Source organism: Solea solea, chromosome 1 (assembly GCF_958295425.1).
Source record: "Solea solea chromosome 1, fSolSol10.1, whole genome shotgun sequence".
Classification (NCBI taxonomy): Eukaryota; Metazoa; Chordata; class Actinopteri; order Pleuronectiformes; family Soleidae; genus Solea; species Solea solea.
The window spans coordinates 3,095,093-3,218,302 of NC_081134.1; the positions used below are offsets into that span (position 1 = coordinate 3,095,093).

At 41.5% G+C, this 123,210-nt stretch overlaps 1 protein-coding gene across 3 annotated transcripts; it reads left to right on the forward strand.

Moving 5' to 3' along the window:
- Positions 1-7,031: 7,031 nt before the first annotated feature.
- LOC131461620 (contactin-associated protein-like 4) lies at positions 7,032-95,774 on the forward strand. 3 transcript variants are annotated; one of them, XM_058632912.1, is made up of 24 exons: positions 7,032-7,161; positions 34,122-34,232; positions 42,454-42,647; positions 45,510-45,657; positions 48,550-48,756; positions 53,935-54,110; positions 54,726-54,872; positions 56,228-56,495; positions 58,039-58,188; positions 58,626-58,797; positions 62,894-63,000; positions 64,488-64,607; positions 65,063-65,263; positions 68,729-68,891; positions 69,167-69,294; positions 69,831-70,001; positions 75,511-75,729; positions 82,522-82,761; positions 84,356-84,580; positions 86,521-86,654; positions 88,510-88,597; positions 91,549-91,764; positions 92,440-92,511; positions 93,321-95,774. In XM_058632912.1, exons 1-24 carry the CDS (start codon positions 7,077-7,079, stop codon positions 93,515-93,517), a joined length of 3,939 nt encoding a protein of 1,312 aa, XP_058488895.1. In that variant the 5' UTR covers positions 7,032-7,076; the 3' UTR covers positions 93,518-95,774. The 3 variants fall into 3 exon arrangements, with proteins under 3 accessions (XP_058488895.1, XP_058488896.1, XP_058488897.1); XM_058632913.1 differs by lacking the exon at positions 92,440-92,511; XM_058632914.1 differs by lacking the exons at positions 7,032-7,161; positions 34,122-34,232 and adding an exon at positions 39,829-39,891.
- Positions 95,775-123,210: the final 27,436 nt, after the last annotated feature.

Here is a 123,210-nt window from a genome sequence, read left to right on the forward strand (position 1 = left end):
CTGCAGAATAAGCAATGAGTGGATTAAGATGTGTGAGCATTCTGACCATAGTCACATTATGGAAACATGTCGTAATCATTGTAATCTCCTGTCTCTCCAGTTTTCACAGCGGTGGATGTGATGTGGACATGGATAATGGGACATTAAAACATAAATGGAATATTTTATTAGCAACTCATTAGAACGTTGTGATCTGAATATATGTTTTTTAAATGAGAATAAGGTGAATCATTTCACGATAGGTGTCCTTGTAAAGTCATTGTCATATAAATGGACGGAAATGTTCTGATATTAAACAGATTAAGACAAATAGGCTGGTACTGTAACCATAAATGACATAATCTGAATGAGCAATAACCAGATGGTAACTGCATTTTGAATAAAGCGAAGTGACAATAAAAAAAACTATTCATTACCTCCTGAGTAAAAGCTTTATGATTGTGTACAGTGTGTCATCGTGTTCCAGTGACCACAAGATCACGATCAATTCATCTGCCACTTTCCTTCAGAGACAGAGAGAGAGAGAGATGTTTACAATCCTCTTTCACAATAACATGCAGAGCTTCCTGAACCTCCTTGTTCAGTTTATACAAACGTGGTAGTTGATTAATTAATTGTGTATTTTCAGCCGAGGTAAAGCTACTCCAGTAACTGCCCAGTCAATGAGGATATTATCTTACTGCAGTAAATGGATGATATAAGTGTCACTGAACGTTCAATACAGAGAACGCAGAGAACAACTGAACATTCATACGTCCACATCCATTATTTATACAGCTTCTGTTAAATCTGAAGTAACAATATCACATTATATATACATACATATATATATATATATATATTATTTGAAGTTTAAATACAACATAGTGTTGCGTTAATGCAGACCTACAAAGATATAACATTTAAGAATAAGACAAGAAGAAAATGTAAACACGTGTAGAATTACAAATAACAAATATGAAGAAGCAAGTAACGCTTGGCCAAAAAACATAGTTGTGTTCTTCCCTCTCTGCACAGTGCAGTGAAATTGACATTTGGTATATAAAATTACAATGTTATGGATTAGTGCTGTAACAATATCAGCGGACCTCCTGTTTTCCCATAAATCTCACACACTGCAGTTAATGTCACGTTTTTCGACTTAATTTATTTACCCTTTGAAAAGATACGACTGCAGTGAAATGCTGCTCGATCATTTTACAAGATAATCTGGCGAAGCCTCTCAATGTTGCTTTGTTTCACTGCAAAAAACAAAAGGTAAACGTTAATGCTTTGAAACAACAACGATTAAAGAACAGTCGTATGGATTTCAATTACAAAGAGAGTTATTTCCCCCTGTTGTATGACTTTGTTTTCTCTCTGATGTGGATGTCAGTGTAATCCCACAGTAAGCATGTTAATGCCTGAAAGAATTGAGCCGCAGCGAACAAACCAATAATTTGACTGTGTGGAGCTTCACGGTGCTGCTGCCAGTCTGATCAGCTTTGTTCCGAAACAACAGAGGCAACGATGTTCCTCTGAAAGAAAAACCCATGGGATTAGTGAAGCTGTCTCTAGTTGTCTAACATCAGTGTTTCAGGGATAACACCGAGGAAAAGCTCAAGTCGGCTCACTTTTAATGGCGTGCCGACCGTCTTTCTTTTCTGACCTAGTTTCGTAAATCCGGGATCACGAAACACCTTGAGGCTTTTTCTAAATGTTACTGAAGCAGGCATGTGGTGTAAAGGAGATGATCAATCAGTTGTTCTAAAAGACTCTGTCCCACAGTTCTTTGGCTGTAAACCTCATCGAGAAGCCTGCTCTTGATCTCGTGCTATTCATGTCTGTTTCTCATCAAGTTCACGCAAGAACTCAGTCATCAGTTGTGTGAGTTCCTGCATAATAGTTAGTTTATTCCGGATTTTGAGTCGTGAAGGTTCCAAAAGATCCTCCAGTTGGTCTTGACTCTTTGATGCATTTGATACAATCACATGTTATCACCCTGGCATTTAACTGGCAACAAAGGAACCAAACTAACCTGCTTTTAGATTGATTTCTATTTGTACACCTTAACAATGAATCCCCCCCATGTTTAAGTACAGTAGCAACATCATTAAATGCTCATATCTGTACTCTGTGTAGATATGAATGATTAATGCACCAGAATCACATGAGTGCTTGACACACAATCGACTAGTAAAGGCAAAGTCTAGAGCAGGGAAACCTCGCTCCAGGTTTTCTATGCCAGTGATAAGTCTGAGAGCTGAAGCTGCGAGTGCAGATCTGTCAGCGTCAGTCTGAGGTGAGCAGGTGAGACACGTGATGACTGAGTGAATCATGGCTTTATAAACTTTTGTGAACATCATACTGTCACAGCACGAGGCAACACTCATGTCTCTCTCTCTCTCAGCTCTGAACAGAGCGTCATATCTGATCTCTAATCGATCGTGTCAGCTGCTTTTTTTCTTTTGATTTGTGTCGTGCTTTTATTCTCTTTTCATTAAAATACTTTTTTTATCACCAGCCACCACTGACAAACACCATTTCCCACTTCACTATTGACATGTCTGTGTAGATTCTCAATCATCCAGGTCATAGTTCCCAAGTTTTTTGGAGCAACTGCACTTGTTGTTTTGAGATTTTCCTTGAAGACGTTTCACCTCTCAGCCAACAGCCCTCTTCAAGAAGAACTCAGCTACTGCCAGTTCACGGTCTTCTCGCGGTGAAGTTATGACAGGAAAGGGGAAACTGTCTGCTCAACAATAATTTATTCCTCTGTGCTTTAAGATCAGATGAAGAGCAGCTCGTCTCCCGTCCACCCAGACAAGCCAGGAAGTGTCCTCTCTGAGGAAAAACCTGCTTCATCGTCTGACTGGCAGCCTGCAGGCATTTTACAGCATCTGTCAGGTTAGGATGAAAAAACCCCCCGATCAATTCTTCCCTCACTGTTTGCTTCCTCGCACATGGCAAACATAAAGAAACGCAACTCTGCTGGTTGCAGAAATAAGTCTGTTTGAATTGAAGCCTGTGGGAAAACAAACCTACACTGTACCTCCCAGGTAATGTTCTCCCTAGGTTCAATTCTACCAGAATTAAAAGTCAGACCGGGTTTAGACCAACATTTTGGGTGTCAGTCATGGCGGCCCTTATTTACATGCTGAATTAACTGTTCACACTTGGCATTAAATTGCGTCCTGGATGCACACATATGATCAGATCTGGCTTCACCTGCCCTTTATTCAAATACACACTGATGTTATGTCTGATGGCTTGAACAAAAGACACAATTAGGATGCAATGAGTGCCTTTAGACCTGCAGTTTGTTAGTTTATTGTTGAGTATCGTCTGCAAATAGATTTTTGGGTGTGTCTCTCAATCTGGATCTCCTCGCATTAGATGAACACAAACAGACAGGTGACCTGAGGGAATCTCTCCATCTCTGTAATATTCCACCAATTTTTTAAACATTTGTCTCATGTATCTCTTTCAGGATCTTTGCTTTTTCAAGGTTTCTTTGCATAGTAGGACGTTTTCGCGGGTGCCTGATGAGGCTGATTATGATTCTTTACATTGTGGAGACATGTAGAGCCATTAAATTGTGTTGCAGTGCATTACATTTAAGGTACACACTCAGGTAAGACTGAGCGCAGCAATATGAAGAACATGACTATATCAGATTCATTGCAGGTTGTGTTTGGTTAGGTTTCCCACAGGTTTGGTCAACTTTGAACAGAGTAATTCAGCCCGAGCACTGTTGTAAGTAAGATACATGATAAAAGTATATGATACAGTCCCAGGTAATGCAAGCAGCTGACTGTGATGTGTGAATGACAGGCACACGGTGAGCAGGTAAAACTACTGACTCACTGATGCAACAACCAACTGAGATATGCTGCAGTTTTCCCAATGGCCAGTATCAGCCTCGTAAACACCGCTCTCTCTCTCAGTGACATCCCATAAGCTCCACCACACTTATTAATGCATATGTACATGCATCCTATGGAATGCCAACACGAATCACAACTTCAACCTAGAGGGTGGATTTTAATGAACATGAGTTCAGGAGGAGAGGAGACATTTCCCTGCAGAATTCTTCCTGGGATTTTGGAAACAAACTCACAGAACGAGAAACTTCTTCTACAAAACTCCATTTGTACACATTTACAATAATAAAGACTGAGGCCACATTAAGTTTGTTTTAGCAATGCTATAATGACCATACAGTCTAATTATTATTTTTTTATGAATCATTTTATTTTGGAACACATTACACACATTAAAAAAACAGAATCCTCTACAGGTTAAAGTGTCAAGACCCTGGCTCTGTAAAAAACTGGAATGGAGCTCTAATTAATGTTACTGGTAAAACCAGGTTCAGTCCTACTATTTCATGTTGAGAAATGTCTTCTGTGAAAAATGTCTATTACACCTGCTGGAAAAACCATAGACCAGCATGGAAACTATGCTGGTTTGGTTTTATGCTGATCATGCTGGTAGACCAGCAAAGACCAGCAAAGACCAGCATAATTATACTGTGGACCAGCCTAGACCATCAAATACCAGCATAATGATGCTGTTGGGACCAGCATAGACCAACATGAACAAGCACAGACCAGCAAATACCAGCATAGACCAGCATGGACAAGCATACTGTAGACCAACATGGACAAGCATAGACCAACATTGACAAGCATACTGTAGACCAACATGAACAAGCATAGACCAGCAAATACCAGCATAGACCAGCATGGACAAGCATACTGTAGACCAACATTGGGACCAGCATAGACCAACATGGACCAGCATAGACCAACATGAACAAGCATAGACCAGCAAATACCAGCATAGACCAACATAATGATGCTGGTGGACCAGCATAGACTGTACTTTGAGACAAACACTTTGTCCTGAATATAATCATAACCTCATTCTTTCTTCTCATGAGACAAAACACACACACACTATAATGTGTCACATTGCATTAGAACACACTTAAATTAAGCATGTGAGAAGAAATGCAGAGAAGGTGAAAGGATTTCTCCAACTAAATGTGACACTGAGTCTTTACCATCAAGCATTTTACTCAACTTTATGAGATTTTATGAGAGGAAGAGAAAAAGAAATCTTAGCTGTGATTATTAACACGTCTGCTGCTTGACACAGAATCCTGTGAGTTTGAACTGTCACAGCATTGATTTGAAAATCAAAGTGTTAGCTGGTGTCTCTGTGTGTGGCGATATGTGATGCTCAGGTTGACTGAGTTTTAGTGCACAGCGTGATCCCTGGTTTCTCCTCAGACTCTGACTCAGACTCTGGCAACAGTGTTATCAGATTTCCCCCGCTGTGTTTCTTTTTTCTTAAATCACCTGATTCTCCTGCCGTCTATACTCTGAGAAGGTTTTCATTATCAGATTCCCCACTCTCCTCTCTGTTTTCAAGCCTTTTTTTTTTTGCTGAAAGTTGCCAGTTCTTCTCTCCCATGTGAGTTCACAGATACACCTCTTGTCCAGAGAAAGGGTTTTTGTCTCTATGAGCTCACACAGTGCTGTTTAACTCAGTGTATTCACAACCAGCTGCATGAGATGCATTAAAAATGAGGTGGACTCCACACACATTTTTACTTGCTGTTCCATTATTTTTGCATAAATCTCCCACTTGCACGTTTCATTTAACGTTGTTTCCTTACAAATGATGTTAACCACATTCTAAAAGTTACTTGTGCACCTTCTTCACGATTGTTTCTGACACAATAGAGATGCAGTATTTGGCGTTTGGCTGATCGGTAAAAATAAACATATTATTTTGTCCTCCGTGTTTTCAGGATGGCATTATAAAGCAGGTCAATATCTCTTGAAGAAAGACTGGAGATGAGAATAAAAGGTTATTTCGTCCTCACTGCTGCACCTGCAGTGCTTGAATTTTTAATAATAGTCTGCAAAATGTCATTGTCCGTCCTCATAAATCATGGGCAACTGGTCTATTTTATTCTGATTCCTTTTCATCAATTTACCCTCCTATACGATGACACATCTAAAGCCTGCCATGACCTGGATATGATCACATCTGTCTTGTGCTGTTGTGCTGCCGTGTGTGTATGCACGGACTTCAGATTCCTGTCTCTTCTTGTTTGCCGTCTCTCACCCTGCATCACACATGGCTTTGTCAGTGTGTGTGCCTCCCTCATTTATTCCAGCTCTCCACATGGTTTCTAAAAAAACCCTGCGGCAGAGAAGTCATCTACTTTGCCATCTTTTCAGAAACGATGAGGCTCCCCGCGTCCCGTTGGTGTGGCTGTCAATCTGCTTGTGACTTACATGAGTCTGTGTTGGTTATGATTCGCATCCATGTGACCTGTGTCCATCACAATAGTTGCACAGATATAGACTGTGAGAGAAAATTCTAATCTTGAAGTTTAATTACTCACTTATTCTCATAACCAGACTTGGTGTTAATTAGAAACAAATTAGGTTCCCTCCCTAGATACTAATGCCGCTTTTCCACAACATGGTCCCAGCATGACTCGACTCACCTCGACACAGCACGGCTCAACTCTACACAGTACAATATAGTATCTCCTCAACGTGGGCAAAGGTCATCACTGGTTTTGTTTTTTCAGTGTAACTGAATCATTAGAATCAGTGAATTAAAAAGAATAGTTCAGTACTTCCGCCGTGACCAGAGTGCCGTGAAATACAACGGCAGTGTTTGTTTCTAGTGTTTTTTATTTGTATTGGTAAAAAAAAAGAATATCTATCAGGCAGATGATCCAAGTGGTGACCCCTAAAGGGAAAATATCTATTAAAAAAGTGTTGAAAATGTTCATAATTTAGTGTTTAATAATTTAGTAGACGTACACGCCTCATGCAAAGTGGTGAATATAAACTTTATGAATGATTTTCGGTGGGAATCAGCTGAGGAAGCACGTGTAATATTAGCTGCGGCGCCTCCCTCTCTCCCTCTCTCTCGCTGTCTGTTTGGGTGAGAGAGGAAGGAGATCTCACTCTAGGAGCTGGAGAGGAGAGAGGTCGACCGTCTCCCCTCCCTCTCTCTCTTCCACAGTCACGGGGACTTCTTTGTGTCTCTGCACTTGCATCATCATGGACGTGTGGACTAACAGAGTGTTTGGGATTATCATCGCTCAGGTTCTGCTTCTCTCCAGCTCGTGCGGGACAAGAGGAGAAGGTGAGAATATGTGCTGCTGCTGCTGCTGCAGCAGCAGTTGTGCGCTCTGACACTTTTACCGCGGAGCAGACGGAGCGAAAGAGTGAGTGAGTGAATGAGTGAGTCCGGGCTGAGTGTGTGGACACGCAGAGACAGCTGCTTTGTCCATGTGTGGATGGAAAAGAGGTCTCTCGTGTGCCGTTTTTGATTGGATGCAGTGGGTTTTCCACATTTGCTTTGTCTAATTTGTTTAAGACTGTGCGCGTCACGGTTACGCACAAGCAATGGCGTTAAAAACCAAACAAAAAACGAGAGTTAAAGTCAGATTAGCCTGTGGGGACTATAATAAACCTACATCGATTCGCTCCGTTTGGTTGCGTTTCATTAGCCGCTTATTAACTTCCAGGGTGAAAACGAGCGTGGGGGGTTTCATGTGGATCCTCTGCACATACTGAGGATGCCTCCAGGAGCCTGTCCCTTTTTAAAACCTATCACACTTTATCTGCCCTTCATGTCTCTGCATTTCATTTCATCTCTGTTTTTCCATTTTTATTTTTTTTTACCATTTTACTGCTTCCTCTCTCTCCATATGCCTCTGCTGCTCTTTTCTTTGTGGGATTTGAAAATGTCAAATAAGCAACATGCACAGAAATCGTTGACGGTCCGGGCTGCAGGAGACACAGCAGTTCACTGCGGGAGTGACAGAGATGGATTGTTTCTCCTGCACCTGGAAAGGTGAAGGGAGAAAGGAGTCGATAAGGAAGATAACACGGTCAACTTTCCTTCCTTCCTTCTTTCCTGGAAAAAACAGACAAACAAAAATCATCTAGTGTCTAAAATATTTGAATCTGTAAAGTTTCTCGTTTTTTTTCCTCCTGCTGGTCTCTCCTCTTCCTCTTCCTCCTCCTCCTCACCTCTCTCTGACTCAGACCTGCAGCTTTCTCTCATTCCCGATTCATCTTTCTGCTCGCAGTCGTCTCCTCCTGCTGTTTCTTTTACCCTCTGTCCTCCTCCCGTGTCCTACCTGGATCTCTGCCCTCCTGCCGTGTCTGAATCAGAGAGCTGCTGTGGTGTTGCTTTGCCTTTTCTTGCAGATTCCTCCTCATGACATTCTCTTTGTTTTCTTCATGACCACATATCGCCTCGAACATTTCTCTGTGTGCTCTTCCTCCTGCTGCTCCATTCTCTCCGTCTCTACTACTTTGGTTGTTATTTTCTCTTTTTAGTTTGTGTCTCCAAAGACAGAAGAAAAAAAATATTTTAAAAGATATAGACGGCTCACATGGATGCAGAGGAGGTGTCAACAGATATCCTAACAGAAGTCAATGCAATGCTTTTGCACACCGAGAGTTTTAAATCCAACTATTCTTTGTTTTTATCATTTTTTTTATGCTCAGCTGAGTTGGCATTGGGACTAATGCTGTGTTTCCACGACTTGGTCTCAGCTCTACATGGTTTGTTTGTGTTTCCACTGCAATATCTAACCTCCTCAACGTGGGCGGAGTCATCACAGTGGCTGCATGAAACTGCCATGACTTTGTTTTACACGCGACACACAAACGAGTGACTGGTGTTGTTTGTTTTCAGTGTAACTGAGTCATTAGAATCAGTTCATTAAAAAGATTAGGTCAGTAATTCCTGCATGACCGGAGCACAGACTCCATCTGACACAGTCTCTGGACTGAAATACACCAGACTCCTCTGTTAAATATTGAGATTTTAGACACTTCCTTGCTAAATGTTGGAGATTAACCCACGTTTTCGGGGTTGTTTAGTCTTTTTAACTGATCTACAGTTCGGCACTGTTCGGCTCAGCTCGCTTGGAACCTCGCCTGAGCAGGTACTATAAGAAGTATCAGGTACTATCATTAATAGAAAAGCAAAATAAACATGCAGTGCCAAGGCCAGTAGAGTCGCGCTAGTGGAAACACAACATAAGTATTTAATTACTCAAGGACTTCTAGGAAAATAAAGAATGCTAACTCTATTCTAAGCAGCAGATTGAGCGTCAGCCGGTCCAATTCTTCTTCACGACTGTTGTGTTTCCTTTTTATTTTTTAGTACTGGTTTGTTTCTTTGTCTCTGTCTCTGTCGCTCTCTCACTTTCCTGTTTACACCGCCTTTGCCCGACCCAGCAGCAAACTCATCATGCACGGACCATAAACCACAGCAGCATAATAAGTTAAGTCTGCGGAGGTGGAGAGCTGAGCTTCACGTCTCCATCCCGCTCCCTCCCTCCCTCCCTCCCTCCCTCCCTGCACTGTTCTGTATGGAGGTTGTACAAAATGACAACAAAGTAGTAATGCATATTTAAACAGCCACAGATGGTGCTCCGACAACTTGTTAGCCGCAGGAGTGAAGCGATGGGTTCATGTGTCGAGATTCAAGGAAGTCAGTGTGTGAAATGGCCACCTGCAGGGCTGTAAAACCAGTGTGTGTCTAATCGCCTTTTGATATGAACAGCGTGATAGAGTCACTGTGTGTTTTGAAGCAGCAACTTGCGTGGAGAGAGATTAATGGAGGCCGATCAGCCTTTTTTTTTTTACAGAGACTATGGCGTGGCTGAAAGGTGTCAAGCTCCTGACTCTGGACTGTGGATAAAGACACATCCACATCACTGGCCTCAGTGTGTGCAGCAGTAATTGTGGAGTGGAGCCGCTTTAACGCGGTCCTGCAAATACATTTTTGCTCAACCAATCATAAGTCACTCATAGCTGTCAGTCAAAACCTCCACGGTTCCACCACCCTATGTCATCAACAGCAGTCATTTAAAACATACACGCACACAACCACTGCATGGTTGAAGATGGATGTTCTTCCCATCTACCTTTTTATCCACAGTAGTGACGCTTGCTTGGAATTATTATTTATGGAGTTATTTAAACTAGAACAAGGAAACACGATAATTATGTAAAATTGAAACGCTATAGTAGGGTTTTTATTGACAGTGTATGTGTACAAATGAAAATGGTCTATATCGCCGAGCAAATTACACACAACAACCAGCTATTTGTCTACAGACTTCCCTCAGGACTGAGGCAGAAAAGGCTCTGCTGTTGTGTTTGTTTCTGCACTGCTGTCAATCAAAAACCAGTTCCGCCTTTCAGACACTTCCTCCAATCATCATGCAGTGGTGTAGTCTACATGATACGTAGGTGTACCCATTACAAAAGAGCCAGGTTCTTTGTGTAACCACTTAAAAAATGGGCATCGATACGTATCAACACTGTTTTGGTCCGGTTAGTGACAGTGACAGTGACAGTATACCCACTACAGTAGACCACACTACACCACTGCTTACCAGTGTGAAAGCCCTGAGAGTAATGTTTTTCAGCTGCAGTTCAGTTGCACCATCTCCGCGAGTACGTCGGCAGCGCAGCCCATATTCATACAATTGACTATTAATTATTAGTGTCTTATGCAAAGTAATTTACAACCGTTGACATTTATCTGTAGACATTGTTTAGATAAAACAACACAGAAACTCACTCACCTTTTATTGATAATTAAAATTTAAGTGCCTACTCTGTTAAGCCGTCAAATCAGAATGAATGTTTTTTGTCTCTCCTGTCCTCCTTTCTGCTCTGTAGTAGTAGAAGCCTTTTCATGCATGCTTTTACATTTGCTGTGATAGTGTCAGCAGCTGCGCTACTCTAATGTTGTGTCGCACATCGAATCAGGAGAGGGGACAAAGAGCACTGCACGCTGTGTGAGAGGGGCCAGAGGCTGGGGACACGAATTTCAGTGATTGGAAAACATAAGTGAAAATGGCAGAAACCACCTTAAACTGACATGTTTTTGACATGGAGGAGGCGGAGTTTATGACCTGCACTGTAGCAAGCCACAAGGGGGCGATCAACATGATCTCACATTACACACAACTATTTGAACAATTTCTGTTGAAACTTTTGAATCGCTGCAGCTTTGATGACACCGTGGCCTTTTACCTCACATTCAGTTTGACCTTTGCTGTCATAGCTTTTAAAGATAAGCGGCCGAACGTTCGTAGGTGTAAAAGCCAAGTCCAGAAACTTTTTATACATTTTCAAAAAGGTCGACAGCAATGTCAAATGTGAGTTTCACTGCATATGAAAAGGGCTTCTTTTCACAGTAAACAAAGTGAGAAATATACCACGAAGGGCAATTTCTTCCAGTCTGAGCCACACATGAAAAGACAAGAATTAAATGTTGCATCAGAAGTTTCTAAGTTGATGTATGGCTACATTTGCAAAAGGATTTCATGAAACTATAGCACTAAATGTTGCAGTCAAATCTCCTCAGGTTTTTCCAACAAGTTTCACTGTATCTCTTGATGGATTGTTCCTTCTCCGTGCTTTTTCCCTGTGAAATGAGGCTTTAACCTCCTGGAGTCTGCTGAGAGATGCAGGCTGACAGGAAAAAGAAGAAAAAAAGGACTTCAAAAAGTTTGTCTATAAAACCAACACAGAGATGAGATGAGGATTTTAGCCGACTGCCACAAACCGTCTCATTTTCTAAAGCCTACAAAAGTGCTGCTTGTAAACACACGGCTGCACCTGAATAACCTGCAGAACATGTCTCCTCGTCTTTGTTTGACTTTATCTGCTAATTAGAGTAAAAGATGTCTGTTTGAAAACGAGTACCTCTAATTAAGTTGCACCGAGGCACATTCAGGCTGAGGAAACAGTCTTAACATTAGGATTTGACACAAGAGCTGCAACTAACAGCTATTTCCAGAATGGATTCATCCGTCGATTATTGTCATGATCAATCGAGTAATCGTTTGGTCCATATAATGTTGATCAGTGTTTGTCAAACCTGTAAATTTCTTTGTTTTATGGAGCAACGAAACAAAGAAAATGCTCACATTTAAGAAGCTGAAACAATCAGAAATCTTGTTTTAATAGTGTTTTAATCTGACACTATTTCACATTAAAATGCAGATGATACAACTGTTTTTTGCTCATAAATACTTAAATATGAGACCAGAATTTTGAAAAAAGTTAATGTCCAACACTGATGTTTAAAGTGTAAAGTGAAAAATGAAGGATTTTGTAGACCATGGCAGAAGAATAATGGTTCCTCAGAATGTGTAATAATACACCAAGCCTCATGTTTTGTCCTTCCTAAAAAAAATATGATGCAATTTGATAAAACATAAAAACTGGTTCCACACTGTGTTCCTCTACAAGTCAACTGGATTTCATGCAAGTCAGATTAGCAGTTTGTCAGTAATCTTGCTGAAAGGCAACCAGATGGCAATGAATAAACTTATTTCAGTTACACTTTCTGGCAAAAACAACCAGAGACACTGAGCGGTTGCAACACTGACTTAAATACATTTCTACATGAATTTCTTCATTCTTACACTTGGGGATCAATCAAGTGATTTTCAAAGAATAAATTCAATGCAAAGGTTAAATTCTCATTTGAGTAAATCTGTGAACATGTGGAAGAAAAGCAGCAGCTTAATGTTACTATGAATAAAGTGAGAAGTAGCATCATTTTCCCATAGACCCTCAGAGTCTGCAATCTTCATGCGCTTCCACATTGGTGTCACTTTCTGGACACAACAATCATTATCTATACACACTTTATGCTGTTCTTCATATTTCTGCACAGGCTTTAAGGTCAAACTCTGCTGAGGCTTCGTACGTCCTCACAGAGCTGACTGCTGTGTTTGTGCCATGTATGTTGAATGTCAGATTTAATTAAGTGCAGTGGCCTGCGGTGTTTTAATAAGCAAACGTGATGTCAAAGGTTATTTAGGCACATTAATATGAAGATGCAGCTGCCTGGAGTGAAGAGAGACACTTTTGAGCTCCACTTTCTCAGTGGAGGAGAAGACTCTGAGGTACTTCATCAGCGTGAGGGTGGATGAGTGGTGGTCTCAGGGCAGCAGTAGTGGCCTAAATTATAATAAATGTGCATTAAAGCTTGTAGGTGAAGTCTGAGTGATTTTGAAATGAACTTCCAATGCTGCAAGTTCATTTGCATTAAATTGAATGAAAATACAAAAAAGAATAGTAGTGCATTAATGTGGAAGAAACGTTGAGTCCACTTGCTTTTTCACATGCCAAAGTTTATTTAGAGTTTCCAATTAAAAAAATCACCCAAGCAGTGCTTGATATTTGTGCCATAATTATTGTTGAGGACGAAAACTGTTCCTCTGGACAAGCTGTTATCTGGTAACATTAACGACGTCCTCAGAACACAAACACTGATGTTAGAGACTGTAGGAATGCAAATTAAAGATCAAAAATTAAAGATTTTACAGCTAAATAGAAGGATTCTTCATTCCCACTGGTCAGAAAACCCATTAAAACCCAAGTGTAGATCAGTTTTTTTGTTGTTGTTTTTTTTTAATGATTTTAATTGGCACTCACTCCTGGGCTTTTACTGGCTCCATGTCAGATTGGCATCAGTGGGAACTCAAAACCCGGGAGAATGCATTCATTTCTCCTTCGTCTGAATGCAAGATTTCTGGGGTAAAGCTTCAACGCGCGTTCGACTTCTGACCTTTAGCCGTTAATGTTTGGAGCAAACTTTACTTTTCAAACTACGGACGGAGAGAGGGAGTAAAAAAAAACCACTGTGACATTATCACTGACGTTTCACAACCACTGTATCTCTGTATCCCAAGTATGAAGTCAAAGAAATCTGCTCTATTTTTCGGGACGATGTTTTCTTTGGCTTTATGAGAAACTATGAGAAATAACATGATTTTTATATATATATATATCTATATATATATATATATAGATATATATATATATATGCAACTTTTATATATATAAAAACCTTCAATTTGTGCCATCAAAAACCTGGTGCTAGTATGTTACTTTATTGATTTCCTGTTATATGTTATCTCCGTACACTCTCACACCACCCAAAAAGGTATGTATTTCCTGTATTATTACAGTGATAATGTTAAATTTATACATGCATATATGACTGAAGTGAAGTTTGCTTCATGCTCATCTGTGATGTCACAGTTCATTCACTTGTGACGCAGGAGTGGAAAAAAAACGTCCTGCATTTAAAATCCACAACACAACGACGGGAAGAAAGTATTTATTTACATCTGTCACAAACCAATAAGTGGCCCTTTAAGCATGTATTCCTCAGAGAGGCCTCCTCTTGTTCATCATTCCCTGAAAAAAACAGTCAAAAACCTCTCTCCACACATCATTTGGTTGAGCGCTCTGCCAGCGCCGGGGGCAAGGTCTGGCTGAAGCTGTTTATCGTCGGGGGGAATTGAAGGTGCTATAATATGTCATGAGAGGTTTGTCACTCTCACAGTAACTCAGCGTCTGCTCAGTCGGCTGCTCAGTGACGAGCGCAGACGTGGTGATTTATTGAGATAATACTTAAAAGGTGAACAGCACAAAAGGAATTAGTTGCCAACCTCCATAAGTACACGGACCTTGACACAATCTCCAGATTTATCACGTTCACTGCGACAGAGCGGCAGATACACTGAGACCTTTTTACTTAAACGTCCGCATGAACCGTGGACCATAATGACACGGTCACACACAGAGTCCTGGACAGAAATGTGCTTGTTTTCCTGTCTCATATCCACGTCATGTACGTTTGTTTGCTGGCAGAGTTTAGAGCAAATCAGGGTCAAGTTAGAATCAATACATGGGGGCACCTCCAATGAGACATAATCTGATAATTAATACATAAAATTCAATCCCTTGCAGGTGCTGTCATGGCAGGAATAAAAGGGTTTCCATCTACGAAGTCATTAATCATATCACTCATCATGCACAGATGGAGGATATAGATGGTTGCTTTCACTTTCTCAGCCATCATCTTTAGGTGTTCTCTCTCTCTCTCTCTCATCAGTCTTCCTTTAGGGTTTTTTTATCTGCCGTCTGAGCTGATACACAGCAACTGGAGTGTGTGCCATAATCATACCCTAATGACAGATAATCTCAAGAACACTAAATGACTTTAATCCCTGCCTTAATGACAGATAATACAGCCACACTCCTGCAAACTGATTTGCATTTTTTCCCCCCGTCGCCGCCGTCATCATCATCATCATCATCCCTAGGTGTTGCAATGATGTTGGCTTGCTGTCGGTTCCTCTGAGTCCCCGGAGTCCCAGTGTGGCCTCAAGTCTGAAGCAGTTCTTAGCCCTCACTTTGTTTTCTGCCTGCACAGAAAAAGAAAGACGTTTTGTCAAACTTCAGAGTAAAAAAAAAAATGGTTAGAGAGTCATGTGAAAGCAGATGTTTATATATAAGTCAGGTATAAATTCAGTCAAATCCAGACAGAGTTCTTCATTTCCCTTTGTTCCAGTTGTCCTGTGTCCTTGCTATAACCCTGAGGGACTGTTTTAATACGCTAAAAATGTGCTTTTTAAAAGAAGGAGCTATAAAAAAAATATTCTACATTATTATATTCTACTTTGACAGAGCTGATTTTTGTTCACCTACATCTAATATCTAAAAGGAATGCATTTTTAAAGATTTTAAGCCTTTAGTTCCATGTTTTTGTCATGATTCCGTCATGTTCTTAGACAGAAAATATTAATTATGTTTAATATACTATGAGCAAAGTAAAAATAATGTGTTCAATTAACCCTTTAAAAAAGGCAGCTGATTATTGTTTCTTTTACCCGGTCCTTACGACTACATATCCACTTAAACATGACAGATAAAAACGATCTGCATCTAGAAGAGCTGTCCATACTAAAATTCCTTAAAACCACGGTTCTCAAACTGTGGTACATGTGCCACCAGTGGTACGCAAGCTTCCTCTGGTGGTGCTCGGAAGAAAATCAGAATTACTCTTCTACTATATATACCAGGGTATGTGAATGGAGTGGAGCTGAGGAATTTTGACCATAAGAAATGAAAAATAAATTCAATAATTAATAATAATAAGAATAATAATAATAAGTAGAGTCACCTTATCTCTTAATCTCTCTAATCTTATTTCACTATACCAGTGTATGTATATGTGAGGAAGAGGACGATGGTGAGAGAGCAAATGATCTGTATTTTGCTTAAAAGCATATATCATATGACATGTGTTGCTTCTCATGATCTCTCCAGTTGAGTCCCAGCTTGAAGAACTTATCAAAAAAGTGAATAAGTGTGTCATCTTTTCCAAAGTCTTTACAGTTTTTAACTTCTCCATTTTGGGGGCTGTAAAGCCCGTTGACGATGTGAATGGCAGGCGCACGTGGAGCAGTATGCATGAAAACTGAGTAGCACGAATGTCGACTTTACCTCAGTTGTGGTACTTGTGTTCACGCAGAGTTTCTCAGGTGCTGGAGGCTGAAAGACAGATTCAGAGGTTTATTATTAGACCTTCCTCTGAAGGTAATGTAAACGGTGGCAGCTCTGGGTGAATATTAGGGTTTCTTGATTAAATCTCACAGCTCATGAACAATCCCTCATCTCAGCCAGGATTAATCTGGTCCAGAAAATGCCGAGGCTGGGGTGAATTCAGCAGCCAATTTCAAGTTTGACAAAGCCCTGTCTAATGGAAAATGTATTACTGATCAAAGAGGGGGTTGGTGGCACTGAGGAGAACATTAACCTGTGAATATAAACTATTGGTTAGTAAATATGTGGTGAAATTCCCCCGCAAACATCCCAGTCCTTGATGATTCATTACAGGGCAGTGTCAGTGTGAGCCGGATGAAGGAAAAAGGAAAATAGCTGTGGGCAAATCCCCGTCATCTTTCTTCTTTAATGTCATTTATGGAAATGTGTGCAGGCAAAGTGGAGCAATGAACGGGTTTTGATGAAGTCAAGGTTACAGAACCAGCGTAAAAATCACCAATCATAAATCTGGATTTATTCACCCAGGAACAGGTATTGCCCGTATCCTGCTCCCCATGTTTTCATAGTGTATTTTTGGTTTCCGTGTGAAAGGTGTGCAAAGTTACAAAATTGAGTTTTTGACTCCCTGCTCCTGAAATGACCCCTGTGCATTCCTGGCTGTTTTTCCTGTTAAATGTTTTTGGTACCAAACAACAAACTGTCTCAAGGCTACAGGGGTAGTAATGTGGTTCAAAGCTAAACATCCATGGCTGTAGATGTAAATGCTTGTTGGTCGGTAGTGTGACATTCCCAACACACATTAGTAAAGACTTAAGGTGTAGTTTTTCATAGAGAGGGTGAAAAGAGAGGTTTAAGACAGCATTGCTAAAGTATCTGCAAACTGTGTTGTCTTGAATGGCCATCAGTTGCCAACTCCACTGGTTTTTATGTTTATAACATCAGTTTTATGGTCTCAATCGCTACTTTTGGGGTTTTCTTTGTTGGGCACTTTGCAAATGACACTCCCATTTAGAGTCATAAAGACAAGGGATTCCCAAACACGGGTACGCAAAGTGACGTAGGGGGTACGCAAAAAATATGCAGTGAAATTGGCAATCATAAAAGTATTTTTTCTTTGAACTGAAAGAAGAATTTAAGATTTTCTCCAACGACCATAATTTTCACTTGTCTGAGCATTTGCATGATGAAGAGCTTCTTACATGCCTGCCTAATCTGGGTGATATACATATATTTAATTTTGCCTAAACGAACCGTCATACGTGCCCCCCAGCTCTTTTCAATATGGTTATTAAAATAAAAAAACAACAACTTACAGCTTGCACCTTTAATGTAATGACCAGAGGACTGCAGTCCATCCATTTGATATCTGGAGCTCTGGAAAGGCTCATTTATTTAAAGCAATCACTGGGAGAATTCATCCAAAGACATCCATCATGTGAGGTTGTCACCATGATTGGTGACTTGTTGCTTTGAATTCTGGGTCTGCTTCCATCTGTGGAGGTCATGATTGTCACTCTCATGTTGAGGGATGAAGTGGAGGAGGTTGTAAACTCTCTGACACTAAGGTGGTTCTTGGTTCTTGACTCCATGTTTGGTTTAGCACTCTGCTCGGTCAGTCGGAGAAGTCGTTAAAGAGCAGAGACATCAGCATCAAGTTTAACAAGACATTTCCATTTGTTGCAATGAATGTTTTCATTATAACGATGTTGCCTATTAAACTTCACAAGTTCAGAAATAACTTAAAAAGTGCAGTTCATCGTAGATGTGGTGAATTGCAGTTTAAGCAGTGTCGTATGTCAAAGTCAAAGATCCATCCTTAGGTGAGAGGATCTTTCCAAACTGGAAATCCTATAGATTCCAAGATTGCCTTCTAGCATTTTGGAAACAGGATGATAAATGAATGTTGTTGAGAAGGTTTTGCTAGCAAACTATAAGAGTGTCAAGGAAAATAAAGCAACATATACCCAAGATATGTATTATATTCAAAATTCATACATAGGGGCAGAATATTTCTGTTAAATTTCCAGAAACTTTCCATGGGAACTTGAGTTTGGGAATTTTGGAAATATTATCTTATATAATATTTGTCACATAAAAATTGTCATAAGCAGACGTATGCAAAATGATATAATAAAAAAAAATTACACAGATTAATTTGTATGTATATATATGATATTCAACAGTATTTGCATCAAATCTGATTGTTTTATTATGCTACAATATTTACAACTATATTGAAGTGCCCCAACCTTCAATTAAGAAAATTTAATTAGTTAATTAACTCCTTTTAATTCACAGAAATGCAGATTTATCATCATCATCATCATCCTCCGCTTATCCGGGGCCGGGTCGCGGGGGCAGCAGTTTCAGCAAGGGACCCCAAACTTCCTTTTCCTGAGCCGCATTGACCAGCTCCGACTGAGGGATCCCGAGGCGTTCCCAGGCCAGAGTGGAGATGTAATCTCTCCACCTTGTCCTAGGTCTACCCCGAGGCCTCCTCCCAGCTGGACGTGCCTGATATACCTCCCTTGGGAGGCGCCCAGGAGGCATCCTCACCAGATGCCCGAACCACCTCAACTGGCTCCTTTCAACGTGAAGGAGCAGCGGTTCTACTCCGAGCTCCCCCCGGATGACCGAGCTTCTCACCCTATCTCTAAGGGAAAAGCCAGCCACTCTCCTGAGGAATCCCATTTCGGCCGCTTGTACCCGCGATCTCGTTCTTTCGGTCATGACCCAACCTTCATGACCATAGGTGAGGATAGGAACGAAGACTGACCGGTAGATCGAGAGCTTTGCCTTCCGGCTCAGCTCCCTTTTCGTCACAACTGTGCGGTAAAGCGAATGCAGTACCGCACCAGCCGCTCCGATTCTCCGGCCCATCTCCGGCTCCCTCGTCCCCTCACTCGTGAACAAGACCCCGAGATACTTGAACTCCTTCACCTGGGGCAAGGAGTCATTCCCTACCCGGAGAAGGCAATCCACCGGTTTCCTGCTAAGAGCCATGGCCTCAGACTTAGAGGTGCTGATCCTCATCCCGACCGCTTCACACTCGGCCACGAACCGATCCAGTGAGCGCTGAAGGTCGCAGGCCGACGAAGCCATGAGGACCACATCATCTGCAAAAAGCAGCGACGTGATCTCAAGCCCGCCAAACCACAACCCCTCTCCCCCACGACTACGCCTCGATATCCTGTCCATGAAAATCACAAACAGGATTGGTGATAAAGCGCAGCCCTGGCGAAGGCCAACACCCACAGGAAACAGGCCTGATTTTGTGCCGAGAACCCTGACACAGCTCATACTTTGGGCGTATAGGGATTGGATGGCCCTAAGTAGTGCCCCCCTCACCCCATACTCCCGCAGCACCTCCCACAGTATCTCCCTGGGAACCCGATCATACGCCTTCTCCAGGTCCACAAAACACATGTAGACTGGATGGGCGTACTCCCAGGCCCCCTCCAGGATCCCTGCAAGAGTAAAGAGCTGGTCCGTTGTTCCACGACCAGGACGGAATCCGCATTGTTCCTCTTGAATCTGAGGTTCGACAACCGGTCGAACCCTCCTTTCCAGTACCTTGGAGTAAACCTTACCAGGGAGGCTGAGAAGTGTGATGCCCCGGTAATTGGCACACACTCTCAGGTCCCCCTTTTTGAAAAGGGGGGCCACCACCCCAGTTTGCCACTCCTTTGGCACTGACCCCGACCTCCACGCAATGTTGAAGAGACGTGTCATCCAAGACAGCCCCTCCACACCCAGAGCCTTCAGCATTTCTGGGCGGATCTCATCAACCCCTGGGGCCTTGCCACTGCGGAGTTGTTTAACCACCTCAGTGACCTCCCTCAGGGAGATTGACGATGATCCCCCATCAGCCTCCCTCTCTGCCTCCACCACAGAGGGTGCAGATGTCGGATTCAGGAGTTCCTCAAAGTGTTCCTTCCACCGTCCGGTTACCTCCTCAGTCGAGGTCAACAGTGTCCCATCCTTACTGTACACAGCTTGGATGGTCCCCCGCTTTCCCCTCCTGAGGCCCCGAATGGTTTTCCAGAAACGCCTTGGTGCCGACCGATAGTCCTTCTCCATGTCCTCTCCGAACTTCTCCCATACCCGCTGCTTTGCGTCTGCCACAGCAGAGGCTGCCGCCCTTCGGGCCCGTCGATACCTTGCAACTGCCTCAGGAGTCCTCCGGGATAACATATCCCGGAAACACTCCTTCTTCAGTCGGACAGCTTCCCTGACCACCGGTGTCCACCACGGTGTTCGAGGGTTACCGCCCCTTGAGGCACCTAAAGCCCTGGAGCCACAGCTCTCCACTACAGCTTTCACAATAGAGTCTTTGAACACTGCCCATTCAGGTTCAATGTCCCCAGCCTCCACAGGGATACAGGAAAAGCTCCGCCGGAGGTGAGAGTTGAAGGCCTCTCGGACAGGGGCATCCTCCAGACGTTCCCAGTTCATCCGCACTACACGTTTGGGTTTACCAGGTCTATCCAGAGTCCTCCCCCATCCTCTGACCCAACTCACCACCAGATGGTGATCAGTTGACAGCTCTGCCCCTCTCTTCACCCGAGTGTCCAGAACATGCGGCCTTAGATCAGATGAAACGATCACAAAATCGATCATCGACCTTCGGCCAAGGACACTCTGGTACCAAGTACACTTATGAGCGTCCTTATGCTCGAACATGGTGTTTGTTATGGATAGTCCATGACTTGCACAGAAATCCAATAACAAACGACCACTCTGATTTAGATCAGGTAGGCCGTTCTTCCCAATCACGCCTCTCCAGGTTTCCCCATCGCTGCCCACGTGTGCGTTGAAATCTCCCAGCAGAACTATGGAGTCCCCCGACGGAGCCCCTTGCAGGACTCCATCTAGGGCCTCCAAGAAGGCCGGGTACTCCGAGCTGCTGTTCGGTGCATAAGCACAAACAGCAGTCAGGGCTTTCCCCCCCGCAACCCTAAGGCGCAGGGAGGCGACCCTCTCGTCCACCGGGGTAAACTCCAACACAGCGGCGCTCAGCCGGGGGCTTGTGAGTATCCCCACACCCGCCCGGCGCCTTACACCCTGGGCAACTCCAGAGAAGAATAACTTCCAACCCCTATCCAGGAGTGTGGTTCCAGAGCCAAGGCTGTGCGTGGAGGTAAGCCCCACCAGATCTAATTGGTAGCGCTCCATCTCCCGCACAAGCTCCAGCTCTTTCCCCCACAGCGAGGTGACGTTCCATGTCCCCAGAACCAGCTTCTGCCGCCCAGGTCCAGTACGTCGAGATCCCCGACCTTCACCGCCACCCATGTGGCAGCGCACCCGACCCCAGTCGATCTCCCTGCAGGTGGTGGGTCCACAGGAGGACGATGAAGAGGCCACGGGACTTGTTCGGGCTGTGCCCGGCCGGGCCCCGTGGTAGACCCGGCCACCAGGCGTTCGCTCACGGGCCCTCCGTCTGGGCCTGGCTCCAGGCGGGGGCCCCGGGCTTCCTCCGGGCAGGGTCACTCTCTTCCTCTGTTGTTTTTTCATGAGGTCTTTGAACCATTCTTCGTCAGGCCCCTCCGCTGAGACCAATTTGCCTTGGGAGACCCTACCAGGAGCACTAGGCTCCAGACAACACAGCTCTCAGAATCACAGGGGCACTCAAACCTCTCCACCACGGTAAGGTGATGGTTCCCGGAGAGGAAATGCAGATTTATTCCCATGGAAATTTTCCATTTTTGAAAATAAGATTTTGATTATGTAACAATGCACTTCAATCCTTAACATGTCTGTTATATGGTTGCATCGTTTCATAATTGATTACTCAATAAATGTTAAAAAGCACACATTTGGAAAGGGGCCGTCCTTTAGTGGGATGCAATAATGTAAGCATTTTTATTTGACTTTCAGTGAAAGAAAAGTAGATATGGAAGTGAGGACGCTCTCCACCACACACCTGTAGAAACTCGTCAGGACCAGTGACCTTTGACCTTCGCAGCAACTTCTCTAAAACAGTGGCTGCTTTTGCCTCATGTGAAGTGTGTGAAGATTTTCACCAAAAATGGAATAAAGTGTCCCCAGCTGCTCCTCTGATGAAGAGGGGAGGAGGTGTCACCACCTTAGTCTTCCCCCACATTAATGCAGAGCGTGTTTACTCTGCACCCAGTCGTCTAGATTTTCCACCTCCTGTCGTTGTGGGAGATCAATCGCTCCATGGCCGTGTCATCTGCAGTTTTCTAGCAGATCGCTTCAAAAAAAGTTTGTTTACAGTGAAACCAATGTGCGACTGAGCAGATTCATCTCAGTGGGAGATGAGAGTTGTTGGTAATTCTCACACTGCTGGAATAACTGACACCAGACTTAGAAATAAACAGGGCAAAGGCACGGACGGAGTCAAAAACACTGTTTAAAGCATTATTATTCATCCCTATTGACAAGAAGCTAGAATGTGGACTGCTCTGCAAAGGCTTTGACTTTATTTACCTTGTATAGTACCTTTAAATGAGGACTGCACATAATTATTAAGACAGAGATGGGCAGCGCGTTCGAAAATGCAAGGACATATATGCAGACGCAAATGTGTAAGAAAACAACAGGAAGTACCACAAGGAAATAGCAGACAAAAGTGAGAAGAAGTATCACTTATATAACTTATTAGCTCCCACCCCTTCTGTGTAAATTATTACATAACAGAAATAGTTCTTTTTGTAAAGTAAATGTGTAACATATTCTATAAATGTGTACAGTACCACCTGGTAACTTGGAGAGTTCACTTCATTTCTATATTTCCTAAGAATTTAATCTTTATAGTCTCTTTATATTCATTGTTTAATTTCCACTTTAAATCTGTTCCATAGTGTTACCACAATCACATGCAGAAGATCTTGTGGTTTGTGCGAGTGTCTGCATATTTTGGGGTGAAAGATTATTCCTGTCTGTGAACAGTGTCAGCAATCGTCAGTCATTTTGACTGTGAAAACAAAGAGTTGCTGCATGTTTTTGAAGAAGAATTAGTGGAAGTCGTGTGCTAATGTAGTCGTTAGCCTCAACCTCAGCACAGTTTAATGTCACATTTGTGTCCCCTTCAACGTTGCACTTATGAACTGTTCATATTCCAAATCTCTGCCAAGTTAATTGTTTTTTCTTGTCATTGTAGCATCAGTGCATGAACCTCACTACAGTATAAACCTCACTGCGACCGCTGTGCATTTTTCATGAAGCCAGGGCTGCGTGACCACATCTCTGCAGCCCGATGCTCACATATTCTGCAGCCGCAGCTAATGAGAAGAAGCAGGGCCGGTCGGTTTGTATTAGAGAGAAGCAGAGCGCTGAGTCAGTGGCCATTAAAGACAGAAGGGTGAGGGTGAATTTCAACACAACAAGACGGAGCTAAATCAGAGGTAAGCACTTTGAGGTGAAACAGAAGTGGAGGAAGGGTGAGCGATGCAAGGGTGAGGAAGAAGAGGCAAGAAGCGGGGAAGGGAGAGCAATATGAAATGATGTGTTTTATAAAAAACCTGCAGGGGACACCTTCTGCTGCCTTTTCCTCTTTTATCCCTCACTGACTTCTTGCTTTATGTGTCTGTGGACCACCATCTGCTCTCTGGACGCGTTGCCCTCATCTTTGACATGATTTGACTTCACAAGACAAGAGGAGGCAGGAGGAGGAGGAGGAGGAGGAGGAAGATGACAGAGAGGGCAGCAGGTGTGAGATAAGACACCACGGAGCCAAAATGAGGAGAGAAAAGGGGAGACTTGAGTCGAGGAAAAGGTTGAATGTGATGTTAGAGAGGAGCGCATGAAAGGATCAGCGGAGGTGAAGAGAGGAACAGGAGCTAGAAATGAAGATAGTGGAGGGATTGGAATAGTTTTGCTTGGGGAAGTTTGCAGCTTTCCTCGTGTCTCCTCTCCCGCAGTATCGTTCCAAACCGACTCCTACAATTTCACCCCCTGCTGGCTTTTGAGTGTGTGTTTTCATGTTCTGCTCTCGTCTGCAGAGCCCTGCAAGCCGTGAGTTTTTGCAAGACTGCACTGATATGAATATTAAACTGTCCAAAAAAAAGGGACTCTAGTGATAGTTGAAATTATTGAAGTATAGCTTCTCTCAAATGGGATTTTCCTCTGTGCCACATGATGTCTCTCTATCAAGCTCTGTAATTCAAGGGCTGCCTGTCTGTCTGTTTGATGTCATGGCAACAGTAAGTGTCGCTTGAATGTGTCACTGTGCCACACGTGATGCTGAGTCAGTTGAAACCCGACATGCTCGCTGGAGCGACGCTGCACGGGTTCCTTGATTTTGGAGTTTTTCTGCAGCAATTTGGTTTAGTGGCGATGGTGACGTTCAACAAGCCAACGTTCAGCTCGCTCAGACATTTTTATTTCAACAAATAGAGCTGCAACTAAGGATTCTTTTCAGAATCGGTTGTTGTGTACTTTCTCGATTGTTTGGTCCATAAAAAGTTTTTCCCAAACCTCAAAATGATTTTTCCCTCTCTCCGATTTTTCCCTCTCTCCGATTTTTCCGCAAACCAATATTCAGTTCAGTTTTAATGCTTTCTTTGTCAAATCGTTCAGAAAATATTCACATTTAAGAAGCAAAAAACTTGTTTTAACAGTTGATTCATTTAGTAATTGATTAATCGAATCGTACATCTTTGTCGGCCTCAAAAGAGCTGTAAAGAGGAGAGCCATCGAGTCCACCACAGGAGCTGCAGAAAGAGCTTTGAGGTGGATTTGGGATCAGAAGGTCCAAGAAGTGGGCCAACTTTACTGGGACAGAAGTCGGGGCCCGATTAACCCTGACTAGGTCGGCTGAGGGAGGGGAGGGTTGTGACTGTTGTGAGACCCAAAACACCTGTGGACCGTTTTTAGGTGGACCAGAGTTTGCTTTTTTGGTGCTTTGGACTTCACCAGCAAAAGAACTAGGGTCCGATTAAGAAAGAGCTGATGTGAATGCACACATTTACAAAAGTAAGATTCCCAAAAACCTGTCACATCAGCATTATCATTACAACAGCGGACTGTCACTCTCTCCACACTGATGCAGATGAATGGTCTGCATCAGTGTGACGTTGACAACTTGAAGCCATCAAGCAGATGTTGCTACAGCCTTCGTGTTTACACCTAATGTGACGCAGTTTGTGGAATCTCTCGTGTGTGACGCACCGCAGAATTGTTTTTTGTGCAATTTGTGAAGAGAAGTGAAGGAGTAGCTTTATCTCTGAAACAACACTCACATCGGTTTATTCTTGTCAGATTACTTTTTTCCTCTCTGAATGCGTAATGAAAAAAGCGGCAACCGTACAATTCGACTAATGAATTGGAAATGCAATTTGCTTGAATGAAATCATATTTTAATTTTAAATTCTTTCACATTATCATTCTAGCAACTGAATCAGAGTGTTATTTTGTCTCCCGTGTCCTATTTAATTTAATGTGCCTCTTTTGCTAAGCTTTGTGAATGACACAAACAAATTGCATTTTTTATTTTTTTTAATATATGTAGATGTGTTGATATTTTCAATTAAGCGGAAATTTATTAGAATCATTTACAGCATTAGTGCAGCTGGTGGAGTAGACGTTGCTGTGTGATAGAGATCTCTCCCCGGAGCCATCAGCGTGAGTGATGTAGCCTGTGGCATTTCCCTTGAAAATCTGCATAATTTGGGAATCATAAGTCAAAGCTAATGTTTTGGGCCTCGCGTGTTTAAACTCGACCCAGGCAGTTTAAAGATGAAGGGACTTTAAAAGCTCTCCCACACACCACTGCTCTGTGAGGGATGTAAGGATGACTGGTGTGTGCATTACGTCGCTCTTTGTCCGTGTGTATGTGTGCATTAATCTGCATTTTTTAAACCACCTTATCCTGAAAGGTCTTTTCACGCCCAAGGAGAAAAGCTAATATTCAACTTCTTCTCTCCAGAGGCTGATTTTCTGCTGAAAATGAAGAACTATTTTAAGAAGTGACTTTATTGCGCTGTCAAAAAAAAGGGGGACAACTTTTATTTGACCAAGTTTATCTTAGTCCATAAAAGTCAGGGGAGGTAGTTTGTGTTGAGGGGACTGCTCAGGGTTTTTGAAGCACGGTTGTATGAAGTATTTATACCTAGTCAGTGTCATGCACTCCGTGTGTTCACTGTGCTGAGAAGCAGCGGCGGATGTGTGAGTGTGAGCTCAGTGAAATCATGGCAGGAAATGAGGACAGCAGGATAAAACAAATAATTAGCCACTTAATAAAAGACTCGCCTCAAAAGATCTACAGAAGTCCCACAGACTTATGTTTCAAACTGTTGCCACTGGTGAATAATTGTTGCTTCCAACCCAGCAGATTTGTTAAATGCTTCCATTTATCAAATGTTTGTCACTTTCTTCACATGAAAATGTTCAGAATTTACTGATTTTTTCTAGGAGCAGAAATTGATATTTCATTTTTAAGACATTTAATTGTCATGATTAAGACTGACTTGAACATTTTCACGATCCACCTCTGGCCGTGTTTTGTTAGCCCTAATCATAATCCTGCCTCTAAATTGTGCAGATTGAGATTGATATAAAACCTGTTTGGAAACTGCACGAATGTGATGCTGCGAGGTGTTAGCAGAACCCCAAAAGCGGACACAAAAACTTAATCGAAAAGTCTTTCATTTCAAAATAAAAGTGCAAAAAAAACAGCAATGCAGATTAAACAGGTTCAAACGACAAGAAGACAAAACAATCTGGCAAACAGTGGTGAGCGGGTCCAGGCTTTTAAACAGGAACGGGCTAGTGAGTGGCAATCAGAGTAATCTGCAGCAGGTGAGTTGGAGGGAAACCAGGTAAAGGGGTTTCTCTGGCTGGCCTGCAGGGAAAAAGACAAGCAGACACACCCACAAACACACCCACTCATGCAGACACACCCACAAACACTGTGAGAGTGACAGTGAAATGTTTTTCAGTTCATACAACAAGCAAATACAACACATGTTCATGCATTCAGCTTTAGAGGTGTTAGCACCATCTGTATTTGCGTTGGATAGCCAGGTTTCCTCTTCCTCTCTTCCTCTCACCCTCGTCAAATTTGGCAACGTCCCAATAATATGGTCTTTAAATTTAGATTTAAATTGCTTTTCTTTGGAACCCATCCAACCTGTTTTAATAACAGGATAAAACTGGGAACAAAACGGTGAAATAGTTTTTTGGAAATGCTCCTAAAATATGTAAATCATCCATCCAGTGTCGATTACTGCAGAATATATCAGTAAAAAAAACTGGATGGTGTTTGTATTTGAAGTCTCAGCGCGGCTGATCAGATCCTGTGCTATTAAATATGTGTCAAAGCAATGCTAAGCAAAGCAGGAGAGGAAAGCTCCTGCCATGTCCTTATCTTCAGGGTATTAGTTAGCACAGTGCACTGCTCTGCATTTCAATTAATCAATTAACAAGTTGGGCCACAGGCAGCTTTACAACAGATACTGGCTCCTGTTGAATAATTCAGAAGCTTTAATCTGCTTTTCTATCGGTTATGGTCAGAATATAAATCTAGCATAGAGCATGAGGTAGATATAAAGTTGATTTAAGTCGCTTTATGATGGAAAAGATAATGAATTAAACTCTATTTTTAATATATATATATGAAAATGTTTGTTTTTTTTCCCTTGTATTGCACTTTTTTCCAACATTTTATATTCTTTTACTTTTTCTATCCTAAAGCTAATGCAGGCTTATTCTACAGACACAATTATAATTCATAAATATAGATTTAGTTCATTAACACAAACACGTGCAAATACGTATTTCATTTCAATTATTAAAGCTTTATTTTTCTGGCACATGACATTAGAAGAGATGTGAATCTTCTGCAGTTGAGACCGAGACCTCGTCAGTGCATGAGCATGAGAATGTTCCGTATTTGTATGAAACGGATGAAATAAAATAGGCCACCCCTAGATGTGCTGTGCACTTCATCCTCACACAGACTCATGCTGTGATGCAATACAATACTTTTCTTTAAAAAGAACTCAAAGAAGTTAAAACTATGAACCATTTTTTTTAACGACACCTCATTGTGTAAGTTCCAGCACTCTAATCAGTCATCGTTGCCTCCGTCTGTGTCGCTCTTGTGCAGATTAATACACTTTCCATTGATGTTTTTTCTGCTCGAGGATGATTGTTGGCTCCAGCGCTGTGTGCTGTGAATGGACCAATCATTCCGCTCAGGTCTGGACTCTGTGTGTTTGTGTGGCTCATAGAGCTCTGAAGTGCGGGAGTCTCAGTTCACTGCTGTTTGTTGGGCTGATGGATGGAGCTCATCAGTATTCAGGGTCTCCGGTGCAGACACTTTGTTATTCAGCAGAACAGTAAAGAAGTGGACAATGCAGGTGAATGAGCTGTGGCCTTCCTCCCTGTCCCTCCTGTACTGCCAGTATTAGTCCACTTTTCATGTCATGGGTGATGAATCATGCTCGACAGACAGTGCCAAGGCCTTGACACACCGAGATTCTCTGCTTTTAATGTTTTGAGACTTTTCTTTCTGCTCTTCAGTGAATGATAAATGCGATGGATAACAAGAATAGAATACAAGCAGTAATTCACTTCCTGTACATAATTCTATGTCCACAACTTTTCATTTAATTTAAATGTTTACATTTTCTATTTATATTTTACTTTATTATTTTTGTTTTATATTTTGAATGTATTCTGATACTTCACTTTCATTCTACTTCTTATGCCTTTATTTCTAGTTTTATACTTTGATTTTAATCATTTATACTGATTTCTATGTTCGGATCGCCGTTGTTCTTTTCGATGTCTGGAGCAACTGTGGCAAATTGAATTTCCCTGTGGGATAAACAATGATTCTGATTCTGATTCTGATTGAAGAATAGAATATAAGCAGTAGAATTCACTTCTGAAACTTTTCATGGGAGCGACCTTTCCCAGGATCTGATTCACTTCCTGTGTGCAGTGCCAGGATGTTGCTCGGCAACACAAGATCTAAAACACACGCCTGTACTGAGAAACATAGAAAGTAAAAGGTATACACTACAGTTTTAAAATGTATCTTGACCAAATCCCCTTATGAGACGGTGATGTCGATCGAGAGAAACATCAGGTGTGTTTGTTTTGGAGCGTTTAGCGCGTTGAATGTGTCCCACAGCTTTGCAGGGTCAGTGTTGAGCTTCAGTCCAAACACTTAGCTCCGTTTTTGCTCTGAGCCGTTTGTGTTTGTGTTTCGCTGCTCCCGCCGTCAGACGTCCACTCCTAAAAACCCAGCCCCCACTGAGGATAACTGCCCCCCCGCTGACTTTTGTGTGTCACCACAGCACGGCTGCACTCTCTCTACACATTGTCACCTCGGGGATTACAGCACTCTGCGCTGGAGAGCCCTGCCTCTCATTTCCTCTCTTCACTCGACTAATTCACCTGCTTTTCATGCTGATTGCTCACTCAACATCCACACGAGCAAGTGTCTGTCGGCGTCTGTCAGTCCAAAGGCCTGCAGGGAGAAATATCCCAGGTGGAGCTGGAGGCCTTCTCTTCACAACCAATTTAAAAACAATAAAGCTATACATGAGCAGTATGGAGCTCAATCCACTGTGATATAGAAAAACTATAAAGTTTCTGATGACTGTACATCTGTATTAACCGTTATTAACCCTTTTTTCCATTACTATGTTAAAACGTACAATAGAGGCTATAAGCATGTGCAATATAGAGTGACTTACATCCTTTTATTTAGCACAACCTAGGCAATCTGATGCAATGTATTTGTCATTTTCACCAACTATATAAACACATCTGAGCAAAATGCACTCAAAATGTTTTAAATCGGATTGAATGTAGTGAAAATTGGAAACACCTCACAGTTCAGAGTTGATCCGGCTCGTTTTTGTGAACAAAAAGAAAAGAAAAAACGGTCTATGTCTATTTTCTATCATTGCTACTTTATATCATAAAATGAATGATAACTTTGACTCAACAACACAACAAGAAGACAAAAGAATGTGCTTGTCTTCCCCCCCCCCCCCCCCGACTCAGTTCATTCCAGATCATTTCATTATAACAGTGATTGAGTGTCACTTAACTTAATATTCACACACACACACACACACACAGACCCACGGCAATATCACATTAAAAAGCAACAGCAGCAACATCTGCTTTATCTTATTGTTGTCCTTACATTAAAATACACAAGCCCTCAAAGGACACCTTTGAAATATGAAGTGACAGCGGCGTCGGGCGACCGTTAAAAATGATAAGCGATAACACAAACCACTTAAATAAAACATAAAACTGTCATTAAACTGTTTCAATGGAGTTTAATTTCACTGTAAAAAAGTGGAATCATAAGCTGAGTCTCTGATTGATCTCCAGAGGCAGATGAAGACCTCGTGTTGTTGATATGAAGCTCGCCGGTGTTGACAGAGTAATCGAAGCTGGAGCCCTCGTTGAGTTGATGGCCGAGATCAGGCGTCAGCGGGAATCACAGTAATTGGCTCGCGTCTGAGTGATGTAGAACAACATCCATTAACAGAGAGGCTGCAAATGTAGGCAGTGTTCATTTGGCTTCACAGCTTAAAGTTTGAAATCCTTCATGTTTATTGAGCTGAGGTTTGTGTGTGTGTGTGTGTGTGTGTGTGTGTGTGTGTGACATTGAGACCAGTCAGACCACAGAGAATCTCACAAAACAAACAAATCAATTCTAGTGTGATTTTTGTCGTTTTGTTGTGCGAGGTTTTGAAACATGACCCACTCCGACCTCGCTCAGCACACTGAGCTGTTTCTGGAGACCCGTCTGGGAGCGGGATACTTGATCTACATCACAGCCCACAGGAGTTGTTGATCCACTGCTGCCTCAGTAGTTTCAAACGTGTTATCGTGTGACAAGACCACAGTGAAACAGCTGCTCCTGTGTCCCCACAAGTCAAAAACACTGATTTTCTCTATGTCTCTTTGGTGCAGGAGAGTGAGTGGTTTACAAATGTTTTCAGGGACAAAAGGGGATTTAATTAGGGCTATCGATTTGGTGATATATCGTCGTCCTTCCTCGTGCAATATGACAAGCAATAGCCCGGCACTCTCATGTAAACAGTCTCTGCCGGTTTCACTTGCCAGGCGTCGCTACTTCATGACTCCTCATGCTAGCGCTGCTCAAATAAATGAGGGAAACTTGGTTGGAAGTGACCAGACCTGAAGAAGAGGGAGTTTACAGTGGGTCAACGGTGGAGATGTTAAGAGATGCTCCATCCACGTTCAATACATAGACTTTATGCACTTTGTTTTCTATGTTGTGAATAAATAGAGAAATCCTGCACTCCAGTTAGACAGATGTCATAATGTATACACCGATTATCCCAGAATCGTTATATCGTGATATTATTGGTATCATCATGTGTCTTATCAAGTGCTGTCAGTTTGACGTGTCATTAACGGCGTTTACGCAAACCCATTTTAACGGCGTCAATTCTTTTAGCAGACTTTGTAGTTTTTTTTTACATGCTCTTGCAACAACAAGTAACGTTAGAAAAACTACAACTGTAGTAAGGAGATCTCCGAAGACCGCTTGCTCCTTTAGCTCGGATTAGCTCATTAAGGCAACAATACATTAAACAACGGGACTAACTAAAGAGGAATAACTCAAAATATGCAGGGTGACAGAGATATTGTCTCAATAAAAAAAACCATTTGCACAAAGCAAGTCGATCCATCCACTGTTCTATGTTGATAAATAAAATATAATGGGACATTTAGAATAGAAAAAAATGTGCGATCAAATCGTGAGTTAACGATGACATTAGCACTCGTCTTATCATATCGTGAGGTACCTTGATTCCCACCCCTATAGGGTGAAATAAAGCAGGAAACAGTCATAGAATTTATGAGGTGAAACCTTTTGTTACGTGCCTAAAATCTGATAGCAGGTATCCTGCATGGCAGCAGCAGCAGCAGCAGCAGCAGCGGTAGTAAGTGTTGATAATGTGGTAAAGGCAAAGAGTCAAGCAGAAATGTGTGTCATAATATGCATGTCCATGGCAGAACGTGGAGAGAATTAAAAACGAGCTCAAATACTGGTCATTATGGCCGTATGTGTAATAAATAATAGGTAATTGCAGGCATTTGTCCTTAAACCATTAAAGTGTGGTAAAGGTTTCCTCTGATTCACGCTCATCGGTATTCGGCTTTTATGAGTCATTCCTTTCCACAACCTGACATACTTACAACTTTCACACCATCCATTAATCAAACTGGACGTTATTACCTTAGCCTTTGCAGCTGAAAGTCCACTTTACACCAGGGCAACGTCAAAATAACCTCCCTCTCAGTGATTTCATTACATTGAAGACATGGCGGGAATGATGGCGTAGCTGTTGCCACATCATACCTTTACATACATTCATGTCTTTTTGTTTTTGCTGACGATGAAAAGAGCTCAAGCTACAAAGCATCGGTGAGTTTCTTCGGTCCTCAGAAGATCCTCAGAAGATCATTTCAAGATATGAAGATATTCATCTTGTAACATCAGTGAACTGTTATCATGCTTGAGACAGGGAATAACCCATGTTCTGCTGCGTCTAATCTCCTCAGTAAGAGCTCTGCCCCCTGGAGAAGAGTTTGGATGTTTCTATCAGTTGCCTTTATGATTCGTGATTTTCTCGTAATGAGGGGATGTCTTTGAAACGACCTGCTGTTGTGAACTCTCTGCAGCTCACTGAGGGACTCAAACAGTCAAAACACCTGTTTTCTTCTTTGCTGCGGGTTAATGATAAAAGCCCACCTTTCTCTACCCACTCAGTAGAGTCTATCAAGGTTAAAACAATGTTAAACTCCCACCACATCACTTCTGATATTCTGCCATTGCATCGCATCTGTTCAGCCATGTCCACTCTACTGACAAAGCTGCTGCAGCCTCAGCCTTATTTTAGTATTTCATTTAATCTGGAAAAAAGTGAGACAGAAAGGGCTGAAATATAAATTATTCATGTTTTGTCATGAATAAATTATGACATATTTAATGGGTGTTAGCGTGTGGAATAATAAGTAAAAGTGATTTTGTTACATTTCTCCAGTGATGTCTTTTGACCAACACCTTCGCTGCTGTGTTACCCATCGTATCGAAAAAGCAATCTGAGCTCTCCAACGCAGTGGCATGTACAGACATGTGGAAGAGCAGGGGCCAAAGGCAGCTCGGCCCTGGGGACTGAATTTCATGTGGACCATGGTGTGTTATTGATTATTGATATCCCAATGAACTGCTGATTTTTTAAAAAAAAAAGGTCTAATATGTGACTGAAAATAAAATATCTTTAGTTTTACCACTCAAGAGGGCACTTTAGTGTACTCAAACCTGTTTTTGTGGATTTGGACTTTAAGTTGAAAAGACCTCCTGTTCATGTCTATTCTCTTGTATCTTGTTATTTTTTGCTGTTTTATTTCCAGTGTCTCCTGTTTTCCCTTGTGATCGTCGGATGAGTTTCACCTGTGTTCAATGACCCCACTTCTGTGCTGTTGTATTCAGTTTCCAGTTCCTGCTCCTTGTGGATTTTCTGTTTATTTTGTACCCTGACCTTCAACCTCTCTTCAACCTGCTTTTTTGTGTGTTTTTGCCCCATGTGTTCTGCTTTATTTGTTACATTTACAAAACTGTGACTTTCAGTTCCAAAACCACATTTTTAGTTTGACTTAAAGTTAATATATTAGGTGTAAAATGCTTTAACACTTTGTCTCCTTTTTGTGATTGGTTGACAGATGTGTGCGACAGAGCGCTGGTGTCCAATCTGCCGCCGTCATCCTTCAGGAGCTCGTCCCAGTTGTCCATCAGCCATGCGCCGGGTTTCGCCAAACTCAACAGGAGAGATGGTGAGAAAAGGATTTCTGCTGCTGTCAAGTCAGTCAGAGTGAATTCTAAACAGAGGGATGTGGCTGTAGGTTGCACAGGACCTTCAAGTTTAGGTGCTTCACATTTAGTTACTGTTACCAAAGTGACGTGTGCTTCTTCGGCACAACTGGATCTGAAGAAGCCCGTTACGTGGTAGCAGAGTTTAGAACCCAGATGTGGACACAGACCAGGGGGCCAATGAGCATCTAGTCTGGTCCACATAGAGGATAAAAAGTGGAAAAAAACTATTTAGTAGCCGGTGAGAAATATAAGATATTCATTATGATATTAGACAGAATTGCAAAGTAAAAGTGCTTGTTTTGATATAAAATGATTCACAATAAAAACATATTTATGATGCACAAAAACAGAGAATTAAATAGAAAATTGAGCAAATAATGACGAGGTTAACTGTGATTAAAACAGCTTAAATATATGTAATTTCATGTTGAGTGTAATACATTTAATAAAGCAATAATTACAACCAAACGTCTTATTACTATTATAAAAATATTGCCAATACATTGCAAATACATTTAGTCCTATATTCTGTCTCTGTTCCGTCACCTCGCACAGTGGTGGGCGGGCCGCATGTAATCGATTGGAGGGCCACCAGTTTGACACCCCTGGTTTAGAGTCAAAGCAAACTTGGTTTATTTCACAAAAATAGGGAAAATGAAGGGCTGGGCATGGTTTGACCTTGAGGGGAAGGTCCACGGGACAGAGGAGATCAGAAATGGCAGGGCAGGTGACTGAGTCCAGGGAGACAGGGTCCAGAGAGCAGAGCAGCCAGGTCTGGATGGAAGAGATCAGAATCACAAGTAGGACAAAAAAACATTTCAAAGTTCTGAAGGACGACCCACAGAGCGCTACGATCTGGCACCGTGGATGTGGCCGGCCTGAGCTTAAGAAGCCAGGCAGGTGATTGCAGGATTGGATGCAGCTGGTGGAGTTTGCTCTCCAGCACACCTGAAACAATCAGCCCACAGAGGAGGGGGAGGGGCGAGAGAGGCACGCTGGGGAAAAGGCAAGAACTCATCATTAGAGGGAGCAGGGGCAGAATATCAGTACACCATAGTACAATATACTATGGTGTACTGATATTAAAACCAATGTTATTAGTTTATATTATATATTATATTCAGATTCAGTGCTGTATTTTGTGATGAAAGCAGTCAAAATGCACGTATCAATGCACAGAACAGGTTTCTGTTGCATGAGCCTGTTTAATATTCTAATCAGGAGAGACATTAATTCAAATATTTACTCCACATAGTGTGGGGGGAAAGCTGAACACAGCTCTGCTGGTGGCACAGCTATTTAAAGGTCTTGACTACACAACAAGAACATGTGCAGGGAATCAAATCTTTTTATTTTTTGGTAACGCAAAAGTACTCTAACACGTTGCTTTTCTCAGAAAGTCATGCTGTAATATACTGGAACTTTAATTTCAGTTGGAGTAGTCTTAAGTTAATTAAGTTAATTGTAAAAGTAATGTTCTCCAATCAGAATATTCTAAATTGAGCGTAGGTGTGATGTATGGACTGGCGACCTGTCCAGGGTCTACTCCGCCTTTGCCCTATGTCAGCTGAGATTGGCACCAGCACCCCCCACGACCCTCATGTGGAGGATAGGAGATGGTATAAAGTGGAGATGTAAATGCCGCAGACTGTTTTTATTTATCTACACCAGTCTTCTCTTCAGTGAAAACATATCAAGATGAGAAAATGCAGTAATTAGAGGTGAGAGATTAATGAACTATCACACCCCCGCCTTCGACTGACACCATCATAACGGCTGAGGTTTCACCGCGACATTTTCTCAAATCCTCCTCTTGCTGTTGGCAGAACAGGAAAAGCAGTTTGTGTCACATTTTTGCTGCTTAGGAGAGAAGGTTTTATCGTACAAACAATCCCAGCTGTTTGCCGAGGAAATCGATGAATGAATAAATCTCAGCATCTTGTCTTCACCTCCTGCTGCTGTTGCTAACACTCTGCCTCCTCCTGTTGTTCTCAGAGGACTGAGAGCGGAGTGTCCTTTTCTCTCTGCTAATCCTCTTAGTAAACCAGCAGATTAGCAGAGCTACACAATCTATATTTTCCGTAATCACAATGGACAGTTTTCAAAATCTGGGCAACACAAAGGTTGTGGCATTGTGCCGTGACATCACATTACATTGGAGAAAACAATGACATGAAGATGGAAAACATCTCAATTTTCGTTAAGTAATTACAAGAATAAATTGCTGCGATCACTCACTTGTAAGTACCTACACATCATGTAAATGAACTGTATTATACTGTAATGTTCCTGGACATGGTCACATAATGTGATGGTGCTTAATATAAACACAAGCTGTAATGTGTCACACACGTCTCAGCATTGATGGATGTGTTGAATGCACGCGTGGATATTCACACATTTATATTTAACGGGTGATAATATAATAAGGATAGTTTGAAAAATGAGAAAAAAGCTGATAAATACTGTATATGTTGATTCAACATTTCCTGCAGCAGCAGCAGCAGCAGTGACCCATTAGCTCCTCTGTCTGTTTGACATGTTATCACACTGCTGAAATTACCAACCAGGCTGACTATTCTAATGCAAATGATGAGCTCTGTAACAGTCTGTCTGTAACCTGTCTCACCTCTCTCCCAGTCTGTAACAATACCTGTTGACTTTTCTCTACCCGCCCCTCACTGTTACAGCTCTTCCTCCTCCTCCTCTTCGCGTCTGGCCTTCTCTTTTTCTGCCTCTGCCTCTTGGTTTTACTCGCGCCTCTCTCTTTGTCTGTTCCCGTCTATCCTCAGTACTTGTCAGGTGGAATAACGGTGCATTATTAATGACTCAGAAGTCCTTTCTTTAGTTCTCCATCTATCTGCTCCTTATAGTGAAGCCTCCGTCCACAGCGGCCTCACGTCAGGCTTGGTCTCCCAACGGTAAAGAAGAAAGACAGCTGTACAGCCTGAATGGCTTTCCTCTCCACTTGTTACATACAGTCTATACACGAGCTGTGCTGCTGTAGTACTATGGAGACAAATTGGTTTGGGTTCAGGTATCAGAGTCCTTACAGGTGTAGTGGATTACTGAAGCACCAAGGGTGAAGTGCAAGATTGAAGTGAGTTTATATTTTTGTTTTCCTGAAACAGAACTGACAGGTTGATTAAAAATGTTCCTTTTGTGTATTATAGTTGATTATATCTAGGAACTGGCATTATTTAATGACGAGTTCAAAGGGAATTGTCATTGTACTTTTCATATATATTAATATTACCTAATATTATATGCAGAGAAGTGAGGATGGTAGCAGACATTGGAGGAGAAAGGGACACATGCAGTGTGTCTTTAAGTTCTGCAAAAGTATTTTTTGGCAACAATAACTTTCAAGTGTTGTACAAATTTGAAGGAGAAGCTGTGTGTTGCTAGTTAAAAAAAATAAAATAATAAAAAAACAACCATATGCTTGTCATTTCCCATTTGCCAGTTCAGGTGTTGCCTGATTGATTGTAGCCTGCCTTCACACATAAAAACTAATTAAATGTCAATTTATTCTATAGCTGAGGAATACAGGGTAATTACCTGTGGCATATGTTGCCATTGGCAACTGTCTCACTGTTCCCTGACTGGTAAAGCCTGAAGGAGAGTTTGGCCTCCTAATTGGCTGTCAAAGCTGTGATGTCACACTCCTCACCATCATTAACTGTAATTATGTTTCTCAGTGGGTGTACACTGTGGGAAAGGTAAATGTAACCAGAGTGATGTGTTTGATTAAAAGTGACAGGCATGGCAGAAAGTGTTAAGAGCGACAGCATCACGTTACCACTTTTTGAAATACATTTAACCGGGTGGCGACAGTAAAGTGTTTTAACACCTCTCGGCTTCCGAGAAGCATCTCTCATCTCTCATGTCGTTTCCTCTCCCTGAGGAAAGGTCAGAGCACCCGGCTCTTTTCTATCCAGCTGTCACTGGACACATCTGTTTGTTATTAACTTTGGCAACTGGTGGAGTCTGATCTTTAAAGAGCTAAAGGCCACTCTGACTGTTCAAGTGGGGTTTTCTTTATTTCCACAATTTTTTCTTTGTCTCGAGATTGTCTTGGTCAGGAATGCATGTCCTAAAACCAACTCCATATGTGGTATTCTTGACTGAATCAGGACAGGCCCTGGTATACGTCTGCGCAAATGCAGCACGTGTCGCATATCGCAGACCCTGGTATACCCGTGTGTCAGGGTCCTGTAGTATCCCACTTCACCATCGGGTGGCGGTACAAGTCTAGACGCAGGGAATAGAACACATTCTTACCAAAGAAGAAGAGAACGATGCTACAGCGCCCTCAGACACGTCTAATTCAGCGGAGTCAGGGTGTCAGCCGGTTCGAGGGTTGCCAGGTCTACGCTCAGATGACTGTCATTGCATTACTGCTTAAACACAGGATGCTTTATCCTACAATTGTGCCTAGCTGAGATCCTAATCCTGCAAATATGTCCGCTCTCAATGCAGAACACACAGAAAAGCTCTGCCACATGAATTAAAATTCCTAAATATGAGGAAATAACTCAAACTTAAACTTAACTCGAACAACTCCAGTCGCCCACAGCTAACTCCTGAAGATGACCTGGTTGACTGAGAACTTTCACGCAGACATAGATTTAAACATAACCTTTTGTTTACAGTCAATTTTTGCTGAGTCATGGTTGAGTTAATGCTGGTGCCTCCATCATCACTTTCAAAGGTCTCCATTTCTGCATGTCCAGAGTAAAACACTACTCTGGAGTCCACAAGAAAAAATGGATCCAGCTGCATTTTCAGACTTTTCCATTTTCAGGGCCTGGAAATGTGGGGGTAATGTGGAGAGCAGGCATATCTGGAGCAGAATCCATGCATTATGTTTCTTTTCTTTTTTTTTACAAAAACAGCAGTGTGGCTATATAGTATGTGTGTGCTCAGTGGGACATTGGTAAGCAGCAATCCTCCTCAGTAGCATCCATCTGGTGTTTGGCCTGACAAAGCACTTTTCTGTACACACAAACACACGCACACACACTCACATAGAGGTCAATGTTCCCACTACAAAAGGTCCTATGAGATTAGAGCAATGAGTAAACACACAAACACACACACGTTTGCACAGCATTTGTAGTGAGGACCCTCATAATGCATTCCCTTACCCCTTAACCATCACAACTAACTGCCTAATCCTAACCCCACTTCTAACCCTAACCCTAAAACCAGGTCTTAACCCTGGTTCAACCAAAATGTCCTCCACACCCTCTGGTTTATATGTTTTTTGGGCCTCACAAAGCTACAAATACAAGAACACACACAAAGCCTTCATAAATATACACATATATGTGTGTATATGTATACATATGTATGTATAAAATAGCAACTGTATTTAGCTATCGTCGACGTGACAGTTTTATTATAAATAGTTGTATTTCCGGTTTAACAGGAAGTTTATTTTGAAAGTCTGTATCTGTGTTTTTGATGCAACTTAACAGCGGAAAAGTAAGAAGAAAACGGGATCAACGGTGACTAAGTTCAGAGGAGGGGAAAACACATTGAGATAACAAGAGATAACGCATTTAAATGACAACAGTTAAAATAATATAAGCATCAGTCAAGAGTGGCAATGAGGTAAATATTGTTTTGTGTCTTTTATTTAATGGCTAGCTACTTTTGTGTCTGCTAGCTTACTCAGTGATGAAGATCCACCTGCTATGTTAGTTGTGTTGTGTTTTTTCTGACTCATTTTGTCTAGCTCTTATGTTGTTGGTCTTTCATGATAAATTCAACTTCTCATTATCAGTCACTTATCACTTATCAGTAAAGGCTCAACCTTTCTTTGACTGGATGCTACTATACACACACACACACACACACACACACACACACACACTTTACTGACCTGCTGACCAAGTGTGATTTGTTCACTCCAGATTTTCTAAACCTAATTCCCATGACTGGAGCACATGTTAACAAGCAGAGAGCAAACAGGTTCCTCACATTCAGATATCACAAACCATACATTACGTTGAATTCTTTAATTTAAACCTACCTCACACCTACTCAATAAATATTGAAAAGCCCACCAGGTCAGAACACAAACAACAATATGTTACAGCTCTGCTCTTTAGTGGTGATGTGTAACATGGGAAAGGAACCAGCAGGGGTACTAAAAAACAAATCAATGTGTGGCACTGCAATCTCGTATTGATGATATTTTATAGAGCAAAGGGTTCGGACTTGCAAGCAAATGGTAAAACTAATCAATAGAGCATGCCCCAGCCTCATAGCCTCATAGCCTCATAGCTGTGGAGGAGAAAAAAAAAGGATCAAAATGGCATTTAGCATTTATGAGCAACTCATCAATGCATGGCACTGCAACCTCGTACTGATGATGATTATGAAATGTAATCAGAGGCTGCAGTGTTCCAGCACTGAGGTCAGAGATGATGGTTTAAATTAGCATGCAAGCATTTTACAACAGAACATGTTTCAGTTGAACATTTTAATGGTAAATCACATGAATTCTCCGTGGTGGTTTACATTTATGCACATAATATTCAGACAACAAAACAAAATATTAAAAAAAAGAGGATAAGGGCAGCAACAATGATAAATGAAGCCAGTAAGTATTTTCTTGAGGAGTCGCAATCTGTCGTTTCAGGTTTTCTTCATTAGAACATGATTAATATAGAGGATAAAATATGGTACATGTGAGTGGGATTGATATTGTATAATACAGGGGTGTCAGTCTCATTGTAGTTCAGAACTCAAGTGGGTCGGACCAGTAAAATAATAGCATAATAACCGATAAACAACAAGAACTCCAAATCATTTAATGAAATTATCTCTTTACAAAACATATTATGAACAACTGGAAATTTCTTGAAAGAAAAAAAAGGTGCAATTTCAACAATATTATGCCTAAGTTTATCATTTACACGTGTGCATTACAACTTACAGATCACAGTGAATCTCCAAAGACACAGAACATTAAGTCACAGGTATCTGGAGCTGAAATATATAGTATTTGACATAACATTTTCACAACCCGACCTGTGGGCCATATGTTTGACACCCCTAATAGGAGTTTGTAGGTGAAATCTGTAAATGTACGGTTGCACCAGTCAAATCACAGGAAAACTAGTTCAGATTCTTATGGATGCTGTTTCCACTAGTTACTTCCTGTTTTCATCTGGTTGCTCTCTCTTTGTCGTGCTTTATCTACGCCTGCATCTCAAAAGTGTTTTTATTTTCCGTGTTTCTCTGTTCAGTCTGATTCCTCATGTCCAACAGGGTTTTTCCAAATTCTCCGTTCATTTTTACCTTAGACTTTCTCCTCCTGCGTTTGGTTGTTTTCCCTTCTGTATGAATTTTGTTTTAATTAAAGACGTTTTGTTACTTCAGCCCCACATTTAGGGCTTTTTTGTTCATATTTTATTCATTGTTCTTTATCGTAGTCAAATGAAACAACTTCTGTCTCCATTCATTGTGTAGCAAAGATAAAGCTGCACTGCATTTCATTGTGCAGACCATTGCTGTACAATGACAGGCATAATTACACTCAGAATTAGAAACCACATAATGTGCATTTGTGTGCAGAGACAGAACATCTGCTACACAACATTGCATTTCCTCAAAGGAAAACAAGACGACCTGTACAGCAAATCTTGAGAGAAATAACAAACAAGCATGAAAAGCTGCGGCGGCTGTAGCTTTGTAAATTGGGAAAACAGTTGAGACCGAGCAGAGGTCTGCATTCTTCTGAATGTTCCTTGTTTGATGTGCAAAGACACATGGATTCATTCCAACGTGTTACCGCTGTGTTAAAAATGGCTGTTAAGGAAACATTTTGCATATCACAGAGCAGAAATCCGACTGCCTCTGTTTCTTCAAATTCAATTTTCGACATTAAAAGACTCCTGTGGAGTCGGGGAATGAAACCGGTCCTCTGTTTCAGCAGGAAAAAACAAAAAAGCACGCTAACACAACTTTCAACTGGAATGGGTTTGAAACTGTCATATTGGTCTCAGGAAATTGGCTTCATTCAGGTTCTGTTACAGCAAAATGTCGATAAAAATGTTAAAGGTCAAGCTATTCATTGCTCTCACACACTCACAAGTGTGTGGACAAAGAACATTGCATGTCATACCTCTTAGGTAATCAATTCTTTCTTTAATTTTCTCCGTGCAGGAGCTGGAGGTTGGTCGCCCCTCACCTCAGACAGGTATCAATGGTTGGAGGTGGACCTGGGGGAGCGGACCAGGATCACTGCTGTTGCTACACAGGGTCGCTATGGCAGCTCTGATTGGCTGACGTCGTACCTGCTGATGTTCAGCGACTCGGGACACAACTGGAAACAGTACCGACAGGAGGACAGCCTCGGGGTGAGTTTGCACTGGAGTAACAAGCAAGTAGAGTTTGGTTATGGTTTTAATTTCAACTTGAAGTCTACACCAGACAGATTGTGTTGAAAAGAAAAGTCAATTATGTATATTTTACTTGGCACCATCTGCTGTCTAAAAACAGGATAACACAGGATTTGTCCAGTCAAGAACTGAGAGGTAAGTTTGTCCATAAAAAAGTGACGATTTAAAGTGCCTTTATGCGTGCTTTTAAAACTGACAGTACAGTATAATGGTGACAGATAAACAACACCCTATGTGTTTAATTGGATCCCCCTATATCTGACATTCACTACGTCATTCACTTTGTCATCAGGACAGTTTTCACAGGAGAAAACGTGGGATTTATGGCACAAAAGGAACTGTGATATTTTGTATCCAAGAAATGAAAACATCAGCCTTTTTAATGCACGGGTCTATTATTTATTCATAATTTTTTTCCTTTAATAAGGGACAGTGTACAGTTAAAACTAGGGACGTCCCAGTAAAACTATAAAAACACAAGAGAAAACTATGAAAAACTACAAAATACAAGAAAACGGCAAACTCTATTAAGAGTGACAAACATTTATTTTATAACACTATATTTCAACAGATGAGACGAGAGTAAATGAAAAACAAAGTGTAAAAGCAGAGGAACACTGCTCTGGTTCATCACAGCTAATTTTCCTGGACTATTACAGTTATTTTCACCTGGTCATGGTGTTTAGTGGCGTTGGCCTGCAGGGATCACTCGGCCCTGCCGAGATAATCACAGTCATAAGGCGCCTTTGACGGATCATTAATAATGTATGAAGCAGTGAAAGAGCTGTGCTGACTGTGTGGACCTGTTGCCAAAACACTTAAGCTGCCGTCGATGTGCACACAGAGCGGGACAGGCAAGGCAGCAAAGAGACACTTTTCTGGCTGAGACAATGCATGTGGCGCAGTGTGCGAGTGATAATTAAATCAGTGAGGAAAATAAGTCCTGTGTGTGCATGAAAAGCATTCAAAGATGCCGTGTGTGTGTTTTTTTACTGCATCTTTAATCTCCTCCGTCTCCCTGCAATCTCCAGCACTGACATGGATTATTAACCCGGTGTGAGCACAAACACGTGTTCAGAGCAAACATGTCGTGCTGAGGAAATGGCCTAGTGCAGAAGAGAATCACACAAACAAAGTGTTTCTGAACCTCTGTGGTAGTCGGCCAAACACATGCCTCAGTCTTTCACTTTGAAATTTAAAAAATCCTGAGTATGGCCACTAAAAAAGTGCTTGTTGTGCCATTGGTCGTCCTCTGCTCTGTGGTGTTTTAACCCGTCTGTGAACTGTGGCGTCACGGCTGTGCTGGAAACAATACAAGTCAGAGAAAAAAGTAAAACAACTCGGCATCGTTTTCCTTTGTCTCTCTGTACATCAAGTGTTTGGATATCCTGACTGATGAAATAAATGATATCGAGTGCGGTCCCGTGGCTATGCTAAAGGCTACGTGCTATGTGTTGCAGCAGTGCTGGTAAAAATAGAGCAGAAGAAGATGAGACTGCCGTGTGTCCTGGTGAAGAAAACGGTTTAATCTGGGATTAAATGGGTGTTTTGACCAATGTGTGCTTTCACGAGAAGCTCTCCATTTTTCTTTCTCATCCTTTTCTTTCTTAAAAACAAGAATAACTTTTAAAAAAATATATTTTTTTCTTGATGAAGACTTTTCTGGATATGTGGAAATCAAGAAGTGCACACTGGACATCTAGTGTCAGTGTGAACATGACGTTTATTCTCTCCTCTGCAGTTGTTTACTTACTTTCAGAAAATACTAGAAACAGTAACAATGGTGAAAAATAAGAGCTGAGATTTCTGTTATGAGACTGATGTCAAGGAAAAAACCTTTAGTGCACAGCTGATAGACGAGTCGTAGCTGATGAGAACTAATCGAGAAGTACATGCAGGTGCATGTGTCATCGTTTTTAATCCTGCAGACTACAGTGCTGCCCTGGAGTAAAAACAAAACAAACATAGCCAGCAGTGGTTTGTTTTTTTTGTTTTTTTATCGAGAGCTGAATGTATTTCAAAGAAAATAAAAGTAGAATGAATGTGGTTTCAGTTTTGTAAAAATGCCTCCGGCTAGTGTATCTAACAGAGAAGTTGATTGTTCCCTTAAAGCATTTAAGAGATAAATGGGGCAGGAACAAATAAACATGCACACAAATGAGATAAACTACACGACGCAGCATCTCTCCTCCTCCTCCTCCTCCTCCTCATATGAGGAGCTCCAGCTCCGCTCTTATGATTCCAACAGGAACGAATGAGTTAATTATGTGCCTAAGCTTTTACTCAGCAGTGGGAGAGCCACTTAACCTGCATGTCAACTTCAAGGGAGGGATGTAATTAGGATAGAAAGCCAGATGGGAGAGATGGAACGACAACGATCCATCAGGCAATCAGCCCAGAGTCACAGAGAGAGACATACCCATCAGTTTTATATTCACGTTCCACATCTTGTAAACAGACTGTTTAGTGCTAATCCAGTACAATATCATAGAGAAACGACGGCAGTTAGAGCCACATTACACAGCGTGACGACTTTGTCTGTTTTGTTTTTTCTGTAAAACAATGACAAAATTCAATTTTGGACAAAAAGTCACACACAGGTCACATGATATGTCCTCTAGTGCCACAATTTGGTGAAATGCCTCTACACCATTGGATGGATTATCTCCCTCGCACGATAAGACCACTTTTTTGATTCTCTGACTCATCATTCAGGGCTGAAATGTTATACAAACATGTATCATGGGGAGTATTTTTGATTTCTATCAATACATGTTGCTGTCTCACAATAATAAAGCCTCCGTGTTTGTGTGTTTTCAGTCTTTTCCAGGTAACAGTAATGCAGACAGTGTAGTTCAGTACAAACTGCAGCAGGCAGCGGTCGCTCGCTTCCTCCGCCTCATCCCTCTGGACTGGAACCACAACGGGCGGATTGGACTGCGCCTGGAGACGTACGGCTGTCCTTACAGTGAGTCTTATCGTCTCTGTCACAGAAACTCTTTTCTCTGGGAAAAAGTGGGGATAGGCGCAATCTGCATCACCATGGCAACACACCCAACCTGCTCTCATTATAAATTCAGGTGACTGGAACGGAGATATATATACATATATATCACAGTGAACTCAGCAGGATCCAAAAAAAAAAAAAAAAATGAAATGTCACTCGTAAATTAATAAACCGTGTGATATGATGCAGCATTTGTTAGAGAATGACGACCTTTTTTTATCTGTTTCAAGCTTTTTGTTTGTGGATATAATTAAGAATCCTGCTTATGCCGGGATCAGACTACACAATATGTTTGTCTTTCACGATGATCACCATGTCACATGATCAGTCACAGTGGCACAGATTTTTGTCATCGTTCATGACACTGCATGCAAAGAGACAGAGATGCTGTTTTCAAAGCTCAATAAAACATTATTCCACCACTATTCCTATGTTACTCCTTATCAGAGCCCTCTGTTATCCTCTTGGTCACCATCCAGCAGCACGTCGTAGGAGATGTCAGACTAGAAAAAATAGACTTCTCGTCGTGGTGTCACGGAGCGTCCCGGACGCCAAATGATCTGTTGTTTAAATGTGTTACACGACACATCTGTTTATCCTTCCCGACGTTCATAAAAAAGTTGGGTAGTGATACATCTTTAAAAACAGCTGATTCTTGTGTGTTATATGCAACAAAAAAATAAATGTGTGGCTCAATTGCTTAGTCAGGAGGTGGAATGAAGCTTCAGCTGCTGAGAGTGTTACAGAGTCAGTTTGCACATGTTAACGCTGCAGCCCGGTTCATGCATCTGAGCGACCCTGACACAAAGCCTGTACGAGACAGAGTGGAACTCCTGCAAAGGGTTGTTGAAACGTTTTTGAAATAGATGAGCCTGTAACCTCAGGTTTATTTTTTGTATTTATTTATTTATTTAAGATTTGAAACAATCAAATACATCTAAATGTAAAGTTCATGAAGTGACTCTCTTTTTAATTCACTGATTCTAGTGATTCAGTTTCACTGAAAACAACTGCTTTACAAGTCACTTGGGCAAATAGACTCCTGATTGACTGCTGTGCAATTGATTGCATTTTAAAAAGAAAAACTTGCAATTATTGTTTTATTTACAGTATATATTGTAAGTACTGTATAAAGCTGCGTGGTATTCTGTTCAGCTCCCTTTATCAACTTCTTCATTTAAGAATAATGTCTTTGTCAGAAATGTTATGTAGCCTAAAATGTGTGTTTAATTGGTTTAATCTCCTGAATATAATCTGATTCCATTACACTGTTTCCTGTTGCCTTATGTTTCCTGTTTCTTGCATGTTCACACTGTAACACCTTGTTAGTTGAACAAGGTTTTGATTCTATTTTTCATCCAAACCATTAACACATCTCACACCCACTTGTTTTGTTACATGCATTATTGTTCCCATACATCCCATAAACACGGTGGATTTTACCTCTCTGTCTTACTCATTATTTATTCTCACCTCAGTCGCTCCATGCTTCGCACCTTCCCGTGCATTTCAACTGTTTAATTGGCTCAATTTTTCCGTTTTATAACTTTGTGGAAATCAACATATGTGGCGCAGCATGTGCAGCCAATTTCACATACTGTATGAATAATTCACCTTTGTTAATGTGTATATTCGACGTCACTACTGCTCAATTTGTAGAGTTTACAATAAGATTACCTTCAAACAACCTTGTCACCAACTGCGGTCACACAAACACGTACACTCACATTTTTACCACTTGTGCTGAACATAATATTGTTAACAACACAAAATTAATTCAGAAGATTAAGAGACCATAAAACCTATTCGAGTAATATTTCCCCCTTTTTGTGTGTGTTTCTCGACGTGTTTCTTTTTCTTGGTTTTAATGACCTAATTTGTTCTGCCTGTTCTGGATTTGTTTTATTTTGTCCTCTTGTGCTATGTCTTGTGTTTGTATTTTTTTTTATTTGTTTGTACTCACCAAATTGGTGAATAAAGGGTTTGAAATAGAGAAACAAGCAAAAACAACAGAATACTGGTTTAAATCTCCCTCACTGTCATGGAGGGTAATTTAGAGGACCCAAATGGAGGAAAAATAACAAAAGAGAGTCTTTAAAGAGTAAAAAAGGAATACAGGAAAAAATACTTTTAACACAGCGAAACGGGAACATCAGACTGAACTGAAACAAAATGAACACACACAGACACTGGGGAACGCAAAGGTGAGACAAACAGGACGCAGGTGAGACACGTTATCGTGGAGCAGACAAAGAAATCCTAAAAATAAAAAAAGGAAATAAGGAACAGACAAAAAAAACTAAAAACTCAAGGTTGAAGAAAACAGAAAGAACAACAAAAAGTCCAAGGACAATTTTCCCAACAAAAAGCAGTTTGGATAAATCCAGGGGTCGTGTTACGAACTCTCACAAAGCTTGGACCCAAATGCACAAGACCAGAAACAGGAGAAGGGTTTTAAAGAGCTTTATTGACTCCTTTGACAAGCAAACACAAGGTGAGCTGGAACAGCTCAGAAAAAAAAGCTCAACGCTAAGCTAAACATAACCTTAAAACTGAGAAACAAACAAAAACCTTAGCTAGACTATCAACAAAAACAAAAGATGGTTCAGAACATGCAGTGGCACAGACGCTGACAACACACATAAGACGCTCTGGCAACAGGAAATGGGAGAAGGGAGTATATGTAGGGAGTGAGGGTAAGGAGCACCAGGTGAAAACAATCAGGGAATCAGCTTACCAAAATAAAACAGGAAGTGACACTGAACCAAAACTACAACACATTTACTCTGCCGTCAAAGACAATCTAAAATCTTCTCCTTTAAAACTCCTTCTCGCTCCTTTTTCTTTTCCCAGCCTCTGATGTGGTGAGTTTCAACAGCGACGGCAGTGCTCTGGTGTACAGGACGAGTCCCAGTTTGAAGACGGTGTCCAGAGAAGTGGTCTCTCTGAAGTTTAAAACCCTGAGGAACTCTGGGACGCTGCTCCACGCAGAGGGGCAGCGAGGACTCGGTCTCAGTGTGGAGTTAGAGCGAGGGAAGCTGCTGCTGCTGCTCAAGAAAGGTACGAGATACAGTACTACACCGTACGTTCACTGACAACTTTACACCACTTCAAATACTGTATATAATCGGCCAATCACATGGCAGCAACTCAGTGCAGGTAGATGTGGTCAAGGCAGTTCAAACTGATCATCAGAATGAGGAGGAAATGTTATTATAATTTAAAAAACTACTCAACACTATTGTACTTCTACTTCCTATTCACAATAAAACCACAAAAACAGCCACGGTGTGCAGAAGGTCATCTCTAGAGGCACAGCACCATCAGACTGCATCTCCTGCCCCTTAATGTGTCCTGTGTATGTAATAAAGTGACTGGTGAGATGTTTATACACTGGCCTATAGTGGGAGATGAAGACTGAGCTCTTGGTGCTGCACTCTCCGTCGGTTCCCACTCCTCTTTGCCGTCATCACGGTTGGAGTGACCACGTCTGCTGCATCGTGGGTAATCCTGGGATCTTTGAGGACGGACGACGGGCGACAGCCTTTTGCACTAACAGTGATCTTTTCGATAAGTCGTGGTTGTCTTAGATCTTGTAAAAGTCCTCACACGGCCACGACTCTGCGGTTACATTGAACATTGGTATCAGATAAAAGGGCAAAATAAAACCCACTGAAATGAATTGATTTTGTCTGGGAAAACCTGATCCGTGCTTTCATTACAACGTGTCTGGACTATTGTCCACTTCTCTTGCCTCCTGCTTGTCCTGGATGCTGCTGCTCGCCTTTTAGCGAGGATGCACAGGTGTGAGCACAATTCCTGATTTTAAAACCAAACCTTCATGGTCTTGCACCACCCTTCCTCTCTGACCTGCTGCAGTCATGCGTGCGTTCATAGTCTCTAAGATCAGCTGATCAGCTGCTCTTAGTGCTTCCAAAAAAATGGACATTTAACATTCAAGCATTTAGAGGACGTTTTTATCCGTGAGAGTGCCGAGGTGGAGCCAAGTGCAGAAGGAGGGGGTAAGGTAAGTGCTCGGACAGATGCTCTTGGAAGAGCTGGGTTTTCAAGAGTGTCCCCTAAATTGTTGAACGGGTTGCCATTACACATTAGAGAGGTCCCTTCCCTGTCTGCTTTTAAATCTCATCAGTTTCCCTGTATTTGTTACCTCTTTAGGACCTTTTCTGGCATAAACCTTTACCTTGTCAGGGCCATTAGTTGCTATGGAGACCCAAAACCTGATCCTAATGAGGCAGAAACTCATTTCTGAGGAACTGGTTAGGTTTAGGGCTAATATATAAAATTGTGATTAGGTTAAGGTTTGAATTGTGGTTAGGGATTAAGTTGTTGGGAATCATTTTTTGGTCAAGCTGTCTAGTGGTTAGGGTTAGGGTTAGAAACTGAGTCAAATTAAATGGGAATTCTGGTATTTTTCGACCGGGGCTCTCTTTGATTATAAATGTGAGTGTGTACGTGAAAAGTGCTTATAAAAAGTTTCATAATTGGTCCAGTAGATCGCCTCGGGCAGCAGCTACGGCTGCAGTGTAATCTTACGGGGCAAACGCCACTCTGAGTTATCTCCATAAGTGCTTGTTTGCTCAAATTGTTATTGTAAGCAAAGACGTAGGTTTGGTTACAAGACTGGTGGAGACACAGCACCGCCGTGTATGTTATGAACCTACTTGAACTGGAGCTGTGCAGGTGTGAAAGGGGCGAAAAGAGAGTCAGTGTGACGTCTAATGTCCATATTAGTGACACCATCTTCTTCTTAAAACTAAAGTCAAAGGCAGGAAGAGAGAGACAGAGATATTTGAAGATTAAAAGCAATGAATCATTTCATGATCATTCCTCTCTCTCTACATCATTGTGTGTTTTGGTATCATAAATACTCTCTTGCAGCTCTCGACCATTTTCCCCCCATTTGTCATGGTCACATACCCACCATTATTCTTCTCTTTCTGTCCTTGGTGCTTCCCTCCACCCTTTCCCCATCTCTGTTTCTCTACATTGGCTTTTTCTTTTCTTTTTTTTTTTTACTTTATAGATTTGTGTAATCAAGGCTACATCTGCTGTGTTCATTGACCCTGAGCTCACGCGTGGTCTGTTTTGCTGTGCTAACACTAATGCGTTCATGTCCAAACAGCTGCAGTTCACTTTATGAGGCAAATCTAAGTAACGCGCTGGTACAAAAGCAACAGCGACTCTGTCTTAGAGGACAGAGTGATAAAAACACAGCATTAGAATATAGACAACAAACACATAACCCTCAGCCTCGTTCATCTTTATCATGTGAGGAAGAGGAGTACACTTCTTCCACTGTTGGAGCACTGAGGCATTACTCACAGATCGATGAACAATTGACCTGCACAGAAGAAATTTCTATTTAACCCCCGGTTGCAAATATTCTTGGCGAGGACTAATGTACTCCTAAAACTAAAAGATGAAATGATATTACCGTAATAACTGTAGTTAAACAATAATGAAATGAGCTTGTCAAATTACGTTGAGTCTAAATATGAATTAGTCTTGTGTAGACTTTATAAATAGTCCCTATAGTGTTGTGAATCACCACATTTATTTTTATATTAATGTCATTTCCATGTAAAGGCTTGATCTGCCCAACACTCTGGTCCTCGTTGTCTGATTGGCCTTGTATCTTCATGTCTCTCCACTGTTTTTCAGTCCAACCCTGATGAGAAATCAACAACTTTACTTCAACATTGACGTATGGCTTCCTCTTTGCATGGTAACGTTTCAGGTTACAGTTCTTGATGAAGAAATTTTCCGAAGTACTCTGTATCTATGTCCATCACACACTGTGTCTCTTACGGTACCTCATGAAGGCTCGATATTCATTCATATTCAGGTGGAGTTTCTGCCCTTGGTCTTTACACACTTAGATTTCCCCCGACTCCCTGAAGTTTTTCACAATATCATAAACTGTAGGAGGTGAAAGACCTCAAATGTTTGCACTCAACATTGTCTTTGAGCTAACTGTGAATTTTCTCATAAAGTTTGTCCCAAAGTGGTGAACCACAATCCATCCGCTAAGCCTTCGGTGGATCCTCCCACTAATTGTCGCGTCACGTTGCAAACTCTCCCGACCTTTTTGAATATATTGCAGTCATGTTCTGTTTTTCATTTACATATTTGCGACACCTTTATCTGTTAAATAAAGGTTCGAGTGAATTAACAGATGACATATTTTAGTTTTTATTCCATTTTCGTGAAAGCTTCCCAACTTCATTTGGAAATGGAAGTTTTGTACGTGGAATTTTGTGGGGCAACGTTTACAGGCGACTGACACCTGTATCCTTGGCAGAGGTAAACAGTCTCTGTTTGTGGGCAACATTTCTCAAAATAAAGAAAAATAATGTTAGATAGGGTTTGTCCGACACTGTAGGAAACTGAAAGGTCTTGCTCTTTCTGAATGCTTTCTCTCGTTCCCATGTTTTTTCCAGGCTCCATTTTTATGCACATCCTGTTTCATGAATAAAACTGATTTTGATGCACGAGACCCCGTGACCTTTCTCCTGTGCCAGCATCACACTGATCTTTAAATTTGTCAGATGTGCTGACCCGTTGCTTGTTAATATTTTCTGCATTCATTCGCACTCCCATCAGGAAGTAACCTATTGATTGATGTTGACCCCCATCTCAATTCATAGAACAGTCCTGCTCAAAGACTCATTAGGTTTTTCAGGGCTGCTGTTCTGTATTCTATTAAACGCTACAAAGCACCACAGTTTTCCCTTGAACCCTTATCCCAGGTTTTAAAAAAAACAACTAAAAAACAAAGTTGCTCAGCCATGGCACTGCAAACTCTCCATTTATTTTCAAGTTCCAAGGAACGAGTTACCAACATCCTACGCTGTGTCAGTTCACACTTAAAAAGAACTTAATCAAAGTTCGGGTCACATGGACACATCCGTCCTGATTAAAAGTGAAAGGCTGCTCATGTTTATGATTTTTAAATTGATTTGTTCAGTTCAGTGCTCACTGAGTGACATTCACTGAAAGCATTCATGCCCAACAATGCCAACATCACATGCCTCAGGATGCAGTTAGACAGACCTGCAACCAAAGCAGTGAAATATGTGAAATAAAAGAAGAAGAAGAATATTCATCTACAAATGCTGTTTATGCCGTTTTTTCCCCTCCTTTATTAGAACAGACTGAACTATTGGGCTTGTTTAATGCTGTCACATTAACGGGTTCAACACACATCTTCAGACCAATTACAATCATCTTGGTTGTTAACTGTAGAAGTAAACAAATACATTTATAATCCACAAATATGTCGCCGTCTTTTGATCTCAGCGCTGCTGGAAAGGAGAGAAACCAGAGGAACTTTTTTAAAAACTAAGACAAAATAAAGAGAGAGTGGGGACCACTGTAAATATGATCAGCATTTCATTTTCTTTTTGTTTGCTCTTTGATCTCTCATATCGATTCACACTCTCTCTTTTCATCAAGAAATCAAACCATCCGTCCAATGGAAAACTCAATCATAAAGTCCTCTCCTGATCTTTTTCACCTCCTTCAACTTCATAATTGTCCCATTAATCAATGTCAGTGACGTGAGATGATGTATTTTTAAGCCTTGCACTGTTGCTTTCCATTCAGTCTTGCAGTAATCAAATAATTCATCACTTTGAACGTGTTGACAGGAGCTTCCACATCCTAACTTTCTTTCTCCGGAATGAACTTCTTCTCAATTTGGTCTGCAAATATATCATCTCAGCTAAACAAGTGGAAATATCAAAGATTCATTTGTCCATCATCTTCCAAACGGTCTCTGTTTGTCTCTGTGAAGCTGGGATTTTCTCTCCCCAGAGAATAACCTCATACATTTTTAACGACTGATTGTATTCAGTTCTTTTTTTTGTCAGCTCTCTCTCACAGTTCTTTGGAGAATACTGAAATGTGTCCTCTAATTCAGACCTGCTGGTGCTCATCTATCATTAATGATGTCTCACCGTGTTTCCTCTGTAGTTTCTCAGATTAGGCTTTATCACAAATTCAAATATGCACATATCCAGTCATTTCTAATGAGATGACAGAGGATGACCTCCGTGTGGTCCTCGCTGTGGGATTCTGACAGTAGCAGAATATGAATTACGGTGAAGTAGCTTTGGCTGCAGTTTCACGTCTGTTGGCAACAGGTCAAATATTCAAGAAAGCTTTATTGAGATCAGAAAATCTCATTTTTATACTGCTCCATCTTTGCCGTTTCAGGTGAGACTTCATCCTCCGAGCCTCAGATTCTCGCTTCCCTCGGCAGCCTGTTAGACGATCAACACTGGCACCATGTTGTACTGGAGAGACGCAGCTCTCACCTCAACCTCACTGTGGACAAACACACTGAGAGGGTTCAAATCCCTGCAGCGTTTGACCACTGGGACATTGAACAGGTGAGGTCAAAAAGAATATTGAATACAGACATAGAACACTGTGCAGAGGTCCAGTGTGTTACATTTAGTCGGGTTCATTAGCAGAAATACACTGAACATTCTACCCATAATTATGCTTGCATAAAAAAATTAAATATTTTACAAAGAGCCTATTGTATCCACTTATTTGATGGTCTTGCTTTATGGAGAATGCCATCTTGTGCTGCCATGTTTTGCCAAAAAAGACTTTTTAGACTCACCCTGAAAATTGGACTATATCCACTTTTTACATACAGTCTATGGATTCTACAGAAGCCTCCATGGACAAACAAGCTATGTGTGTTTACATTTTGAAGCGTAGCAAGTACACAGTTGTAGAACTTTGTACCCAAATGTTTTAATGCACTTATTGTAAGTCGCTTTGGATAAAAGCGTCTGCTAAATGACATGTAATGTAATGTAATGTAGAACAACAAAGCGAAGGACATAGTTGTCTCTCCTCTATTTGTCAATCAGCATTCACAACAACTGATGTCCCTAGTTTTTTGGTTTTTTTTAGTTTGAAACTACTGTAGTTTCCTCATAAAAGTAAATATTGTTAATAAATAATTGCACACTGACTTTGTTCCCTCACAGCTGAGTGCAGGTGCAGTCCAGAGCCTTGGTTCTCAGAAAACAGTCTTCTCAAAGAGGAGCTTTCACGGCTGCCTGGAAAACCTGCTCTACAACGACCTCAACTTGTTAGAGCAGGCAAAGCAAAATGACAGCAGAGTTACTCTAATGGTAAGTTTTTCATCGTGTTTGGCAGCAGTTAACATCAGTACAATGTTACTTTATTGCCTCCTTTTAACCTTTGTCTTTACATTATCTTAAAGCTGCAGTACATAACCTTTGGTGCTGGTTGTGTTGTTAGTATTTCGAGCTTGTGTGTAAAGGATTTCCTGTAACTTACTGTACATTACACATCTGCACAGGTGCATCTTTTTCTTCATCATATGGTTAGACTTAGGTTAGTGTGAGTGTAGGAGATGACGTTAAGTCTATTATGTCAGTGATTCCCCTCAGAGACACATGGTTTCAGTCTCAGTGTTGAAATATTGGATTTACAGCTCTGATCTTGGTGCATCTGCTAAATGAGTCGCTGGCTGGTTAATGAAGCCCGGACAAAAGGAGCACAGACAGTTAAGTCGCTCACTAATGCCTCCTTATCGTGGCCATCAGGACCTTCAGATGCTTCTGCATTCACAATGAGTGGAACTGGGGGCTTTGTGCAAAGACTATGAGGCATTTCTGCAGCAGAGTAATAACTGCTCTCTCGTGATGGTAAAGGTCTGGACTGCGGAAAGAAAAGGAAAGAAAAGAAAAAAACATGAATCCTCAATAAAGAGGTGTACAGCTTCACACGCATGGCTGCACATGGTAATTGTAATGATTCCGCGGCTCCGAAGGTACTTAGGTCGGCATTTAATAACACACAGTGAAAGGTGATTTAAATGTGTGAAGGGAGCATCAATACATAGAAAATAAGACTGTTGGTAGAGGAGAAGAGTGGATGAGTCTTTTGCTGGAGTCGAGAGGTTTTTCAAGGTTGTTTTTTTCTTTTAAAGGTAACGTTTGCTTTCACTCATGTCTTTCCAACAGAGATTATTGTCCATCACTTAAACTGCACCACAACGGGCTTTTAAATGTCATGCGTGTTTCCACAGTGTCATCAAGAGGGCAGGCTGATGTTCCCAGTAGAGAGCTTGGACTGCAATATACTGTATTACTGCGCCAGCTTTAGCAATGAAGTGGCAGCCATTACCACTACTCGAAAAACACACGACTGTAATAGAGATGCCGAGATATGGCAGTGCTTGACACACCTTTTTTCATCCTTTATCTCTCTTACATCCAAGCTATAGGTGACACAGGGGGCTTTGTTTCCAGTTTGGCTTCCTAATCGTATCTCCAGCTTTGCTGTTATCATTATGGTAATACCAATGTCCTTTTTAAGGAGACTTGCTGATGAGATCCCTGCGACACGAGGGCACTTTGAGACACCCTCTGCAACTGATTAATATTCATGTTTCCATGTTGTTTTATCTGTCCAGTAATCATTTATTTTCACCTCCTCTATGCTTTTCTCTCTGTCTCAGGGCAATGTGACCTTTTCTTGTGCTGAGCTAATTTCCGTTGCCGTGACGTTTTCCGGCCCCCAGAGTTTTCTGCAGCTGCCTGGGGCAACTGCACCCTCTTCAGGGGGCGTGTCCGTAGGGTTTCAGTTCAGGACGTGGAACAAGGCCGGGCTTCTGCTCACCTTTGAGCTCTTGCAGCAAGGTGGAGTCGTCTGGCTGTACCTGAGTGAGGCCAGGCTCCGCCTACAGATCCATAAGACTGGCCGGGCTCTGCTGGAGCTCAGCACAGGTCAGTCAAAACACTCTTTAAATCTTCATCTTAGTGGTTACTCTTATAAATAGTTCCTACTTACTGATACTTGAACTGGTTTAGACTCTTTTTGAATCGCTTTATACACACACTTGCTTTGAAATTGGAATATTTTATATTTATTTTACACATCTTGTACAAAAACAGTTTATTTTAAAGTTTCGCAGCATAATCTAATCCCACAAACATATGCAACCAAATCTAAAGTTTATTTATGATTATGCAATTATTGCCATAAGAAATTATCATAAGAAACACTGAATCATGACTGTATGAAGTATGCTTTGCTTGTTGCTGCATTGGTAGAATTACTCACAAGGACTTGAATCCATCCACAAAATCACATTTTCCTCTGTTATATGTGTCAGCTACAGTTTGCTGCTGAGCAGATGCAGTGGTTTTGACGTCTCTTCCTTGATTAAGAGCTTGTTTTGATAAAGGCAGAAATGTCTGAGGATCGTGGGGGTGGCACGACTGACAACATGTCCTACTAAATCTTCTAATTAATAAAATGTGCAGTCAAAGTCATTACTAAATCAATACAAATAGCTAAATGAACAAATAAATGAGAAAATATTATAGTCGACCAAGTTGTTTTTAACCAAAGATAAAGGAACAAACTGTAAAAATCAACTGACCTGAGTAGGAAACCTCTGTTATGGTCTAAGTAAACACCCAGTACTTTGGTTTGTCTCCTAATAAGTATCTGTTATCTACTGATAGTTGTTAACATTGTGTGTTGAGATCATTTTCTGTGTTAAACTGACTTTAGCATGGACATATCAATGGTTAGAGTTTGTATTTGAATGACAAACATCATTTATTTTTTATAGTTTTTTAATCAGATTCCAAAGCCTTGTGTTTGCTCATCTGTAACTGGACAATCGCAGTCGCTCATTACCTTGTCTCTAATAAATTAGCTCTGAGGGAGAAAGCAAATAGTTACACAAGTACCCACAAAGTCAATTAGAACCCTTTTTTTTTCTTTTCCTGTCTCCGGTGTCATCATTGTTGCCAAAGCTCCCGTCACAAACCCTCATCATTCTTACGCTGTGCAGCTGAAAGCAGTGGAACACGCTGCTAAGAAAAATAGAGGAGATAATGAGATATTGATCAATTCGCTCCTCAACATCCAGACTCACCAGGCTGCTGCAACATGGCGCAGGTCAATGAGTCATAGACACCTGTTCTGGACTCCTGATTTTTTTGGAAATCATCCACTCACCTCTCTTTGCCAAATCACTTTCTGGCGTTGCGTGATCATATTATTTTAAATAATGTTCACTGTGACAAAGACAGGGATTCTGTTTCCAAATAGCAGCTTGGTCCCTGTGTGGCTGTGGAGTGATAGGATCATTTGATCATGACTACATGAGTGCCCATGCTTGCCCTCTTTTTCTTGGAGCAAAATCTTGCGACATCTGCTGCGGGACTTAATTGCTCCGTGTGAAGCCATAAACACGTGAAAAAAGGGAGGGGTAATGTTTTCAGCAATTTGTGTTAATGGCTTTTTGCTTCCAAGGTTCTGCTTTGAATGATGGGCAGTGGCATTCAGTGGAGCTGGACCTCAGCGGAGGACGTCTGACCATCGCGGTGGATAAAGAGGAAGGAGGCGGCGCTCACGCTGGCTCTTCTTTCCCCGTCGCCTCAGAGAGTCGCCTCTTCTTTGGTGGTGAGAGTCAATGTTTCAGCCGTATTTTTAGTTAGTAAATAAAAACATGATGTGTGAATTTAAGTGTCAAACAGTCATATGGAAGGTTCCTGGATGTAAGATTTAACACGTGCATTTTTGTACTGAATAATATAAAGTATTATATTATGGGGGAATAATACTGGATTCACATAGATACACATCAGATCATTTTAAGCAGACTATTAACACTTTTGATTACAAGTGATCTAATTAGATTCGTATGTAGACGAGTTATACAAATGGACATGCAGAACAAAGCCCTGGTTTGAAGCAAGCCCCTCATAAATGTCATCTATTTTCCTCTAAATAGGAACGTATTTTGCAAAATTGACTTCAAGTTCAATGGAAGACCAGAAACTTGAAGGAATCTCTCTGTGTTTTGTGTGTTTTGTGCGTTTTGTGCATTTTGTGCTCAGGTTGTCCCGCTGAAGACGACAGTCAGGAATGCAGAAACCCCTTCCACGTCTTCCAGGGCTGCATGCGTCTCTTCACTGTGGACAGTCAGAACGTGGATCTGATCAAGGTTCAGCAAAAGAAGCTGGGGAACTACAGCAACCTCCACATTGATATGTGTGGAATCATCGACAGGTCAGAAAACCTTGGGATTTAACAATGCCCACATTTTCTGCACAGACCATAGAGATGCATATTATTAGTAAATGATTGACTGATTACAACAGTGACGAGATCAAGATGTGGTCACGAAGGTTTTTTTTTTATTTTAAAGCAATTATACATTAATACCACCATACATATGGGTAGTATATTCATTTTCTTCCAATAATAAATTATATACTTTTGAACTTTAAGTTTTATAGGAAAACATTTTGTAACGTGTTCATCTTTGTGTTGATGTTTTGGGTTCACAGCTCTTTCTCCTGAGCATGAAGAGACACACTTGTTTCAGATGATGCAAAACAATGTATCCATCCCTGAAACTCTCTATAGATAATGGGATGCGTTTTATTGGGTTCATTTTCCAATTTCCAAAAGTTGTTGCTGGTGTTGGTGTAGCAGGTGCTGGACATCCACTCACCCTTGGCCTAAACCGAACCCTTAATACCACATGTTTAGGTAAAGGTGTTGATAAAACAAATCCTCAACAACCATTATAAGCGTAGACTGTAATTTGAAGCCTCGAGAACTGAACTGATTGCGAACATTAACACAGTTTTACTGATGTTATAACTCTTGTGAGAAGTAGAAAACTGCAGTATCCATCCTGCATTTGTTATACACACAGTTTGCTGTTCTATAACACTGTAGTTCCATTTCCCTGTAGTTAAGACATTTTCTCCCAGGAAATTAAACCCACAAGGACCTAAATCCAGCGTAGCTCACAATAGACGCACATAAATTGCAGCTGTAACCTGAGCATCTGTGTTTGTAGCGGCCCTGTAAATAAAACAGAGGCTTGAAACTAAATTAATTGACGCAAGGGCAAGTTTGAGACCTCATGATAAGTACTTTCAGTCTAATTCATGGATTGTAAGATGATAAATGAAAGTGCAAATCACCGACGACAGCGCGGCATCAGAGCAATAACTCGAGCTGCAGGAGATGAGAGAAGCACATCCAATCATTCGCTGTCCTGGTGTCACGCCAAACGGCAACGCAATTAATGAGACAATTACATCAATTACGCACCTGTCACAAGAGCATCACACACACACACAGAATATCGTATAGGCCATAGATACAAATATCAAACTAATCACACATTTTTTTCCCAGACAATCTGCTCCAGTAATTTTAATTAAACATCTAATTTTGTTCAGGTTTCATTAGATTACGATTCAACAACTGCAGCAAAGTTCATGCTCAGGTCTAACTGTACACTGAACAAACAAAAATCCTGTTTTCCAGTCAATCCACCACATGTTCTCACTGTGATTCAGCTGATTGAATTGTGGGCCCTTGGGTTGTGGTGTACTGTAACGTCAGGCGGAAAATGGACTCGGCATCAGTGTGTGGTTGTACTCCAGAGCGGGTTTTCTGCAGCGCTGTGTGCGGGGAACGTGTTTGAGTGTGTGTTTTATTATAGCTGCCTGTACCAAAAGAGCATTATTATCCAAAGCAAACACTCCATTAACAGCACAAATGGAAGTCAAACCCACAAGGAGCCTCTTTACGACAACATCAGTTCAACACCTTGTTTTATATCGGGGGTGTGGAACCTTTTTCCTTTCAAGGGCCATTTCAATTTTTATAGCGTCCTCTGTGGGCTGTACTGGATTATGGAACACATATTTCACACTAACATCTCTAATGATGGGGTTGGAACTGATTTGCTCTCGCTCTGTAGAGACGTCTGATATCAGATGGTGATGATGATGATGATGATGATGTTTCTTACAGCTGATTTTCGCCAAGCAGTTTGGTGAAACAAGTCCTGGTTGAGCCATGTTTGGCTCATAAATGGCAATTTCTCCCTCACGTCAGACTCAGCAGTACGAACATAATAGGAAAATCAAAAATAAATAAAGATTATTCAGTTTCAGCCCCATATCAGTATTACTGAGACAAACAGACACTTTGGAGATGTTCGACTTTGACTGTTTGCAAAGTTTTTTAAGACCACACGCTTAATGCTTGAATGCAATCTGTGGTAACGTGTAAAATATGTGTTAGCGGAGGTCATTTTATGGGTTTCACTGCTGTCATCGTCATGACACAGAGCTTTTTTTTATTAAATCTGTAAGAGCACCCTTAAGGTTTTTTCAGACTGTCACCAAAAGCTTAGGGCACAATCTGTGAGACGTTAGGAACAGCGTTCCCTGCAGAGTTATACACACTGTGATGAATGTGGTCTGTTTGGACTGAAGTTAACTTCACACTCCGTGTGCCTCAGGGTGAAACAGTATGACTGGCCTACTGTGTTTCTGTGGATCTGCAGTTTAAATGAGGCTTTTTGCAGTTTGAAAATGGATTTAACTGACAATGGGTGGAGATGCCGGCCAAACTCAGCAAAATGGAGGGGGGACCAGGCCACCCCCTCCCTGGCAAAACCAAATTATAAACTAAAACTAAAAAGTAGGACTGCCGGCCATCTCCAGGCCAAAATAAAATGACAATTAAATCAAAGATTACTGAAAGAAAAAGGTATTTAACAAATCATAATGTGGGACTAAGGTATTGCTGGGTGTCTGTCTCATGAGCTACATGAGCGGGCTGGTAATTGAGCGGTAGCGATTTTGGATCTGCTGCAGGTGTGTCAGCCTGAGTGTGCCATCCTGATGAGGAAGGAAAGACATGGGGGTTTAGGCACAGCACAGTGATTGAATGAATGTCTGAGTGAGTGAGTGAGTGATGTCATGGCCACACGCAACAATGGGCATGTGTCACACTGTGATGTTTTGTTTTAGTGAGTCAGAATTCATCACTTTTTCTGTTTTTGATAAAGAGTTGTATTCTAATGACTGGACACCAATGATCCAGCCTTGAGTCTCACATACACTATATGGACAAAAGTATTGGGACACCTGACCAGTACATCAACAATGATGTTTTGAAATACATATACAGCACTTTAATAAGGAGTCGATTGCACTTTTGCAGCAATAACAGCTTCCACACGACTTGGAAGAAGAATGTATGCCCCTTTCATTCTGTAGAGCATTTATGAGGTCAAGCACCTGTGTGTTAAACTGTTCCCTGGTGCACGGTGAACATGGAAATAACTGTCACAACATGCAGAATTTACAGGACACGTTGTTAAATGCAGTCCAACGGGGGCCAGTGTCTCTATACCTGAGCCTGGACCACCCACAACAAATAATGAATGGGTGTAGATTGGAGCCATTTCCAGGTCAAAGGTTAAGAAACAAGAAAAAAAAAAGATATTTTAAAGGGAAATGGTTGTTTGTCTCTGTATGGCCCTGTGTTGGATGGGCAACCCGTCCATGACGTACCCCGCCCTTCACCCTATGTCAGCGGGGATTGGCAGCAGCTGCCTCGCGACCTTCACATGGACGATAAAGTGGTAGACGAACGACTTTTTCCTCTTCAGGGCATCAACGCGATAAAAAAGATGGAAAGGTGTCAGGTGGTTGGGTTGAGTTGAGTTGTTTCCCTCCTTCAGTAACCTCCTTCAACGTGTTGCCAAAATGGAAATGATGACCTCCAAATATCAAAAGAATACTCTGCATTTCCACTTGTTATGTTATTTGTGACATTTGGCCATGAACTGAATACTGCACTGGAGCAAACACAAAGGAACATGCTTTCTATCCATTTAATGGAAAGTCATTATGTAACAGATTGCTCACACTTTCAAAAAAAAAATTACCATAAAACTGAAAGTATTGTTGACAATCATCAAGATTTACTATCATGTACTGCAAAAACAAAAGTAGCAAACAAATTAGCAACGGGTTTGAAGTCTATGTTTATACAAGCATGAGGGGAATTGTTTTCTTACAAACATAGACAGTGCATTTCTCCTGATAATAACAAATGTCAAGGGCTTTTGGCAACAACTGCTTTTGTCCTATTTGGCAGTGAGCCGTGGAGAATGGCTCTGAAATATAGGCTGCCAAAACAAGCAAATGTGTTTCTGTAGGCCTATTGTTCTTCGCAGAATGGTGTTGCACATGTATTTTTCTTGAAATGAAAGGTCCTCCCACATATGATTCTATTAGGATGTTATTGTGATTCTCTCTCTCTCTCTCTCTCTCTCTGTCAGGTGTTCTCCCAGCCGCTGTGAACACGGCGGCCGCTGCAGTCAGTCGTGGACCGTTTTTCACTGTAACTGCACCGACAGCGGCTACAGCGGAGCGACCTGCCACAGCTGTGAGTCACACGTCTGTCGCCACGCTCTCCAGTTTGCTCCGTTTATAATCTGTGACCTTTAGAGGCAGACAGTTTGATGATGATGACCAAAAAATAGCAAGTGTAAATGTGTAGGATTTTCTGTTGTAATGGTGGTGGAAGAATTTAGTGAGGAATGAATCAGTCACATAGCAGACGAACATAAATAAATGAAACTGATGTATAACAACTTTCTTTTGGGAATGAATCCAGTTTATTAAACCAAAAACAAAACTGCAGATCTGACGAAAGTAAAAACAGTGAACCTGTCTCATAAAGTAATATAACATTATATAAAACAATATCTGACAAAAGATTAAGAGAAACAAAACCAATCATAAAGAGGTTTAATCTTGTTCCTCATTGTCTCTGGATATAAAATATAATCATGGTGGTGTTCCATTTTCTCCCGGGAGCTTTTTATTCTGTTGCACGTTGGAAACAAGGTTGGAGATGAGATTTTCCACATAAAAATGGAAGTGAGAAACAATTGATAGAATGTAAGAGAAAGTGGATTGAAAGCACATACATTTTCTTTTTATGTAAAAGTGAAATGAAAAGAACACATTATTACTTTCAGTGAAAAATAAGAGATATCAGGTTTAAAATGAATGAATGAAACTGCAGAGAGAGGGCTCCTAATGTGTTCATCCATGTACATGTCACTTCTCGCCATCATTTTTATTTCTAAAGCTGAGATTTAAAGCTGGCACTGGTTCTGTTTGCAGAGTGAACTTCAGCACGTCCAAAACCTATAATTCTCAGGTTGCCAATCACAGAAGCACTTATCAGCAATATTGTGTTGTAATTACAGTTGCACACCGTTTTTCTTTAGTGTAGGAGCTGCTGATTGTCGGTTATGTTGGGGGGTGAGGGGGGAAGAGAGATTTCTTTCCACTGCTGTCTGGGGAAATTGTATTGAAAATAAACTACCAGTTGAGCTTGATGTGATGTAATATGGAGGTAGACAAGCCCCTTTCTGCAGACTTACCTCCGAAGCTACGCCTACAGAGCACAGGAACAGCGCAGCGCTCGTTCACAAAGACCGTTGGTTTCACACTGATTCACGAGCAGCATCAGTAACTTTCTGTACTTTCCTGGATACTATTTTAAATGACCATGTGATGTGGAAAAACAACAAATTCTCTCAAAATATCACAAAGATATAAAGTTCACCTACCTGTCCACGAGGAACAGGCATCACTTTGCCATTAGCGGTCGCCACCGTTCGAAGCAGCGCCGACGGTCACTCGTTGTCATCTGAGCATGTGCGGTTATTGCACAAAGAGGGCTACGCACATGGGGGGGCAGATGGCAGTTTGATGTGATTTGATTGATTGATGTACGTGGTTACGCATGCAGTGTGTGTGAAAAGATAGCTGTAATCCTCCCCAGTGTGTGTGTGTGTGTAAGATCGTCATCCCCTCACAGTTCCTGTGTTAAAGCTGATCTCATTATTCCCCACACAGCTGTGTACGAACAGTCCTGCGAGGCCTACAAACACAACGGCAACACGTCGGGGCTTTTTTACATCGACGTGGACGGCAGCGGACCAATCAAACCACAGCTGGTCTACTGCAACATGACAGGTGACGCCACACACACAGATGTGCAATTTCACTCCCCATCACTTTTTTTCCCCCATCTTTCCCCGTCTCTGTAGAACGTAAAAGTGACCGCCCACTTCTGGTTCTGCAGCAGTTTTTACTTTGGAACCCGGCATATAAAACATGAGATTAACCATGAACACCAAGAAATGATTGAGAATGATCCAAATGATATTCATTCTCTGGATCTTTTGCCTTTAGTAACGCACTTCTGCAGGTGTTCGGATTGTGGGAGGAAGGTGAAGAACCGCAGCAAACGCCGAAGCCATAAACGTTAGAACAAAACATTTAGTGTTCCAAATAAAAACCAAAGACGGAAAGAAAGGGAAAACTGGGAATTGTACCCTCCTTTGGTGTTCTGGTGTCACTGACATCATAGGGATGGTTCTGTTTCCCTCTGCCTGTCTGTCTGTCTGTCTGTCTGTCTGTCTGTGTAGAAGAGGACACATGGATGGTGATCCAGCACAACAACACAAACATGACCCGAGTGCGACCGTCTCCAGGTGTCAACCAGCACTTGGTTCACTTTGACTACTCAACGGAGGAGGAGCAGCTGACGGCTGCCATCAGCCAATCAGAAGACTGCGAACAGGAACTGTCCTACCACTGCAGGAAGTCCCGCCTCCTCAACACTCCAGGTAGAGTCTTGTTTTTTGTGTGTGCATCGAAATTCCTGCTAATTTATTAACTCTCAGATTTCAGTCCAACTAAAAAAAAAAGGAGGTGAGAAAATTATTATATATAGATATTGGACTGTGTTATCCTCTTTTATGATTTTTCATCATTTGAAAAAACAAAAAAGGAGTTTTGTAAAAGGCGCGGTTATACAGTGGGGTCCAACATGGGCAATTGCTCCTATAGGGCAGCCCATTGGCAAGAGGAAGGGAATCTGGCTTGTAACCAGAAGGTATAGCCAGTTCAATTCCCGGGAATGGCCAAGGGCTGGGGTGCAACCTGAGCAAGGCGCCCAATGTCCGTATTTCTCCCCGGGTGCAGATAAGTGCAGCTGGTGGTGTCTAATAAGGATCAGGTTATTTCACTATTACTAATTAATGTGTGTGCAATTAGGGCCCGAGCACGAATGCTAGGGGTTGAAACGGCTTCTGGCAGGAATTCGTCTGAGGAACCTATCGTTATCCTTTAGATTATAATTATTATTCCGTGTCATTGCGATCATTTTTGAGGGGGTTAACGTGCATAAAAAAAGTCTTTACACGGAGGTCGGGTCTGGAGAAAATGCGATGTTGGCATAGGGCTTTGGCATGTGTGTTGCAGCAGGGCTCTATAGTGCCCCCCTAGGGTGAAACGTGGATGGAGCAAGCCAAGATTAAGTTGCACCAAATTTCACGAAACTTGGTGGGGACTTGTGATAGCCCAAAAATAACAAAAAAGTAAATTAGGACCACGGCCTCAACTCCATCTTGGCAATTTGCACGCTTTGTAAATGAACGAACTAGATCTAATTCTGTAACTCTGAGCCTGGACCAACCAGCAAATGTCAAAGAAGACTGGGCTGGAAGTACATGCCACTTCCTATCCACGCTACATTTAGAGCATTAGTCAGTGGTTTAAAATGCTGTCGGGCAACACTTTCCTTTGGCATCATGTGTTCCCATGTGGAACAGCACTCAGGTGTCATGGCGCGGGCAGCAGCACTTCAGCTGTTTGGGATAATAACTACAAAAGCTACACAGAAAGAAAAAAAACTGACATACAGTCATATAACTTCAAAAAAGGATTGAATTTCTGGTTTCACTTCATGCAATGCACGTTGTGACTCACTCTGTGGTTCTCACTCTCCCTCTCGTCAGCATACTGAGGGCTTGTAATGTGTGTAACTCTCCCTTTAAAAGACAGATGGCTTCGCATTGCAGCGGAAAGTTCCTCTGTGCTTCACTGACCAAGAAAAAAGATTATAGAATTTGATCATAATTTAAAAAAAAAAATGTGTCCCAGGATTTTTATTTGTTTTTCATGAAAGACTCATTGATGCATCGAGTGAATCACTCGTGTTCTCCTGCCGTCACAGGATCTAATTTAACAAGAGTGAATTATGGAGCGTTCACTGTGTCATTTTGTACCAAAACAGAAGCTCCAGAGGAAATGATTGTGACGCCGTGCATCTCCACACATACTCGCAAACTCAATCAGGTTCCTGTTTACCTGAGAGCCAGACAAGTAGTTCTCCGACTTGAAGGACATTTGAAGAAATCACACACAAACCGAGTGCAATCACCTTGTCTGGGTTTTCTGTCCCTCAAATGCTATTTAACTTTAATGTATGTATACATATGTATTAATGATTATCATATACTGTACTGTATATACACGTACATATTCATCTCAAGATTTGTTTACAGACATTTTCCTGTGGGTTAAAATAATAAGCTGCATAAATGTGTATTTGTTGTCAGAGTATCAATGTTCTCTGAAGTGTGTGTGTGTGTGTGTGTGTGTGTGCATCCATGTTCATGTTAAAATAAATGGTGAAATATGTTCAAATAATAATAACATATTATGATAATTTAAATTTTAGATTGCATTTTGTTCTTATCCAGGTCAGAATTGATGTAATTTAAGAAGTCTTAAGTACATTCAGTTAAGATTTCAAACATATTGCAGCAGTAATACATGGAACCATGAAAATAATAACCACTTTATATTCTAATGCAAGGTATTGTTTCTTGTATCGTGTTAATGATTTTTTTTTGTAGCACGTAAAACAATCGCAAAACCATTTCCATTTGAAAACTATACGTTATGTAAAGAACTGAAGATACAACATCACTGCAGTGTTTATGGACACTATAAAACTATAAAGCATGGGGATTCATTTTATTTCTAACAGATAGAACACAGTATCACATTATTATACCACAACCACAATCTTTATCCAAGAAAAGCTTTTGTTTTTTATTCTAAAAGCCAGGACAAACTTGGCTGCCTGTCTGAGGAGAAGTAAACAGAACAACACAAAAGTTTCATGCGTCTATATTTGTACAAACGCGAGTTTGAGTTTAGTTTAGTACGTGTGTGCTCTTAGGTGTAAACAGATGACAAAGTCTCAAAGGCCACCAAGACAACAAAGTTATTTGCATCATGTCAGACTTTATTCATTTCTCACAGCTTTTTAATTAAAGCTACAATATTACATGTGGATGAACACATACTGTACAGCACCCCTTGTAGGTTTTAACCCTTAGAACACAGAGCATTTTGCTTTTTTATCATTACTATGTTTAAATAGGGCTTTATATATACAGAGGCTATAAAAATGTGCAGTATAGAGTGTCTTATATCCTTTTTTTTCAGCACAATCTGATGAATTTTCACCAATACTTGAGCAAAAAAGTACTCAAGATGTTTAAAATCGGATTAAATTTGGAAATGCGCCACAGTTCAAAGTTCTCTCGGCTCGTTCTTATGAACAAAAATAAAAGAAGAACTGTCTGTTTTGTGACTTCTGTACGATAATTGCTTCTTTATATCACTACTAAAAATGCGATATAAAATGAATGATAACTTTGACTCAACAACACATAAGAAGATGAAAAAGCCTGAATATGTGATCTATAAACACACACCCCTAGGATGTCCATATAAGGAGTTGTGTATTATTATTATATAGCACGTGAGCACTAAGGGTTAATTGACAAAAAACAAACAGCACATCTTGCACTTGCTTACATGTTTATTTATTTCAAAAAGAAGGATGTTTAATAGGCCTACAATAACAAAATGACCGAATTACAACTGAAAAGCCATTATTATTATTAGGTTTTATTACTAGAGGTGGGACCATACCACTTTTGGATCTAATATCGATATCACTAACTGATATTAGTCCAATACAGTCATTTTAGACCACTCATGAACGTATGAAGCTCTTAACGACACATTTGCGCCGAGTCATTTCAGAGACATAATTCTCCAGCTGTGTAACAAATGTCGCTAATTATTACACTTTTAATGGATAATTGGTGCCATTAGCCACATTATAAAGGAGTCTTACAAAGGACATGTGCTTGAGCACCACCTGGGGTCTATGGTACATTCATAATAAACATTATGTACATTACTTACTATGTGTGTGTGTGTTTCAGAGGGTTCTCCGTTCAGCTGGTGGTTCGGTGGGAGTGATTCCGGTCTCCTTCAGACTCACTGGGGCGGAGCTCAACCAGGCAGCCGTCAGTGTGCGTGCGGCCTGCAGGGCGACTGTGTGGACCCACAACACTACTGTAACTGTGACGCCGACCACATGGAGTGGTACGGAAACTACCGCCGCCTTACTACTTCCTGCTGTGACTCATTTCACATCCTCCATTGTGTGTCGTGTTCCCTCTATTTTTTGTTTCTTTTTTGTTGTATGTTCCCACTTCCTGCACATGCAAATGATCATGAATTTAGGTTTGTATCCTCTTCTGCTTTTTCTTATTCATCTTAACTTTGACTTTTACCTCACTTCCTTCACCTGTTGTCCTTCTTGGTCTTATACTGCCGCATTTTATGGCTCATTTTCCTTCACACCTTCATCCAAACAGGACTGAAGACTCGGGCCTGGTCATTCATAAGGAGAACCTCCCCATCAGGTCTCTGGTTCTGGGTGACGTCCAGAGGCCGGGGTCAGAGGCTGCCTACCGAGTGGGGCCGCTCCGTTGTCATGGAGACAGTGAGTCTTGCCTTACACACATTCTCACATTAAACATTTATTTATTTTTACTTTTTATGCAAACGCCTTCACGTACAGCGCTGACATGAAAATGTGTGTTGTAAAAGGTCATTTCAGTTTCATCATTATAAAACCATATATTATTCAGATACTAAATGTATTTTTGTTCTGCATAAACTCTAGAACTGTATGCTCCTCAGTTGTTGTATTTAATTGCCTTCTCCATATTTGCTTTGCAGCAGATTTGTGTTTTATTGTGATGCATGTGCACTATTTCATTGTGTTTTATCCGTTTGAATGTGTGGTTTCTTTCATGGTCATTGCAAAATATGATTCAGACCTAATTACTGCAACTGCTATTTTCATTTAAACCTTTAGCACCTAAAGATATAAAAAGTCATATTTCTTATCATACAAATGTCAAAGCATAGGCAGAATTACTTAAGCTAATGTGCTTAACCTTTTCACACTTCTTTTTCTAATTGTGCAGTGAGACTCGTCAGGTGGTTTTATGTGTGTGTTTGTGTGTCTTTCAGAGAGTTTGTGGAACGCTGCCTTTTTCGACAAGGAGACGTCGTACCTCCACTTTCCCACCTTCCACGGAGAGCTGAGTGCAGACATCTCCTTCCTGTTTAAAACCACGGCGTCCTCTGGTGTGTTCCTGGAAAACCTCGGCATCAAAGACTTCATCCGCATCGAACTGAGCTGTGAGTACGAGCTGAATCCTAAATAAAGAAATAAATGAATGTAGGTCATGAGAAACATGAGAAAATGAGAGATTGTTGAATCTCGTCAATTTTTTTAGTCCTGAGCTCCTCCCACCAAATAATCATGGACAGACCTTATGTAAGACTGGATATAAAAAGTAGACAATGTCCTCAAATTGACAGCCTGGTTGCAGGTGACGTCTGAACTTCTTGTTGCATGGCACCAGCCACGTTACAATTCTCGAGGCTTCAAAGCAGGAGTTCAGATTCTAATGTGTGAACTCAATGCATGATTTATTTTTGACTGATGACCTGTTCTTAATTTACTCTGCAGTGTTGGCAGTTGTTGCCAATGTTGGAAAAAGCAACCTTTCTAACCAAAAAGGGGGCGTGCACATTTATGTCATCAGTAAAACAACTAATAGGAGTGTCCTCTCTGTCTAGAGGCGGGGTTTGTCACAATTCCTTTTGAGGTAGAGGAGCAGGGTGAAGTGTAAGGGATAACTGACCCTTCAAACAGGGATGCTTTTCAGAAGTACACTTCATTTGCTCCAAATGTTTCTATTCACTTCAATTTCAGTTAAATTGTATTTCCATACTGCCGAACAAACAAACCTTTGACGGAATCTCCGAGTGTACGAACATCTGCCTCGAACAGTTGGGGTAGGAGAGAGGAGAGATTAGAGGGGGAAGGGAAGGAGAGGCGAGTGAGATAGAGGCCAGTTGTGTAACAAGTGTATTTCAAGAATCAATCTTGACTCAACGCTATCTGTAATTGGTTCCAGCTCCTCATGTGACCCTCAGAAAACGACCATAGATGAAAAATAATAGCAGGAATGAGTAGCTATATAATATACCGTAATTGTTTTAGTAATTGAGCTGTGGTGGAAACGGGGATATCTATGAAAAATAAGATCGGGGGGGACAGGGAGGAGGAGGAGGAGGAGAAGCACAAACTCGGAAGCGGGAGAGAATGCAAGTAAAGCTCCTCTCTAGAAAAAACCACAATCTTGTCCAACTGTTTTCCCAAAGCATTGAAGGTTCCCTCAATAATGATCCTAACAACAATATAACGATGACTTTTCTTTTTTAAATTGACGGCAGCTTGTTGAATTTCCATCAAAAGTCATGATGCATCAGCTGAAGTGATGATGTATGCTGTTCTTGAAGGGCTGTCTCATTTTGTAGGGATAGATCAGGGGTCAGGGGTCAGGTTAGTGTGTTTATTGATCAATAGCCACAAACCAACAGTAGCTTCAACAAACTTTTATTTTGTATTTTTGGAACTGTGAACACATGAATTTTATAAAACACAACAAAGTGTTTGATGTTGTCTTGAGGGCCTCATTAGATAACAATACCTGTGCAACAGCTTGGGTTGAGTGGAGTTTCTGTTTTCCTCTGGTGTTGTTGATGTGTTTATTCCTCTACTCAGAATGGATTTAAATTCATTGTATACACATCTATGGATATTCTGACCCACGTGGGACAGCCAGTGTGAGCAAGATCAAATCCATAAATTCCCGTTTTGAAATTTTACGATAGTTTCATGAACTCTCTGGGGGGGGGTTTTCACAGTGTGACCCGCCCCACCGCCCCACCGCCTCCCTCCCTCCACTGATTCCTGTCTCTTGCATAATGTGCACATTTATAGGCACCACAATGCATCATTTAGATTACGACAGTAATAACCAACAGAGTGTTATGTAGTTTATGGGTGCCATGGAAATGTGGTGGGCAGTGAGATGTACGTTTATAGTCCACCATAGATTGTGCCATTTGAAAAATAGCTGCATTACCCAACAAGGTGTCCTTGTGCTGACATGGTTATGAAAGTCAGGCAGCAAAGAGGTATGAAGTACACAGTTAAGGGCATCAATTGTTATTTTAAAAACAACGACAAAGAGAAATTGTTATTATTAAAGGCGATATGTCGTGGTGTTTTTTGAAGTATGGTTGTATGAGATACTTAAAATAATAAATCATTTAATGAAGTGCTAATCACTGGAAACTGACAGCTCCATATGGATTAGTCTTTTAATTTTAACACTGTCCACCATCTCGGCTCCACCTCATGATTACTGGTGATGGATACAAGGGTGAGGATAGAGGGTTCATTTGTGAGGTAACAGACATCTCAGGAGCGGCTGTCCTTTTCCATAGTTCCCCCGTAATATGAGCCCTGGATCTGAATGTCTGTTGCTTTAGTTAGGTTAGTTAGTTAGGTCTGAGACTAGAGGTCTGTACATACTACTTTGTTCTCTCTCCCAGGGCTGCGAGAAAAGAATGACATCATTATCTTTCGTGTCCCACAGCTATTGTGTGATTGGCCAGAAGTGTGAAGTGGGCGTGGTTAATGCGGACATGTTGTCATTCCCTATGAGGACATCCCAGGAGTTCTCTGCACTCGAGTTTCTCGTGAAGTATGATAGGTCCGGGCCAGAACGAACTTTGTTCTCGCGCTTGTCACCTCAAGAACAAGGAGACATGTCTCTGTTCTTGTGTACAGGCCGCTCACTCACCCATACTATCCATCCTCTACCGCTTAATCCTCCACATGAGGGTGGAGGGGGGGAACTGTGCCAATAGTGTGTATATAGTGTGTCCAGATGAGGAGGAAGAAAACCCATGCACACACACAGAGAACATGCAGAAAGGCCCTTGTTCCGGTAGCGAACCTGGGTCTTCTTGCTGCAAAGGCAAAGGTGCTAACCACTACACCAACCATGCTCTCCCACACCACAGTCCATAATGAAACGTAGTGCTTTTGGCTCACAGGGACACAGCAGCTGTGGGTTTACTGCTGCCTCTGTGATAACTTCCATAAACCAATATTTATTCAGGGAAATTGACTGAGTACCGAGCACTTTCAGAGCAATGCCCAAGATTTGCTTTCAAATTAGCTATCAAGATATATGTGGTCACTAACATCAGTAATAACACCAAAATGAAAAATAGTCAAATAAAGTAAATATACAGGGTAGACAATTCTGGTAATGATGAACAATAATAAAACAATAGAAATGACAAACGAGTCTGCAAAGCAGGATAAAAAAAACTAAAACAAAAAAAAAAGATCTGAATGAAGGATTTCCAAATGCCAAAGTGACAAAACAACACATTTTCACTTAATGATGGAGGCAGCAGAGAATCAACAACTTCTGTCGCTGTCAGGAAAAGCTGTCCAACAGCCAGATTAACTGGCAAACCATTTTGTTAAGTGAGCGTTAACGGAGCGTGCACAGCGCAGGGAGTGAGCGGAGAGCACAGTCTGTGAAAGACACTGACGACGTGCAAGTGCCTCATATAACACCACTGAATTATTGTTGCAATTCATATGCCTTTTGAAGATTGTTTTCACCTCGCTTCACCTTTAGTCTGGATTGTTTGTTTTGTTGCATTTTGTAGGGAGTGGTTTAAGAGGCACAGAGAATCTAATACAAGCGGCAGAATTAGAGAGTTTCTCCTCTGGGAAATCATCATCACTGTGTGTTTTTCACGCTTGGAATTCTGCCGCCATGTTTCTTAAGTGCCTGGTGTCACTGTGCGATGCCCTGACCATGCAGGCCTGACAACACTGGCCAAATGAAGTTACTCCATTTCGTTCCGCTCCCCCACAGTAACTCTTCCGCTCCCTCCACCAACACAACACGAAGAATGATGGTCTGCTTTGTTCGCGCTCCCCTAAATCTTCTGCTGTTGATGGAGAGGACAGAGTGGGCTGAGCAATTAACTCGCATTTCACACTGAGGTGCTGTCCGTGGTGCTGAACCGGGGCTGCAGCTCTGTCCGTGGTGCTGAACTTGATACTTGTGCTCAGAGGGAAACTGATCAATAGCACCATGCAAAATGGGGCTGTCCCAAATACTTATTTATTTATTTATTTTAATCATAAACCCTTAGAACTCGGAGCATTTAGGCTGCTTTTTCCCATTACTATATTAAGACGTATAAGTATGTGCAATATAGAGTGTCTTATATCCTTTTTTTCAACTATATAAACACACCTGAGTACTAATTTTTCTTTTGAAGCAAATTGTAAATATTGTAACAGGACGAACAAACCATAAAAACCATAAATAAGAACTTACATTTCCAGGCGGATTTTTACATCAAGGCATGCTATTTCATAAAAGTCAGTCACTAAAGAAAATAAATATAATTATTTAATTAATAAGTAATAAAAACAAAGCCTTCCCATGATAAACAAAGGAGGGTGTCATATTCAAATGGAATTAATCTAATTATTAGCTATTGAGTGAATTGAATGAACTCCCCGTTTATGTCTGTGCCCTCAAAATGGACTGTTTTGGATCACTCAGTCATCGTTTCAGAGGCAGAAGGGATTCTTTTCTCTGAAATAATGACTTTCCTTTGGAAGATTGAGCAAATCATTTCCAATCAAGACAGCTAATTTGCATTCATGTCCATCTGGTCCTCAGATAAACACAGCTTAGAAAAAAAAGTACTTTATTTCTTTGATGAATTGAAGCAACTTGCTTCAGAACTGTTAAGTAATTAAGAAAATGCACTCCTCTCTTTTCCTGGACACTCAAAACACATTATGATTATCACGCAGAGACTAATCTTGTACATCTGCATCCGTTCTCTCTTTTGTCTTTGTGTTTGTTGTTGTCCTGAAATGACATAATTACATTTTAGAGAGCCCTGGGAGTCTGGCGATGCCAGGTTACTGTGCTTGTTACAGCTCTTGTCTTGAATCCCTGGTGGTGGCAGTGGCAGGTCTTAGATGAATGGTTGGAGCAGCGTGCGAACGTGCAGCTATAAAATTATGATTCGGCCACACTACACTTGCCAAGGTTTTCATGCAAAGATAAAACTGTCTCCTCAAAGAGTGGACTCATTGTCATGAATTGAGATGTGGACGGAGGGGAGTGTTGTGTGTGTGTGGCTTTTATGTCCGAAAAACAACAACAACCAAGCACTACACTAAAATGTATCTCATTAAGAGCAGCAAGGAGAGAGCTGGAGATGAAAGATGTGGAACGGCATATTTATTCACCATTTGTTTATCTTCAAGCAGCAATATGCAACTTTTGTTGAGTTAGTTGTTTGATGCTTTTATTCTGCCTCCCTTTGGTCTCTATGAACAGGAACAATGCAAAGTTAGACCCAATTGAGGGAGTGTTTGTGCATATACGGCAGCAGCGCAGGGGTGGGGACTTCAAGCAGGGTTTATTTCATCAAACTGCTGAAAGACTGGGTTTGTTAAGCAGAAGAATTCACTTTGGCGACACAAGCTTATCACTGCTGAATGTTTGAACATTTAACCCTTTAACGCCTAAGCCTCAAAATGTCAGTCTGGAACTTTTTTTTTTTGTTTTTGCTTATTTTAACCATTAAAGGGCCAGAAAATGTCCTGTCACTAACAGAGTTTTTGTCTAAATGTCCAAAAAAAGGTCTAAAAAGGGAAACTATGTACACGTTTCCAACTTTTAAAACTCTGTGCCTTCTCATCTCCTCCTCCCCTTCATCTTCCCTCGCTCAGCCTCCACTCAGGTGCTTTTCTCCTTCGACGTGGGCAACGGGCCACTGGACGTGCACGTGGAAGCGACCACCCCGCTGAACGACAACCGGTGGCATCGAGTCCGAGCTGAGCGGAACGTCAAGGAGGCCTCGCTTCGACTGGACGACCTCCCCGCTGCCACGCAGAAGGCTCCTGCCGACGGACACTTCCACCTGCAGCTCAACAGCCAGCTCTTCATCGGTGAGGAGTGTCTCCTTCTTAAAATCATGTCCTTCCATTTGGTGAGCAGAGAGGAGAATCCTTTAGCCATCAGATTGTATTGAATCACTTTCCTTGTTTGTGGTTGCAAAAACAAGCTTGTGCTATTTTACACAGGAGAAGTTTTCTGTGTCTGTATGAATTTGCGCCTCATTAGTCTCAGTGCTGGTGGGTTCAAGGCTCTCTCTGTGAAATCCTGTGGGGATGGAAGAGCATCAGTCTCTCTCTCCAGCTATTGTTCTTCCCTTTGAGTCTTTTATCCTTTTTGCTCTGGAGAAAACCAGCGCAGCTCAGCACTTCGGTCTCTGCAGGCCCTCCTATAGTGTTTTTATCACAGACATTTAAGCTTTATTATTATTTTCTTTTTGTTTGTTTCTCTTCCGACTCTTTTATTCTCACCTGACAATATTTTGTGAAACATTGTCAAGTTCAGTGCCGTGTCTCAGAGGCTTTTATACAAAAAAAGAGGGTAATGAACACCCAGTAGAATACATTTGCATTCAATCGTCTCTAACGTGGTCTTCATTACTTACAAGTTGAAATGTATTTGTTATGCATCACAGGTTTATTTAAAACTGATTTTACTCTTTACAAAGTTCCCAAACTGAAGCCATGTATTATCAAGGCCTAATAAATGAGTTGAATGCATTTACTTCCTCATAAAACATTTACAGGCCTTGTAAGAACATGGAGCCCATTGTCCCTGTGAGTCTTCTGCCACTCGCTCGGTGCCGAGAAGCCTTTTCATTTTTGAGCTGCAAAGAAACCACACACTCAAAAAAGTGGATGTAGTATTCTGCAAAATGAACTCCCAGTGTGTCAAGATTTTTGACCCAAAGTTCATAGAGGCACTGGCTGTCAGTCACACTGAAGACAACCTAAAACTGGTGATTGATACCATTTCCAACTTTTCAGGAAAATGTGAACCGACGACAGACTTTTATTAAAAGGAGGAGTTCTTTTTACAATGAGTGGCGTCGCCTCCTGGTGGCTAACTGCTGCATCCATCCTACTTCCTCTGCTTCAGCTTCCAAACCACAAAGCTATGTCCATTTATCATATGCAGTCCAAGGTTTTGGCACAATAAGAACGTTGGTCTCAGCCTCACTGAAAACATGGCTGTCGGCACAGAAAGTAAAACCGATTAAATTGAAAGGGCAGGAGAGTAAATTGTTTATGAACTTCAGTTCTCAGCTGGAATAATGTGGTCAGATCCTGATTTTTAAGACATCATATATATGATTAAAATCAGTGTTTCCCTTGTGTCCACACTGGCAGCCATGTCGTAACTGACAGTCAGAAATATCTCTTTAATTAAAATGTAACAAATCCCCTGTAACAGTAACATGGATCAGTCTGCTAAGACCTCAGTTTGGTCTCCAGCCAAACCAGAAACCATAGATAGCAGCCACTACAGGATGTGACCTCATATGTAACCCCATGTGGCTCACATTTAATCCCGTTTAAGGGCTTTAAATATCCTTTTTCTTATGTTCATCTGCTATTGGCTGAATCTCGTCTGCTCAGCACCTTTGGACACAAAAAGGTGCCGAGTCTGCACGGCCTTTCTGCACGGATTCATCAGCCTCTTCATCCTCGGGGTCCACAGTCCAAACTGCTGAGAGACTGAGGCACAGGAGTCCAGTCTTACAGCCACACGTCCTGAAAACGAGAAAGAAATCTAATGATTCAAAGCCCTTTTCTTTTGGCCAAGTGCTGAGTCGACGGTTTCTGATCACTGAGCAATAATCATACTCAATAAATAAACATGCAGTGGGGAGCAGTAATTATACTGTATATGGTGTGTGAGGTGATTCCGTGCAGTGAGGATCTTTAAATAATCCATATTGAGTGAATATGAACCTGTGAGATTATTCATTAGTAGTCGCGCCGCACGCCGACATCGTCAAACCACCAACTTCATCACTTCAGCTTCTGCAAGTCTAATTCTCCATTTAACCTCGGAGGAGTCTCGGTGTGTGTGTGTGGATCTGCCTGGAAAGTAAAAAATAACGAAAATCCATCGTTATAATCAGGTTTTTATCATTCTGTAAAGATTATGTATGTCACTTCACATCAGTAAACAAAACCGTGGAGGGAAAACATACCACCGTGCGCTGATGAGGTTAGACAAAGGCGGCAGAGAAAGAAGAGGGAGATCAACATGAATATCGATTAGGCGATAATCCGCTCTGGGGAGCCGGCAGGATGACACCATCAGCCTGAGCCCGTATGCGTTTACATCTTTATGATAGCGTATAATGGAAGCTAGAAAGTGATGAAAATGTAACTGGATGCTACGGAGAATTTACGCCCTTTCAGTCCAACAAGCATGAATGCATTTCCCATTAAATTGTGCTTGGAACATCTCGAGCGCAGGCTGTATGTCTGCAATTTAAATGTAAGTACACAACACGGCCGGTGTGCATAAGCATTTCCATCAGCTCGCGCTGCACAAGCTCTATTATAATGTACAGCTGGTTTCTGGAGGCTTTTCCTCTGCCTCCCACAAACTCACGAGATATTGACTCTTTGTGCTGCTTTCTAAGCTTTTACATGCATTTGTAATTACTAAGATATATTATTATTGTTCATGTGTAGTATCATTATGAGACAAAAGCCTTTTTAGCTGTGTTAATTACAAAGCACGGCGTTGTCTTGTGTGAATCCATTTCGTTCGTATATAAAAACACGAGTGTATTTGTGAGCCTTAATTATTCCTTGTACAGGTTTATAAGGCAATAAATTGCGCCGTCTGGATTAATAACCCATGGCATTGCCTTGAATGGATTTATTAGCTGTTGCTCTCCCCCTCTTGCTATTTGCAGGTGCAAAATATTCACACGCAGCAGTTTCAGGTGGCAGATTTTTATTTATTCATTCATTCATTTTATTTATTTAATTATGATTTTTATTTTGTATTCACTGCAAGGATAATTTCACGTCGTCCATCTGGTTTGGATTGATGAGCTGTGGATTATTGGCGCATTATCTGTGTCCACAATGTGTTAGTGTTTGTGTTGGGACTCCCAAAGGTGTGGGCCGCAGCCCCCTGGTGGCCTGTGAAGACAGTGCAGGTAGCCCCATGAGATGTAATTAATTAAAACATTTGTAATAGATTATGTGGACTTTTGCTTATTATTAAAAAGGGGCCAGAAAGTGTCCTGTGAGTCAGTGCTTTTGCTCATTTTTCCAGAATAATATCTGGAATATCTCGTTTGAGTTTTTGTCTCGATGGAATGGAACCGTTTTTCTCTGGCGACAAAGATTCTCCAGCTTCCTGCAACAGCGCGAGTAAAACGAGTCGTCTGCGATACGCTCGGTGTTGAAGGGTTAAGTTTATATATAAATTCTCTCCCGTGAACTACATGTGGAATTTTATACACTGACATTAACAGAAAAACAAAAGCCAGGGCAAACTATGGAGCCATCAAGGCAATTAAATCACAGTTGTGATTTAAGGTGTTGGTTGGTTTGAGAACCATGTGATGATGTTGGATTATGAAGTCATTTTTGTACAATGTACAAGTTCAGGTTTTCCATTCTGGATCAAACTTATGGACCACGTGACTGAGTGAGAGTGACATTACCATCCCCCCGAGCATTTTTTTTCACTCCAACAAGTTAATATTTAAGTAAAGTCTCGTTCAATATAAAATACTGCGCTCTCCCCATGTGATTGGGTTTTTAATGACACGGTCTCCTGTCCCAACTCAATATCACACTTTGACAGGACGTATCATATTAAATTGGCCAGAAAACTTTTAAATGTTTTTTGGGGGAAAAAATGTAATAAAATTCTATGACTCCTGACATTATGTCCTGTAGGTTAGTTTCTTGTGAGCACACAATTCATTTTCATAGTGTTTATCCTTTAATTACCATAAACAAAGAACTGCATTGAATAGAATTATTCCTTAGTAAAAAAAAGTATTTTCCCTGAATCATGTCGCAGCCCATGTATCTAGATACATACTGTGTATTATTATCTATGGGTGGGATGCACATCCTACACCCATGAAATTATGTTTCACATAATGCTCAGACAAGGCTCATTTTAAATGCCATTGTCATAGCAACCCTTGCTATTTTGTTTGGTTTTTATATACTTTATTGATCCCCTTCTCTGCATTTAACTCATCCTCTACTAGGAACCTTCCTGATATAGAATTAGGGGAATTACCTTGCTCAGGGGTACCCCAGCCCTTCTGACCTGGCAACCCTCCAGTTACACACCAAGCTCCCTTCCCACTGTCCGTCAGGATCGACCGTGTGGCCGATGAGTCCAATGCATGAGTGAGAGTCTCTGTGGAAGTGGTGTCCCGTCTCTGGGCAACTGGTGTTGGCTTCATCTCTTATGTCTGTGCTCTGCTGCATGGATTGGGATTATCTTCTCCCCCAGCTGGAGCCTTTGGTGTAAAATGTAGCACCAACTACTGTGATGCTGCTCCCATGTACTGACAACAGTTCCAACGGTTGCCATGTCCCAGCTCTTGGTAGACGACCGTCCTTTATCTTACTGACCTGACCCAACCAATGAAGTCTGTGCTGTTGGAAAATGACCTCAGTGTTTGGCTCCTTGAAAATTCCAAAGATGGCACTTATTCAGCGTTTTCTCCTGCTAGGCATCTGTTGTCCATGAGTGCTGATTCATGGTGAGTTTGAGGTTTTGCCAGACACAAGGTGACAAGCCTGGCTAAAGTTAAGACAGCCGGCCCCATTCAAGGAGAGGCTCAAGCACCAACTGTTGGGCTAACTGTTCTTTGAACGTCGTGTGTTAGGAGGGAAGGGCCTTTCTGCGTGGAGTTTGCATGTTCTCCCTGTGTGTGTGTGTGCGCGGGTTTTCTCCGGGTTCTCCGGTTTCTTCCCACAGAGTGAGAGAGTGGATGGCCTATGTCAGCTGGGATTGTGGAGGATAAAGCGGTAGAAGACAGATGGAAAATTCAAATATTATCAACTTAAAATTAGTTTCTTTGAAAAAAAAAGTAAAGGTCTGTGGGTATTTCCAGCTCCTTCTGTCTTTCATACCGGTTTTGCTACTTGTATTAGGAGCCGAGAGAAGAGTCTTAACTGGGCTCAGTGATTTATTGCGTGAAAAGCTGCAGCTGGAAGTTGTCGGCTCCGAGCACCGAGATGAAAGTGCCAACATGAACTCAATCTGAGGACAAAAAAGATAATATAAGAAACAATATAGTCTTCTTTTTTTTTGTCTCAAAGGCAATATCACTGCCCGTAAAATTGCAACAGAAACCACAGCATGACAAAATGATAACAATCATTCCCTGTCAGCTACATACAGCACATTATACTCACTCATATGTGGTTCTATGGAGGCTCCTTAAGGTCATTTGTTTTGAATCCGTTTCTAATTTATTTACAGACGGTAGAATCTGTCAGGTTTGAATGCTTGTGTGTGATGTGTTTTATCGTATTTCCCTCACTGTCCTTGGATGAGAACAGTGAAATCTGACAAACTGCATATGGAGTGCAGGAAATGATCCAAGGAGAAGTGTTGGAAAGGGAGTTAAATGGGTCTTCCTCCTCCTCCTCCACACACACACACACACACACACACACAGACAGATATATGACCAGACACACAACCTGTTACCACTTACAGCGATGCTTTACACATGGACCTCACGGCAGCTGATATAAAAAAAGAAGTTGTGTCTTCAAATGGGTTTTCCACCTTCAGTTTGTTGCCTCATCGGTGTTACTTTGTTGTGTTATTTCACGAGACGAGTGTTGACAGTTTGGAGCTTCTGGGGGTGGCGGAGGTGACGTGTCGCATCTGCCGCACATGACAAGAGAAGGAGAAGAAGAGAGAAAAGTGAGAAGAAAAACACAGACTTGTCAACACGCAGGGAGAGGAAAGAGAGGCTGAGGCGAGAGGAGGACAGACGGGAATGTTTGTTCTTTGTGTGAACTGTGACTGCGACACGCTTTGATGCCCATTGTTCATGATATTTGAAGAGTTACAGCCCACACAGGAAATTCACAGTGTTATATTTGACTTTCGAGTGTTTCATCTCGTCTCGTCTGACCAATTTTACAACTTTCCATTTTACATTAATAGTGTTTTTCAGACCTTGTGACGTCCTCGATACTAAGCATCTTCACTTTTAGAAATGCTGATCACAACTTTGACTGATATGTGTGGTTTACCGAGAGAGACACGTGTTCCCGGTCAAATATTACCACCCTAGGAAATGAATGGAAAAAACTTACACTCACACCTTCATTTCTGAGCCGTCTCACCAGTATGAGGCTCTGTTATTGTCAATACTGCATAGAAAAAAATCAGTGTAAGCTCGATGCAAGACATTTGTAGTAGGACTGCGACGATGAATCGATTTCTATATTACTGAACCGGTTTGAATTATTTTTTATAATTAAAAACAAGTTCTTAGATGTTTTCAGCTTCTTAAAAGTGAATATTTTCCAGTTTCTTTGTTCTTTATTAAGACTGAATCGTCTGTGGACAAAAGACATTTGAAAGCATAATTTTTTTGAGGTTTGAAAAACATTTTTTGGACCAAACTCGATTCATTGAGAAAATAATTGTTGATCTGCAATAAATCAAAATTCAGTAGGATTTAAATAATTGTCCATTGCAGTTACAGTGAAAAAAAGATTTAAGACTTATTTTTTGTGTTGATGTACGAGTGGTTAAAATCCACTGGTCACTGAGGGTTCAAGGAGGCAAACACGGTTTTGCACGGAAGTTTAAATTAAAGGAATTAATACCACGCTCTTTTCTGTGGTCAACAGGAGGCACAGCGTCCAGGCAGAAGGGCTTCAGAGGCTGTATCCGCTCTCTGCAGCTGAACGGCGTCACCCTGGACCTGGAGGAGAGGGCCAAGATCACACCCGGGGTGCGACCCGGCTGCCCGGGTCACTGCAGCAGCTACGGCTCGCTCTGCCAGAACCAGGGCCGCTGTGTGGAGAGAGCCAACGGCTTCCACTGTGACTGTGGCCAGTCTGCCCACACCGGAGTCTTCTGTCAAACAGGTTCTGTCCACATGTTCTGTCCCTCAGTCAGTGTTTCAATTTAAGGCAAAGCCACTGTTTTTGGTCATTTGGACTCCACTAATGGATAGGCAAATAATTCAGAAGTTAATTTTGGTGCCAACTCACCATTCACATTAGGGCTGCAATGATTAATCAACTAATTAATCAACCAAACATTTTGGTAAATCAGTTGAGTTTGTTTTTTTAATAATTAAAACAAGCTTGCTGATTTCTCCGCATCTTAAGTGTGAATGTTTTCTTTTAATTAAACTGAATCATTTTGGTTTGTGGACAAAACATTTCCTAAATCAAAACAGCTAAAGAAATATTTGAGAAAACGATTATTCAGTTATGAATAGAATTGTTAGAGACAGCCTGAGTTCACGCCGAGCAACAACATGCTTAGTTTGGTTTTCAGTCATTTTTCGTGACAGTACTGAAGGAGAGGAGATGTTATCTGCACCAAACTTTCGTGAGAGGCCGCGCTGACACAGCTGTCGTGATCAAACTATATTGACGTCAACCAACCAGAGTAGTTTCTTGTGCTATTGAAACAATGAGGAGAGTGGACATTTACTCTTTGAATTTGTCTACTGTTCTCTTCCCGGTAATATCGATCAAAAAAGTGCTGCAAAGTAAAATAAAAGGATTTTCATGCAGAGGAAGAAGTCAATGTTTCCTCTTGCTGAGAAATCCCTCAGTAAAACAAAGCTGGATGATAAACGGCAGGAAAAGACCGAGAGAATCACAGCGGCATTTAAGTGAGACGGTGATCTGAGACCCAAACAATAGTCTGAACTTCTACTGTTGACTGTGCATCCAATCCAATATAGAAACAGTTACATTTTTATTCACATGTTAAGAACAGTGCATATTTACTTTGAGTGACATGCGTTATTGTTTTATTATAACAGGTGTCAGATAAAACGCACTGTTGAGTCTAAAACTATTGTTCTCAGAAACCAGGTTGGGACCTTCACAAGATTTATGTGTCTATGTTTTAAATAAGACGTGTAGAGATTCAGTCAGCCATACATTTTATACAGTACATCTCTTGGAAATGTTACATATGTATAATATTTTGCAAAACTTGGTCACAATAACTTGTGATTTTTAAAAAAGGGACAGTTAACCAACTACAAACCTGAAGTTAAGTAAACCTATGTAGTGGTAAACCTCAGTCACCGCTGACCACTACATCAAAAGTTGTGAAGGAGAACAAAATAACCGACACGCTCACATTTTGGCAGCCTTCTGTTGTGGTGCTGAATCTTAAAAAGGTGCTGAACACACTCCAGCAGTCCCTGGATGCTTGACGTAGAATTGGCACTTCCAGATGACTCTGGGATTGGAATGGAATTAAAATATGAAGTTAACCATTTTATAATAAACCAGGGAGCACAGAGGCTGCTGATGCAGCTACTCTCACACTCCAGTATTCTAAATCCTCAACAATCCTGACATACTGGACTCTTGTAGTCCAGTATATAATATTTGAGAGAGAGAGAGAGAGAGAGTGTTGCCGTGGAGACCCTTGTTTCTAAAGAACTTGTAAAAGACTGTAACGAGCATCTCTCTCTCCCTCTGCCTGTAGAGGTGTCGGCGTCCTTCAAGTCTGCCACGTCTGTCAGCTACACCTTCAAGGAGCCGTACGAGTTAATGAGGAACAGCAGCGCTCTGCCGTCCTCCATCTACTCTGACTTGACACTGAGAGGAGAGAACGTCTCCCTGAGCTTCAGGACCAACCAGAGTCCGGCTCTGCTGCTCTACATCAGCTCGTATTACAGGGAGTACATGGCCCTGCTCATTAACAAGCACGGTGAGGAGGCTCCGTGTCTCTTAAACCCCTCCCATCCATCACCTTCTCTTTCCTGTAGCTTCTATTCATCGATCTACTTTAAACAAAAAGGTGCACACAAGATCAAAAGGTCCATTCAATTATTATTAAAAATTATTTTTTATATTATGTTGCTCATTTCTTTTCTGTGGAGCCCCTAAAGTGTATTATTATTATTGCATGTGTTTTGTCAGATTTTAAACAGCTACTAAGTATAGCTCGGTTTTATTTTCACCTTGGAACGTCATAAAGACATTGTCCCTGCACTAGCTCTGCATTTTTAACCTTTTTGCAGACAAGGAGCAACAGAAATGTGCACAAAATGTCATCTCATTATCTTGGATAAGAAAAAAAAGGATCACTTTCCATGACTTTAGTGGCTTTGTACTTCTGTTGTTGCTCCTCGTTTCTCACATTAACAAACCAAGATGTTACCTTTCCCTCTTCCTCTCTCAACATTTTCCAGCTCACATCTCCCCTCCTCATTTCTGTCATCTTCTCATGATATTGACCTCATCTTTTCCCCGCCTTCTCTCCTTCCTCCTCATGCGTTCCTCTGCAGATCTATCAGGGTCTGTCAGATCTTTCCTCTCTCTGGATCCGACCTGTCAGCCTCCGCTGGCTTTTAATCTGTCCGGCTGGGTCGACTGGCTCAGAGAGAGAGAGAGAGAGAGAGAGAGAGAGAGAGAGAGAGAGAGAGAGAGAGAGAGAGAGAGAGAGAGAGAGAGTGGGGGGGGGGGGGGGGGGGGCGGAGTTAAGGTGGTCACTGGTTTTTGCTGCCGAGTTGAGAGCAGAAAACTGATGTTTTATAAAGTTTTGACTTGAAAGATAATGAGTTGGGCTTTTTCCATCTAATTTCATTAATAAAGCACTTTTAAAAAAAGTACTGTGAGAAAAAAGGGTTTAATATAACATTTTCTGCAGTCTAATGAAAACAGGCACTCTGCTGGTAGAAAGGTGTTTTTTTCTTTCTTGCTGTTAATGTGGATGGACAGCAGTAAGTGCATGTGCTGAGTGTGGGGTTGTCAGGTGTAAAAAAAAAAAAAAATTCTTAAATAATCAGTGTCTAATTAAATCACAGAGAGCTTTTTTTTCCCTTTGGCTCATTTGTTTATTTGATTCACTGGTTATTTTTGCGAAAAACAGCTTTAATGATAAAATGAATGCATATTATTGCAGATGCCGCGGATGACATTTTGTAAATGGCATTTATTTCTATACTTGGATACTTTAATGTTTTGACGTGTGCATGCAAGGGACAAGTTCTACTTATCCATTTTAAAAGTCCAGGAAATGCCTTAACGCATGCCTTAGTGCTTACATGGCACGGATCTGTGTCGCGGGGCCACCCGTTGGGGGGGGGTGTTTATCGGTCATATTCAGGCTTTTAAAAATGCAGTTTTTTGTCTAATGTTATGATCAATTTTATATTGTTTTTTTTAGCAGTGATATAAAGTAGTAATAACTGTGCAGAAGTCACAAAATAGACCGTTTTTTATTTTGTTTTTGTTCATAAAACGAGCCAAGTGAACTTTGAACTGTGACGCGTTTCCAAATTTCCAAAATTCAATCTGATTTTAAACATTTTGAGTACTTTTTGCTCAGGTGTGTTTATAGAGTTGGTGGAAATTTAAAAAAACCTTTTTGAACAGATTGCCTAGGTTGTGCTGAAAATAAGGAAATAAGGATATAAGACACTCTATATTGCACATTCTTATAGCCTATAGCTGAAATGCTCTGTGTTCTAAGGGTTAAAATATAAGAGAGAGTTAAAGGTTTTTTTTTTGAGTAAATCCTAATCCTCTTCATTTAAAAAGCTTAAGTCAGATGCTTCGGAATTGGACTCATTACTGATACAAAAACACTGCAAAAAAAAACGATTGAAAGAACCTTGTGTGTCTGTGTGTGTTTTGTGTGTGAAGATAAACTGGAGGTGAGATACAAATTGGACGGCAGCAGAGAGCCAGAGGTGTTGAGGAGCAAAGTGAGGAGTCTGGCCAACGGACAACTGCACACCGTGACCGTCAGGAGACTGAGCGACTCCGTGTCTGTGCAGGTAACACAATAAAATAACCAATATATCCAAAACATATGTCATCAGTTTTTTTTTCCTCAGGCTTTTACTTAAAATGTATTAAATAACACGTGTGTGAATGAAGACGCAATTCTTTTGTCTCTTGGAAATGTCCTGTCGACATACAGTACTGTATCTCTTCAGAATAATGTTAGGGGTTACAGTAAACTGCAGTAAAAATGGTCTTGAAACTTCAAAAGTGGCTTTGTCCAGGTCTTGCACCTTATTTTTGCAAAGTCTGACCAGGATTAATAAAAAAAGTATTTTTTTGTCAAAGAAACCATTGAAAACAAACCAAACTTTTGTTCAGCTTTTGTAAAATTACCATAAAAGTGACAGTTTTGGGAGCATGACTTTTAAAGTGATTTGTTTTCTCACGGTTTGAGATAATGAGCCGCCTGCTGTCACCACAGATAGTGAACATTAAAATGTTAGAACAGTGGAACTAATGATCGACCAGGAAAGAGCGCACCGTCTCTACAGCTCTGCGCACTTCCTCTCAGCGATAATTAAGCTCCGCTGATGACAGCAGAGCTACGGCAGAGCAGCAGGGACAAACTGCACATTAAAACCCGCTCCACATGAAATATGTAGCATCTTAATCATATCTGGATGGACTGAAACTTATCTTGTTAACAGCCTCAGATGATGAATGAGGTTAAAACTTCATCTAAAACCAGGAGCCAGCAGCTTGAGCGTCTGCATAATTATCTACACAGTGAAATGAAATACAAGGTGACCTCGTCTCGAATGGTCGCCGCCTCCTGAGTCACTGCGTTTCCGAGCTCCAGTGACATATGAGGTGCATCTCTTCTTGTCACTTTCCATCACCTTGAATCATTATATCATTAGCAACAAACTCTGGGACGCGAGCGGAACCTTGACAAGAGTTTCATCCAGTGTGTTCCTGATGACCAGCAGTGGAGGCAAGCCTCTAAACTGGTCTCACAAGTGGACAGTATCACATCGTCTCCCCAGAGCAGGTGTCCCGTTGAAAAATGACTCACTCTGGGCAACCAACACACCACCGTGTCCTCTGCTGCTGCGTCTTTATCAGAGAGGCCAGGGTCTCTGCTGTTCATGAGAGTCTGCAGGTTATAATATCCACACAATCACTGGGAAATACATCAACTTTGCCCGCAGTGCACTGCCATAGATCTGTTATAGGTGTCAAATAAAACATATTCTTATAGAAGTATCTTATTAAAGGGACACTTGAGTAAAAGTACGTCACCAGCAAATGACTTTGGTAGAAGTTGAAGTCACTTTGACATTTGCTTTACTTAATTATCAAAATTAATTTTCAGATTTAAAATGTACTTAAGTTTTAGAAGTAAACATATTCAATAAGTGAGGAGTTAGGATTAAGCCATGGTGGCTCAGTGGCAGGGCGAGTTGTCTTTCAATTGGAAGGTCGTAGGTTAAATTCCTGGCTCTGCTAGTCTATGTGTCCTTGAGTGTCCAAAGACACTTAATTCCATGTTGCAGTGTGTGAAAGCAGCTCATCAAAACTAGAAAAGCTCTATATAAATACAGACCATAATACCAACTCTTCTTCTACTGATTTTATTTGGTAGCAACGAGTAACAACGTCTTCAGCTGATATACAAGTAAACCAAGTCCAGTTTCTGAGGCTCCATCTTCAGTAGTCAAAACTGTGCAAACAGTCGTGCATCAAAGTGCTTCACGTCAAAACCAAGACACCCACACGTCAATACATATGACAAATGCATTCATTCACACATACAAGACCATAATAGATGAATAAGAACAGAAAAGTGAGTGACTTTTAGCATTTGCTGCACTGCCACTAATAGAAATGTCCCTTTTGTCTCAGATTGACCAAAATGCCAGAGAAGACTTCAACCTGACGTCTGACGAGGAATTCAACGCCATCAAGTCACTGGTGTTGGGCAGAGTGCACGGTAAGTGAGGAGTCGGTGAAAGCAAAGACGAGGTTGTTTTTACTTAGAGAGCACTCACATTTAAATAACTCACTCCAAGAACTCTGGACGACTCTGCGCTTTACAGTGAAAACCTACTGAAATAAAAAAATAAAAGAAGGCAAGCAAAGCTCTTAGTGCTTAAGATGAAAATCAAATCACTGTCATGTTGAATATTAAGCGTGGCTGAGTGGAGATGTAAACATACGACTGTATCTGCAGTTAGACTCTGAATTTTCAGACATGTTGCATCACAGAGACATTATCCTCATGTCGTCTCCAGCATTGAAATGAACCAGTTGCCAAGTTATTAAATAATATTGAAGCCATCCAGATTTATTATATACAATAATTTACATATTCATAGCCGAGTTAGGCACATTTGGCGATATTGAGACAGAACTACACTCCTGCACCTCCTGTAGACTCTTTCCAGTCCATGATGGGGGGCTATGAGCAGTCACTGCACGGTACGATACCACACAATACTGTTGCGGCGATTGTGGTAAATATTAATGACATTAGTTGTGATATTGTGATCGTAGAATAGGTCCGAATAGCTCGAGGCTCTTTGAGGAGAGCTGGTCATGGCGTTGCATTACTTATAACTGGAAGTTTTCTGGTTCAATCCTGGGACGGGCAAAGGGCTGGTGTGCTCCTGAGCTCCTGTATCCTGCTTGTTTGTGTTCACTACTGGTGTGTAATAAGGATGGGTGAAAGGCAGAGGGAAAATTCACTATCACTAACTGGTGTGTGTGCAAAAAGGACTCATTCTGTTGCTGGATCCTCAAATCTGATTCATTACAGATCAGATTTACAGGGTTCACATTCCTAACTGCAGGTGTCTTGAATCTGAACACCACATTATGTTGGGAGACCATTTGATACTGAAGCGGAAGATGAGATGATAAAATAGAATTCCCTACGACTCTCCTCACTTATCAGATATACTACATCTCATGTGGGCCACATGAGTCTTGGAGATCAGGTTTCTGTGCGATTCAGCCCAGAAAATATGAATAGAATGACAGAAACATTCACAACAGGGTCTGCCATGTTGCTTTTACAGTCTCTAAGTCCTTGCTTCCCTTTACTCTCCTCCACAGCAACTCATTTTTGTCCATAGTGTCCACAGTAAACCTGTTGCAATATTTGACTTTGAAGACCTCTACGTTGCTTGTCTGTTGTAAATGACCAATAATGTAATTAAATGCATTTGGTTTACTGAAGAGCTCAGAGTGTGTCCAAACTGTCCACTGTAAAACTGCACCGTCTCCTCCTCGTCACTTTTACAGCACTGAACAGAACTTAGAGCGTTTAATGGCCGCTTTATTGCACTTTTGGCGCCGAGACGCACACCACGGGGCTTCATTCATTCATTCAGACGCGTCGACCAAAACAGGGAGGTTAGACAGTAAATCGCACCATCGCGTCATGACTTATTCATGTTCTCTCAGAGTGGATCCATCAGAGACTGACTGATGTATAAGCTGTTAAAGTGTCAGGGGCTGAGAGAGGCAGTGTGCTGCAGTCACAGCCACATGCTGGATATCACACGGTTTTTTTTTTACACTGGCTGTCATCAGAAGTGTCCTTCAGTGCTCATTTATGTTCAGATATAAATGTTTCATTGGTATAAGAGCATGTTGTGCAAGTGATTCATGGCTTCGGTTGACATGATTATGACTTCATTTTCATGTGATTTCGCGTTCACTCTAATCTGCACAGCTGCTTAGAGTGTTAAAACAAATATTTATGTTCTGTATGTGTTCAGATTGAAACTACAGTGAGATCTGTTAATGATACGAGTACAGAGAACTGTCTATTTTTGCTGGGAACCACGCGTGTCACACATGAAACGATGCCTGAACTCAAAAATAGACGCGTACCTCCGACACGTGCAGCGTGAACACTCATTTGTCATCATGGGCCTAAGACGTTTGGATTTTCTAAACCATTTAAATTTAAAATTCAAAAGCAACCAAGTTTTTTTGGTTCTTTGTTGGGCAGGAAATATTATGTCTTTTTAAATATAAAGAAAAAATAAGTCACCTGAGCTCAGCTCTGTCCCGTCCTCCCCAAACCGGGAGCAACAAAGAGTCAGATCAGGATCAGAAAAAAAAACATCAGTGGATTTTCTGTCATTTTCTGCCAAAGCTATCATCCGTCAGCCTGACTAATGGACCCAGAAGGAATACAGAGAGACAGGGAGGAGGAGGGAGAGAGAGAGAGAGAGAGAGAGGGATGATGGAGTGATGAGGGTATCAGCTGAGAGGAGCCTACAGACCATTTCCTGCTGCTCTCATCGTGTCTCCTTTTAAACTACAGGCGTCATGTGAACACACACGGACGAGGCCGGTTGATTTGCTAATGTTGGCATTTACACTGCTGCTGTGAAGAAACCAAGTCGATAAAGGAAGAGCAAAGAGAGGACGTGTGTTTGTGTGTGTGTGGTGGAGTGATAGATGGAGCCTGAATGGTTGACAGTCCGTCTGCTGTAATGAGGGAGCGTGTGACTGTATGTCGGGAGATCTCGTGCCGTGGACGGACATAAACATCATTTACCCCGACGTCGTCAGGTTAACTCTTGCTGCTGTTGCTCTCAGTGCAGCAGTGAGAGTATCCTTCCCCGGCACGATGAATGAGTGAATGACATGTTTACAGGTGATTAATCAGGTCACTGCAACTCACTGTCACACAATGAGAGGTAATGTGTGAGTCAGTCAATCTTTGCTGTATCTCTGCAACAGGGTAACTCTCATCATCGACCCATGTGCTGTACACGCCTATGGGGAGATGGATATACAGTTTTTATAATCCGTGTATTCTCAATTTCCTTTTTCCATTTTGTGTACAGCATTTTAGTTTCATTCACCTCAGAAATGTGTGAAAAATCTCAGCAGCGTGTTTTCTTTTCATATTTTGTCCTTCAGACGAAGAGTTGGACCCAGACCTGGTCCGGCTGGCATCGCTCGGTTTCACCGGCTGTCTCTCGGTCGTCCGTTTCAACGGCATCAGCCCGCTGAAAGCTGCGCTGCTCCACCCGGACACCAGCCCGGTAGCCATCACCGGACCTTTAGTCCAGTCCAGCTGTGGTTCTTCAGCCTCAGCCAATGCACACGCAGCCGAGAACAACCACCACCTGTCAGGTACGATGGTGGAGGAGTTGGTTAACGAGGGTTTCCAAAACACAAAAGGGTAAAGATTGACGTTTGGCACGTTGAATCGAGCCTTGAAGTCGCTAATGACGGTAATGATGACCCATTACGGTTTTTAAAAGTCGGGGACAAGACTCTTCTTTAAAGAGAAGTGGGTGAATTACATTTTTCTTTCTGCCAAAAGTCCCATAAGGCAGCGCTAAGCTCGTTCCCATTCCTCAAAGATCGTGTTCAGACGTGGTTTTAACATCTGTCCTGTCATGCTCTAAATTCAGATTATTAATATATTGACATTTTAATTAAATACACCATTTATACACATTTAAGACTCCAACATTACTTTATTAGAATCATTATGTCATAATATTGTTATTGTGGGTCACGTATTGTTTAATGCAGGTTAACACTGATTGGATTTCCGTCTTTCTGCTGTGGAGTTTAAATCCAAAGCTGCATGAAAATGCATCCTGTTTGATTCTTTATTAGGAGTCACTTTAATAATTCTTTATCTGCTCGGAATAATTATTTTCTTGTCTTCTCCCTGGATTCACTCCTCTCTCCATTTTCTCATTTTTCCTCCTTTGCATATCATTTCTTTTGTGCCATTATATACTTCCCTCTCTCTCTCTCTCTTTTCCCACCATGTTGTCTTTCTCTCTGCTGTAGACCAGTCTGGTTCAGTGGGTTCAGGTCAACCTTTAGTAAATGCCGTCAGGACTGACTCGGCTCTGATTGGAGGTACTGAACCATTTCACCATTTTTCATTGTGCTTGTAAAGGGACCTGTGCGAGTGCTAATTGTGTGTGTGTGTGTGACAAACAGCAGCTGAACATTTGATCAGTTTATTGTGAAGTCTATGTCAATTTAAATGAACGTTGCTCGATGTTTTCATCACTTTCATAGGAAATACTAGATCTTTTCACCTTTTCGCTTCTATTATATTAGAACCAGACAGACGTGTGGGCTGGTTTGTTTTTGAGTGACACTTTTTTTGATATAAGACTAGACGTCGTCTTTGTTCAGTCGAATAAAGTCGCGGACAGACGTGGAGCTCTCAGGAAGAGTAAATTGGTGTGCATGCGCCAGAGTCCATTTAAAACTTTCTTACTCAGCCGCCGCAGATTGATTCAAAGTGAAGACCTAAACGTTTCAATCTATAACGTCGATAGAAAAAGGTGAAACCCTGAGAAAAGCCTTTTAAAAGTCGTCCATTAAACTGGCCTTGCTTTGTCTGAGTGCGTATAAAAAGGGCCGTTCACCTAATTAAACCTGTGCAGGAATGACTTGCTGCTGTTATCTTAGAAAAAAAGCACAGTATAATGTGGTGTCACATTGATTAGAGGCATTTCAGAATATAAATAAACTGATCGAGGTCTCATGTGATCGGAGAAGAGGAGCCAAATAGATATGGAATTATGCTTAAAAAGGTAGGATGTGGAAACATTAGGAAATAAAGTGACCACCACAGAGGAAGACACGCTTGCATATTTTAATTTAAAACCTAGCCGTCTACATTTTCACAGTTTTAAAATGTGCCCTGACTGCAGGTGTAATCGCCGTGGTGATCTTTGTGGTCGTGGCCGGCCTGGTGATCACCGCCAGATTCATCTACCGACAGAAAGACACGTACCGGAATCGGGAAGCGAAGGGAGTGAAACGCGAGGACAGCCCAGATTTCCCCTTCAACAACCAGACTGACTCCCAGCACATGTCCGGCCAACATCAAAAGGAGTATTTTATTTAAGGGTGGAGGTGTCGGGACCTGGTGGGGGGTTTTTTTTGTCCTGCCAACGCCTCAGGACGTGACGCTGCACTCAGAGAAATCAGCAGAACTCTGCAGCAGAACACTTCACACAGATCTCCTTACTTTTCTCTACATTGTGAACACTGATGCAAACAGGCAACAGTGTTGGACTTCAACGTGTCAGTGTTCCTCGTTTCATGTGTACATATTGGACGTTGTAAATTCTGGATTAATGCATTTGTAATAATCTGATTAATGTCTTTTTTGTCATATTGAAATGTTAAATAGTGCAGGTATCAGTATTTTCATGGTGTACATGCAGGTGTGTGTGTGTACATGCATGTGGTTGGAATATATATCAAGTTTGACTTTGTCCACCTGTCACATGATCACCCAGTAATCCAGGGGTGTCGGACTCATTTTAGTTCAGGGGCCACATACAGCACAATTTCATCTCAAGTGGGCCGGACCAGTAGAATAATAGCATAATAACCTATAAACAACAAGAACTCCAAATGTTTCCCTTTGCTTTACATTTAATGACGTGACATTTTCTCCAGAAAAATAAGTGCAATTTCAACAATAACAATTGTGTAATTGTGTAGTCAATTGTGATTACACTACGTCCACTCTTGATATACACACACGGTGTAAGGAGAAAGCCCACAGACATGGGGAGAACATGCAAACTCCACACCAGGAGCCTTGTTGCTGTGTCAGAACTGCAGTGAAAGTTAAAGATAACATGGTTTCTAGTGGTTCCCACAACGTTTATGGCAGAAACTTGTTTGTGAGCAACTGGTGTTTTTGTTTCCAAGCTTCCCTACGATGGTTTTGGTTTGGAGCAGAGGAAGAAAACACAGCAATGTACATAAAAAGGCTGCTGCTGCTGCAAGACATGCCAACTATAATTACACGGTTGTATCAGATGGCTTTTAATTTCACTTAGGGTCGATGGATTTAGCTGCCCCTCACAAAGCTGCCTCAGCTGTTTTTGAGCACAGTGGGGAAACAATTAAGTCGAGAAGGTTCAATGTACATTTTATCTGTGAGCCGACAAGAAGAATCCCCAGAGAAATAGAGTTCGATCATCTTTATCGTCACAGTTGCACAAATCGCTGCGACAGGTTTCATTAAAGCTGCAGTGCAGGAACCACCGACGAGACTTTTCTGGTGTTGTCAGTCAGAGCGCTGGTCTCGTCGTCACAGACACTAACACGTCGCCACACTTTGTCATGTGGAGCCAACGGTTACCCGGCGTTGTGTCGAGTCATTTGACGACGTTTTAAATGTCACAGAAAGTCATTTATATTGAAGCGTCACGCACCACAGGTTTAAAGCGGCTCCGGTTTCTGACGCAAGCATATAAAAGTTGTCTCTTCGCTGCCAGTGTAACGCAAACTTTCCATTTTGAAGAACTCAAGCCGTTCCCGTCACACAAGCTCCGCCTCTGGAGTGCAGATTTCTTCTTTCCCTTTGTTCAAGTTGTCCACGCAACAGTGAAACGACGCTCCTGTAGTCTGGATCTGTTCATATATACACACGTTTATGACCATGAATGTTTCCTGAGGTGACAGTTTTGAGATTTCTGAGCCTCAATCAGTGCAGATGTGGACTGGCACTGACACTTAGTACATTCTTTATTGTCAAACCACAAGTGGTTCACTTAAAAACCATTATATCTGGGGTTTTTTTCTTTTGACTACCACGCTCTCTGAATGTCTAAAGCTTTTAACTGTGACAGCAGCATCGGTGTCCGTCTGTCACCTCGTTCACTACACGCAGAGAGGGTTAATGTGTTTTTCAGACGCTAATCCGCCTCCGTCTGACAGGTGGATTGCGACTCGATAGAGAGCAGCAACGTGATCGAAATGAGATGGAGAGATAATCCGAGATTATAACGCACCGATATTAGCAGTGAAAATGAAGCGAATCCCTCCACGTGTTCACTCAGCTCGTGTGTAAAGAAAGAGGCTCGACAGCAGCTGCTCATCAAACACACCAGTGTTTTCTCTCCGACACCAAAGAGCTGATGGGATTTTAATGACACAAGTGGTTTAAGCTTAAATTGCCTCTCTGGAAGAAAAAAGGTTACATAGAAAATTCACACAAGTGTTCTTCATGTACAGATGAAGTGGCAAGATGCTCCTGCCTTCAACGCATGTTCGTAGACGCAGTTCCAAGAAAGCAAACGTCGGGGAGTGGTCGTCGTCATCATGTTTCAAGTCTAACGTGCGATTTCCTTACAAATCCTTCCTTTCCTTTGTCAAGAGTTTTCAGTGTAGCTATAATAGTGTGTTGGTACAAACAGTTTATTGGTGAGTAACAGTGACAGTGAGTCTGAGTCCATTTAAAAACAACAAAATCCAGAATGTTTGAAACTATTTTCTGGTCGTTTCATTACGGACAAAAGTTTGATGAAAATTAAAATGTGTTTTTCAGAGACAGCGTGTGATTTTTCTTTTATTTCATAGATTTGACCTCAAATGGCTTTGTATAGAGTTGTTTTTTTCCTCTTGAATGAGGCAGATGCGGCATGAATTCACTCTCGAGTTTAATTAGCTCTTTGGTAGAATAGGAACATGACATTTGTGCTGCTTGTTAACATGCGTTTCTTTGCAGAACAGAGAGCGAAGCACGTAAAAGATGAGACGCAGAGGAACGTGAAGGTGATTATCTGTGAAGGGTCTTTTAGCCTCTCTGCCTCTATAAACCCGCCCAAAGCCTGAGGTTAAAAGCTTATCCAACTCCCTCAGATCAGTGATCACTCTGAGTCGTTTAACTCTTATTGGCTATGATCAGAGGCAGAGATGGTATTCTGCAGACCAACCTGTCCTCCAACTGAAACCTAACTATGGGCTGAATAGTTACGAATAAGGAATGTTTTTACTACACTGGTGCAGTATTTTTAAACTTGAATACTGCACAGGTGTTACTGAGGTTAGGTATTGGCAGTAAAAATTAAAAAGGTGGTATAGTTAGGGAATCAAACCCTTGGCGACCTCAGCGAAGCTACTAGATACCACTTCCAAGGTACCAGGTTGCTGTCATGTATACAACCACTAGGGGCACTGGTTTTGAAAACCTAGATATTTTCATTGGATTCATTGGAGGACAGGTTCCTGCAGACGCCTGGTAACGACCCATTTGTTTGAATAGGGAAACAAAATAGTCAAACTACTGGAAATGTTGGTTGAGGGAGTGGCAACGATTTATATTCTCAGAATAACATTCAGGTCCACAGAGCGCGTGTGTGCTGATGTAAACACGGAGCAGATTTTCTACTCTGGAACACACTTTGCAGTCAGGACAACCTGCAGCTATTACCATTCAACACGGTGCCTCACCGTCATATTACCATTCAGTCATTTTCAGAACTGAAATAACCCACTCCAGTGTTAATTCTGGGGTCAGATCTTCTCAAGAACATGTAAAATTGTTGGAGGTGAAGTGGTGATTTAGCTTGTGTGAATACGGCCTGTAAGAAGCCGTTCATCACAAACAATCACACCATCAGCCAGATCTCCGCAGTGTCCCCATCAGCCTGCATTCATCTGGTATTCCAGAGTTTTAAAAGTGACATCCAACAATGCACAACATTTTCCTCACAGCCGCTGCTTATTGTGAAAGTGTCAAACAACCCATCAAGTATTCCGCCTCCTGAGCCCGAGACGAGTTAGCAGAAAATACACAAATCTCAAAGACACGTGCGTCACAAGCAAAGATAGAATAAAAACCTCAAAGGAAAAGATAACAGGACGACTATTAGGCTACGAGAGGATTTACAAAAAGGTTCAACTGCAGTGTAAATCAGTGGTTTTGCATGTATATCTCCTTACTATGTGTGTAAAGGGACAGTTTCACACCCTGGACTAGTGTCCTTGTCCCAGTGTAGAAGCACAAGGAGGAAATTGATTTAATGCATGAAATGTGTCCTCAACACTACTAGGTAGTGATATGCCCCCTTTTCATCTCCTCAATATTGGGTGGTTTCTTACCTTATTGATGTTTTAAATAAGTTTGAGTGATATTTGATGCTCATCAAACATCACTTAGACTGAGCCAGTGTATAGACTGAACCTCAATACTAAAGCTCTGTATCCATGTGGAGATACGTCATCAAATCTGAACAGTTTGTGACCAATCATGGTGGCACGTCCTTATTTAATATTTTACATCGTCTTATTAAACTTTCAGTACCGAGGAGAGAAGATTTTCTGCATGTCCTGTACATATGAAAAATTGACAGTAAGTCTTTGAATCACTTTTATTTATGAGGTTTAGCTTCATTAGGCTGGAAAATAAACCCCAGAAATTGAGGCCAATGTCTTCGGTGCACAAAATGTATTTATTTATACTTAATCCTCTCTTTTTTGCTTCCAACGAAATTATAAATGCATCGTCACGCTCGTTTTGGTTGACACTTGATTGCCAGGTGACCTGGGGTCACTGATGGGACTAAATAAAAGGACTCCATTTCAAAAACAGTACTGAGAAACCGTGAAGCTTCTGCTTCAGCTTGAAACCCTTGATGTTTTGTCATCATGCTGCTGCTGGAGGGAGAGAGCTCACTTCTCTCACAGCAAGCTGCTGGTAATTAAGCAACCCACCTACGGTTTATAATCCCAGTCACTGTGGAGACGCGGCTCATTGTGGATTTTGAATTTCAATCCGATGAGTAATTATGTGACAGTTTATCCTGGTAATTTATCAGCCCACCTACATCGTGCAGGAGAGAGCAGAGTTGATCCTCCATCACCACCTCTTCGTTTCTCTTATCTAACAGATGATCAAACAAACCTCTCTGATTTTATTCATTCGTAGGGGTTTGTTAAATCAAGTTTTCTTAATTTGAGAATGTTGCATTTATGGTTAGAAATATCAATCTTCATATTGGGAGATAGGATATTTCTCTTCAGGGTGTGACTCATTTATAGACCCTTTGAGATCCATGTTGAGTAATCATCATCATCATCATGGACAAACTGCACCATGTTCAGGTCTGAACGAACCCAATCTGTCCTGAATACGTCCTCAGAGGGACTGTGAGCATGTGTACACGATCTTTGATCATTATGATTTCCTCTTTTAATGTTATTTCATGTTACAGTGTCTAATTGTCCTGGTCTCTGCCACACAAACTATACTTTGGTGTAGTGTGGTCTACTGTAGTATTTCATCAGTCACCACCATGACACCCCCCATCTGTGTGTGCATGCAGATGAATGAATACGATACTGTTGATCACTGGAAACCTCACGAGGGCCAGTCAGGGATCACCAGAGGACCAGATGTGGCCCAGGGGCCATAGCATGCCAAGGTCTGGTCCATCACTTGTCTTAAATCCCATGTCAACCAGTTCTTTTAGAGACCTTGGCTTCTTCCCAGTCCACAAACTGTTGGGTTAATCGATGACCCTGTGCCGACTGTCTCTGTATATTTGTCATCCATCATCAGCTGTGATTAGCTTCAGCGCCCCCTGCAGCCTGGTGGGCTTTAAGAGGTAAAAACATTGGTTTTCACCATATATGCTTTAAATAATGACAAAAATCTATGAATTTAAAATCTTCCATTGGCATTTATGTGGATCATTATGGGTAATTTAATGACAGCTGTGATTTAAGGTGTTTGAGAGCTGCGGACACTTTTCAGAATTGAGATTAGACTGGATCATGGCCAAGTTTGGAAACAGCTGCTCTAAAAGGATCAGCTTAGATAACAGAGGGATTATTTTATTCTCGTTTTGCGCTTCCAGTTTCCTTGGCTTCGATAATGATGTTGTCTTGGGTGATTGTGTTACTTCTCTTATGTGTATTTATGACCGATATGGACTTTATGAAAAATAATGAGCTGTCAATCACAGCAAGTTTCATGTCTACATTTTCAGCCTCCTTCCCTTGTGACGGTCTCAACCCAGTTTAGCTGCAGCCAGTTTCATGTCAGACTTGTTTTTCTCCTCTCATTGATATTTATTTTATAACAGTTATAAAAGTGGTTTGACAAATAGCAAATTGAACACTGAAGCAATTCAGCTTAGAGTCATGAAGCTAGAGTCCATAGTTTGTAAAACAATTTGTGTAAATTATCAATAAACATTTGGGAGGAAAAAAAAAAAACGGCTCTCAGTAAAGCTCCGCCCTCATAATGCACAAGTGGTGATCCTTTCAAGTTGGGTCCTAGAGAGATGAGGCAAGACCCCTTCCTAACATTCTGGGCTCAGATTCCCAACCACATCTTATGACATCCACAGATATGAGTGTTCACGCATTATTCCATCACTCATCTTTCATACCCATAAACACGCTGCCAACACAGCCGTCAGGAGCAATGTGGGGGTGCAGCGTCTTGCCCAAGGACACATCGGCATGTAGAGTCACCCTACCGTCGCCCATGAATGTCAGTGTCGTTACCATCTTGTTCACCTGTACCATCTCTGCTATTGTTTTTCTGCTCACTCCTCAGCAGCCCCCCCCCTGCCCAGTCCAGTTAAAAACACTGCCTGACAACAGCAAGGAGCCAGGAGACAGTGCGGCAAGGACACATTCAACAATGTCTACATCACCTGTAAGACAAGAAATGACAGGTAGACAAGTCACGGTCACCTATGCCAGAACTTGTTCAGTCCAAATTTATTTTAGTTCCTTGCCTTGTTTCAGGTCATGATTCGTCCTGGTGCTGCTGCTGCTTCTTGTCTAATTACAAATGAGTTCCATTATTTTCCCTTTCACTCCCAGAGATTGCAGTCCATTCCCTTGTAGGTTAAACCTGTTCCTCTCATCAGCTCAGAGCATTAAATCCTCACTGTTCTCTCCTCTAGCGCTCTCATTTGTGTTTCACCGTTGTGAGTTTTGACTCTTTAGTGCCAAAACCTGCACTTTTAATCAAATATGGATACTGGACTGGGCTGCAGCGGTCGCTGTACAAAGGTCCTGGTATATACCTCCTCCATGCAGCCCAGATTTTGGAACCGTGTGCAAAGAGCATGTTGGGGGTGTGGACAGCTCATGCAAACTGAATTTCAGCACCACTGGTACAGGACCCTGACGCGCGAGTACACCAGGGTCTGCGATATGCACATTAGTATAACAGGGCCTTTAAACTAGGATTGCAGTGACTGTTTAAAGGCAGAAAAATGTAGCCAATACCGTTACACCCAATAAAATTTGCCGAAACAGATTCTAAATGTTTTGCCAACCTGTTGCTCGGTGAATTATTCTGTCCCCGTCACCTCAACTAAGAGCACAGAAGAAAGGAGACAAAAGTAGGACATGGCAAGGAATAAAAGAAACGCAGCTCACAGGAGGTGATGGCGTGTACATCTGCAGAGAATGTGTCAGACTGCTCAACAATCTCCAAGTCTTTGTCTGAGAGCACCTTGACTTTCCAAAAATGTTATCAATGTCTATACAATAAGTTAAAATAGTGAGGGTGTGACTAAAGCAATGAGTAAAACCAATTGAGTCTATCACTGTCAACATCTACAGGGATGCTGAATAGGCTCAGATAGGAATAAAGCACCATTTGCCTCATTATGTTGCTTCTCCTCTTTGCTTTTAACAGTTTTGCTTCATACATTTCTGCAAACAGAACATTGATCTTAATATTGAATATTGCACCTGTTAAATTGAGATAAAGCACTGGAAGGCTTTTCTACTTAGTGGTTGTGTTGCATCACGTCCTGTGTTGTGTGTGAACAGCAGCCGAGAGACTTATTCTGTTGCTCTTCTCCTAATGTTTGTGAACAATTAAGCATCATTGTAGAGTTGTAGATACGGTGTGTGTATTTTGTACATATGTCTTGCCTGCTGGGGGGGGGGGGGCACTTGTGGCAACCACTTTTCATGACCTCAATAACTTTATCCTGCTCAAGTGTGAGTGTGGTTGGTGAGGTGAGAATCTTTAGTGCCCCATGCGAGATGGAGGAGTTTAAAGTCGACACAACATATCACAATTTATTCATCCAGTTTTGAGGCAATACTTAAGTCGCCCATACAATGGCAGGTAGAAATATTTGAGCACTTACTGGGGAACATGAATAATGCATTTGCAAATGGATCCATTTAAAGCCAGATAGGTTTTTCCCGTTGTTGCTCTGTGTGTTCACACAATGAGAAGCACAACCACAGATTCATTTCCCCACCGGGCGAGATTTGGCCTTGCAATTTGAGATTGGGGGGGGGGGGGGCGTACAAATCAGTGAAGGTGACAGAATTAATCAGTGTTTGCCAGTTGTTGATTTTTAAAGACAGACTCAAAATCACCATCAGCAGCAACAGGACAGGTTGTAAATAGGATGGATGCAGTTTTATGTCAACATCCAGTAGATGTGCAGTAGACCTTCCTAGAGTCCCGTAGGGTTTTTAAACAGCTTTCCAATCCCCAGGCTGTGAACGCTGCCATTTGCCACCAAGCTGCAATTAAACTATTTTAACTTGTTTTCCCCATTTGCAAATGTTATTAAAAGGTTTAATTGATGGCAACTCTTCAAAAGTCACTTTAAGTCTCATTTCTGCTGATTAATTTAAAGGAATATCAGAAAATGACCTTTAACAGTGATTAAATACTTTGACCAGAAAAGTTATGACTCCCATTTGTTCACTTGGTAATAATCATCAATTAATAAAGTTGCATGAAATGAATGAGAGAATTATTTTTCTGAGCGAAGAACTAAAGAATTGGATCTAAACCTATAAGAGACGCATGGAGCATGGAGCACAGGGAGAACAAAATACATCAGTAAAATAAAACAAACTTTAAAAAGACATTTAAACCCAGATTTTTCACCCCAAAAAAAAAAAAAAAAAAACAGAGAGCCAACTGAAGGTGTTGACTCTCTGGTGACAAACAGACCAACTGAGCCGTTCCTCTCCTCCCTGCTTATATAACCCTGCCACTCTGATTACCCTCAGCTGTGGAGAACAGCACAGGTGCAGCCAATAGCTCCTGATTCAGAGCAGAAACCTGTGGCAATAGAGTCTGGATCTAAGTCCATGTCATTCATTTGACTCATCCCTTTAAATTTGTTCTCCAGACCATAATTATCAGGACTCAGGAATGATCTTTTCTGTGTGTGGATTTTGATTAAATGTTTCTAGCAATACTCTATATATATAATATATATTCTAATAATAATAATAATAATAATAATAATATATATATATATATATATATATATATAATAATACTCAACATCTATTGATTCTATTTTGGGTTGTTGTTTTTTTTTCCATTCAATCTCATTTTAGTTCTCTTTATTATTAATTTATTGAATTATTTACTTACTCACTCATTCATCACTGTGTCTGTTTATAAACTAAAGCTATTTCATTCAGTTTTATTTGTACCGTACCAAATCACAACATACCTGATCTCAGGGCACTGTACATAGCAGGAGAAACGTTTACAATAGTTTAACAGGAAGAAATATCCAACTCATAAATGTGCGGCCATCTGCCTCGACAGGTTGGGGTGAAAGGACAAATGTGTGAAAGAGGGAGGCAGAAGGTAGTTTGCCGGTTCTAAACTAATGCCAGTTATTCCAAAAGCAGTAAAATAGTATTCAACACGCACTGCATCAATAAGCACACATGTCTTTGCCATGTTCCATCATTCTTTCGTCACATTAGTGTGTGAAACATATGTTTTAATGCGTCGCCATCCACACGTTCCTTTGATACAAATCACATTCCTCGTCCTAATTATCTTTACAACATATGGCCAACTGCATCTCATTATAAAACCTCTGTGTGTCCATCATCTCGTCCACTTTAGACACTCACTGTGCTCACTTTGTGCAATTTAGAGCCGCAACAGCATCCATATTCAGAAATGACTGGGATTCATATTCGCACTCATCCACACGGGCGATAGAGGTCGACCGCTGCTCTGCTGTCCTCGCTCACTCTGTGTTTTTGTTGATGACACAAGGTCAAAGCACAGTGATGGATAATTAGTTTACAGAGTGCTGAAGTGCGTGAGACGGAGACCAATGTGGATGTTCTCTCTCTCCCTCTCTCTCCCTCTCTCTCTCTCTCTCGCATGGTTGGATGAAAAATGACCTCCTGAGTGAAATGATGAACCACATTCGTGTTCAGCAAACCTTCCTCTTCCAGTGACACTATAGCTTTATTTGCTACTAATGAATGTAGTAATAATATAACACTAATAATAATAATAATATTAAACTTCATATTGCAGTATTATATTTGTGTATTTGACTAAATGTACAGTAGGCACAATCAATGATGCAGTTGAATGTATAAAATCCACTTTTACTTTTTAATACTTTAAGTCAAGTGCAAGTAGTTAGTTTTACTTTTACACAGTGGTGAGGGTTCACATAAAAAGCTTGTTTGATTATGAACGTGTGAATTAGAGTTATTCCTTCCTTGAGACTCAGAATCTGGGTCACAGGAGTCTCAGCTTGTTAGGAGCTATTGGCTGCACCTGTGTTGCTCTCCCACAGCTGAGGGTCATCAGCCTGGCTGGGAGGTTATATCTGCAGGTTGGAGACTCGCCACTCATTTGGTTTTCGTGTCTCCAGAGAGTCGACATCTCCTGCTGACTGTGTGGGGTTTTGTGGGGGGGAGGAAGGGAAGATTTTCCGGGCATTGAACTCTGTGTGGAAGTCTTTTCATTTAGTTTCCCCTGATCCACTGACTCCTGTTCCATCATTCTGATAGAATCTGTGGGGAGCTTTATTCACGGGGCTTTGCATGAGCAAACCGTCCTGGTTAGAGTCGGAAAACGTCTCAAAGACGTATCAATTATATTAACATAGATAAGATGTTTACAAAATGATAACTCGACACTTTACACACCCTTAAATCATTCCCTAATGAATATCAAACGTTTTAATACCAATAAAATCATTAAACAAAAACTTCCCTACTTGCGTCGCCAGGTCTTGAAACATTCTGGTGTCTCCATTGTGAGTTAGCTGAGGCCCAGTGGATACATCATGCTCATTTTATGACTCAATATAATCATCTTCTTACACATTGGCCCTGAAGTGCTGCAGAAAAACGGACACGTTTCTATCCTGCTGTTAATTCTCCTCCTAACACATTGAACCCTCATGTCACATCTACATTTACTAGAGCACATGACTCACTCTCCGGAAAGTAGTGTGTGATAAAAGCTGGGCAAGTCATGTGATTATTTAATGAATGAATCACACAATAAAGAATAAAGTTCTCTTTTGTTGTTCCTTTTGACTCCTAATTTAAAAAAATGAAGTGGCAGAGAACGATATAAATAAAAATGACCATAAGCATGTATGACTTTAAGTTTAAAAACTGCATAGAATGAAGATATTCGCCCGTCTGTGCCACAGTTGGAAGGTAAACAATCGCCAGGTTTATCTTTGTGCTTTTCTGCTGCAGCTGAATGTGCGACAGACCTGCTGTGGTTTGACTGTTTCAGCTCCAGAGTCACAACAAGCGTTGGCACGGCCGAGCGCTCCACAGGGTTTTCACAGACAAACAAACAGCAAATGTTTTAAACACAAAAATGACTGAGATTTATCGTTATGGTTCCTGGAATGTTCCGTGTGTGGGGGGAAAAACTCCAAGAACACACAGGGTTTTATATAAAGAAAATGGAGTTGCAACAAACCTTTGTTAGATTAGGAATGGCAGTGAACGGGAAACTTTGAGGTGAATTTATTTATTTTTTTATAACCTCCAATGACACGATAAACAGGCATACTGTACACCCACATGTTTGTTGTGCAGTATTTGTCATTTCTTCTTCCTCCTCCTCCTCCTCCAATCCTTTTAAAAACTGGTGAAATCACCAGAGCAGATGGCACAAATCTGGACCGATTCAGGATGATTACCAGCTGCATGACATTGAACAACTTCCCCTGCCTACATGAAAAGTGTCAGGTATTTAACACCATGTTGGAATTGAAACACAATGGTGATTACTGTTGAAATATTTACTCCTGGTTGGGAGGGGGGGGGGGGAAAACAACTGCAATTATAATGGAATCTTATTCCTTTTCATTTAAGCTTATAATCTATTTACTTTCTCCACAGTTGATGATTGCTTTACTCTTCAGAACCTGGGTATTAAATCAGGGTTTCCTGTAATCTATTCTTGTTTTGGAGACTTCACTGCAACTGTACACACTCTTGGATGTTTGGTACATACCATTTTTACTATTGATGAGGGGGAGACACCACAGGATTAGGTGCCAGTAGAAATTGGAAAATAGAAAATGAATGAATATCTTTATTTAAATTACATTCATATAAAATGTAAACGCAAAACAAGAGTGTTTAACACAAATGTGCCAATAACTGAAAATACAATAAGCTTAACGCTTATTTTTGCCTTTCCTGTATAATCCAAGGAAAATGTAAGAATAAAAACATAACTATGTACAAGGGTATGAGGTATGATTATTGTGTAGAAGTGTCGATAAATGTTAGTATTAATCTTCGATAGGTTATAACACGTGTTGGTGCCCAGTGTGGCTGAGTACTGTTTGCTATTGGTAATAATTAAAAGCTGTTCTGGCTTCATGGAGTGTTACTCTGAGCCATAAATTTGGGGGAAAAAACAACTTCAGGGACTAGAGCTCCGGACACAACCTCAGCAACACAATCCACTCTATCCCTAATGAGATCTCCTGTGTTTTAACCTGCTCACTCTTGTTTTTGTTACAGATTCACAGGCAACTTGATGATTTTTGTTAAATATGCCTATGTATAACACCATTTTTCAAACAAACATCTCTAAAGAATGTTAAAGAATTGCTGAGCCAAGACTGGCAATTTGACAAATGTCCAGTTGTTACAAAACTAAATGAACAGATTTGTAGTTTTTCTATGAAATGTACACCGCTCTCACAATCACACATCCTGAGGCCTCAGCTCATTCGAGAGTGAGACGGTGGGGAAGAATAAAAATTATTAAAAAATGGCCCCTCTGCTCTGCAACAAAGAATCTAATGGGTTTATTCCTTCACCGTCCCTGAAAGAGGTTTCATGGAACTGCAGTGAGACCCTCCAGCTTGGATGTAGTCCACCTTGGAGTCAAGTGTCATGTTTCAGTTGTTGGAACCATGTTGTCCGCAGTATGTGCTGCTGGCAGTCCTCACTCTTGAGTCTTACCTTGACCTGGGTCTTTAAAGTCTGTCTCCATCACTCCACAGCAACTTTCACAGGCCACTTGCATCCGTCTCTCACAGCAGCCTCTGATTGTCAACACAGCCGTCGCCTCATTTTCTTTTTCCCCCCACATCTGATCCAGACAGTGAGATGAAATGCAATTGCTCTGTGGCGCTGGGCGTCTGTGTTTTCAGGTGAGAAGGTTTCATTACGTTGATTTCCCAGGAGCCTCGCATGTCCTCAGTTACGGCCCTCGTGTCGGCTCGTTCCTGGTCAGTTTCTCAGACCTTCTCATTTCTCTGTGGCCCAACAGAGAAATTACAGATCAAATGATTCTGCAGCTACACATTCCAATACCTAATACTGTATGTAATAGTCTTCTGGTTTGCTGGCTGAGGACAACCCAGGTGTAAAAATATACTTGATGGCCACCAGGGGGTCACTCCCGGGCAAAATAAGCCGACTTCTATAAAGCGTGACTGCATCAAGGCTCTTGAATGTGACTCAGTAAGACTTTTCTAATATCCAGTGATATCCTGGGTCACTTTTGTAAAACACACAGGAACACGAGACATCTAGTCTCAAAGCCAGTCAAGACAATAATGATGCACTTTTCAAATGTTTGTGTATGCGAGAAAACCCATAAATCAGGCAGAATGTAAGACTTCTTGGATGTCGTGCCAAAATGTGATCGCAGCAGATGGAGCAAAGGGAACCCACAAGAAACGGATTCCATGGTTAACTCGTGGTAAATAAGGGACTCAGTCGAAGTCTGCACAGCAACGTTAACGCAACAGTTATTTAGATTACGCTGCCCACTGCTAATCCCAACGTGACACATCCTCCAATGACGACAACACTATCTTTGGTCAGTGGACTCCAGAGTTGAATCTGTCACAGAGCCAGATTGTGTCCATTTGTTTCCCTTCAGGCTCTTGTAGATGTAGGGAAAGTTGAACATGTCAGGATACTGCAGCTCCAGATTGATGTCGTCTGTTTCTAAACTCATAAGTCTGTCAACTTTTGTGATATATTGATCAATCTCTGTGGATTTCAAGTGCACATCTTAGTCTTCCGACATGGTGGTTCATAGGGACCAAATCACATGACACACGGAGCTCTAACATGTTTAGAAAAGGCTCAATTTAAATCCCTCCAACGTCTGACATTACATTTTTCCCAAGGCTGTGTGACCTACCAGCTTGAGAAGAGACAAAGTATATCATTATGAATGCCAACTGTTGTGAAACATCCATCTATTTTCTAACTCTTTATCCTCCTGTGGAGGGTCGCGGGGGGCTGTGCTGACATAGGGCGATAGGCGGGGTCACGGGGGCCACATACAGAGACAAACAACCATTCACTCATGCGAACTCCATGCAGAAAGACCCTCGTTCCAACTGGGGCTCGGTGTGGCCGCTGTGAAACATTTGTCCAGAAAATGCAAACTGCAAAAAAGTGCCCAAATCTCAAACCTGAGAAAAAGATGCATTCAAATTAATGGAATCATTTTCAATATTTGTACATTTTCCTGATTTAAAAGGGAGAGAGACAACACTCTTACCTGTCTTTGATCTGTGCAGGGGTTGTTTTTGGAACCGTGAGGTGAATTTCATCAACGCTGCTTACAGCTCAAATTTACTTTACTATTTTTTTCACTGGTGTAAAACCAGCAGCAGTCGTGAATCAGCATTTAGAGCGTTTGTTTTTCATTCAGCCTTCATTCTGTCAGCTCTGTCTCCTCGCAGAGGGCCACAGCTTGTTACTGTGTCAACCGACTGACCACCCGTGACTCTTGTCTGCACGCCTCGGCTCGGTCCCAGATGCCCGTCGGTAATCTGTCATCCAACATCAGTGAGTAAACAGAAGAATTATTATTCGTGGTTCGTTTGCCTCACTGGTTAGGACCGAAACATCCACTCCCACTCGGTCCTAATCAGCCGTTCGCAATCAAGGCAAACACTTGCTCCTGATAAATTCTGTGTGGCCAAAATGGGTAGAATGTGTTTCAAAGGCGACATAGACCGGAAGCTCCAATTAACGCTGCGTTTGTGTGTGTATCTGCGTCATTACCTCGTTTATGAAACCCTAAAGTTTCAGAACAAACAGTTCAGCCACTGCTCAGAAAATAGGGTTTTATTGCGAAGCGGATCGGCACTTCCCTATGCTGATGTCATCAGAAATCCTCACCACTCCTCTCACTGTAGCGCCTCCTGGTGTGGGCACTAGTCTGGGCACATCCGGTTGCGTACATTCAACCGCAGAAGAAGAAGAACTCTTCTCGTTGTAGCTGCTGAGATGCAGAGCATCCACCATGCCAGAGGGGGAGCTGTGTATCTGAGAGCTGGCCTACCAATTACGTCACTTCCAGGTAACTGGCCAATCACAGGACAGTGGGAAAGCTCTCGTTGGCTGGCCAATCACAACACAGTCCACGTTCTGGGGGTGTGATTTTTGGTCTGAAACAGCTTCAGTGAGGAGATATTTTGATCGGCTCGTTTGCAGCGACTAGGAGGTTTTTAAACCATGAAAACAAGTTAATATATGTAAGTAGACCTCCATTACTAACATATGTGCGATACAAGCATTCAATGTCACCTTTAAGGGTTTTGTCTGATTTTATTCCTTTAGGATCAACAAAACCATCCTTCCATCAAGTCTATACCACTTATTCTTGGAAACTGGAGGATGAGCTGGAGACGATTCCAAGCACGAAGAGACCTGGAACGGTTCAGCAGCCTCAAACCGTGTTCCCTGACGGTAAAGCCCTCAGCCAGAACTGTGATTGGACTGAGAACACTACCTTTGACTTGGTAGGCGGGGTGTGTGCTGCGCTCGATGGCCATGTGGGTGAGATGCGTAGCGTTATGTCATATATGCTGTGACAAGAATGAACGACACTGAATGCGACACAACAAACAAAGGAGGGACATCAGTGGCTCTTTTCTGCTCAACATTGTCAACCTTTGTATGAGAATAGACTGTGGGCGTTGAAGAAAGTGACACTTCGTCGCCCAATCAGCTGACTATTGTGGGTCTAGCTTCACCCGTAGCATACCATTACTCTGGTACCCCAAGGGAAGGATACCAAAATTGAAACGGTTATTTTGGTTCTGTTCTGGTACCAAACTGATCCATATCACAGGCCAAATATTATCTAAAACTACCTGTCAAATGTGGACAACATTGGTCACGCCTCTGCATGGACTAACACTGAGAGACTAGTCCAAAAACAACAGTCCAAACATCCACACAAACATGGATACCCTGGAAAGACAGTTGACGATGAAGATGATTAATCTTCTGATGCTTTTCATAGCTTTGTGTCCACAACACAATGTGGAAATTGGGAATAAAGCGTTTTCTATGACTGACAAGTTTTTATATAAAAGACACAAAGGAACCACAGATTGAGATGGGAAGACAAAACGAGACAAAAGGCCTGACGGATGACAGCGAGAGGAGGTGAGAGGGCATCATGGTGAAGAGGAGGAGGAGGAGGAGGAGGAGGAGGAGGGCTGATGAGGCTTCAGAGACGAAAGAATTTGATTCATTTGTTCAGTCTGCTGACGCTACGTCATATCTCCATCCCAGACTGAAGGCCCGCTATCAGCCGCCTGCAGACGGATACAGAAGGAGGCAAAATAATGTTATTTTAACAAATGATTGCATTCAAAGCCGGCACAGATGATGCGAGCATGAATACATAATTAAATCCACATCAGAAACAAATGGTTGACTCTATTAATTTCATGTGTTGGAATTAATCATTTCAGACTGTCAGATTGGAAACTTTGAACTTTGCCTTCAATACTAAATTAATGTGAAGTAGGAGGAGAAACAGTTTAAGGATATTTTTTTAAAGTCAGATTGACAGTATATTAAAAATATCTGAACAGTGGAAAATTGTAATTAGGGTCAAAACTTCCTTTTCCTGTCGTACCACAAGTTTTTTGAGTGACAGAGGGAATCCATTCATATATCGCTGAGAAACCTAAAATTCTAGCTCTGACCTTCATAAGCAGAATGTTCCAGACTGCACTGGAACTCACTGTGACCTGGGAAGACTCGGGAGGCAGTCTGAGTGTCAGAAGGTAAAATACAGCTGGTGGACCAAAGGCCTTCTGCAAGACAGGCGCTGAGGTCAGATGCAACATCTGAGTTCTCACACTCATTAGCATCAAATGTCACAGGAGGAAAAAGCCACCCTGATCATCAGAGGCTGCAGAATGAATGATAAATGGGGGGAAATCGTTAATATGACTGATTATGAGTGACTTAAATACTTGAAATTACACTGATTTGTTTGCAGAGTAGAAGGTGGTATGTGTGTCCTTCACAGCTTTACGGTAAAAGAAAATAAAAATGCTTATATGATGCCAAACGAAGCACTTAAGCTTCATTGTTTTGTCCATAAATAAAAGACACTGGAAAAAAACTCTATCCCCCTCAAGGGTTTTGTCTTTGCTTGAACAAAACACAGGCAGGTATTTAAATTAATAAAATGAAATACTGATTACAAAAAGATTAAGACAATGTTGTGTATTTTTTTTAAAGGATGCTTTTCTGCCCAGACATTTGACTAAAGACAATACTTCTCCCCGGCTTTCAATTCAATTTGACCTTTAATTAACTTAAGTAGCTGATGGAGCAATTTAATTTTCCTACAAATGAGTTTTTTTTACCTGAGGTTTCTCCCTTTTTTTTTCCCTGTACAAGGAGTTTTGTTTTCTTTACTCAATGTGAGGTCTGTCACTGTACAGACTCTAAAGCCGTTTGGGGCAAATTATGTTTGTGTTCATCACTTTCAGTCAAGTACAGTTGTTTTTAAAAGTTCTATTTAGATCCACTCATGTTGCACAAATGAGCTAGAACTGTTATGCAATATGAAATTGAAACTTTCTCGTCCCCGAAGGACTCTTTCGAGAGCATGAAAACAGAATTCAGATGCAAATAAAATTGGGAAAACTACATCTGCTGCTTGAGGAAGTGACACAGTTCCATGAAGGTTGTTTGCCTCCCAAACCTCTGCTGGAAATTACAATAAGATTGTTACGCCCTCTCTGAGACTTGGAAATGAAGTCGGTAGATGATAAACATGCTTTCAGGGTAAAGGGAAACCACATCAAAGATGTTTTTTAATAGCTTCTACCTGGGAACACAACAAGGACGAACACCATCTGAATGGGGCAGCACTGAGGTATCCTGCAGCTTCTCCTCTCTGGCTGACCTGCGCTGACATGGTTCAGTGGATGTGATTGTTTTGTGGTCACAGGCAGAAGAAAATAAATCTAAGTGCAGAAAACTCTAGGAGGCGCTCTGTGGCCGACTGTCCGACACTAATTGGTTTTGTTCCCTGCAGGTGGAAAATGGAGCCACTGGTTTGCAGCCGCGGGTGATTGATCGTTGAGGAGCAAAGAGAAGGAGCTCAGACTGTGGTAGAAGGATGGAGAGGTTTGACCTCTGACCAGGAAGGTGCAGGTTTAGATCAGTCTGGACCAACAAGGTTTTGGGTTAAGGCTTTATTCTCCCTGGAAACATTTAACTCCTGAGCCAAAGTGAAGTTTATATTGTTTAGATTGTCACCACCTGAATAGGCTTTGCTACAAATGTACAACAGAATTATGGTTCTCATGTCTTGGGGTCAGGTTCCTGTAGTATCCCACTTCATCATGGGGTAGCGGTACAAGTCTGGATGCATTCTCGACCAAAGAAGAGAACAATGCTACAGCTCCCTCAGACACGTCTGGTTCAAAGATGAAAGTCAATTTCTCTTTCTTTATCGTCTTCAAATGTTACAGTAGATATGGCTTCAGAAATCTTACACTCCAGCAAGGCCTATTGATTCTTCGTTGTCTTCATCTTCGGCTAAAGTATGTAGTGGCTTCTTCGAAACTTCAACTTGAAATAAAAATTAAAAAAAATAAATCTGTTTACTCAGTTTTTGATGGGCCGACTTGTTGCTGGTTTTGCCGTGGCGGCTCACATGGCTTGTTTGTAAATGACGGTTATTTGAGTTAAACTGTCATTTGTGCACATGCGTGGTGACGAGCGCTGGTTGAGAAAGACGGTGCTCGAATTTATACTTCACTCTTGATTCATTTAGGGAGCTTCATTCAGTTAAACTTAATTTTATCGACTGATTCAAAGGCCTGGTGACCTGAATTGGCAAGTTAATTAATAATGAACCTCAAATGTTTCTCAAGAATAAGTCCTTATTTTTGTTGTAATTAATTGTTACAAACAAATTGTCCCCTTGCTCAGACTATATTTTTGTTATTATTGAGCACAGTTGAGTGTTTTTTGTTTTTTCATAGCTTCAGGCTTCACCCAGGCTCATTTCTTTTCATCTAGATTGCAAAAACAAGTTGTTTGTCTTGGGTTCTCATAAATCATCCACACAGGTCCAAAAATGCTCAAAAATATTCAGTGGCATTTAAGAGTAAAACCATGAAATGCCAAATCATACTTCCATGCATCACAGAATATCACTTTTGTGCAACACGAGCTGTTGATGTCCACGAGGATGTAGCTCAGTCGTGTTCTGGACTCTGACACTGGGGAATACTGAACAGGGACCAGGCTGAAGCGTTGGAAATGATCAGAAGACAAATGCAGTGTGAGGCTGAGGAGTTTAGGGAAGAAAAGCCGCTGCACTTTGAGCTTCTTAAACAACGTTGGGCTGAACTGAAGACGTCCGCTGTCCTGCCGCGTTTGACCTGCACTCAGACTTTTCTGTCACTTTACTGTGTGAAGCTGCCGCTGTGATACAGTGAAAAGTGAAATGCTGTCAGCTCATCCTGTTCACCTTCAAGCTCCAGCAGCTTCAGTGGGAGGTGAGGCAGCTCCTGGAACAGCATGTTGATGGTGAATACAGGGTCTCCTCTGGTTAAGAGCAGGGGTCAGACACTCTGAGACTGATTCTATATGAACTCTTTCCAAGTTAGATTAAACACTCTACTGATAGATTTATTCATATCAATATGAATATATTGATATTTGTGGCAGGAGGCACGCAGATCCCGTCTTCCCCTTCGTCTGCCGCGCACTCCTGGGAAGATGGCCAAGTGAGTCTGCAAAAAAGGGTTTTTGAAATGTGGTTGGTTCATTCCAACATATCCACAGGAAAGGAGGGGGAGATAAAGGAACAGAATCCCTTAAGGGAATCCGTTAACATCTGTGGCTCCACAAGCTGGACCTTCAGCAGAACCTCAAAGATCAGACGAGGAAGAAAACGACAATGACCGGAAAACACATCCTTCTCTCAGAGAAAAGAGAAATCTGACTTAACGTGCATGTAAACGCAGTGAAAGTCATGTAAACAAGCCTTCTCTGGAAAATGATGGAGATGGAGTCGAGCCACCTGATCATCATTCTGCAGGAGAAAAGTCCAGACTCGATCGCAGAAGGGGAGGGAAAAAAAAGGTGATGGGAGGATGAGAGGATGGAGGGTTAAAGCAATGGGGTGTCAGATGAAGAAAGTTTGGAGGGAGGTGTTTGAGGATGAAAGTGAGGGAAGAGAAGAGTGGAAACTAATGAGCTGAAGCTTCGCAGCAGGAAACCAAGAGGCTGTTTGTTCTCTTCGCACTGTTAATGACTCTGACTACAAAATGACATGGAAAAAGTTTTTCAGTAAAAAGCTGCAACTTTGACTCAAGGTTGCCTTTAACTGTTCTCACAGACTTTCACACCGTTAATAAGCAGCTTTTTTATTTTTTTATTTTAGGAGTTTCCCAAAGGAATGAAATCATGAACACCTTGTACCTGAGTAACACCTCAGTGTGGGTGTTTTTGTTTAACAATGGCTGACGTTAAAGCTGGGGTAGGTGACATGTTTTGGCGTTGATGAACAACTCATGATGTCAATTAAGAGTGATCTGAGGGAGAAATCGAGTAGGTTTATCAGAGCTACTCTGAAGTAAACCGCCTCCCAGCACCCAGAGTCTGTCATGCAACAAATGTGCTGTAAACCCAAAACGGTGTTCTAATAAAGCTTAAAAATCGCCTGCAGACACTTATGTCACACTCTTCTAATCCATATTTAAATTCAAAGTAACTGACCATTTATTTATAGTCACTTTTGAATGTCATCTGCACGTTATTTAAAATCTAGACACAAAGGTGACTTGAATCACTGCCCGATGAAAACGGCACACAGGCTAAATGCAACTGAATTTCCTCCTCCTTCTGACTCCGCCTTGTTTGTTTTGTTTTCATTTTAAAGTGTATTTTTCACAAATGGATCACGACTAGCTCTGCCTGTAAAGCACAATTCCCCAGTGGAACCAAAGGAGACGACAAAACCCGCAATCCGTGATGTTGCCGTTGATTGAGAGTTCTCGCAGCAGAAATTGCATGCTGTGCATTTAACGTACACCTGACACGGAGACTATTGGATTTCCTTCATTCAGAAATGGACGGCCTCACGGATGTCCTCTCATCCAGAGAAGAAAGGACCATTATCTTTGAAATGTAAAAGGACGAGACGCTCCAGCACAGAGCAGCAGAGAGGAGAGATGGATGGAAATACGCGGGTTTACACACTGATCCATTCACACAGTAAATGAAATGTCAGGAGAGCCATGGGCTTCAGATAAAGGCTCATAACACACGTGCAGTATATATGAGTGTAGTATAGACTCGTACTCTCATTCACACTCATGAGTTTGAATGATGCAGTATCACAATAAGATTTCTTTTTTTTTAAAGTCTGGTTGAGGTACTGTGTGCAGTGTGCGCCCCCTGCTGGACCTTTTGTGATGATTTTGTCTACTTGGCTAAAAGCTTTTAACGACATAAGATGTTTTCTGACAGGAAACATAAACTGCTGACTCCCCACACCAAAGTCCATAGAGACGTTGGTGTTTGAAATCCTTTTGTTCAAATGTTCCTAAATGAGCATCTCCTGTATCACAGGCTAAAGCTAAAAACACCCGATTATCTCAGTGGATTTTGGTGTGGGGACAGTAAGTGGTTTTACAAAATTAGATTTTCCACTCATAGTGAATGCTTCACTGTAAATAAAAGATGAGTTGGCACAAAAGACAGGATTTACTGTCGGTAAATATCAATAAATATGATCATGTAATGGTGAGACTGCAGAACCTTCGCAGGTCAGGGAACTACTGTGGCCTTCACATGCCAGAAAGACTGTTCTTTTCCATTTGACAAGTAAGCTTCCAGTATAAAATATGAAAAGGCATAAGACGGCAGCCTCTGTGAAGAGAGGCCCTTACAGAAAGTACATTTAAATAGCGAGTAAAGCCGTTCCTCAATCCACCGAAGCTCAGTCGTCCGGGAGGGACTCTACGTGGTTCAGGCACCTGGAGGTGTTCCATGTCCAGATGGGGGAAAACACGTGTCAGAACCTACATTAACTATAATTTAAAGTTAAACTTTGAACATTTATATCCATGGGTTAGGGTTGATGAGTGGATGGACTTATGTTCTATTTCTGCCATTGAAACCCTCTGCAATGTTACATATTGCATCTTTTAACACAATTGTTGTAAATGTTATAAAGTAACACTTTTATACAGATCCCAATATTTTCATGTATGTTTCCGCACAATCTTTGTTTTCCTAGAAATGAAGTGTTTAATACTATTTAGATTCAGCCTTGGCTAAATCCTGTGCCTCAGCTGTTTCGTACCATTATAGGAAATAAAGGGGTTCTTACATCCACATTTGATATCCCAATCTTGCTGAGAAATAAGATTCGTTTGAAGAATTAATAAGACATCGCACACTGCTGAGCCTGTGTGTTTGCGAGACATTAAAAGGTAATAAATGAGTTTTTAGCGTTATCTGCACTAATGACTGCCTGCTGGCTTGTTGCTTGGAGATTTATGTAATCTGTGCTTTTTATCTTTCCACTTGAGCGACTTGTTTTGCATAAGATCGTAAATCTGACACCTCGGGGTAAATGTGGAGATGGTGTCTGGGAGAAAAAGGAGAGATAAAATCAGACACGGAGGGAGGGAGGGAGGGAGCGAGCCGGAGGAGAGCTGAACTCGGGCACATCGGTGCTTGGTGACGGACGGACCTCCTCACTGCATGGCTGCTTTCATGACAGGCAGCAAACTCATTCCACAGCACGGACAAATCACGCTGACAAAGGAATCTGCCGCCAAACCACACGCCGATGTGCACAGCTGTTCTTCTGACGACTTCTATTCACTTGAACGAACCTTATCCATAACCAGTTAATGCCGAACTTTAACCAGTTTCTCAGAAATGAGGTTATGCCTCATTAGAACCAGGTTTTGACCTCCATGAGGACTACTGGTGTTTCTGCCAGAGAATGTACACACAAAGAAATACAGCCCACATACTGGGTAGTCTATAGCTTTACTGCAGGTCATCGAGTTGAAATAAAACTGCAAACAAAGTTTAATAAAAAAAAAAAAACTCATTGTCCCAGAGATGTGAGGTCATCAGACGTGTGTGTACACACACACACACAGGGATATACAGTACTAACATGAACACCTCCATCTTTCTAATGTCCGTCCAGTCGATCCACCTTTCATGTGTCGCACTCAGGGATGAAATTTAGTTTTTATGGTTTATTGGACTCGATGAGTTTTTCACCAGCAAATCGAAATGAAGCTGCACAGCAGGGGCGATAAAGACCCGCAGCTCTGCTGTGACGTTCTACCACATGGTTTCTCCTCCCTCCACTAATGCACTTCTGCACATTCTGCCGTTCTAAAACACTGTCTAGGGCGGAGGTCTCAAACTCGCGGCCCGTGGACCCCATGCAGCCCCCCTAATCGATGTCCTGTGGCCCTGTAACCTAATAATAGTACATTAGGTTGCGTTAATTACATTATTTAATGTATTAAATTCAACATTCAATTGTGTATTTAATCTTTTCTAGTCTTTCAAATATGATGGTCTACATATTACTAAATAATTCTATTGTATTTGTCTGTTTTTTGTTAGTAACAGATTGATTTTGCATCGTAAATGTGTTATAAACTATACGTCAAAACAAACACTTTTACTTTGAAAGGGTGAGCAAATATAATCCTGGATATTTAAAATGTGCAGTGTCATGATGGATTATCCACTGGTTATTTTAAGTTTAATTGAACTTTTTCCACTTTGTCCTGACCAGCCTAGAAGTTCACTGGCCCCTAGGTCATTTTGAGTTTGAGGCCCCTGGTCTAGGGTCATTGCTGCATAATTTCCCTTGTGTTGGAGCAACTGTAGAGCGAGTTGTCCTTCCACTTGAACATGTGCTGCACATAGATGCTGTATGAATGGGTGAATGGCAAAATTGGAGTATAAAGCAGCTTTAAGTGTTCAACAAAAAGTAGAAAAGTGTCGTATACATACAGACCATTTACTGTCTCAGGAAGCCAATCAACCAATGATTTGATATGGATGCAATGAGGTGATGTCATGTCTCGTGTGGCAAAATTGGGCATTTCCTTTTCAGAAAGTATTTAGTTATGTTTTATGACAGTCACATTTTGAAAAAGAAGTTGACAGGGGTCTGTAAAGTCGCTAAATATGCACACATTAAACGTATACAGAGATTATTTCCCTTTCTTGTGGCTCTGTTTATTCCGTTTCTGTTATTATATCTATATGTAAGTGTGTACATCATCTTCTGGGTTAGGGTTATTTTGGTGTAGCATCCTGGCACATGTACTACAGCGTTTTTTGTTTACATCGTGTGGATGTGGCCTAAGAAGTTGGATTTAATTCATTCACCAAAACTGTAGACCTTCTCACTGAGTCACCATAGCCTTACATTGTCTATTTGAACGGAAGTCGAGAAGAAAATGTGCACGTAACTTGATTTGACAGTTTGAGTCACATTCTGCAGAACATGATGTTCCCAATCCCAAAGTACAGCACACACGATGTCGTCCAATAGGAGGCTGCGTACAGCTGCAACATGGCACCAGTCAAACTCTGGAGACGTGACGACTCATTGAGTGGAAAAATCAGATAAAGAGTCACTTCCGCCTGAAATCTGAATGTATTAGTGCTCATCAAAGTAGAATGTAGTGTTGATTTCCCTGTGACAGCAGGTACAGGTCCATTTTTTATTTACTGCTGTGATTTGCACCGCTGTGTACGAACACTTTGTCAAACAGTTGACGGCGGAGGCCGTGCGTCGAGCGGCAGACATTTTTGATGTGTACACAGTTAAAACTTTGTTTATGCTCGGCTCAGCGTGGCTGTCACTGTCACGGCAGAGGATCTGTGTTTCCGTCTGACTGACAGAGACAAATGCGAGTTTGACGCATGAATCGCTTCTGCTCATGTCCCATGATTGTGCTCCGTCTGTCTGTCTGTCTGTCTGACTGTCTGAGTGGCAGGTGTCTGCTGTCACGTCCTCCTCACACCTACACCGCCACTGTGGATCACTCCTGGGAATTTAAAAAGCCCCACGCCGTCATTTGGAAGACAAACAGGCTAATTACTCGTATTCCATTTAGAATTTTTATTTTTTTTCCATGAGGGTTCCGACATCTCACAGAGACACTCTCATATTATTTTTGCATTTGAAAAGCTTTTTTATTCGGTTAAAAAGTGATATTTGCCTTGTTTTGTGAAGCCTTTGGGGGAGTGAATTGTGTGCTGAAGAATATCACCTGCCAATCAAAAGATAATTCAAGGAGAAGCTGAGCTGCAGAGTCAGGATTATAAAAGACGGCGTTATTTGTTAAAAAAAAAGTTGGTTTAAAAAAAAAAAAAAAAAGTGGCTTTCCATGTGCATAATCATAATTGTTGCTTCTGCATCAGCCACAGTGGATGACCTTTATTTACCTTTATCTTCACGGATAACAGTTTTGAAACAGATTCTTGGTGAACTAGCTAATATTAAGGGGCAATAAAGTGAAGGACAGAACACAGACAGGCTGACTAAGAGTTATAACGCCACTATCTGCACATGATAGTGGATTTAAACGGGCTTTAGAAACAGATTACAGAGCCTAATTATTTTTACTTCAGTGCATGGCCTGAAATCAGCTGTGAATCTGTGTCTGCAGGAGACACAAATGGGCGACAGTAGAAACATCAGGCAACAACAAATACTGATGGTATCACCCTCCACACACGACTCGTCTTTCCTGTTCATTACCTTCGACTCCTTTCAGCCTTGGACGGCGTCCGTGTTGCTGACGCTGCGACCTGAGCGCTTGTTGTATCGATTACCTGATGTTTGTGTGAGAGAAGATCCCGAGTCATTTGACACAAAGCTGCCCATTTGCAGAGCGGAGCTTTAATTACAGTCTGTTATTTGTGCTCTGGTTCACAGCAGCAGCATCAGCAGCAGCAACAGCCAGACGGAGCTGAATATATGGTGTTTACTTGAAGCTGAACATCCCTCGTCTCAAGGCGACTTGTTGAACCATCTGTTTCACTTCATCTGTGGAGTCAGTCAGGAACCTGCAGCTGGAACGGACCATCATCATGATCACTATCACTTAAAGCACACGTGGGCAACATAAGGCCCTGGGGCCGGGATGCAGCTCGCAGACCAGTGTTATGCGGCCCGCGACGTCCTCACAGGTCTCGACTCTCGCTCAACTGAAGATGAAGATCAACGTTGTCGGAGCGAAGACGACAGAGGAAGAAATATGACGAGACGATGCTCAGGATCTGTGGATACAGAGTAAACCTCTTCCTCTGCTGATCTCCAGCTGACTCGGATATCGACCTCTAGTTATTTTGCAATGTCCTCGCTGGAGGATGAGGAATTCTCTTCCTGGAAAGGGCTTTGAAATGTTAGACAGCTCCTCTGAGGACTAGGATGGGAACCTGGTCATCAGAGCTCGTCTCAGGTGTATCCTCTGTGGGTTTGCCACTCTGACTTCGGCAGGGCTTTCATCCGAAGCATGCCTTCTCTCCTCCTCAGAGAGGTGTCGGCCGGCCTAAAGACGAAGCAATAGCAGCTTCTGAAACCAAATGGTAAATGGTCTGTTGCTCTTCCACTCAAAGCTGCTTTACACTACAGTTTTGCCATTCGCTGACACCTATCTACCACTCATCTTCCATACCCACTCACACACTGTGAATGCACAGCCGTCAGCAACATGGGGTTAAGTGTCTTGCACAAGGACACGTTGGCGTATAGACAAGCGGAGCCGGGAATCAACCCTCATAACCTTTTACCACTGGGCTACTGTCGCCCCCAAAGTTACAAAATTCTAATCAATGATTCAAATCCAAGTTTAAAATTCTAAAATCCATGTTCTAATGTTTAATTCAATTCCAACTTCCACATTTTGACATGTAAATGTAATGTATGTTGCACAAAAATACAGGTTTAATGATTATTATTTCCTTTAAAACTGTGTTTTTGTGGCCCTTTGATTGCTCAAAATGTTTCCCTTTTATTTACATTAAATGAAGTCTCTTTTTACAAAACATAGCACCAACAACCTGAAGAATAAGTGCTAGTTCAACAATTACATTACATTTTATGTTTATAATATTTTCTTGTATTGCTGCTATGTCGAAACAATTTCCCCTTGGGGATGAATAAAGTTATTCTATTCTATTCTATTATGCCCAAGTTGACCATTTACAGGTATCTGTAACTGAAAAATGTAATATTTCACATGATTAGATTCACAAATTCATCCTGGGGGCCGGATTGGACCCATCGTTGAGCCAGTTGTGGTCCACAGGCCATACGTCTGACACCCCTGGCATAAAGAAACCATTAACCATATCAATTAATGCTTATAATCCCAACTACTATTCAGATTTTACCCCTAAACTCATCCAGTTCCTCAGACTTGACATTCTGCCTCATTAGGACCAGGTTTTGTTCTCCATGAGGATTTACTGGTCCTGTCAAGGTCAGTGTTTGTGCCAGGAAACATCCTAATGAGGCAACACTTACAAACACACACACACACACACACACACTCCAGGTGCATCATGAATATTCATTAAAACTCTGTTAAATCCATTAACAGCAAAACCAAACTGTGCTTTTCTTGTGCTGTTCTTTGCTCTGGGCTAAAAGTACATAATAAAGTTCCTGTTATTCAACACAGCGGCTCACGCTCATCAACACAGGATGAATGAAAGTGACTTTTATTCTCTGCACATTAAAAAAAAAAAAAAGAAAATAGATGTGAGGCTTTTATAACCCCTGTCTCGGTTTGTTCCCTCCGCTCTAATTGCATATAATAACTTTGCATGCTGGAATCAGCCATGTAGATAATCTAGTATTTGCCAAAGGATGAAGGGGGAAAAAAAGTGGTTAGATTAGGAAAGTTTGACATTTCCCTCAGTGCTCAAGTAACACCGGCTTAAACAAAATAATCTTGACTCAATTATTTCTGCTGCTCCCTAAGCTTTGTCATATGGTCTTCTAGCACCACCTGGTGACGATCTTCAGCATGACGCGCAGTGTCAATTATCTGGTGGAATTTTGAGTCGACCCTGTCAGTTATTCCTGTGTCTGTGTAAAACAGGATTAAACACAGATGCTTCGTTTCAGCTGTTTGTGTTTTTGACTAACTTTGTCAAGCTCCATGTTCTTGTTCCTTCCATGCAGAATTCAACTAATTATAAACTAATGTGTGTAAAAGGTGTTGCTGACTATAGCAGGGGCTATTAAAATGATATTTTTCAAATGCAAACACTGTGTTAAACATAGCAGCCGCTCTGCAGCAGACACTCCCTGTGCAGACAATAGTCACAGCAGATCAGCAATGCAGACGTGTCACACACACTGCACACGTGTCCATGTGTAGAGCCGCAACTAACAATTATTTTCATTATCGATTAATCTGTCGACTATTTTCTGGATGAATCGTTTGGTCCATAAAATATCAGAAAACCTTAAAAATGATGGAAATGATGATGCTCTCAAACGTCTTGTTTTGTCCACAAACCATAATTATTCACTTTTAATGATTTCTTTGTTATCCAGAGCAAAGAAATGAAGAAAATATCAAAATAGTTGTAGATTAATTTAGTAATTGATTATTAATTGATTGTTTCAGCTCTATCCATGTATCTAACACACTGCACATTTGAACACATAAAGTCACAAAGTAACACATTTGAAGTTATGGATGGAGGCAACAGTGGATCAACAACTCCTGAGTTTAAAACTCTGGCTTTTCTTCATGGACTTCAAAGGTCAAGTGCAGTGACATGCACAGACATTTTAGGGGGCAGGGGCTCAAGTGAAAAAAGGGAACCCCATATATAGTTTGTCTTCTTGCCACAGTAGATAATCCGCACATTTGATTTAGCAGAGATCTTTATGACCTTCCTGACACAACCTTCCCATTACCTGGTGGGGACCTGAACCTGCAACCCTCTTGTTGCAAGCCAAGTTCTCTTTCTAAAAGCCAAACTTAAATTAAACATGTTATTTATCGTCGACCACTTTATCCTCCACATGAGGGTTGCAGGAGGCGCTGGTGCCAATCTCTGTTGACATGGGGCAAAAATCGGGGTAAACTCTGGACAGGAGGCCAGTCCATCACAAAGAACCATCCACTCTCACACCCACAGTCAATTCAGTGTCCAATTTAACCACTAAACCCCCAAAAAATACAAAAATACATTTCAATTACAATT

What these genes read in the sequence shown, in the direction of transcription:
- LOC131461620 (XM_058632912.1), top strand. Translation starts at nt 7,077, where the DNA reads ATGGACGTGTGGACTAACAGAGTGTTTGGGATTATCATCGCTCAGGTT. An exon ending in GACGTACGGCTGTCCTTACA is followed by an intron (nt 45,658 to 48,549) that starts GTGAGTCTTATC and finishes TTCTTTTCCCAG; the next exon opens with CCTCTGATGTGGTGAGTTTC. An exon ending in GAACAACCACCACCTGTCAG is followed by an intron (nt 91,765 to 92,439) that starts GTACGATGGTGG and finishes TCTCTGCTGTAG; the next exon opens with ACCAGTCTGGTTCAGTGGGT.